Genomic DNA, 144,179 nt, shown 5'->3' on the forward strand with positions numbered 1-144,179 from the left:
TCTGGAGCAACAAAATGACCCAGAACTCAAAGAGATCAATCAAAGGGCATTGACCCTAGAAGAAGCAGAACAAAATTCTGTCTGTTTTTACAAACAAGATGATGTGCTAATGAGAAAGTGGCGCCTCCTGATGCACCTGCCGACGAAGAGTGGAAGGTAGTGCACCAAATTGTGGTACCAAAAGTCTACCACACTGAAGTTATTAACATAGCACATGATAGTCCCATGGCAGGGCATTTGGGTGTTAAGAAAACTCATGAAAGAATTCTGAGACATTTTGGTGGCCCACTCTCAGAAAAGATGTTTCTGAATATTGTAAAACATGTCACATATGCCAAGTAGTAGGGAAGCCAAATCAGAAAATACCTCCTGCTCCATTGAAGCCAATTCCAGCCTTTGATGAACCATTTAGTAGGGTTATTATTGATTGTGTAGGCCCCCTACCAAAGACTAAGTCAGGTAATCAGTACCTTCTGACAATTATGTGCGCGTCAACACGCTTTCCTGAAGCCATACCCTTGAGAAATATTAAAGCAGTGACTATTGTGAAAGCTTTAACTAAGTTCTTCACATTTGTGGGGCTCCCCAAGTCCATACAGTCAGACCAAGGATCAAACTTTACTTCTGGAGTATTTCAGCAGGTCATGTATCAATTAGGTATAGAACAGTATACCTCAAGTGCATATCATCCAGAATCACAAGGTGCACTAGAAAGGTTCCACCAAACATTGAAAAACATGATCAGGACATACTGTTTGGAATTTCAGAGGGACTGGGATGAGGGAGTACACTTGTTGTTGTTTGCTGCAAGGGAAGCTGTTCAGGAAACTTTAGGATTTAGTCCTTTGAGTTAGTGTTTGGACACACAGTGCGCGGGCCCTTAAAGTTGTTGAAAGAAAAGTGGCTCAATGAGAAATCAGATATCAATTTATTGGATTATGTCTCCAATTTTAAGCATAGGCTTAACAGAGCAACTGATATCGCCAAAGAAAACTTGAAACAGGGTCAAGCCAAAATGAAACAATGGTATGATCAACATGCCAAAGAGAGAGTGTTCAAACCAGGTGACAAAGTTCTTGTACTGTTTCCAATTCCAGGACACCCATTACAAGCCAGATATCATGGCCCATGTGAGGTAGAGTCAAAAGTGGGTGAAGTAGATTATATTATCAAGACTCCTGGTAGACGCAAGAGCAGGCAGTTATGCCACATAAATATGCTCAAAGAGTATGTTGAAAGAAGTGACAGTGGCATTCCAAAACCTGTGTGTACAGTAAAACATACTGATAATGTAGACAAACATGCCGATGTAGACAAAATCGCCAATGTAGACAAGAGTAAAGATGACAATTCTGATGTCACACTTGACAAGGATAAAGAGCTGGAGCACAAAGAGTATAATGTAAAATTGAACAATTCTGATGTGCTCACTAATTTGGACTCAAAGTTAGGTCATCTTTCTCAAGATCAACAAAGTCAAATTGCAAATTTGATTCACAAATTTGACAATATATTTCCTGATACGCCAAGTAGAACAAATGCTGCATTTCATGATGTAGATGTTGGTGATACAAAACCAATCAAGCAGCATCCTTACAGAGTCAATCCATTGAAAATGGAACATCTCAAAAATGAGATTAATTACATGCTAGACAATGATATCATAGAACCAAGTAGTAGTGAGTGGAGTTCACCATGCATTCTTGTTCCCAAGCCTGATGGTTCATACCGATTGGTCGCAGACATGAGAGCTGCAAATGTTCATTCAAAGACAGACTCGTACCCAATTCCAAGAATTGATGATTGCATAGACAAAATTGGGAATGCAACATTTGTTAGCAAATTTGATCTTTTGAAAGGGTACTGGCAGGTTCCACTCACAGACCGTGCCAAAGAGATTTCTGCTTTTTGTACACCATTTGGTCTTTACCAATACAAAGTTATGCCATTTGGGTTGAAAAACGCACCCACAACATTTCAGAGAATGGTGAATCAAATTGTGGCAGGCATAGAGGGATGTGAAGCGTATGTAGATGATTTGATTGTTTACAGTCAAACTTGGGAACAACACATGGAACAACTCCAACAATTGTTTAAGAAGCTGTCTGAAGTACAATTGACAGTCAATCTGGTAAAAAGTGAGTTTTGCCATGCCACAGTCACATACTTAGGATATGTTGTAGGTCAAGGTCAGGTGAAACCTATCAAAGCCAAAGTTGAAGCAATTGAGCAATACCCACACCTGTAAACAAGAAGGCACTCATGAGATTTCTAGGAATGGTTGGCTATTATAGAAAGTTCTGTCCAAACTTTTCAGAGATAGCAAGTCCTTTGACTGACTTGTTGAAGAAGGATGCAAAATTCATTTGGTCAGAACAGTGTGAAAATGCTTTTCACAAAGTCAAATCAATACTCATGAGTTCACCAGTACTTACTGCACCTGATTTTCAGAAGCAGTTCAAGTTGACTGTTGATGCCAGTGACATAGGCTGTGGAGGTGTTGTGATGCAAGAGGGTGAAGATCAAATTGACCACCCTATATGTTACTTTTCAAGGAAATTCAACAAGCACCAGAGAAATTACTCCACAATTGAGAAGGAGTGTCTAGCATTGCTATTAGCATTGCTACATTTTGATGTGTATTTGGGTACCACAGTATACCCTGTGCTTGTTTTCACAGATCACAATCCCCTCACCTTCATCAACAGAATGAAGAACAAAAATCAGAGACTGGTGAGGTGGAGTTTGACCTTGCAAGAGTACAATCTGGACATCAAACATATTAAGGGAAAAGACAATGTAATGGCTGATGCCTTGTCCAGAATTGCATAAAAACTGACAAACAAAAATTCCTTTAAAAAGGAACTTCTGTGACAAGTAGTCACTGTGTATGTTGAGTTAAGCACTCAATGTTAACATTAAGTTGAAGTTGATGTAAAAGAAGAAAACAATTAAGAAAGTTTTCATTACATTCAAAATATCATCTTTTAAGAGAGAGGGTGAGATGTGGCATGAGTAATTTAATTTGATGATTTACCTTTGTTTACAAAGTTACATGAGTGATGACATTTTGGGAATTCCCTCTCAAATTGAGCAAAACAAGTTGAATCATATCTAATTTGGAATATTTGGAAACCCCCTGAAAATGATGTAATGGGATTTCCCCTCTGATGTAATGGGATTTCAGGAAGTGATGTCATGTGAAAGGTTAATGTTATAATTAAGACTTTGGAATTCCCCAGATTGAGCATAATGTGAAGGCAGTAAATGGCCCAGAATAGAATGGGGTTTTTCCCAAGCTTGGTATATAATAAGAAAATGTAAACAATGATTCACAGTTGATAGTGTTGATCTGGGCTATGCTTACAGTCCAATTCCTTGAAAGAAAGGAAATTACAAACCAGAAATATTTTATGTAGTCAAAGTACTACTATTTACCAGTGTTGTCGGAGAAGATCTAGAATACGTCAAAGAACGTTATTCTTCCAAGAAAGGAAATATATTCTTCTGTCGACTTGCTGAAGTCTGGTATTTTGATTCAACGCAACTGTCAAAATAAGTGGGGACAACTGCATCGCAGTCCTGCTTCCTGAAGATATTGTGTGAAAGGTGGAAATAGCACCAAGTTTGGAGAAAGCAGCGCAAGGAGTTAAATTTGGAGAACTGCGCAAGGAGTTTAGCATAGGAGAACGGCGCAAGGAGTTTAGCATAGGAGGACGGCGCAAGGAGTTTAGTATAGGATAATTGCGCAAGGAGTTGTAAACGTGTTTGGAGAACACCATTTTCGTGTAAGGATTTTATACGCAAGGAGTTATCAATGCAAGTGTACAAAGGACTTCGCTGATTGTCGCAGGACAAGTGAATAGGGATATATTACATCAGTCGTCCAGAACATTACAAGAACTTTATGATCACCAAGAAGAAGAATGCTGGCTAAGTACAAAATAGATAAAGAGTGATTATATTTGATTAATGTATATGTGCATTTGTAGTCATTATATTGTACCAAACGAAACTTGCTTTCAATTAAAGACTTAGATTTTGTTAGCTTAAACGAACAGTGTATTTGTGTTGTGCATTCGTGTGAGTTCGGGTAAAAGGTGATTTTGGCCTTGAGTCAAGTACGACTCGTAACAATAGACATTGATGAAGTAGTTATCTACTGCTGATGATATGGGTATTGATGAAGTAGGTCTAGCTATCTACTTCTGATATAGACATTGATGAAGTAGTTATCTACTGCTGATGATAATGGGTATTGATGAAGTAGGTACTAGCTATCTACTTCTGTTATGGGCATTGATGAAGTAGTTATCTACTGCTGATGATAATGGGTATTGATGAAGTAGGTCTAGCTATCTACTTCTGATATAGACATTGATGAAGTAGTTATCTACTGCTGATGATAATGGGTATTGATGAAGTAGGTACTAGCTATCTACTTCTGTTATGAGCATTGATGAAGTAGTTATCTACTGCTGATGATAATGGGTATTGATGAAGTAGGTACTAGCTATCTACCCAGCAAACACAAAACGTTTTCGACATCATTCGCTAAAGGTTATAAAAGGTTGTCAGAAAACGTTTAAATGTCGGGTTACATAAAGGGTACATTAATGTTATAAAACGTTTTCATAACATTAAATAACATTTGTTGGTAATTTACTGTACAGCAAACACAAATGTTTTACAGAAAATATTTAAATGTCGGGTTATATAAAGGGTATAAAAACGTTTTAATAACATTCCAAAAACATTTTTGAAAACTTGGTACAAATCATTCTAAACAGAATGTTATTTTGGGGTTGAAAAATATTTTACAAAAAATGTTTGCCCAAAATATTTACAATAACGTTTTTAAAATGTTTTCACGACCTTTATATAACCCGACATTTAAATGTTATTAAAACGTTTTGTAAAAAACATTTTAAGAACATTTCTGTGTTTGCTAGGTGCAAATATTTTAACATAATGTTATTTAAGTGTTGACAAAATATTTGGCCAAAAATGTTTGCAAAAATAGTTTACAATGATATTTCGAAAACATTTTAAAAATATTGTTGTAGTGTGTTTTCATACAAAACGTTTTAAAACGATTTCATGACCTTTATATAACCCGACATTTTAATGTTATTAAAACGTTTTTACCTAAACCAAAACCCCAAATATAACTTATTTAAAACGTTTTAAAAACGATTTTGTGTTTGCTGGGTACTTCTGTTATGGGCATTGATGAAGTAGTTATCTACTGCTGATGATGTGGGTATTGATGAAGTAGGTCTAGCTATCATCAATGCCTAGACCTACTTCATCTTCATCAATACCCATATCATCAGCAGTAGATAACTACCGTAAAATGGGGTAACTTCGGTCAGCGGGGTAACTTTGGTCGGTCAATTTTTTTTTTAATGATCATATTTTCGTACAGCAATATTGTTTTTAGTCCGTTTGGTGTCAATTTGTTAAGAAATATATTTGGAAGAAATAATAGTAGCTCATGTCAAATTTCCTCGAAATTTACGAAAAAATTAGGATTTTTTTACATCTTTTTCAGACAAAAATCAAAATCGATATTTGTGAGCAAGGATGTGTGCTTGATTAATTTGGCAAGGGGTCAAATGTCACAAAAAAAAAACTTGCCCATATACAGCGAAGATCAATTTTTTGATTTTTTTTCTTCATGGAATGTAATACTCTGTCCAAAGTTGCCCTAAATGCGGGTAGCTTTGGTCAAGCTATTAACCCCTAGGGCACCCTTAAAAATTATTAAAAAATTTTTCAACTTCAAGGTGTAGAAGGAACCCTAATGTCATTAAAAAAAGAGATAATTAGAAATATAATTGGCTTTGTTTGGAAGTAGTGTTTTGAAAAGTGCCCAAAGTTACCCCATTTTACGGTACTTCGTCATTGCCCATAACAGAAGTAGCTATAATTATAGGCCTATATATTGTACAGACTAGCCTAATCACTTTTAAAACTTTGGGCACTTTTCAGAGTTTTTCAACCACCGCTTCCAAACAAAACCTATTATATTTCTAATTAACTTTTTTTTAAATGATATTAGGGTCCCATTCAACACCTTGAAGTTAAACAAGATTTTTTAATAATTTTGTAAGGGTGCCCTAGGGGTTAAAAATAGCCTGACCAAAGTTACCTCACATTTGGGGCAACTTTGGTCAGAGTACATTCCATGAAGGAAAAAAAATCAAAAAAATTGATCTTCGCTGTATATGGGCAAGTTTTTTGTTGTTGTGACATTTGACCCCTTTCAAAATCAATCAAGCACACATCCTTGCTCACAAATATCGATTTTTATTTTTTTTTCTGAAAAAATGTCAAAAATGCTAATTTTCACGATTTTTCGTAAATTTCGAGGAAATTGGACATGAGTGACTATTATTTCTTCCAAATATACTTCTTAACAAATTGAAACCAAATATGACTAAAAAAGTTACCCCGCGCCGCTGACCGAAGTTACCCAATTTTACGGTACTTCATTAATGCCCAATTGCCCATGTCAGTAGTAGCTAGCTACTTCCATATAGGCCCATGCATGGGCGTAAATCGGGTGGGGGACACGTCCCCCTCACTTTTTAAAGTGGGGGGGGGGGCACAATATCAAATGCCCCCCCCACCCATTTTTGTCCCCACCCCTAAAAAAAAAAAGGGAAAAGAGAGAAGAGAAAGGGAGAAAAGGAGAAAAAGGGAGAAAAAGAGAGAACATGGAGAAGAGAAAAAGTTAAATTGCACATAATTGAGTAAGCCCATCACTGCCCATGCCTAAAAACCACACAGTCGGCCCTTCGTATTAGGTCTGACAGTTATTTTAGGCATTGCTTGAAGGCGGGTCCACGGCCCAAAAGCCAAAATTACTGCGGGCCCGCCGATATGCAGGGCTTGTCAGTTGTCACATTTTACAACACTAAAAAGTCAGTATTAAGACGGACTCAAACATGTTCAACATCAATCCATGTAGGCCTATGCTTTAGTATACTCCATGGATTGCGAAAATCAAATCTCAAGTAAACTTGTGCAAATTGAGTTCGGGCCCTTTTTTGTTTTGAAAATATTGTAAAAATGATGCACCAAATGACTTCAATTGGACCTTCATATTGCAAAATTTTCCAACATATGAGGGGGAATATCCCCCTAAGACACCCCCTATTGTATATATAAACAAGTGCCCCCCCTGTGTATAAATAAACAAGTGGTCGCTTGCGCTTCTGTTTTGGACACCCGTACACTTTGTTACAGTATTATAATAGTTAATAATAGTTTACGAATGGCTTCAACTTGTTCTAACTAAAATTTTACACAATAATAGTGTCAAAATCGTACACCAACTGGCTTCAATTGGGCCTTTATTTGCAATATTTTCCCACTTCTAGGGGGGAACAACCCACCTCAGACATCCCCGGCCGTATACATTTTTTTGTGTTTGCTTTGGCACTTTGTTTTTAAAAGCAATAATTCATACAATAAAAAATAAATAATTGATAGTGACGGTGATATACGAATGGCTTCATTTAGGCCGTCATTTTCACAAATTTTCGGCTTTTTCAAACTAAAATTGTACACAATAATAGTGCCAAAATGGTCCACCAAATGGCTTCAATTAGATCTTCATTTTGCAAAAGTTTCTCACTTCTGAGGGGGGCACATCAGACACCCCCCTACGTCGCGCAAGCGTGACGTCCGGCGCTGTCGCGCCGAAGTATCAATGCCAATAATTCAGTATCATTGTGTCCCCCCCCCCACTTTCAAACTGAAACGAATTTACGCCCCTGGGCCCATGCCATATCTAGCTACTTCTTGGATCATGGATTGGTAAACCTCCTAAATACTCCTGGGGAGTTTAAACTGGAGGTTCAATGCCCATCTCAGAAGCCCTCAGAAGTAGATAGGTATAGCTACTAGCTACTTCATCACCCACCCACAGATATATAGGCCTACTAGTATGTGTTCCACATGATGCAGTCATGTCTACAGTAGAATTCATCTCGACCTTTGCAGGACTTAACCCCATTAAAAGCTATTAAACCAAGATAACACTCATTGAAACAGCTCTTGAACTGATTAAATCGGATCTTCTCTGGTTGTGCACAAGTGACTGTTTTCATGTGCGATATCGCAATAAAGCTGGTATTCATAGCTTCAGTTGGGTAACCGATTACAAAGGAAACGAAAGGAAACAATGTTATGTGTGGCTTTGTTCACGAAATCAGACAATGTCGTGCTTTTTGTAAACCAGCATTCTTGAAAATGAGCAACATAATGATTTTTGACTTAACACGGTTTAGAAATAATTTCTTCATATTTTTGGTGTTATCTGTCGTTTACATGTCCTTCCTAAAACACAAAAGTACGACCCTCTCCAAACACCTAAATTAGCTAAAAATTTAGGACATGTTACAAAACTTTATTTTCTAGAACCTATTTAGAATAATTTAAATGTAGCTTTTACCGGTTTTGTTGTGGCATCCTTCAGAAGTGAGCGGTCCGATACCAATATTTTCGGTCAAATCTCCATTCAAATAACACGGGGAGTTGGCTAGCTATGCCTTGCCCTCACTCATCATTACAAAAGTGCCCGCAAAAGTGCGACCATTTCTGAACATCTAACCTAGCTGTAATTTTAGGTCATGTTAGAGAAATATATTTGCTAGAAGTTTTGGAGAATAAATAAAATATTGGCTGGTTATTTTCACACAGTGATGTTAACTAGGCAAGTGTCCATTCTCCCAACATACATCATTTGTAGGGGTCACGCGTCAATGGTGAGAGCACTGTGTATTGTGTATAGGAAAACGGACAGTAACTGCAGTATGAATATCTGTGACCCACTCCACCCAGCCTTGAAAACCAGTTTTTACACTGCTCTCGGCCCTGCCTGCGCTGGAAAAATAATGGCATAGCGCCATCTGGCGACTACCGTAAACAAAACGTCTGTGCCGCCATTTTGGTTTCGGCAATTTTTTATTTGGAAGAGGAATCTCAATCTTCCGTCATCATGAAGTTAATAAGGTGATCTAATCGTTACAAGTTGTGTAACAAATTAAGGGATCAATATTCTATATAACGGTTGTATTATTTTCACTTTTATTCCAAAGGAAAATGTATAATATTGATAATAAATTCCATTGTCCCCATTCGTACATGTGTGCAGTATTCGTAAGCTTATCGAATATAAATGTTGTTGTTCCGTGTGTAAAGGCAGCGCATTTTGCAGCGGAAAACGGACCATATTTGGCATATCGTCCCCTGTTCCTTTTCTTCACGGAATAAATTGTATACCTAAACAAGCGAAAGGCAGGCATGATGCTGAATCTGAATAAGACTTTAGTGAAAACATGACAAATGGGAACAATTGAATTGAATATGAAATTGAAAACTAAAGGCTTTAGTTTTCATATTCAATTCAATTGTTCCCATTTGTCATGTACTCATGTTTTCACTAAAGTCTTATTCAGATTCCCTTTTACAAATTAAGCGTACTGCTAGCCGTCCAGCGCGTATTATTTGCACAAGGTCCAAAAAAAAATGCACACGCTTGACGTCGCGCGTGTATACACGATGGTTAAGCTGACAAATGAAATCTGAATTTAGACTTTAGTTTGTTGTTGTTTGTTTAGTTTGCTTTACTTTTAAAATAATCACCGGAAATCCTGAAGCAAGGAACTCGAAAACAGCATGACTATATCATGCGCATCAGTTTTACCTGATGTTGCACGGCTTGGCTTGTAAAGAATAATTTGCCAAAACAACAAACGAACTTGGATTATAAATAGTCAACAACAATTAACATTACGGGTAATTGAATCCTGTGTCACTGATGTATGTCATCTGTGATTGCTCAACTTATTCTATGCATTAGCTTTTGTCCAAAGAAATATTTAAAAAGATGATTTTTGAGTAATTTTTGTGAGCAGCGAAAAGTCTACTCCACGACTATACTAAAATGCAGAAAACCTTTGACGAGCGCGACTACCGTGATGTTGCAAATTCGGCGCTAACAACGCGTACGGCGCACAGTTCATTCATAAATTTCCACTCGGCAACAACAGATCGCCTCAGCAGCCAATCAGAGACAAGTGCGTGCAACGCAGTAAATACGCGATGTATCCTTACAATACGCGCTCGTCAAAGGTTTTCTGCATTTTAGTATATAGTATGCATGTAAATATAGGTATCCCAGGCAAACCTTGGTTAACACATTTGCTAGTCGGCCAAATTCGCCGAAAATGTCAATGCATATTAACTGGCGAAGAAGGAAACCTACATAAATATGTTTTCTATACTTCACTTGACCCAAATATATGATTTTTTATGGTGATAAGACAATCGCACATGGAATTTTAGAGGATTTTGATAGCAGTTCCATTAAAAAAGCTGCTATCATAATGAGACTAAGAATAAGATCTAGAAACACCCCGAAATGCCGTTTTGGGGAATTTTGCTAGCTGAATCTTTTTGATGAAAGTCAATCTTTGACAAGATGTAACTTTGCTACGGAAAGTGCTATGAAAAAAAGGTTTTCAGTTTTGGCTTTGTTTACTCAAGGGCTTTAATTTGATATATAAAATGATGCAGTTTGATGGCAAATTTGAATTCACCTAGTAAATATGGTGATGAATGCATGGTAAATCGCAGCGACACATACACGTAGCTCCTTGGAACTCATAGTCGGAGCCGTGAGTACAAATTATTGGAACTAGCATCGAATGCGTTCTATGGTATTCGTGTGCAAAAATTTATTCGAAGCTTTCTCTGATTAAATCAAGACTATGTTTCTTGTTTTTCCCATTAAAAAAAATCAGATGGTGAATGATATCATAATGGATGACTATTTTATATGCATGCAATCAATTAAAAAATAACCGACCACCCTAGGTGGTTAAATGGAAAAAATGCGGTTCAGATTTCCCCCCCATTTGCCCCGATTAATGTTGGCAGTTTTTTTTTTTTTGAGACATCCAACATTGATGGTTGGGGCAGAGGTTAAACGGTTCAGAGTCGAGACTTCACAGTCACACCAAGGAGAGCAAAATTTTAGTATGTCAAGTATCAGGCCTGGAAATAAGTCGGTCTGAACCAGGAGCCAAACATTTGGAAAAGCGGCTCCTGGTCCTGTAATTTTCTAGTGAACCAGGAGCCATTTTTAAAGAGCCAGGAGTCATTTTTCTTAAAGTATCAAAATGCTTATTTTTGTTATTTCTACAGCTTTCGATGCTCACCTGAGACTTTTAGATCCATGTTATTTGTTATTTAACTTATTATATTATTAATTATTGTCACAAGTTAACAAATAACAAGTTATACAATGAATGTTATTATATCTGAACAGACCAGTTGAGTCTTATTTTATTATTTTTTAATTTTTTAAATTATTTTTTATATTTTATTTTATTTTATTTTATTTTAGTTTAGTTTAGTTTAGTTTAGTTTAGTTTATTTTTAATTTATATTTAATTTTATTTTATTTAATTTTATTTAATTTTATTTAATTTTATTAATTTATTTTATTTTATTTTATTTTATTTTATTTTATTTTATTTTATTCAATTCATTTTTTTTAAATTCATTTTTTTATTTTATTCAATTTGGCCTTTTATTTCGTGATTTTAGGAAAATTTTAAATATCTAGAAACAATGTCGCCAAAATTCAAGATGGCCGCCTTCATGTTTAGCGATCGTGGTGATCACCTAACCTGAAAACAAGGCAAAATACTGCCAAAATTATGAGCCCTGAAGGCAAATATCAAGGAAAATTGGTGAAATATTAGGTAAAAGATAAGATTTGGCACTGCATTTTGTTGAAAATACATTGGAAATGGCCAATATTTTGAGCGGAAATGAACTTGCATGACGAAGTTTTACTGGGCCATTTCCTGAGCACTGATACCGGGCGCAAAATACAGATTTTCTCTGGCGCCTGGGCGTGTAATTTTGGTTGGATCCAGGCGTTAAAACTCAGTAACCGTAGGGTAAAAATCGCTCGGCGCCTGCTTGTTTCCAGGCTTGTCAAGTATAATGGAAATAAGTTTAGAACAACTGGGGCTACTTTTTACTTATTTCTATAATTTACAAACCTTTGTTGTTTACACACAGGTCTTTTGTGTGGGGGCCACCTTAATTACGAACCGCATAATTCTAGTTACATTTGAGTGTTTCAACTACTTTTGAGCGAAATTTGTACATTTCTGTGACAACTGGTGATGACTTAATTTAAGTGTTTTCTGTTTCTTGTATAATTTTACAGCTTTTTAATGAAATTGAGCCATGAGACGGTGACCATTGAACTAAAGAATGGGACACAGGTGCATGGTACTATCACAGGTGAGTGTTTAGCATTGTTACTTGAACACACAATGTATGATTAATTGGATAGGTGTGAAGCCTATCCCAAAGCCATTCATTAGTGCAATATCTGGGTAAAAACCTGAGATAAGTAAACATGTAATGTATCAGTACTTTGGGCTGTGCAATCCCCTGTTAGGCCCTTCACAATTAATTCTTAGTTTCCTGTTTCAAGTTTGAAAATAAAGGACGAGGTGACTTTTAATTATTAATTCTTAATTATCTATTAATTATTAATTATCTATTACTTTCTTTATTTTGAAAATGTAGTCGTGACTATTATCAACAGTCCTTTTGGTCATTTCGACTAAGACTACGGATTTAATTATTTTACCTTTATAATTGATTTTTTACATTAATACTAGTAGGGGACCCTACAATGTTCTTGTTTTATATTCATAATCAAAGTTGAGATGATCAAAAACAGATATTAGCAAATAAAAGTAATTAAAAAGTCAATTAAAAGATGAAAATGCCTAAATAAAAATAAAATAATTAAATATTTTTCCATTCTTGATTTTGGACGCGCGAGGGAAACAGGAAACTAAGGATCAATTGTAATTGGCCTTAGGTAGTGCCAAAATATTGCAAAAAAGTTGGATGCGTAATATATAAATTGCTGAAAAACATTCTGTTTAAGGGCTTCACACCTTTTATGAAATAAATCACAGATACTTTAAAGGGGTCAATGGGGAGCATGACTAACTTAAGTGGTTGCGCTCAATTATTGAGACAATTAAAGCTGACACACAAGAGGAATGGCATGGGCTCTATAAAGGAGATCCCAAGGCTTGATTTAAGGGGTGTAATTTTCAAATGCCCCAAACCTTTGTTACATTATTGGCCTTTACTCAATAACCGCAAGGCTTCAAACATCCAGCCCTCGAATTAACCCACGGCACCGACGGCATATTGCCATGGGTGCCCACCCCCATTGCCGCAATGCCCTCAAAATATGTCCTTTACCGACGGCAGTCACTTGCCGTGCCCCTAAATGAAGTTGCCGTGGGTGCCCTAGCCGGCCCGCCCTATCCCTTCATTATAAAATCATTAACAAGTACTGGTTAAATCCCGCAAAATTGTGGAAAATTAAATCGAAAATCTTGAACACGATCGCTATTTTGAGCATCGTAACCCAGCTATCAATCACAGTATACACAATAGTTTGTTGTGAATTAATATTCATTACCCGTACGTAAGCTTACATATTCAGCCAATCACATCGGCTTTTATACATTATCTGGTTGCTAGAAATCTGACATTCTGATTTCATTTTCTCGATTGGTCAGAGAAATACCTCCAACGTACTATCGACCAATCAGACACGCTGTTAGTAACTAAGACTCCTCGACCTCGTGTTGTGAACAAAATCTGAGCGCTGGGCAAATCAATTGTTCTCTCGATTATCAAACATTGACTTCCCATTGCAAACCGATGGCGATACTCTTCCGGTCTCGTCTTATCTTGTACATGTGAGCCCATCTCTAGATATGTTTTGCACGAAATAGTTTTTATCCCGGCGAATTTTATCAATATTATTACCAAAGTTACAGCTGTTTCATCGCTGTTTCGAGTCAGTTTTTTAAAGCAATCAGGTTAGTTTTAGTGTAAAGTTGAGAGTCGAATTTTACTTTGGTGTCGAATTCAGCTGACGGTAATGCATATATTCGCTTCAGAAAAATTGCCTTGGTGCCCTTCTCAAATTTTCAACAGTTGCCTTGATGCCCTTTTGAAATATTACAAATTGCCGTGCTGCCTTGCCTTTTCAGTGAAAATCCACGGCAATTATCAACTTGCCCTAAAAAAGTTGCCGTGCCCCTTCAGATCCTTAATTCGAGGGCTGCAAACATCTCAGATTGAAACCCCAGAATTTGTGGGTTCATATTCATACAGTGTACAACTGAAACATGTACACATGTCTCAAAAGTGAAAATACAGGTGATGATTTTTTTGTAGGAAAATAACTTTCTACAGTCCAATTTGTTCTGATTGATGATGTTCAATGTTTGTTTTTTTCCTATCAAAGGTGTTGATGTCAGTATGAACACACATTTAAAGTCGGTCAAGATGACCATCAAGAACAGAGAGCCAGTTCAGCTGGATGCATTAAGTATCCGTGGCAACAACATCCGTTACTTCATCCTCCCAGATAGTTTACCTTTAGACACATTACTCATGGATGACACACCAAAGGCCAGGGCAAAGAAGAAGGAAGCAGGTTAGTAGAAAATGGGTGCAAAAAGAATCTTTATGTTCCAGCTTTTAAACTCATCAGAGGGAGTCTCCGGCAATCATAACATTATGCCTAATATGTTAGAAAAATAATTATCAAGCACGAATCTAATGTTTTTATTTAAAGCAAACTTATATTGACCATAAAAAGGAATAAAAACATTTGGCTCTCAACACACGATATTCAAAATTCCCACGCCGGAATTGTCTAGTGCAATGACGTAATGGTTATTTGTGCTCAATGTCGTCAGCCTTCATTGTATTACTGGGACGTCATTACACTCGACAATTTCGGCGCCCGGGAATTTGGAATATCGCGTGTTGAGAGACCGATGTGTTTATTTATTTTTATGGCCACTGTGAGTTTGTTTTAAATAAAACATGTGTCATGTGATTCGTGCTTGATAATTATTTTTCTTACATATAAGGCATAATGTAATGTTATTGCCGGAGACTTCCTATAATTTGTCAATGAAATACAAATGGTCCCAGTAAATCCTGATAAATGTCAAAGGTGTGACTGAAAATTTGGGGTACATCTTGATTCATGTGTTGAAATCATAGGTTAAAATGTTGTTAGACCAGCAACTGGGGGATACGTTAGATTTAGACACCAGGAATGCAATAGAAATTATCTTAAAATTGAATTGGTAGTGCTGCACAATGAATGCATTTTACGCAAAGCAGCTAGCCAACTGATTCACTTCAAGTCTGGATTGGAATGGAATTATTTTATTGTCTGGTTATTTCAAATCCTTTTTTTTTTTTGGGGGGGAACACAAGTGTATATTTCATGTAAGTCTACACAAAATGAGCCTATTGCCAAGACTTCATTGAGGGATTAGATGGCTTTATAAGCACTGGTCAGAATTTTGGAGTGAATCAGAGAATTAATTCTCGCAAATATTCTCGTAAACAGATTTGCGTGAATCAAAGTTGATTCCAGCAAACGTTTGTAGTTTATACAGAAGTTGATTTGCGAGAATCATATGATTCCAGCAAAATTTATTCTGCAAGAATCAAGATTGATTCTCGCACTGTGAATCGAAATTCTGACCCTGCCATGATTTGATAGCAGGCTAACTATTGAGTAGGCTTGCATGAGTTTTAATACAAAACTTCTTGTAAATAGTCTCAGGCTGCTTTTATCCATTTCAGTTTGGGTCCATATCTAAATATAGCATAAATTAAACGGCCATTTTATGAGGAAAAGCCTCTTACAACATAACTGAATTTTGTCAAGAGCATTGGACACTTCTTTCTTTTCCAGCATTTGAACATTTTCTGTTTGCATATGAATGAATTTGTTCTTAATTTTCACATTTCAGCTGTTGGTAGAGGAAGAGGAGGCGGCGGCGGCGGAGGCGGCGGCCGTGGTGGACGAGGCAGAGGTGGACGAGGAAGAGGTCGAGGGCGTGGTCCAAGAAGATAAAATATTCTGTATTTGTTGGACTCTTTTATTTCATGTTTTTGTACACTTTATTATGCCATTGTTTGTCGCCGGGCTGTACAAAAAGAGCCATCAGCTCTGCTCAAGGATAACCTCTTCTTTAAAGAGCCAAGGACTTAAAAAAAGAAGAGAGGATGGTGATTATGGCCTTGTACTCCTTGAAACACTCAAGTAAAAGGAGCGTAGCATTTCAGGTGTACGTACAAGTAGCAGATGATGCAATCATCGTTATTTTCAAAATAAAAATGTGAATTTTATGTTTGTAGTACCGTATAATACATTCCTGAAACTAATAAATCAAAACAAGTATGTGGTATGTAATAGAGACACAAAGTGGTCTTGAATTTTTGGTAGATTCAGTCACAAACATGCCATATTAATTGGAGGTATGGTTTAAGGCTGAAAACGCTACGTCTTATAAGGTCACTCTGTTGGCTGTTGCAACATATCAGATGCTTGTATGAATGATACAAGACGAAAAAAACTGAATAATCGTGGGGGGGGGGGGGCATTTATACAAATCCTATTTGGGAAATGTGGTCATTTTATTATGCCATTGGCTGGCGATAAAACTGATCTAACTAGCCACCACAGGCAGGTTATTTTCAGTACCGTACCAAAATTGGTGTCATGGTTTCCACAACTTGAATGCGCATCAGGAATGTTTTCAGAAATTTGTGCAAATATGAAGTATTGTTAAATCGAGTGCTCCAGAAGCAGAAACCATATTGTGTTCTATAATATCTGCCTTCCCATGGTAGAATGCCACATCTAAAGTAATCAACAAAATGCATTCTTTCATGGGATGGCAGATTTTATCATTTTGTTCCTTTATGTAGTACTAACGAACAGCTTCGTTATAATTTGGGACCATGTTGCGTTGTGCTTCAATGCCACTTTTCTCACAGTGAGCACTTTGGGAGCATTTAAAATGTGCTTTGAGCGACAGATGCACTTATGCTCTTACTTATTCAGCAAGTGTTATCAAGTACCATAAAGGTTTGCTTAATGGCGCACATGGGCTCCTTTGCCTCAGGGTAAATTTTGTGTTTTATAGAGAGCTCCCTCCTGAAAATCCCAACAAGAATTGATATTAAGGGCCTGTGCCCTTATTTGCAGGAGGCCACTTTTAGTTTGTGCCTAAAATTCCAGTTATGTCAAGGAGCCCATGTGTACCATTAGCTGAATCTTTACGGTATTTGATTTCTATTGACCCTTTGCACGTATTCGCTATCTTGCTACCAATTTTCTTTAAAAGCCCATTATGTGTTATATGCGCTTTCCTTGCATGCATTAATGCAACTTGCCAGCATGCTTATGAAAGGTCAGGGATTGAGTTTTAAGGTGTGCGAGTGCAATGGCACTTCATCATCGCAAAACTTTAATCACCTGTTCGTGTGTGATTTATAGCACACCATAATTCCTAAACTTTTTACCGAGTGCAATTTAATAACACACTTGACAGCCCGCCTAACATTTCCAGAAGTACGATTTGTAGCACGCCTGTTATTTTTAAAACTCAATCCCTGAGAGGTGCTAAGCAACGCAACATGCACTTTGCATCTAGAACTTGGTTTTGAGATGGCCATTAAGCAACGCAACATGCACTTTGCATCTAGAACTTGGTTTTGAGATGGCCATGAAAAGGGTCATCATGGACATAATTTGTGCTGGTGTGTGTTTTCTGTGATTTCCACGACAGATGGTTTTGCGAGGTTAAAATTCCAAATGTTGTCACCGTTACCACAACTGTTGTCAGACACTTCCTGTGTTGTAGAATTTGGACGACGACACATTACGAAGGTGACAATGACAACATTTGGTGTTTTACCGTCGCAGGACCATCCGTCGTGGAAATCACAGAAAACACACACCAGCACAAATTATGTGAGAAATTAACTGCCCATTATAAATATTGTACAAACATGGCACATTTTTGTACATCAAATGTTTTGTATTTGTGTAGAGGTACTACTTTTCATAGTTTGCTGTAAATATTAGGGAAATTAAATCTATAGGTATTAATATTACAATGGAAAGTCAACATTTTGTGTGTTAACATGCAACTGATCTCATTTCGGTATTCTCTCGGAAGTAGGAATGTTCAGCCAAAGTCATAAAAAAGATTGACAATTGAAACAAAGCAGATGGATATACGTTGGTTTGCCTCAAGTTCGGTAGTGACATAGGTGCATATTTTGCTGGTCGCAATACTGAATCATGGACGTAATATTAATTGCGCAGAGTGTACACGCACACGTTTACAAAATCTAGGTTTCAGGTCTGCAGTTTGTTGGAACACTTGCAGTGCAACCGCGAAAAAGCATTGACATCACTACCAAACTTGAGGTCAACCAAAGAATAGTCGGATGGTTGAATTTGTATTTAAAAAGGTGTGTTAGTTAATTTGAGTTGGTGAGAATACTGCACTGTGGAACCCAGATGTGTGCAGAAACATGATACTACACTTGGTACTTCACTTAAATCTAAAATAGGATTTTAGTATTCTAGATTTATATTTGAAAGATAAATTAATAGAAAATGTTGATTACAAATTGGGCACCAAAAACCCCAAATTTTCATGTGTATGTTGTCTTCTCAGACTTGATATATCGATGTCCCAATTTGGAGAAAATCAATTTGAGCAACCTTCAAATTCAGGCATGAGAATTTTCAGTTAACTAAATTCAGTTTTTTTAGTCAAAATTTCCACAACTTTATTTATTTTCAGCCTGTTTTTGGTACTTTTTGCCCAATTTCACACACATTTTCATTATTTGAAAAGTGCGGTCTCATGCCTGCAAATTATGTTGAAACTGTCAGTTGGATGCAAGGAGGTCGGTCTTCAGTGCCTAGTAATAACAAAGCATGTACAAGCTTCTTGCACTCAAGTGCCGTCAGTTTACAGTTATGAACTGAAATTTATTACCAAATGACCAAGTATTCAGTATTCTAAAACTGATTTTAATGTCAGTCACTGATGTATTTTTGTTCATTTTCTTCTATCATGGAAAGGAAATCTAAATGCAAGTTGCAGGCAGTAAATGTAGTTGTTACACTAGTTAAGCTTGTAAATTTTTAATAAAAAAAGATCCAGTTGTGGAAATTGTAGAGAATTGTGTATTGTTGGTTTATTTCAGTGTCAAGTAATTCATTGTATCCCAGAAAAAGAAATACCGTATTCATTCCAATAAGCACCCAGGGCGATTAACAAAGTCATTTTGGGTGGGTGCTTATTTTTTACATGGTTTACCTAATTTTTTCCTAACAGGTGTTTATTAGAGACGAATCTATGTACGTTATAAAAGGGTCCTGAGACGTTGTACTGTTCTAGTAGCTTTTCTGATGCAGAAAATGTATTGCAAGTTTACACAGAACTTCTAATCCCCCCTAGCTATTTCACTGTATTGACGTCTATCCGTCACTTCAACATTAATGGTACCCTTTACTAGCAAATTGAAAATACCCTGGGTGGGTGCTTATTGGGGCATGGGTGTTTATTGGAATGAATACGGTACCTCAATTATTACTGTATTGTCTCTAATAAATGCTCCCCCTAAAATAAATGCCCCCTTCCCACACTTTTCATAGATTAGTGATATACATAATGTCTAGTCATACATTAATCAGCATATATAATGTCCCTGGGAGGGCACTCATATATGAAACTTGTAAGCATCCATGTGAAAGAAAACATGGATTTAGGGTGGTTTTGAAAAGCAAAACAAGGATCCGCGATTTAAGGGTCTCAAAACACTCATTTTACTAAAAGAAGGGGTGTTTTTTTAAGGATGGTCCTCGCTTAGGGTAGTTTTTAAAATTACCCAATTAACGGACATTATTGGTGACATATTTATCAAGTTATGCAGTTATGCAGCACAAAAGATTGACTTCTGAGCAATTTCACTAATCAGATTTTTTTTTAAATCGGAGCCGACTTCAACAGCACCAATTTAGCTTACTGATATCATCACTGTCACTGAATGACACTCTTGCTTAGGGGTAAATTTCAAACCCATTCCTTGCTTAGGGTGTTTTTATTTGAGTAAATCCTTGTTTAGGGTTAGTTTGACAAATTTTCGACATCCTAGCTTAGTGTCATTTTTGAAAGTCAATTCATGCGGATGCTTACAACTTTTATACATGAGTGATCCCCCTGGATAATGTCAATCTCCTTTAGAAAAATGCAACGCCCGGGGGCGTTTATTAGAGACAATACGATAGTCCAAAGATAGCCTAAACTTAAAACTGAAGTTTCAATTGGCCACTGAGTGACAAGCGATCAGTTAAACCATTGAGGAAGAGTATGTTTCATCATTGGTAAAAACAATTGCTTGTCGCTCGGTCAGAGTGCAAGTTCAGCTTTACAATCAGCTTTGTGACTTCTTGTAAAGAATGCTATCAAAATGGGCTATATTCCAGTTAAAGTACATACACCCCTTATGGAAAACATGACAAATTCACACAGTGGGAATATATTTCAAATTTGGATAACCCCATTCGAAATTTACTCCTGTGGGAGATTATGGTCATGTCTTCCATAGAGGGTATATGGATTTCAATTGGAATAACTCAATGGCTGTGTATCTTAGAGGAAGAATTATGAAAGGAATTCAAATTTAATCTTACAGGCTGTATCAAAATGATTGGAACCCACCAGCTTCCAGTGATTTATGACAAGCCTGCCCCATCAAAAATGCAACATAGGAGCTACCTTATTTAATAATGAATGTTATGTTTGTAAAATTATATATAAATCCTGGGCATTTCAAAAGGATCCAATGTTGCATATTGAAGAACCAGGCTTGTCAATAAACACCAAAAACTGATGGGTACTAATCATTTTGATACAGCTTATATTACTAGTCTGCTTATATTACTAACTGCTGGGAATAGAGGCTATCCGTGTTCTATAAGCTGCATATCCTATCATCGACTTCTATACCTTGTTTAGGACTTTCAAAAGAACTACCTGCATGTGCAACCATGACTGTTTCAAAATATCCCGCCATGATCATGCAGGTAACTCCAAGGTCATGCATTGAATTGGTTTGAATGAGGAATACTACGGGAACCAGCACCCTTAGTCAGAAGTCACACTTGAGTAACGTGGATAACCTCTATTTGAGTGTTGAAAACAAAAATGAGTTGGATTTTCTTGGTTTGCCATGCACCCGTATATGTCCTTCATGAATGGCCCATTGTGCAGCATTTACAAAGGACATTCAGACATACTATTGACTTGAACAGGTGCGTGTGAAACAAAGAACGCCAACGCAGCAACCAGGATGTCTTGAAACTACCAACTTGCGACTTCACGCTCATTTTGTGGTAGCAGGTCACATTTATTGTGCTGATTGTATTTCAATTCAAATGAACTGTGACACAAAGAAAACATTTTGTCATTCTGAAAGTCATTATTGTAAGGTGTTAATCAAATCCAACAAAAATGCAATATGGAAGGTTCAAAAATCACAAACGGTAAATTATACATAAAATCCTTTCTTTGATAAGTACACTATGAGTTTGATGATAAAACAAATTTGTAAGCAAGAGCTCTTACATAAATAATTTGTTCATAGCAATAGTGATGAAATTCTTCAAGGAAAGTGAGTCATTTGTCACTATATAAATACCGTTTTTGAGATATATGGCCAAAAGATTTTATAATCATAGGCCAAAAGAAACAATATTGTTTGATGGTTCTCATTTTTTTGCCCAAGCAATAGCACGTCTCCAGAATTGTCCTCTCCAGATTCTTTTTTCACAAACCATCAATTCTTTACCACATATTATAAAAGGTGCCAGTTCTCCCGTCAGTTCTTTATCAGTATTCGAAATAAGCAAAAATCTTAAAGGCTATTCGGGCCCTTGGGTGTGAAATCTGTGGCCCTTATCAATTTTTACCCCGGGATTTTCACTCAAAGTGTTAAATTTTAATGTTACATTGGTCCACATTTTGTGACAATTTGTAAGACTTCAGATTTGCATATCAACAACCAGTTGTAGTAACTTCAAATTTCGAAACGTTTGAGGACTTGAGTTGTAGCAGGTGCCATAGGGTGTGTCTTCAGTGTTAATTGTTTTCATTATAAATGTTGCAAAATATTAATATTGACAATAATAACAACCTGTTTGACCTCTCCATATATTCTTACATTGCTCACCTGTGTTTTTATATCATATTTTGTGGTGAAATATGATTACAAATGTGTAATTTGCAATCATTTTTGGAGCAACAATTTATTCGTACCGACGGCTAAGTATGTATTTGAATGCACATTAAACACATATAAACACATACACAGCACCTGTTGGAACTCCCGGTCGGAGCCGGGAGTTTCAGTTATTGGAAATGATCAACAAATAGGTAATGCCAGATTTATGGCCTGAGGGCCTGCCTTATTTCAAAAACTGTTTATTATGCTTTTCCTTCAAAACATGTTGTCCCTTGGTCTATGTCTCCTTGCAAGTTCAGGATGAAATTGTGAATTATATCTGCCATCTGGCGCTTCAGTTATTGTTCTCTTTGATTCACCATGATCCGTGTCTTTCTTCCCTGATAATAACCTCTCAGTCTTTGCTTTCTCTGTAGCTTCTCTTCTCAGCCTCTCTGCTCGTAACTGTTCTATACTAGGTCCATTTGAAGCTGCCACTTTTACTTCATGTCTGTCCTTACTTTTGTGACATGATTTCTCTTTATGACTATGTTTCTTATGTTTATGGTCCTTTTTATGTTTGGATTTTTTGTGCTCTTTGTGATGCTTTGGTTTGGTGGGTTCAACATACTGTAACTTGCTACTAGTACTAGTTCTGTGAGTTGTTGGTTTAGTGAATGATCGAGACGATGTTTTCTGATGTTTTTTGTCGGGGTCGTCTTTATGTCTCTTGATGTTCAAGTATTTGTTCATTGAATGCATGGGATCCAATCGACTCTTCCTTTTCAGATCTTTTGTCCTGTAAAGAATGAAGCAAAAAATAAAAATATATTAATGATGGGCTTCTATTTAAGATATCTGTGAAAATTACTTGATTCTGACAAGTTTGTAAAATGTCATGTCACTGATTGTAGTAAACACAACCATAATACACATTCAGCATATTATGGAAGTCCCAGGGTCCGTTTTGAGCCCCACCGGTATATATTATGATTGAAGTTAGGCCTATGCACTTCTATGATTTTTCAATTTTAACAAAAATAGTCATTATGAGACGTTAAGGCCAAATTCATCTTCCTTGTGACCAATTTAGTTATATTTGTATGCTCTGCTTGCAATTTCTTCAGAAAGAATCCTGGGAGCAGATTGGCTGTTCCCCCCTTCAAAACACAGCTCTGCCCCAGAAATAAAACCAGAGTCCAGAGAACAATTTTTGCACACAATGGACCATGATTGGTGGCTATGTTCTCCATTGAGCCAAGAACTTTGCTCAATCCAGTGTAAGTAACATTTACAATTGCAATTTATTGTGCATATGATTATATGGTGACTTGGTGGGTGGAATGGGATTACCTGATTTTGTTTAATTCAAAAGGAAAGTTATATGAGAATTTGCTTTGTGGCAACAGGGAGTTACTTTCTTTCCTCACATCTCAACATTCTCCACCCACCCTTCAGAATTAATAATGAATGGTCCCTTATGTGTGCAAACTTGGAAAATAGCACCAGGGCAAGTAAAATATCAAGTTGGGCAAAAATGGATTTCTATGTGGCGGACGGTGGGCAAGTGAACATTTTACAATTCTGTGAGGCCTGGTTGTACAATAGCAATGTTTTAATGTAAATGAAACATCACTAGTATAGTGACAGCACCAGGAATGTTTCTGGGGGTAAGAACATTTTAGGGGTGGTGGAAAAAAATTTAAAAACTTGACTAAACTTGGGCATTTTGCTCTGATGAAAGTGCATTTTTTTCTGATAATGACTGCCCCTCTGCTACTGAACATCACATATCATATCTTACTTGTCATCTTCCTCCTCTGGGTCTGTTTTCTTGTTGGTTGTCAAGTACCATGGTTTAGCTGTCTGTGATTCCACTGCACTCTGTCCTAGGTAAGTCAATAATCCAATGCTCTTCTCATATTTCTCTTGCTCTGCTTTCTTTTCCTCTTCATGTTCTTTGTTTACGCCACCTGTAGATTTCTGAGAAAGAATGATAAGATAATGTATTGTATCTGCTGTGCCTAAATAATTGATTTTGATTTGAATTATGTGGGGTGTCAGACCCTCGATAACCCAAGAAAGCCTCTTGTGAAGCTTATATTTGAACACTGGGACGGATTGAGACAGTAACAGGATAACACCCCACTTGCCTTGAAACTGACTGTGAGCAACATGTACAAGTACGGCATGGCTCAATGTCCCCTCCAAAGGACGGTTCATTTACCAACTCTAAATGCACCATTGGAGAGCATAAGTCTGAGTTTAATTTAGCCCTTATGAATTTCATTGCTAGTTGGGGATACAATACATGTAGTAAATAAAAACAATCTGTTTTCTTCTTGATTTGACAAATTGCCTATTTTAATTAGTTAACTTACCCCTTCTTCAGCTTCCCTGAAGAAATTGACATTTTGTATCAAATCATCTTCAACAGAGACTAATGCCTTAGAATCATCTTGTGTATTAGACTCCTCCCCAGTCAGCATGGAATCATTGCCATGACCTGATTGTACCTGTCTCCCCTTGGCACGAGCTCTCAATAGATTGGTCCTGGCTTCTTGTTCCTGCACAAGGAAAAAAAAAATTCTGAAGTAAAAGCATTGGTTTTTGTTCATTGAGTGTATTTCTCACACTAAATCATTTGTACAATTTTGATCAAATTTTAATTTTGTTATTCTTTGCTCAAAGTTCTGAAATAATATTAGTAATAAACTATCAGGAAATGTTTCTGTCCATTTGAATCCACAATAATAAGGTAAAGTGAAGGAAATCCCACTGGCTATTTAGGCCAGGCCTTCTCAACTGGCGGCGCGCGCGCCACTTGTGGCGCTTGGAGTTAGTCGAAGTGGCGCATGAAGTGACGCACGGTAAATTTACTAGTTTTTTCCTCATCAAAAAAAAAAAAAAAAGGGGTGAAAATACCATATCTGAGCCTTAAAATCTCAGAGCTTCCGGGCGCTGCCCCTGGACCCCCGCAGCTGGGCTTTCACACTGGAATCCTACAGTGGCCATAAGGCTGGGCCTCCTGGATTCATGGACCCCATCCGCTATATCGTTCGATCGCGCACAGCACCCCCTCACAAAATGCTCCCTAAACATGTTGGCACTTCATTATCACTCAAATTTCCCAGTTGGCACTTCAAATAAACTAGTTGAGAAGGCCTGATTTAGGCCATTTTAACATCAAGTTCTATGGGGGACTTAATGTCTGAATACAACATTACGTCAAAATTGCTCTGTTGACGTGACAAACACAACTAATATGGCCGATTCCATTTAGGTGAAAGTTGGGACATGTAAACATTACAGATACCGGTATGCCAAAAAATTAACCAATTTCATATTATAAGATTAAGATTGTACATTATAGCTTCAACTATCTGCTGCTTGCATGGGACTTTCTTCAGTTATGTTTCATTAATATTTAAATATTCTCTCTTTGGAGGCAGTGCAATAATTAGATGATGTGGAGTGCAATTTTTAAGAATGAAGAATTTTGACAAAAGCAGGAAAGTTAAAATAACAATACTATAGGAATGTTTAGAAATAACAACCTTTATACAATTTGCAATTTAATTTGATTATTTTATGGACAATAATGTTCATAAATGGTGTAAAAATCACACATTTTGCCTGCTTCTCGTGCAAATGTCCTGGTTATGGAGCAGGTCAGCGGAAAGACTTAACATATTGTCTGGTATGGGAGGGGGCTCCTGGGAAAGGGAGAAGGGTAAGGGACCGTTCACAAACACTTGTAAGGGGGGGGGGGCCTGATGCAAAAAGGGGGCCCTGAAAATTTTTCACCCTCCTAAGGGGGGCCCCTGAAAAAAATGACCACGATTTTTCCTGGGAAAATGGAGTTTATATGCTTTTCTATGGGGTTGACCGATAATTTTCATGTCGAAAAAGGGGGGCCCTGAAATTTTCGAGGTCTGTAAAGGGGGGCCCCGAAAAATGTTCGCTATAAAATTTTTTGCATCAGGCCCCCCCTTACAAGTGTTTGTGAACGGTCCCTAAGCACTGTTCCTATGTAATGAATACTCACAGCCAATTCAACTTTCTTGAGTCGTTTCTTTTCTTCCTCTGCAGCATTTGCTTCATCTCTCCTTACTCTCTCTATGTTAGCATTGGTCCTCACATGCCAACTGCAATGTTAAAAGAAAATCCATAACATGTATAAAGGCTGATCATGTCTGTTTACTGGCAAGGTTACACAGAGTAAGTTCAGTAACAATGCTACTGGAGCATTGTTAGTTGTTTGTACATTGCAGATTGCCATTTTTATTTGCATACTCACTACTCACGGTACTTGACTTTAGCAGCCATGTTTAATAATTTCATAACATCACATACTGTCTACCCCAGGTAATAAATTACAGTGAAACAATCGGTCTATAAATGCTCCACCAGCAGCTGAGGTCACAAAAATAACTCTGCGCGTGGGAAGTGATTGGTATTGGTATCTCAATGAATAAACCATATTTTGAGGTTTGCACATGAATACATGTATGTGTTGAAAGAGTGTGACAACCTTAACTCTGCGTATTGAACCGTTTGTTTGCGTCTTGAAAACAAAACAGACCAAAATAAAATTTCCATGAGTTAAAAACGTTAAACAGGGTCAGGCCCTTCAGACTTAATTTATACTGTTAACCGCCCGCGTCCAAAATTGCAAAATATTTAATTATTTTATTTTTATTTTGGATTTTCTCCTTTAAAATAATTGAATATGAATTGAATCATATCAACAATAATGATGAATAAAAAAACCCAGCATAACTGCACCTTATACTATGTGTAAAAGTATAAAGCTATTATATAATAATAAAATGCCGACTCCCATCAAAATGGGTTGATAATAATATTGGTTGTGATAACTAATACTATTTAAAATAAAGACAATAATAGATAATTAATTATTAATAGTTAAAAGTCACCTCGTCCTATTGTTAAAATCTTGAACAGTAAACCCTGAATCAATTGTGAAGAGCCTTATAAGCATGCCCAGATTGTGATTTCAGCAGCGGAGCATGTGTGGAATAGACACGTTACGTATAAACGTAAGGTACACAGGTGGTGTTCGTAAAGGTACAGGACTACAGGTGGAGTGTTAATCCTGTTATACTTTGCCTGAAGTGCTTGTTCTTTATCTCGAAACCATAATATCACGGCGGAACAAAATCGCTATACCGTGCTGTTGATTCGCCCTACTATCATGGCAATTAATGTACTCTAGCATCGAATGCGTAACTATTGTGTTGTATGCAAATTCGAAGCTATAGAGTTCTCGAGTAAATCATGACATACATGGGGGCACGGTGGCGCAGCGGTACGGGCTCTACCTCGCAATCGGAGGGTTGCGAGTTCGAGCCCCGGCGGTGCCATCGTGTTGTGCACTTGGGCAAGGCACTTTACCTCACTTGCCTCTCTCTACCCAGGGGTGAAATGGGGAGCTGTTAGGGATATTGTCCATTGAGCGCCCTCCAAAGGTATGAGCATGCCTTGGGCATTGTATGGCCGCTGACATATTCTAACAACGGCGGAATAAATGTAAAGCGCTTTGATACATGTACATGTGAAAGGCGCTATATAAATGTCAACATTTATTTATTTACATAATGACACACTGTCAGTAGCGAGATCAACACAATTTCACCATCTGAACGCCGTATCTGAAAGCGTGTGAAAAGTACGGAGAAGTACTTACCATTAAAAGTATTTTCCGAGAGTCAAATTAAATACTATAAAAAATCTTGGTAAGAGGAATATTTGTATCTTCCTAGTGACACACTTTTTTCTAGTCGGGATTATGCACTTTCAGTTTCTCACGCGTTTGAACGGGAATTGGATTGCGTACTTTTTCGATGTCTAGTGAGCAAATTTCTTCAATATTTTGAGAAAATGATGTCAAATTTTCTATTCTATATTGTTTGGTAATAATGTCTTTTGCCAATAGTATGTTTAAAGTTGTAATTTTGAATTTCGAATTCTGAACCCTTCGCAAGGGTGCCGATTTCGGCAGAACTTTGATGATAATTTTGCCTTTTTTTTCTTTTTAATTCATTTGATCCTTATTCTTGTTTTTATCGATTCTTAAATTAGCAAGCACAATAAGGTTGGTACCACTTTAATTATATACATTGATAAAATTTTAAAGATTTTTTTTCAAGTTTCTAACCGGCGCAAATCGTTAAGTGTGTATTTCCCATTGACATCCAAAATGGGAAATACGAGTCTGATGGACATAGTCCTAGGAACGGCGTCCATGAGACTCAGCGAGTCTACTTTTTTCCGCATAAAAATCAAGTTAACTTAAAGTTAAAGTCACCAAAAAAATGTCAGTCTGTCACAGACACTGTCCTGCCAAAGCAAAAAGCTAATTACAATCGTGACATGCATGCATATCATGATATGATATCAGATATATGCTAGTGCAGCATGTGCAGGGGGGGCATGGAGTCAATTGACTTTTTAACTTCAGCTCGAGTCTTGAGTCTCAATTGACTTTTTAAGCTTACCTCTTTTTCGGTAAAATATTCATCTTAGATTAGTGTATGCAATTCAAGAATTGTTCATATACTCCTAAAAAGCTGGATGCCCCTGTCGTTTTCTTTGTATCAAGTTAAACTGTGGTGTTTCTGTCGCGTCGTTTGTACGTTTTCCTGAGTATGTTATTGCCTTGCAAGCTCAGGTTACAAATTACTTCCGGGTTCCCATTGATTGATTTAACCTATGACCTATCTTTGAGTTATTCTAATATTTACAAGAGGGGTGGACATTTTATTTTTAGTCATGTAAATCAAGAAAGGGCTGCTCTATGAGGGCGAGATGGCCGAGTGGTTAAGGCGTTGCGCTGCCGGCCGGGAGATACGATCGACGAGGGTTCGAGCCTTGGGCTTGCCAATAGGTGAAAATTCTCTTCCCTCCCAAAAAGTTCCTATATGGTCAGGAATCCTTCAATTCAGTTCAGTATTTAATTTCAGAATTTAATTGAAGAATTTCTTCTCACCCCCATACACTGCTTATCACGTGCAGATATAGGTAGTGTATGTGCTTCGTCCGTGATTCGGAAGTCACGTAAAGCCGTTGGTCCGGTGTACAGGAAGAGTCAAACCCTGTGCACGTTAAGTGTCAGAGCTATTCGAAAAGAGAAGGGGGACCATCCCCGGTTCTGATATCTGCAATCAATCCTAGGTTCCAGGATCGTGCATAGGTAAAAAAAAAATGTGCACGTTAAGCCCGTGCGACAATACTCAATTTGAGGTATGCACGTATATAGGAAGAAGAAGAATAGTAGTAAAAAATAGGTTTATGTTTTGTATATTTTAATATATTTGTAATACACATGCTTATAAAATGCTTTTTAATATTGCTAATATAGTAATATTTTATTCAATTTTTGAAAACTTTTCAAACACCACCATAGAGAATGGACGTGTCTGTGTAAATATAAACACGGTTGCACAGGTCAGTGACTTTCGGTTTAGATATTGATTGATTTCGTCTGCTGAATTGCACACAAACAATCGAGTGTTTATTCTCGTGTGACAGCTGCTGCCAGATTTGAAATGCTTGATTGCTGTACATTTGCTTGAGGGTTAATAGTGGATGCCACACATGCAAAAGAAAGATGACTTTGACCATCAGTGAAAATTGGATTCGGGAGAGGGTGCAGCTTCGTGAAAATGCTGGTAAGTCCGAAGTCGGAAATCAAAAATGATCATGACGTGATTCACTTGTTCAGTATATTGTTAAGCTTAAAAAAACTTGAGTAAAGCTCACATGAGTCTTGAGTTTGGTACTGTCCAACACTCCAGAATGGAGACAAACGGTCAGGATGTGTGATCTGTGCTGTGGTTTTTGAAAATCTTGCTTGTTTTAGTCTTGGTTACTTAGATACAAGCGGCTAGGGGACGCAGGGGTAACCTTGGTCCTTGTCAATCAAATACTTCATCTATTGTGTTCAATACTTAATCCGATAAGTGATCGATGTATATCGATAAAAGTAGGCTAGGATCAAGATCATGGAATTAAGCTACGGTAGGCGCACTTTAATACTTTTACGCGAGGTGATTCAGCCAGGTACCTGGATTCAGCACTCAACAACAAGTTGTCATGACTTAAATTTATTCTTTATGATTACGATTAAAAAATTAAAAAATAAAAATAAAAATATAAACAAAATAATGATAATATTATAAGAATATAAGGTATATCAGATTTTTATTTATTAAAGAAATTAAAACTTTTTTTATCATTATCATAGGCCTAAATATGAATTCGTAACGTTATACATTATAAATATCCGCACGAACAGCATGACTATAGCTTGTCATAAAATGTAGGCCTAATTTGTTCATACAAATACCAATTCAATTTAGCAGAAAAATATTATATTAAAATGCGCTTTGTGTTTTTTTTATTTGGTTAAAACTAAGCACTTTAATAATTCTCAAATTGTTAATACAAATAGGAATGGGTCTTTTGAGTATAGGCCTAATACATGTTTAAATGTTTAAATGTCGGGTTATATAATTATAAATGGTATATAAAGGGAATAAAACTTTTTCATAACATTCAAAAACATTTTTTAATAACTTACTGCAAATATTCTCAAACATATCATTATTTAACTGGTGACAAAATATTTGGCAAAAAATGTTAGCAGAAAATATTTTTCAATAACATCATTTTAAAACATTAAAAAATATTTTTGTAGTGTACGTGTTTCAATACAAAACGTTTTAAAATGTTTTCATGACCTTTATTTAACCCGTTTATATTAAAAGATTACTTGGTAGCTTTATATTATAAATGGTCAATGATTTAACATAAAAGTTATTATTAGGCCATAGGCCTATTATCATTATTTATAACATTGTGATGATTTTTCATTATTATTATAAAATTTTATTTCATTTCAAATTGTAATATTTTATAATTATTTAACTTTTATTCCATGCAGATTTATGCGCACACGCATGCACGTTAAACTTGGTCAATTTCGCACAGTGGTCCTCTGGGGATAATTGCCTATCGATTGGATTGATCACTGGATATAAACGTATTGGTGATGTCATAAGCTTAAATTTGGTGGACAATAGAATAACCATTGATTGACAAGGTTACCCCTGCGTCCCCTAGCCGCTTGTACTTAGATACTTCACTGCAGTTTTGAAGGTTTCCGGTTTTGTGGGACAGATGCTGATCAGTTGTAGTAACTACAAATTTCGAACGTTTGAGGACTTGTTCTCAAGTTGTAGAAGGTGCCATAGGGTGTCTACAGTGTTATTTATTTATTTTTTATTATAAATGTCGCAAAATATTAAAGGAGTATTTCGTGATCCTAGCATGTTCTTTTTATGACATTTTTCAGTAGATATCAACGAAAAAAGCTTATTTCCAAAATTTCAGTTGCTTCCGATTTTGCGTTTGCGAGTTATGCATGATTATGTGTATTGCACTGCTCCATAGACACTGGGTGTAATTTCGCTCTGGTGCACCAGAACGAAATTCAAATTTGGCGATATTTTTGCTAAACGAATTAATCTGCAAGAAATATTTGGTACATAAACATTATGTAGCCAGAGGTATCCAGTGGTGTAAAAATCTCAACTTTTTTTTGGGAAAAGTGGGGGGATGAGGCTGTGGATCACGAAATGCCCCTTTAATATTGACAATAATTAACAACCTGTTTCACCTCTCCATATAATATGCATACATTGCTCACCTGTGTTTTCATATCATATTTTGTAGTGAAAAATGATTACAAATGTGTAATTTGCAATCATTTTTGGAGCAACGATTTCTTCGTACCGACGGCTAAGTGTGTATGTGAATGCACATTAAACACATACAAACACATACACAGCACCTGTTGGAACTCCCCGTCGGAGCGGGGAGTTTCAATTATTGGAACTGGATGCTGATTAGTTAAGTGTGGTGGAAGAGAGTTCCAATCACGTATTGTCTTTGGTATAAATGAGTTTTTGTAACAATCTTTATTGGCTGATATGGTTGAATAAGATTCTGGATGATGATGCCGCGATTGGCGCTGGACGGGCTGTAGAAGGTTTCCGATGGGCAGGGACAGGTCACCTATTCTTGCTTGCTGAAATACGCAGAGTCTTCTAGCCTTCCTCCTGGTGCTGCCTGAGTGGTTCTAATTCAAGAGCACGGAGACACCAGTATCAGGTTACAACCAATCCCCAGTAGTGAGGGGTTTGTTTGCCAAGAAGGAGGAAGTGGAAGGATCCAATTTATGGCCACTGCATATTATTACGTGATGCAATGGATCAGGATTTTGTTCACAATCACAAAAAGCTGATAAATCATACAGTTCCATGCATCCCGTATGCTCCAGATCTATTAGGTAGGTGACCATCTGGGTCGCTCAAATCATCTGCTTTAAGTGCAGCAAGAATTCCCTTTTCAAAAGCATGGATTGGGAGTTGATGACGTCACTAGGAGAGATCGTCAAAACTGGAGATCCGCACATGTATTTTATTCTCAACCGAATGCCAAATATGAAGCTCTCACCCAATGACCCCGTATTTTTTGGCATTTTGCTCTCACCGAATGCCCCTTGCTGTGAAAGTGCCAGCCCTACACCTATATCCATTTCATATTGAAGTCCCCCACCCCCCCACCGGGTTTTGACCCCATATCCATTTTCGCTCTTGCACCAAAACTTGTCAAGCTGAGTGTTAAACGGTTTGTTGTCTTTGCTTCAACTACTATTTATGGGAGGTTTTTCTACTCTGAAATTGAAATTGGACCGAGAAGAAATTCTTCCTGCAGTTGAGGCCCTTTTTCAGTGTCGATTTGTACAACTTGTCGTTGTGTCCTTTACCCGGGGTACTCAAGTTTGGTTTTGGTAGGGACGTGCTGCTGAGAATTTGAAAGTGGACCCATAAATATACCAATTTTTCAAGAAATTTGGACCCATTGATATACCAAAAGTCAAAATTTTCGGCCGAATTTAACCCAAATTGTCTTAGTTTTTCCAAATTTTCCCAAAATTTTGGGAAAATTTTGAAAATTTTAGCTAGATTATGGAAAAATTGGGCTATTTTACGAAAAAATTGAGAAAAAGTTTGAAAAAAGGACCCATTCATATACCAAAATTGGCTTTGAAAAAGGGGTCATTGATAATACCAAGAGGCTGAAAATGCTACCCATATTTGCTGCATGTCGCACGTCCCGTATGGTCATTTGTACTGAGTACCCCCGGTCCTTTACCTCTATGCCTCTGGGTATTCAAGGTGAAGATCAAAACCTCAAATTTTAATTTTGTGGGCACCCATTTTCAAGTCCACTGGGTAAAGACAAAGAAGGACACCATATTGAGGACAATAAAGGATGCAGAATGCCAAAACTGAAAACGGACAGGCAATTCGAGCCCTGTACCACCACCCACCAGACCTGCTGTAGCAGTATTATAAAGCTACAAATCAGTCAATCAAGTGGATTTCAAATGGTGTCACCCATTCCAGTATATATTTCACACTCCCTGTGTGGGAGCTTAAGGTCATGTCTTCCACCGGGGGTCACTCACTACTTGACTTGCTACGCACCTGTGTCCAAGAAAAACGTCTAAAAGGGTATATTTTTCACCACACAGCTTTTTCAGAAGGCATCGCCATTAAGGGGTCCTTTTTCAGCCAAATCCTTAGACGTTTAGGGTTAGTAATATTATTGTTTGAGTGAGTTTGCACTAATTTGGTAAAAATCACCACTTTTAATTGATTCTTGTTACTTTTGAGCATGTTTTCTTCAGTATCTATATGTCTGCAACATCAAAAAGACACCTTGGGCATCAAATTAGCTCAATTCCCTGTTTATACCACGTATCAATATAGATATTTCTCAGGTGACGCCATTTAGGGTATGGTTTTTGCCTGTGCTACGCCATTTAGGGTAGGATTGTGCACATGTTTCACCATTAAGGGGTGCAATTTGGTTGTGTGAAAATTCGCCATTAAGGGTGCATTTCAGAGGTGTTCGGACGCGGGTGGGAGGCACTTTTGTGTGAGAGTGACCCCCGGTATTCCACAGATATGGATTTCAGCTGGAATAGCCCATTTCAAAGGTTGTGCGTAAAAAGTTAGTTGTTTAAAATGTTATCATTGAAGCAAAACAGGTTACAAGAAAAGGAACCAACTTATAAACTTGTCCAAATTTTGAGACATAAATGCACATTTAACAAATTCGTATTTAAAAGCTGTTTGAATTTGTTTTGACCTATGTACAGATGATGTGCGATCTCTAGCCCTACCTGGCACATACCATGAGAAAGTCACTCACCTTGGAAATGCTCTACTCAGCTTCTGTCGTCTCAAACATCTGGATCTATCAAGGAATGCATTGCAGTCTCTTGATGGCATTCAACATCTGACGATGCTTGAAAAATTGAACCTGTATCCTTAAAATTAATAAATAAATAATATCATTAAATAAATGATACCGTAATTAGAAAGTCAAGTATTTGCACTTTGCAGCATGCATAAGTAAGTAAATTATGTAGGCCTACAGTCCTTGACAGGCTGCGACAAATCGCCTGTCCGATAGCCCGGGGCAATCACATTTTTTGTCGGGCAATTAAAACTCTGAAGAGCTGTGCCCGATCGGGCAAGTCTAAATTTAAACCAATTAAAGCTTGATGATTTAAAATGGAGTATTTCTGTCCAACTTGGCATGTTCACAGAAGTAAAAAAACGTCAAAACAAAGTAGAAAACTTCTTGAAATGGAACTCAAATTTCGCTAGGCATTCGTATCCCACACCAGACTTGCAGACATATACATGTATATATGCTAATGAACATCATGCCATTACGTGACGTATTGGAAGTTTGGCCAATTATAGAACCTGTTTCGTGCAGGTTTCGCACAAATATCATGACGTCAATGACGTCAGCTGGCCATGTATTTGCATATGATTGAGATTGAGATGTACTAGTGGTTGGCGAAATACGTAAATAGCCGTGACTTTACTGACAAAATTTCACATAAAATTCACATTATTTTCCACATGTAAGAAACAAACAGTGAAATAATTGAATGAAATGTTCATTTTTTATGCATTTCATGAATTTATTTATCAACTTAACTGAGAAAAGTATTGGATTTCCGTAAGAATGAAACTGCCAAATTCGGCACACTTACACACTGCACTGCATGATGAGTACGGTATGTGACTTTGTCGACAATTGTTGCCGGGAATATGGGTTAATTTCGGGCAATTTCGGGCAACCAATTTTTGGATATTGCCTGCCCGATCGGGCAAGCTAAAAAATAAAATTTGTCGCGGCCTGGTCCTTGAAATTCATCAAATTTCAAGGCTGAAGGAGCAAAGGGCACAAAGGCCAATTGATATGAACTGACAAAGCTTCGAAATTTAGAGGCACAAGGCCCCAAGGGCAGTGGAGGCTATGGTCTTTGTGAATTTTGAGGCCTGGTTATTTTGCAAGAGTTATATTAGCAAGAGGAAAATATCTTACCCCTGCATCATTCCTGTGAACCGTATTTAACATTCAAAAGCATTTTACTAAGCTGGAACAAGTTAGTTTGATTAATATTAATGATTATAAAAGAAATAAGGCCAATGGAACTCGATTATTAGTTTCCGATTGGATGTTTAAAAAAAAGGACGAGGTCGCTATTTCATTATTCATTATTCGGTCTCTTTTCATTATCCATTATGTCAACAAAATCAATGATTTTATGAACAGCTTTCTCCAAATTTAGGTACTCCACCAGTACCAAAGTATATATTGTTGATTAAAGACCATCTCAAAACAGGTGTTAATGCTTAGATCATCTTTACAGACATTTTGCAACAGATTGAGAAAAGATTTGAATTTGTTTGCATAAAAATGAAAAGAAATTAGCAATTTTTGTAATCACTAGAAACATGATGAGGTAATCCTTAAATTTCCATTATTTACTACATCCTCTACCCCTACAACTAAGAAAAAGTGCTGATTATGATCAGCAGGGGATGTCAGACATTTTGAGAGTTTCAATTTTGATTATTTCCATTTCAATGTTCAGATAATTGACTTTTTTATTAAAATATTAAATGAAAGTTTTGGTCAAATTGAAAAAGTGATGCGGGCGGTCAATAGGAAACTAACAATCAAGTTCCATTAGCCTAATATTATGTTATTAAAAGGGCATTTCGTGATCCACAACCTCATCCCCCCCACTTTTCTCAAAAAAAGTTGAGATTTTTATACCACTGGAAACCTCTGGCTGGCCACGCGTTTTGAACTCGCCACCCAAAAATGGTGGTTTTGTTACGCTTTTCCAAATCGAGACTCGTTCAAATTGTTATCTCTGCTTACACAAAAGGTATTGAAGTGTGTTTGGTGTCATGTTGTAGCTAAATGTGTGCCCTAACATACCTCCAAAGGAGAATTGTTTATCAGCTAAGATAGTGGAGTCAGAGTTGTTTGAGTTCAGAATGACCGAGGTGGCGGATGAGGCGGTGGCTGATGAGGCGGTGGCGGTATGTGGAAAGTCTATGGGAAATAAAGATTTTGTGTATGCGCGTTGAATCAACTGATCATATCTTTGCATCCATATGGGCTACAGACATGGCTAAGAGCTCTTTTGAAAGATTATTTATTCTGCTAATTGTTTTAATCATTTTGAACTCTTTATGATGGGTTTAGTCTATGAAATGCAAACTTTTCTGTGCAAAACTACCTGTTTTCATATTAAACACTACAGGTAGTAAGCAATGCGGATGTCTTCAAAATGTAAAAGTTGCCCTAAATTTTTAATTACTTATCCTATCTTAGTCAAAGTTTACATTTTCTGAGAGGAAATTTGATGAGGAATCTAAATATGGACTTACTTTTTTTGTAATTGGTTAGGGGTAAAATGTTTCAGTTCAAAATGTGTTGAATTTGAAATTTGAACATATTTTGGGACACCCTGTATTCCGAGATTACCAAACAGCTGTGATTTTTTTTCTTCCAAAGCTAGTAGGCAACACAGAACCTCTAACCAAATCAATGTTGTTTACTTTCAGTTTATAACTGCAAGTTAGTAATAAGCAATGCATTAAGTGACCCATTTTTATTTGGATTTTTTTTATTCCACCCTGTATAACTTCAAGGTCACCCTGTACAATGAGTTGAAATGTGTATATTTAAATTGCTTTGCCTTCAGCTTTCCAAAAATGTATACTTTTGCTAGTTTAGGGTTGATAGTTGTGGAGATATTCTAATTTGAAACTTGATTGGTGTAAAAATTCATAATATTTGTGATGTAACGCTAAGGGTGGCGAGTTCAAAACACATGGCCGGCTACATAATGTTTATGTACCAAAAATTTCTTGCAGATTAATTCGTTTAGCAAAAATATCGTCAAATTTGAATTTTGTTCTGGTATACCAGAACAAAATTACAGCAGTGGCCTATGGAGCAGTGTAATACACATCATGCATAACTCTCAAACGCAAAATCGGAATCCACTGAAAATTTGGGAATAAGCTTTTTTTGTGGATATCTACTGAAAAATGTCATAAAAGGAGGATGCTAGGATCACAAAATCCGCCTTTAAATTGTTATTGCATTTCTAACAATTTAGGTTTACACACTTAACTCATGATATGCAGATATTATAACAATGTAGCCACACTTAAGGAACTCTACAAGCTGCGACACAATACATTACTGGAGGAAGTTGATTTGCGCCTTAACCCAGTCACCAAAAACGAACCAGACTACAGGCTCTTTATGGTACACATGCTTCCCAACCTCAGAAAACTGGGTAAGTCTTAGTGGCAGCGCCATAGGGGGGCATGGCGGGGAAAATGTCCCCAGTCAGAACTCTTGCCCCCCCTGTTGACCCCCAGTAAAAACCCGAAATTACGATAATATCCACTTTTTGCGGCAATTTTGCGCAAAATTTGTTGATTTTGGCCCCCCTGAAATTCTCTTTGCCTGGTTTTGTGCAGTACCTGCTGGTGGGTCCTGTGAAGTAGCAGCAGCATTGGTACTGTGTAGGTACTCAGAGTGCACCAGTCAGGTACCTTGGCAACAATACCTGATTACCTGTGCAGATGACCCAAGTAGGAATCTTGTAGTGATAGTTTTAACTTCATGTATCAAGCTTTCTGAAAGTTGTTCACAGTGTCAGATTGATAACAAATAGTTTTATTTCAATGAGCTAGCCATGGGATTTTTTACTAGTACTACACACTTTACTAAAGTTTAATGACAACATCATCATTTAAATCAATAATGTGCGATTTGCTCATGGTGATGCCTCATTTTCACAAATTTCTACTTTTTGCATGATTGGAATATATCTAATGATATGCTTAAATACCCTGAAATAATTGTTTTCTCTCTTTTATCTCATTTGTTTTTGGCCCAAAAGAATGAAACCTGGGGCATATCTGTATAGTTCACACCAACAATATTTTGGGGAAAAATAAAAATCTCATTTTTTAGTGCAAATTGCATATTATTGCTCTTTTTTGATCTAAGCAGTAGGATAAGCTGAATTTATGCAACATATCTGAGCAACAATTGATGTAGAGCATGTTTAGTTGTGTTGGAAAAGGCGATCTGCCTCAGTGGTCAAAAATGACTTCGACATGTCTTATTAAAATTACTTATTAGTGTGATAGAAAGCCTGATGTGCTAAATAATGAATGGTGAATAACGAAAGAGTCGCTTCACATTTGGCGAAAGATATGCGACTTGAAACCCCACATCAACTTTCATTAGCCTTAGATTCCAAATCATATTTCTACCTTGTGGTCAAGTGGCCAATTTGAAGAAATGAATAATTGTAGGAATTTGTTGGGTAAATATCGTTTCTCCTTGATAATAGGTGTGTAATACAAACATTTACTACACGTTGCTCTGCAAAAGTCTAATAAAGTTGGAAATATCATGTGTGACTTCACTGACTTGTTTCACCTATTATGTGAGCTGTGATTGGTCGAGATTGCATTTCTATTGTTCCTAATGAATGACTCGGAATGATTCGGCAATAGCCGTTTGTGAAAGGAATCGGAATCCGAAATTGTGTATTTCCCAACAAGAATATCCTACAAAAAGTATGGATCCTGCATCAACATTCTGCACTGTTACATACTAACTTGTCAGTTCAAATGAATAATAAATTGTTTGTGACCATTTCAGATGATAGATCTATTCGAGACAGTGAGAGGAAGGCAGCATTGATGCATTTCAACACAGACCAGGTAATGATGATACATTCTTAAACACTTGAGAACGTTCCTGCAATCTCATTGGTTCTTACCCATGTGATATGACACGATATCACACGGGTCAGCGCGTGTGCGTTGGCGTAAAACAACTTGGCTTCGCCTCGTTGTTTTACTGAAAATAATGATGTTGCCCGTGTTATATGAGACGATAGATGCACTCCAGGGGCTAAAACCAATACCTTTATTCTCTAAATATAGCTTAGGCATATACCCATGGCAGTGTTTGTAAACTACATGTACAAATGTCCTATTGCTTCCTGCTACCACGATGTAACCATGATAACAGACTAACAGGAAGAGAAAAAATGAAAACAAGTACTGAAAACATTTTTGTCAAGTTTGACACCAAGGTGATTGCTTGCCATGAATATTTTGTTGGCAGAAAATTATTCCAATTATCCAGATTTTCATTTTTTAAATGTTAAACAGGGGAACATTAAGCATTCATTAAAATTTCTTTCTAAGGAAGTTTTTGGGTAAATGCTTCAAAATGCATAACTGCTGTACTCATCCAGGTTGGCATAGGGATATCGTCAGATATTTTCATTATTATAGTTGTCAAATTTTGTGTTCATTTTGATAGGCTTCAGAACTGACTGAGCACCCACCACAAGTGATACAAGTAGCAACAGACAAGCAGTCAATACCAAGAGCTGATTATGTCAAATCTATGGCTAAGAAATCAACAGGTAAGTTGAAATGTGATCTGATCATATATGTGGCACAATCTGGTCCATTGGGGGGGGCAAGGCGGCAAATTTGGAATTGAGATAAAGGCAAATTTATGGAGTAAAAACAATAAAAGACATAAGAAAATATCCATCACAAACTTCAGAACTTTAGAACCAAGTATGCTAGACCTTTGGGTCCGTATTCACAAAACAACTTAGATCAGGTCTAACCATGGAGTTTAGAATTAGGGAGGGATCCTATTGTCTTTGATTTTCCTCCTTTACTCCTAGCAAAGTCCAAAAGTTGAAATGCAGCCTTCTACTATTAAGCTAAATTATGTATCTGCCTTTAACAGGATCTACAATAATATAGAATGAGGTATGTAAATACCAAAAAGTTCCTTCTCCATAATTCTAACCGCCATGGTTAGACCAGGTCTAAAGTTAGACCTGGTCTAATTTGTTTGATAGCCTTATGTTTGTAAGGTAATAATTATAGTAAGACAATTTTCAAAAATGTTTCCTTTGGCCCCCATGGAGCAGATCGTGTCACATATGATCCCATCAGTCAAATGTTGGTGATTCTGAAATGAAACAAATAAACAAACGAAACAAATGTTGGAGATGAAAGAGGTGGCTTTTGTTTAGGAGAATAAACAAACTATGATGATATTTTATAAGTTTCGTCATAAAGCAATTATTAAAGGAGGTAGGGTTGAATGACCACTCATAGGTTGAATTTCCAGTCTGCCTAATCATGAAGCTCCCCTGGCCAAGTGGTTAAGGTGCAGGTCTTGTAAACCTGAGGTCCTGGGTTCAATTCCCAGGCGGGATCACTTTTCCTGTTTCCTCCTTTAATAATTGCTCCACAGTGAAACTTGCAAAATATCATCATTAATAGTAACGTTGAGAACTTTCCCTGAAAGTCTGTGATTTTCAGGATGCAGTTGGTGCATTCTTGCAAGGATCTAATAATATCAATAGCTCAAATTTTACAATTTCCCCCATGAAACAAAGTGGAGCAGATCAGTGTTCGAAATTTTGGTTTTCCGGTTGCCCGGGACAACTAAAAAAGTCGCCGGACAACCAAAAATACCGATTCGGTTGTCCGCCGGACAACCATAAATCTAGCCAAAAGTCACATTTGTAGGCCTACGGACAACCAAAAACTTAGACGGACAACCAGAAATTGTAATCTGGTTGTACGTGGGACAACCATTTATTTTTCCTAAATTCGAACACTGGAGCAGATGATGGACAGATGCAAATTATAAAACTACTTTAAACATTATTTAGAGGTTAATAACTGCACATCGATTATTTGGAGGGCATTGTGAAAAATCTAAACATTTTGCTTTTGGAACTGAGGGATATTCCAAGGTCCAAAGCAAAATGTTTAGATTTTTCACAATGCCCGACTATATTACCGATGCAAAGTTATTAACCTCATTCATCTTCCGTCACTTTAATCTCTTCACCTTACAAAATAACACAAAATTTTGCTCAAAAATAGATGATTTTTACATCTTCCCTTTCCAAAAATCGATCAGGCTAAAACAGGACAACCAATAACAAAAGTGCGTATCACAATCTGTGCAATTATGGTAGCGCGCAATCCAAATACGGCAGCCAGCGCGCGCGCAGTTTGTTCGACGCACAACAACACGCAAACGCCGGCCAATTGTGTGAGATATTAATGACCTCGATTTGCGTTCACGTTTTCACAAATAACTAAATGTAATTGGATCGCACGCATCGCGTTTATTAATGAGGTTATGAATACCAAATAGTAACTGCTTCTAAAATTAATAGAACATTGTACCTGAAACATGCAAAATGTGCATATGTTGACACTAATTTTCCAAGAAGGGTAAATTTTAGTATAAATTGGACCAAAAGGGTAAATCCACACAATAATACCTGGTGTAGGCTGTCTTTATAACTGTAAAATTGTAATTGATTAACACAAATTAAAGAAATACATTCCTGTGCACAGTAATGCTTTCCTCATATTTGTGTAATCAACAAAACACAACAACCAGGAGAGCAAGATCCTCGGCCCATGGACAATGAGCAGGGCAGGGCCCTTCAAACATTGCCTTCATCAGCCCTTATTTCATTTTTGTGTTTGCTCAGCCCCTGGACCCTCAGAGCCCCTGAACTTTGTCCACCCTGTCCACCCATTTGCTACGCTCCTGACAACAACATTATTTATATATAGAAAGATTTAAACTCTTGATCTCAATACAAAATATTTACCTCCGTAATTTTCAGCTGTTGCTACTACAGCCTTCGTCAGCGGAATGACCCGATCATGCACTCTTGAAGTGTGACGTAATGACCGGGTCATAGACCTTTGGTAACTTGTAGCGCCCTCCGTCTTTGTTCAGAGATGGTTGGTTGGCCCTGATGTGGATGGTCTCCTTGACTCCTCTCAAACCAGCGAGGTTCCCTATCCAAGATTTGGACTTTGTCCAGGTCGACGTGATGGCCCGGTGGCTCTATGTGGATATGTTTGGAAACCAACCATCTCTGAACAAAGACGGAGGGCACAAGTTACCAAAGGTCTATGACCCGGTTATTACATCACACTTCAAGAGTGCACGATCAGGTCATTCCGCTGACGAAGGCTGTAGTAGCAACAGCTGAAAATTACGGAGGTAAATATTTTGTATTGAGATCAAGAGTTTAAATCTTTCTATATATGGATTACCAATACAGATGAACTTTCATGCTAACATTATTTATGTCTATTTCTTTGGTATTTTAGCATTGGATGATGACGATTGTGAAATACTAGATCTGATCGCAAGAACAGGGGACTTGAATCTCCCTCAACCCATCAGTGGATCAACAGCCTCATACCCACAGGCAAGGAAGCACACATTGGAAGGTATGCCATATATAGCTTGATGAACTTTTTAAATTGCAAATCTGAATAAAAGCCCATGGTAAATTTAAATTAGGGAATAAGAAGAATAAACTCTTCATTGCTAACAGGGCTGGAATGGCATTCTGTCGGTCAGCATGACATCACTCGCGAAAGCTTCTTCCCATTGGTTGTTTTTGCCAGGGTTGGGTTGTGTCATCTCGCACCCTCTGACATGAAGGGGATGCTTACTGTTGCACTCAATGGGGAAATCACAAAACATGCCATAAAATAAATACCTCTAGGTGAAACAACTCTGAACATTCAATCTTCAATCAGTGAAATCAACTTCCAATAATTACAAAAGAAAAGGCATATATGGATAATTTCTATGCTGAAAAAATTGCCTAGAACTGAAAGGCCCTGTACAAATCAATAGGGATTTGGCAGGATTGTCACCTTTGACAGATATGAGAAATGGGTAAGTGCTATAAATGGAACAACCCTGACCAAGAGAATGATCTTTATAGCTTGATTGGCCGTAGAAAATACATATTGGAACACTGGGGTTGAGATTATATACATGGGTAATAATGAGTCGTTATGTGTGGAGGGAGCTTATATGTCTATAGCTGAATCAAGTGTATTATATCACATCATAGGCGGTGGAAGCGGGGGATTTCCTTTTTGGGGCCAGAAATCACTATGGTTTGGGTCCAAATAGGGTAAAATTGTACACTCTGACCCATCAAATAGCAAGACACACCTTCATTTGGGGCTAAAATAGTCGTGAAATTTTAAAGGCCTAGCAAAACAGAAACAAAATTCACTCGTCCCGACCCCCCCCCAGCTGCCACTGATCACATAATTAACATTGTATTCAGGAAGTTGCTGGGGTGGACAAAATTTATTTAGTTTGATGAGGGTTTATTATGCTACTGCATCATATGGTTTGCATTAGATGAGATGGGATTAAAGTCAATTCAGAAAAAAAATATAAATGTTCTTGAAAAACAAGCAGATTGAAGATACAGCTTTGGGGTTAAATTTTTCAAACCATGGTCAAGGATTGTGAAATGATGTACATTTTTGTACTATAAAGTACTAGTACCAGGAAAGTGCACTGACCACACGCCCTGTGACCAGGATCACACGGTGCTACACAGCTTGTTCAGCGAATGAGATGCTGATATGTTTGATTCCGTAGATTTCTATTCCCCACATTTTTGCTGTGTGTGTGTGTGCTGAAGTGGCAAGTTAAGTAAGTGCTGTACTGCTCTAGTAACTTGTGTGGTGTTGGATCCAAAGAAAAATGGTAAATATTTCTTGTAGACATCTGAAAGTTATATTTGCCAAAGCTGATAAAGATAAGTCCACAACGGATGTTTCTCATTTACTTGTTTGATACAATCACAATTACTTTGACAAGTTTGACATTAGCAACAATGAGATGTACGATCAACAAGCCATTATTTACCACAACAATGCTGCTAACAATATGTAGACTATTGTTCTCATTTAGGAACCAAAGGCCTTACACAGTATTGTTACTGTGAATCCATCCACTGTTTGCTTTGTAATGGTACTTCCAATTGAAATTAATATACCTATAGCATCACAACCCATTGCAATATTGCACAGGTAAATCAGAAATGTGTGTTTGTGGACTTAACATGATTTGGAACCAAGCTCTTCATATATGTTAGTTACTTATTATTAATATTTTATAGAAATGAGATTAATGGACCAAAATGAGAGACCAAACAGAATACCAAATGACTCCCCATCAAGGAGACATACAACAAACCAAGATGAGACACAGTCTCCTACACAGGGTGGTTACAGAACACAATATGCAACACATGGGTATAATGGTATAGACCCAAGGATAGGCAGTGATGGTGAAGAGATGGACCCTCTGATGAATGCTGGTGGTGGTAGGTGTTCAGAATTTATTTCAAATGCATATCACACACTCTTTATATTGAACTCCATGCATGAGACATGGCTAAACATGAACAAGTTGTACTCATTTGAATTTTACGATAATTAATGTTATTAAACACATTTGAATTGTGGCCCTGTTGCTAACAGATTCTCTTCCTTGTCACTTCCAGCTGATTAACCCCTGAGCACTACCTGCCGATCTACCATTACCTCTTGGTCAATTACATGATATCTTCACTTTAATCACCAATCAGAATGGAGCTTTGCAAATAAGCCCCCCCAATTTTTTTTGCATGGTGAAATTATTCTAACAATGTTGCTGATTGGTCCAATTGCTAATGAAAACTTCTTTTTAGCCAATTGGCAGGTAGTTCTCATGGGGTTAAGCTTGAATTGAATTTGACTTCAACACAGATTAAAACATTATAAACAGGGACTGCCTTTTGAGGAGAGTGCGATCAATCACTCTCTACTGCTCTCCTTAAATCTGATATAGAAGAGTGATTTTAAGCTCTCTTCAGTAGACCATTTTCTCCTTACCTTCTATTGTAAATGCTCTAAGCTGCTCTCCTTGAAGGCTCCAGAAGAGCTATTTAATGCTCTGCTGCAAATTCCAAAAGACAGTCCCTGCATAAAGCATAAACACCTCCTAGTCTTTCAAGTAATTTGTGGCCATCATGGAATATACACAGCTTACATGTAGCGTACACAACGTAATATGCGCTCTATGCAATGTTTAGGAGTGCAATTGATCAATTTTGCAAAGGTTCCAGCTACGACATACTTGTTTGTGTTGTTGCTGCCCGCAAAGCTGCACACGTTTCATGATAGACCAAATTATTAGTTGAAAGAACTGTAAATTTGGTAGTGTGTAAATTAAAACTGATAAGGTCTCTTTTGATTTTGACTTTCCTCTGCTGTTAAGTGGTCGTAAGGTTTGAGTGTTAGTAGTTTAAAATATAGTATGATGTGTACTTTAACACTAACATTGCTGTGTTCTCTCTTTCATCTCCTACCATGTTTGTCAACCCTGTACTGTGCTTATGCCCGTCATGCATGTCAACCCTATGCACAATGCTTCACTTTAAACTTGCTCTCATTTATAGTTGCTATCACGCCACTTAGAAAATATTTCCCATCAGTCATGGCTCATGCTAGTCCACCAACTCCCCCTACCCCTGAAATGCCAGAAATTGCCCCAGGTATTCTCACCCCCTCTGAAAGTCCAAATACTTCATTCCAGGGTACTACGCCATTGTCATATGAGCATGAGTGGCGTAACCATACAAGAGGTATGAATCATTTTAAATTTATTATTATAAATTGAAAGGTATCCCTTTATAGCAAGTTACAAATGAATTTTCTGTTATCACAAAATTATGAACTGATCTGACCAATACAGATAGTTTTTTATTAATGGCACACAAATTTTGTTTTTGTGGAAGTCGCATTTTTACTATAGTGGAAATTCCAATTGAATGAACACAGCCTGACATAGCGTGACGATTTTTTGCGTACACTGTGCGATGTATGCCAGCATGTGCGACTGTGCGTGAGTAATGCGGAAGTGAATCCAACCTTGCCAACGCACTTGTGATTGGTTAGTATTGTATCCAAGCTCATGCTTTCGCTTTGAAGTTTGAAATATGCGATATACAATCGCGGTTGGATCTAGCACAGCTGTTGAAAGCTGTGTTCATTCAATTCAAATTCCTAGTATAAGCTGCATTGATGGCTAAACTTAACTCAACTGATATTCCTTTAGAATTGGTATGTTAGACATCATAAGGCATTTAATATCAAACTAATAAATAAATATAAGTCCCCCCCCATGGTTGTGTTGCCCTCAGATGAAATGTTTGGAGAGCGTCAGGCAGTCAATTTTTTCGCTCTTTGTATACCGAACCTTTTTAAACCTACAATGAGAGGTCAATATGTTTTCTAGAAGAAAAGAGAGGAAAAGATGTTGCTACAATCCTCGAAAAATGTCTTTAAACATTTAAGCGTCTTTAGGGGAAAATGAATCCCCCACTCCCTGTGCAATGTTGAGATGTGCAAATGTGTTAAATGTGTCTTCAATGTGTCACACAACATTGAATGATGGGGGCAGGGAAGGGAAAAGTGAAGGCCCAGCTTTCTTCTATTACCCAATATTGATCATTTTTATCCACATTAAAAATACATGTTTCATTTTATTAAAGTGTTCCAAGCACGTTCTTCGCGGATTGTAGCTTTATTTTATATTCAGATTGTAATTATTTTCATCAACAAGTCTGATTAGATATTTGATCAGATTTTGACATTTTAGCCAAGCAGTAGTGACTCTTCGTCATTTTTTTGCTAAAATTGTTTTGATCTAAAATATGTACTGGTAGATTTATGGCAGGACATCATGGAAGTTATAACTTATAGTAATTTTTTTGTTTTGGGTGTTTAAGCTTCCCATTAAAAGAACATCAATGCAAAAGCCTCACCCCTTCCCCTGCCAAAACTAACCCCTTTTGATACAAGCAAGCCAGCAGACAATCCAAACCAAAATATAAATGGTTTTGAAATCTGGAATGGAATCTTGCCCCTCCCTTACCTACTTCTCTTATCAAGTCTAACTTTCACCATCCCGAATAAAGCTGAATTTATACTCGATGGCCTAGCAATTGCGATGCCCCGCTTTTGGAAAGCGATGGGCAATCGCTGAATTTTGTGACGCACCACTCGTCGCTTTTGCATTTATACTATCACGGTGATAGCGATTGCAGACGACAATTATAAAAATATTCCAAATGCCACAAAATACATATTTAGAACATCCATTGCTGTCAATAATTATTGCTTTGAATTAATTTGTCACCGAAAGTTAATAATCGAGAAAGGTTAATTAATTAACAAAATAATAGATCCAGTTGGTTTGAAATGATTGGTTGATGCATTCACATGTCAAGCAACATCACTTTTAAGTTGAGATTTCGTCAACTTGCAAAAACGACATTGTTTGATTTGTATCGATTGATCGGATTGACGATCTGAAAACAGAAGTAAACACTGAGCATGCGTGAGAATTGCTTTTCTGCAAAAGCGATCAAGTATAAATTCAGCTTAATATACGTATGATGCATCACAAAATCCATCCAATGCCTGTTGTGGTGGGTATGCTGTTATAGACTTAAAATACTCAATTACTATAATACGTTTACGGGACCTTTGGACGTCCAACCGATCGATTTGAACGTACCATTGGCCTGGAGAGGAGGCATCTCTGTAGACGATAAATCAATATGACCTTCATCAAGTGAGGATCAGCCAAGCACGAAAAGTTTCTTGTTTAGCGTAACTAGCATTTTATCAAGTATTTTTTTACCGTAGGCTTTTAAATCATAATGTACAGGCCTGCCTCAAGTGTAATATGCGAGTAGGATGATGTCTTTGATATTCTTCTTGATTTTAATATTATACCTATTTCTTTTCTTTTAATACCTTTACATCATAGGCCTATAACTTGGTAGTGAAAATATAGTCTAAAACAAAATGGGATTTCCCTCCACCTTTTCTTTTTCAAAGAAAGTTTTCAAGGTGGAAATAATGTCACGGGTATTTTTGCTGCCATTTTTAATGATACGAAATACCTGTGTGATGGTTGATGAAGCTCTGATATTAACTGTAATGGCATGGGAAATATATCAATTGTGTGAAGAATACTTTGTGTGAACAATTTAGATTTAATGTAGTATATGATTCTGAATTACAAAGTATTGGTTAGTACTTTTGTGATATTTCCAATTGGCGTTAAACATGTTTAATACACGCCTGCATTTGTAATGCTTGCTGGGGAGTAAACAAAATATTTGGTGTGCGTGGCCTGAACTAAAGGTCTGTAGTGCAAATCTGTCTCTTTATCCAGCGTTTAGAGAATGTGTACCCAACCGTTGCTGTCAAAAGACCTTTGATTCTGGATACTTGTCCGAGTGTTTAATGACATTGTACCATATATGTCTACTGCGAATGCGGTGGCATAGCATAATTATCCACTGACGTATACAGAACATCATTAACAAACTTTAGTACTTCTCGGACCTAAAGATTATAAGAGATTATACACTTAGATGATGTTGTATTCATACTTGCATCTACCAGCATATATTGCGACGTCGCCCGAAGCTAGCCTTTCGAATATGCTTCTCGTGTGGCGTGTGTAAATAAACGAATTAGGTATGAAGCATGAGCATAAGGTTAACATCGTCACGCGTCTGCGCATGTCCGTAGGTGCTAGGCCAAGTATAAACTTTCATTTAACATTCTAACCAAGCACATGCACCTCAAATCTAACCTTCTACCTCTCTTCCGGCAAACATAGTCCAAGGGTCCCTTAAACGTGCTATAATAAAGGATATTATTGCAATTAGCTTTCCCCTCATAATATTGAATGCACAAATGAGACCATCTAGTGATATTGCTTTACTTCTTAAGTCGGAAATTTTCACTCTGAACAAGTTATTGTAAATACCTAGATTTGTAATCTCCACAATGACAATGTATGATATTCCACATTTAATTGGCCAGCTCAATCGACCAGGCAGAAATTGGATCAATATTGCAGTGTGGCACATTTTACACCAAAATGCAACTTGATTATGGTCTGAAATAGTGTAAAATTGTATTGGGGCATGTCAGCGTCACAACTTTACAGCCCTTTTAAATAATTACCTATTATTTGTTATCTTTGCTCCTGTCAACAAATGAACCCTGATATGCCAGTGTTATTTTGGGCCATTGCAGTTGAAACCCATACACCCCATATGGAAGGCATGACTTTGATCTTCCATACAGGGGTGTAGATTTCAAATGGAGTCACCCATTCAGGTAACCCCATTTGAAATTCACACTCCTTGTTTGGAAGATTAAGGGCATGTCTTCCACAGGAGGTGTATGGATTTCAACTGGAATGACTCGGTATCAAAGTTCGTGACATACTACTAACCTATAGTGCGAAGTTTACCGTGTCATGAATAAAGCTTAAAATGTATAAACAATGATATTAATGTCATCACAATTAAGTGTTCAATATCGCGATCAATACGCTCCGATTGGAATACTCTCACGATAATAGGCCGACTATTACGATGTTTGGAGGGATATAGGGGGTTCATGCTTTGGTAATATAGCTTTATTTCGGTATTATTAAACAATATTTTTATAATAAAATTGACACACACAACTTTTGATTGTTTTTAACATTTATTTCTCTTATCTTTTAACAATTTTTGTCACATCTTACAAAAATGTCACTTTCCGTGTTGTACATGTACCCCCGATTCCGTGATTTTTTCCCGTTTTCTGTAAAACGGAAAACTTTGGACTCTATACTAACCCATGTGCATTCGATTTTGAAGTAGGCGTAAAGCATGTGTTATGCACAATAATTTCTCTGTCACTGCAACCCTCCATCACGCAAAGATGCTAGCTATTCATTGTGCCAATCAATCCACATCACCCCAAATAATTCTAGGTACACAATCCAGAACACAAGATACAACACACCCAAGACAGAACCCTAGCCAGGGCAGAGAGAAGGTGCAAGTCCAGTTCTCTGATAATGTTGAGACCAGACTTATTGAGGGACATGATAGTAACTTGAGGTTTACTGATGAGAGTAAGGCGTATACAGCTTATACATCAAGAGGACATTTTACACCACACCCTGGTAAGTGCCACACTATAGCCCATTATTATGTTTTAAAGGATGCTGCAGAGCTGCCAACTCTCCCTCTTTTCGCAGGAGACTCCCTACTTTTAAACCTTCAGAACCCTTAATTTTTGGTCATCCCCCTGAAAAGGAAATGGTTTCATCCATTAAGATGTACACATTTTGACAAATTTCCTGATTGCAACAGGAAATCTCCCTTTTTTCAAGATTCAAATGTTGGCAGCTCTGATGCTGGAAGGACCAGTTTTGAAATAGGAGTATACACTCTTGTGAAATGATCTAACAATTGGGTTAGATCCACAAGGTAAATAAGATCTCAAATTGGTGTCAAATTGACCAGAAATTTGATTCACATCAAAATTGATTTTTGAGCTTTTGAATGTGTACCTTCCATAAGTTTTAGTTTCATAACTTAGTTATTTCTGCATCATTTGCTGTCGCTTACTCGCTGATATCTCAAATTAAAACATCCACGCAGTAATTATGATCACCTTGATTTTTGTTCATGGAGTGAACATTTCCCCCACTTGAACCCACATCTTATTTGCACAGTTTATCCCTTACATACACTGTGTCTTGAATAGCTATTGTAGCCCATCAACCCTTTGATTAAGAGGCTAGGAAATAATTCCTAATGTCTCATACCCAAGCTTGTATCCCTTTATCTAATCCTGCCCACATGACAAGGAGGCTTTTCAGCACATCTTATCTTGTATTGAGACAATGGCAGCCAGGACTATTTTTTCTAAGCATGTTTACTATTGGATTGAGCCATCACATGACTATAATACGCTTTACTGATTGGTGGGTAAGGTCAATGCTATTGTTTGTTTTGTGATAAGGCTGTGCATATTACTGCATATATGAAAAACACACTGCATATTTTGGTACAGGCGATTTACTCAATTCCTACCAACTGACGAAATTGAGTGCCTGTTATCTACCCAGTAATGTTTGCTTATCTTAATTGGATCCCTTATAATTATTGGGCATAGGTTATTATCTGCATGGTATAATTGCATTTCAATAGGCCTATGATAGTGTATTGAAAGTTTGTATTTCAATGAGTCGTTTCTTGCTGGAAAGTTATATAAGCCAGAGTCGGGATGTAGGTATCATTTATGCCTCAAATCACTAAATTATTGTAAGATCAGTGCAGAGTAGGTTTGATATGAAAATGGAAAGTTGGAACAAATTACTATACACCTGATCCGTGAACTGTGTTTCTTTGAAAGACTCTTCTTCTTGAAATTGACCCTCACTTTGGCTGTGAGGTCATGATTCATGAACTGCTACTTTGTTTATTGTGCTGTCCTGTATAATTAGATATACAAAATTAGGAGCAAAAATGCAATAGAAACTTATTAGCTCATATGTGAGGATTTCAACATCAGATATAGGTACTAATTAAGTTAGAAATAACTTGATTTCAAAATCAAGTAGATCAGATCATGTCATAAGTATTGTTAACCTTTAAAAGTTTTTGATTTGATTTGATTTGTTGGTTGTCACCTATTTTAGGCCTATCAGGAAACCAAACACAGGACCAACAAGCAGCATTATCATCAAGGAATAGTGGGCAACCTAACTTAACAGTACCACCAGTAACACCATCCAATCAGAATATGCCAAATGGATCACATGATCAGTATGCCAGCCAATCAGGTCCTACAAGGGATGTATTTTCTGAGCCACCACCTGTACAAAGGACTATAGAGGAGGTAAGTCAAGTGAGATGAGCTAACATTTTGCGAGGTAGTACCTTCATGTTAAGAGCTAGAATAACAGATAGATATTTTTTCATTTTACTACCTTCTATTTTGGATGGGTTAAAATTAAAGACAGACTTAAGGGTAGACGAGGTATTGTTGGTCGAAGCAACCTAAAAATCGATTTTCATTATCTAAAGTCTGCACAAAAAGTAACTCAGCTGTTATAAATACGCCTATAGATTCAGAACTAATAATTGCTTTCACAATATTTCAACATAAAAAGAAGGATGATTTATTTACACGCATTTTGATACCCCATTTGTCCAATTTTGTTCAATATTGACAATACAGCAGTGTTTTGAAAGAAAGATACCCCAATTTAAAAGTTGCAGTTATTTGTATTGATTTGAAGTAAGCGCGGAGATAATGGCGGGCTTTACGTGTTTACAGTGCTGGCATTATAACCATTGATCGCTGTAAACTGCAACTTTTAAATTCGGTATTTTTCTGTAAAAGCACTACTGTGTTGTTAATATTGAACGACATTTGACGAATGGGGTATCAAAATGCGCGTAAATAAGTCATGCTTCTCTCTATGTTTAAATATTGTGAAAACAATTATTAGTTCTGAATCTATAGGCGTATTTATAACAGCTGAGTTACTTTTTGTGCAGACTTTAGTTCAATATATTATTGAAAATTAACACCTTGATGTTTTGTCCATTCTACAAATCGTTTACTTTGCAAACTTGCTTAATTTATTGTTGTTAATGAGTTATGTATGTTTTACAAAAGTGTTGTTGTTTCAGCCCCCTTTACAACGTAACTCAAGAACCGCAGCACCTATAAAAGTATATCTGTGATATTTTAATTCTTCTACACACTCGCTATGAATTGAGCTATGCAGTTTTTGCCAAAGCTCACTACCATTCGTAAGATGCTGTGAACTACCAAATCACAACAGTTTAAAATAATTAATAACCTTAAGGTTGGTCTGAACCCTGGAATTATGGAAACTTTCGGGCCTCATAACTGCTAAATTGTTGGTCTAAAGTATATTAAAGTATACATATTTAGAATGGCAAAGACTTGATAAGTTCATCTGTGAGGTCAAATTTTGGGCCAAAATGCTCATTTTTGGCCCCAAATCCCCCAAAACGTTTTTTTTTGGCCCACTTTTTTTTTGTGCAACGTGAAAAAAAATGCTTTTTATTAATTTTTAAAAACTAGATAAAATATCTAGGAGCCGTTTTTTTACTTTTTTGAATTTCGACCAACTTCAAGAAATTTGCACCAAAAATGGTCAAAAAATGCAAAAAAATCATAAAAAAGCCTGATTTTGGCCCAAATTTCAAATATTTTTGGTGAAGTTGGTCAAAATTCAAAAAAATAAAAAAAACGGCTCCTAGATATTTTTATCTAGTTTTTAAAAATTAATAAAAAAAATTTTTGGGATTTTGGGCCAAAAATGAGCATTTTGGCCCAAATTTGACCTCACAGATGAACTTATCAAGTCTGTGCCATTCTAAATATGTATATTTTTATATACTTTACACCAACAATTTAGCAGTTATGAGGCCCGAAAGTTTCCATAATTCCAGGGTTCAGACCAACCTTAAAAGACTAGTTTGCACCTGACGTCGCTGTCAATCATACTCCATTCAACCCTTGATTGGTTAATAGCGCGTAAAAGGAATGTTGATTCATTTGGTGCTGATCGGAGGAAAGGAATCACAGAAAATGGCAAAAAATTATATACTTTTACAAGGCAAAAAGCCACTTTTCTGGGCATTGTTGACATGGTGCCTTCAGGAAATAAAGTTTCCTACTATGAAGACCTAACTTTTGAGACGGTTTGTATATTTGAAGGTGCAAAATTAACCATGCCCTGTTGTACTGCTGTGATTAGCAACTCATCATCATGTCTTTGATTTAGCATAGTGGTTTTGTCTTTGCTTTGCACCACTGATGTCCAGGGTTTGAGCCCCTGCCATTCTCACAGGTTTTCCTGGGGTTCTCTGGTTTCTTCCTGCATCGAAAAATGGGCTTTCATCCCTGAGTATGTCAATCCGCCTTATCTCCCGTATTGGTTGTGATAAAATAAGGTATTGGAAAGTGGTGTACATGGTCTGAATTATAATAGATATGCGCCAATAAATCCAAGCCCCCAACCCTTCTATTGTAGCATAGAAGAAAGGCAGGTCCAATATGTGCATTGGATGCCGGCATTCACTACGGTAACTCCACTTGGTGGATGATAAGTCATGTATTGTAAATCCCAATATTTAGCAATAGTTATTTTTCACTGAAACAGTGAATATGGTAGTATTGAAAACTGACATCCATTGAAAAAAAAAGAGAATAAAACTTCAAACCAAATTGACATTAGCAATATTAATTAAAAAAATGACACATGCACACATGGCTTAAATAGTATTTTGCACATCTGCTTCATTTGTTGTTGTTGATTAAAAATATTGGGGTTTGTTTTTACCTGAAGATCGCCTTTGCGTGAAACAAGGTGTAGTGAAATGTTATAAAATCTGTGTTTATATTTTAGAGGTTTGTTTTTATATGTTTCACCTAGTTAGGGAAAGAAATTCATTTTGGCATTTGCGAGGGCAGCCAGGCAATTCTGCTAAGGCTTTATAGGGGACCAAGGCAATCACATGCTAATCAGTACAACCAAAGTTACACATTTTGAGGGGCACCAAGGGAAAGGCATGGGGCACCCAAGGCAACTGCTTTCGGTGCCTCTGGTTATTTATTTCCCTGCCATATGGAAACGTTTTGGCAGTATTGTCTCATTTGATATAGACATCCTCATCCACACACAGTGCAAAGTTCTATGTACACAATTCACTGGGTCATTGCACAGGAGATTAGGCTTGATCAATAATGAAGCACACCCAGGGAGTTTGCAATTAGGACCACTCCATTGTTGTGCATGGGTAAATTGGAGGGGAAAGACACAATCAATATTCACAAACTGGTCATGAAGCATGTGTTGGTTCTTTTCTGTTTCTTACAAACTTTTATTACTACACATTTTCCACAAATACCACAACAACTTACGTGTGTCAGGTCATCATATACCGCAAACGTAGAAAACATAGCACACAAGAAACCCTATTACCCCTACAGTGCAAGTTCTGCGGCTCAAGCCGACTTGGCCTTGGGTCCGGTTGGGAGATTTGACATACACGGATAAAATAAAATGCGATATTTTGTTGATTCACCACTCTGTTAAACCAGCAAATGACTTCCAGCGAAATTTAAATAGTATATCAGAACTAAAACTATCTTTTTGAACGCAAAGAAATGTTCAAATTAAATGAAATGATGCGAAGTACGTCTTTACAATCAGCTGATTGAAGCGGTAATGGCGGCGGCGTCCCCAAGCAACGCATCCGGGATGTCGTGATGACGTCATGCTAATGGGCTATTTCCTAATAACACTCATACCGATTGGATATTTTACATTATTGAATAGTCCGGAAAAAATATTTGACCTATCAGAATTGTTTTTATAGATACTTCTAAAGCAGATAATCAATTTTGCAATGCACTTTGGGAAAAAAGAATTGGATCATCAGCAACCGCGAGAGGGCCATTTGAATGTCGGGATTTCACTGGATTCAGGCTAATTTTTGCCCTTTCGCATGTAAAAAAAGGTTGATTTTGCAACATTTACACGACCCGTCCTGAGAAATGAAAGCTTCTAAACACATTTTATGAACGGATTTTGTGAGAAGAATGTGTATAGTTTTAAAATCTGAATGGGATTTTAACTGGATATTTTTATTTCATTCAGTAGAAGCTCGTTTAGTGAAAATTGGCCTGATTTCTCTATGTAACTACTTTCATTTTAATGATCCGAGAGCAAATGAGACAACATTCGCATATGTAGTCACTGAATAGTACAGTCATGAAACTTCAACAATCTCAACTATGAAGACTGCTAGCAAGACTAACACCAAGCTTTGATAAAGTCAGTGACTCACTGACGAAACTGTCAGCAAGAAAAACTAGTAAGTTTTCTACAAATTGGTTTTGACAAAAGAAAACTCTCTTCATTTGAATACTTCTGTAAAGCTTAATTGATATTTCATCAACTTTTCAGACGCCAGAAAGAAAGGAAGAAACCTTGTCATCTAATCAGAAACAAGATGCTGGAGTGGACCAACATCAATTTATAGAGAAATTACTCAACTTGGTAGACAGGTACTGGAATGGAAGTAAATCATTACATAGACATGCAAAATTCCAAAGTAAGTTGATATGAGGTTAGATGTTACTTGTAAGATGTAGGAGGAACTGTATGGTCATTCTTTTTGTCCAAAACATGCATTTTCAGTTTTGTCATTTTGGTCCACATTTTGTGACACATTGATTTTGTAGATGTGTGTTTGTTGGAATGAGTGGGAAAATGCCAGCAAACAAGAACACACACTAATTTTTCACATTTAAACCGCAGACTTCTCTGCAATGGGGTGACGTGGTATATCGAAAGGAGACACTTTTGGGCATGATCGTAAATGGAGAAATAGCAAAAAATCTGCTCGGGGTGATTTTTTCACAATTTGGGTTTGTTGGAAATTTGTGTTGTTAATAATGTTTAAAATATTGTCTGATAGTTTCAGACCGGAATATAACTGGCCTGGCATCTTGTATTTTTTCAGACATTTTTCAAGGTCATTCCTACTCTCAACATTGTCAATAATATTTTTAAAGGTCGATATCTCAATTTCCAATTTTATAATACCATAATTACGAACTCAATATCTTCGCTTAGGAATGTCCGATTTCATTGGGGAAAACTTCGTTGTGGAGCAAACTATCTCTATATTTAAGATTTGTTAAACACTCAAACTTGATAAACTGCCCAAAAGTGTCTCTTTTTGATATACCACGTCACATATGTGTGGGGGTGTGTTGGCAGGTACGCTCATATGTGTAGGCAGAATACAAAATACAAACACTGCTTACAAAATAAAAACCCCAATACTACCACTTAAAACTACATTTGAAGGTGCATCTTAAATACAAACTACAATACAAATAAAAACAGGTTAAGGGAACAAATAAGTTTTAAAGAGCTTTTTTGAGCATATTTGTAGATGAAGATTCTAATATGTGACACGATCTGGTCCATGGGGGCCAAAGGCGGCAAATTTGAAACTGAGATAAAGGTAAAAATATGGAGTAAAAAACAATAATATACATAAGAAAATAGACATCAAAAAATTTCATAACTTTAGAACCAAGTATGCTAGATCTTTGATGTTTTCAGGAAATGATAGCCTATTGTATGTTTAATGCAATAATTGCAGTACCTCAATTTTCAGAAATGCCTCCTTTGGCCCCCATGGACCAGATCGTGTCACATATAGACAGGTAGCTTATTCCATTCTTTTGATGCATAAACTAAAAGATTACAGTAATCTTCTATCGCAATTGAATCTGAGCTTGAATTTAAATTGACATTTTCATATGTAACAGGTACTTATGTTCTTAAAGAATTTTTCAACAATTGTAAACATCTCAAAAAAGTAATTACCCCCCTTAAATAATGGCCATTATTCAAAAACAGGCTATTGTATTACAAATCTGTAAAATGTGTTGGAAGCAGAATTTATTTCTGCGCATTTTGACACCTCATTTGATACGATAGCCCAGAAAACAATAAAACACCAGTCAATTTAATGTAGTAAGGTCCAGATACAAAAACATTCAGATATCATTACACAGATTTCCTTCCATTATACTGAATACAAAATCAATACAATTTACTGCAACTTTCAAATTTTGGGTTACATTCATTTAAATATACGCTGCGACATCAATATTTGGACAATTGCTACAAATGATGTGTCAAAATGCGCAGAAATATATTCTGCTTCCAACGCATTTTACAGATTTGTAATACAATAGCCTGTTTTTGAATAATGGCCATTATTTAAAGTGGGGTAATTACTAATTACTTTTTTTGATATGTTTAATTTCATTTTCTTTTTACCTAAGGTCAAGCACAGTCTCTGATGTCCAACTTCATCACAGAGGTGACCACTAACAGTCAACAAGAAACAGACAGGTTGCATCAAGATGTAGCACGCTTTGCTCAAGAGAATGTGTCGCTACGTAATCAGTTGGCAAGTCATAGATCCAATAACAATGCATCGGCCAGATCACAGATAGATCAGAGTAAATTACAATTGTCGTTGGAGCAAGCACAACAAGATGTGGTATGTTCATACAAACTTGTCTCAGTAAACAGTCAACTTTAATAGGTAAATTTTCATGGGAAAATTTTCTGGACATGTGACACCCATGGGCGCAGACATATTTGCATTATGGAATGTGACCCTGAGCCCAACAGGTGGTCTTCCAATGTATTTGAATAGGAAGAATTCCTCTTTTGATGCAAAATAACTTAACTTGTCACAAGTTAATAATATTATGGTAACAGTTTCCGTAGAAAAATATTTTTTTCCGTAGATAGATATTTTTGAAATTACGTTTTGATGCTATTGTGAAGAAATTAAGATTACATGATATTCAATAAATTTGCAATGCACAAATTTCTATCAAAATTGCGGCCAAGAATACTATTCCAATTCAAAATTACTAAGACTTGAATAGCGGGGTCACCGCCGGGGGCAGGGATCAGACTCGAGGTTACACTCACATTGATACGCATTGGTCACGTGTCCAGACAATTTTCCCGTGAAAATTATTAATGTTGACTGGTAAATAGATTAGAAGTACTGTAAAATTAGTCAATTTTGTGCATGTAATTTTTCATGCCCTGCAGATTTTGAACTACTTCCTTATTTTGTGATTTTGAGTTTACTTACATGGACCTTTACATAGAATAACATATGTTTATGTTTTGTTTTGTGCAAGTTATATTAGACTGTTTAAACTTTACTTGCTACCCAGAGCAAGTATTTTTATTTAGTGTAAAGTACACCCAAAGCAAGGAAATGTAGTTGTTTTCCTACCCTAAGCAAGAATTTTAATGTTATGATTCGCAGTGAACACACACACACCTAAAACCTCCGGTACCCATAACAAATTGAGGCTGTCAATCAAGAGACCTGAAGAAAAAGAAAGTGCAGTGATTTATAGTGAGCTACGCACAGGCACAATGCATAGACGTTGATCCACAAGCCTCAGCACACTTTACAATGAAAAAGCACCTCAACCTACAACCAATATCAAACATCTTGTAGATTCACAACATTTACTATTCATATACTTTATATACTTCAGAATGCATTGAAACATCAGCTTCAGCTTTCCATGCAAGAGAACCAGAGATTACAAGAGACGCTGACTTCAACCCCTGTCTATGAATCAGTACCTCAACCACCTCAACCCACAACCAATAATATTGCAATCAACCAGCAGGTAGACAAAGAAATGCTAAGTGAGTATGAACAATGGACTATTCTAGGTAAAATCCATACACTCCCAAAAGAAGACATGACCTTAATCTTCCACACAGGGAGTGTGAATTTCAAATAGAGTTACCTGAATGTGTGATTCCATTGAAATCGACACCCCCTCTGTAGGAGATAAAGGTAATGTCTTCCATAGGGTTATATGGATTTCAACTGGGAAAGCCCAATTGAGTTGACATGTGAAACTGACATATCAGTTTATGAGAGTCTTTGTTTTATAAGAATTCCTCAGCTAAATGAGCAAATTCTATGTTATAGAGGGTAAAGCCTCAGAACACAGCACCTATATATATATATATAGGAAGGAAGCAGTGGCGTAGCTGGGATTTGACCCAATTTTTTTTTTTTTTTTTTGAAAAGTGAAGAGCAAAAAAAAAGGATTATAAGCGCCAGCTATAATTAAAGACAGAGATAAAAACAATTTATCGCGTCTGACGTCATCTGTCAATCAAATTCGAGCACGGTTTGTTTACAAGTGTCGTGATGATGACTTGCTGAACGCGGATTTATAACCGGGCGCCTTATTGTTAATTTTGCATCTTTCGACATGCAGGTATTTATAGTAGGAAACTTTCTTTCGTGAAGGCACCATGTCCACAATGCCTAGAAAAGCTGCTTTTTGCCTTGTAAAAGTACGTAATTTTTCGCCATTTGCTGCTATTCCTTTTCTCCGATCAGCACCAGATAGATCTGTCTTCCTTTTACGCGCTAATTAAACCTATCATATATCGTTTTTGTCAGTGACTTCAGACGCGATAAATTGTTTTTATCTCTGTCTTTAATTATACACGTTTTGATATATAGTACCATTTTTTCCCTTCCTCTCCATCTCTTCTCCCTTTTTTCCTCTCTCTCTCCTTTTTCCTCTTTTTTCCAAGCGCTAGAGGGGCGGGGGCCCAAATAGGCAATTTTTGTCAGGGGGGCAATTGCCCCCCCCCCCCTGCCCCCCGGCAGCTACGCCACTGGAAGGAAGAATGTTCAGAGAAATCAAGATCCTTGATCCTAGATACTTGATCCTTGATGCAGAGTTGGCATTATATTGTTGGCGGTTTTTGTATGTGATGTATCTCTGGGAGATGACTACCACAACTTCTGACTATGTGTTAAGTTTAGGGAAGGATTTAATAAAGGAACAACTAACCTCAACCCCAACAACTATGACCACCTCCACCCACTTGGGCACCACAACCAAATTTGTTTGATCTTTGGATCGACCACCGATGCTGCTTGGATGCAATTGTTATTAATAAACCATCAACTATAATTGTTTGCATGCAGAATTCCTTTTACAAATTAAGCGTACTGCTAACCTTCCAGCGCATATTATTTTCCACAACTTCCTATGCACACGCTTGACGTTGTTGCGTATACGCGATGGTTAACGCATAAAAGGAACCTTGCAACAGATTATAATTGATCAGAATTAATTTTAAATTTGTATTGGTCAATATAACTGAATATCATTGCATGCAAAGATTCATACAAGCTGTATCAAAATGATTGGTAGCTTTGTCGTCTAATGAAACACCTGCTTCGTCCAAATTCAATATTAGATTCTCTAAACGTGACTACAATTTACAGTTTTATGACCTTTGATTACATAAATCTACAAATTAGGTAGATGTTGCTTGCATTGGCCATGCTCACTGGATATTGATGGGGTACTTAATATTTTGATACACCCTGATCACACTTGACAATAGTCAATTAATTGATTTCATAAATAATAAGAATCTACCAAGCATTAATGGTCGATTGAAGGATGAAACTAATGTGGTTTTATTGCCTTGCTTAACAACCAAAATACCTGTTATATTACCATTTACACAAGTAAATGGTTTTTGTTTTAATTAAAAAGAAATAAAATCGAAATCCTTTTGATTTATTTATATACACTGTGACACAACTTCAGAGTGATGATCTTTATAGTATGCCATCAGACCACACTTTACAAAAGTTGCTGATCACTGTGGACGAAATCATTCCATAGGGGTAGACCGGGCTGAATTAGCAGTATATTATGTTCAGGGAAATTTTAAACTAGCTTAATTTTTCCACAGCAATTGAAACTGTGGGAGCCTGAAGTTGTTCTGTCATGCACCAGAGTCTAGTGCCTAACCGAATTGAACTAACTGAATTGCTAATAAAATGGTATATTCCAGTTGAAATCCATAAACCCCCATGGAAGACACAACCTTAATCTTTCACACAGGGGGTGTTAATTTCAAATAGGGTTACCAGAATGGGTGATTCCATTTGAAATCTACACTCCTCTGTGTGTGAGATTAAGGACATGTCTTCCGTAGGGGGTGTATGGATTTCAACTGGAATAGTCCATGACTCTTTCCTGCTCTTATTACAGTGTTTATACATGGTGGTTGAACCAGTACACATGTAAGCAATGATTGGGTGTTATTTGATGTTAGCACCAATGTAGATTGCATGTTGCACATGTCCTTTTACAACTCTTTGAAATTAAAAATTGACTTGGAAGATCAATTGACCCTTTGCGGGATCCAGGGCCGTAACAAGTGGGGAGGCCTAGGAGGCCATTGCCCCCCACTTTTTGACATATTTATCATGTTCATCTTTATAGCTTTATTTTGATTTTGGCGCATATTTGTATTTTGGCCGCCCCACATGTTAATGGCTGCCGCACATTTTTCAACCTTGCTATGGCCCTGGAAGGATCCGCCATCTTGCTACCAAGTTTGCGCTTTTTTAGCAATGCACCAGAAGGCTTTCACATAAGGTACATGGTAATTAAAGCATGCGTATGAAAGGTGCACGCACACATCACACACTTTTTTTGGGTAGAACCTCACAAGATGACCATGCAAAGGGTCAGTAAGTTATAGAAGTGTATTAGATGGTGAGAGCAACAAATTATAAACATTCACTTCATTCATGTAAGCTTAGAGCACAGAAACATGTAAATATCATACTTTTCATCTATTGTGGTTTCAATATTTTCTCCTGCTTCTTGCCACTGCTTAATTAATTAGAATAGTCTGAGCTCAATGATGGCATTCTAGTGTCCTTAACTGTGATTGTAGAAATGCCAAGTTCTGTATAGCGGGAAGTTTTCGTGAGGTTTCTATTTTTGCGCACTCTTTTCGTGGTTAATTTCAGAACCACAAATTTAAAAACCTGGGAAAACATCTTTGTACATTGGATTTCATGTGTGACTGTTTGTAATCGTGAAGATACAACACTGCAAAGCTGCTCCGTGCAGTTCAAATTGCGAAAAATCAATACTGCTAATATAAAATAGCACATTAACAGTAATAGGAATCAGTCGTCACAGATCTGAAAAGCACATAGTTGAACACAACTCTTCCCATACTTTGCTACATTTTGAACCCTATGTGTTATTAAATTCATGTTTCCCAAGTGTGTGACCATTCATCACAGCAAGGTAAAAGCACATTAAAGTATACTCTCTGTGAAATCTATACCCCCCTTCTTAATTCCAGTCAAACAATTTGATCAGTTCAGGTGGAATTTTGTGTGTGTGTGGAAAATGTTAAAATCTAGTCATAATTTTATGCAATTTGGCCCCTATTTTGGAAATCTTGTGTGGAATTTCAAAATCTTCCACACCTTTCTCACAGTGTTAGATGAAAATGGTTGGATTGGGAAAGGCTTAAAAACTGTTACATATTTGCTTGGAATTCTAAAATATTTGTATGGGGTGTGGTTTTCAAATAGAATAGCAGCTTTTAAATAGCCCATTACATGCCAAATGTGGGAATAATCTCAAATCTGTAGACAACACATACTATTAAAATAGAATTTTTGCACTAAGCCAAAAATTTAACAGTTCCACTTGTTTTTAAAATGTGTGATTCAAAGCTTCCTTACATTGACCTATCTATACACAAAAGGATACATATTCGTGTATTGGTATTTTTGTGTTAGCTGCTTGGAACATGAAAAGCAGGGTTTACTTTCACGCACAAATCACACATATTTCAGGCCATGCCGTTTGAGGCGAGCGATCGCTCTGCCGCCACCGCTTCGCCTAAACTCAATTTCTAGCGAGCGATTTTAAACTCGCCAAAGACACTAAATATCGCTCGCTGCGAATCACCCAAAATTGAATCCAATATCAATTTACATGCACGTTTCAGCACTTCAGTGTATCCTGTATCCGATCTACCGTAATAAGTTAGCCTTAAACCCTGGATACGAAAGAAAGGTTGTGAAGCTTTGTGAACAGTGTGTAATATTGTTTCATATTAGTATATGAATAATTTTTCATACCTAGTGAGTGATTTGATTAAAATGTAGAGAGTGATTCGACCACTCGCCTAGCATCATGCTAGCGAGTGATTGACCACTCGCCTTTAAAATCTAGATGGCAAAGCCTGATATTTACACATATTTCTCCTAAATTTGTAAAAATTAAGACAATTTGTGGAAAATTTCGCTGAAAATTTTGAATGTTGGTATATTGATGGGTCAAAATTTCTTGCAATAATGGTATATTGATGGGACCATTTTCAAATTCACTGCAGCATACCTCTACCCAAATCAAACTTGAGTACCCCCGGCTAAATTACCAATGCCAACTTGTAAGTGGTTCCATTTTCATTTGGGGTGATGGCATGGGGGTCTACATCTATAAGCCTTGAATCATTTGAATATTGTCAAAAAGAAATTTACCTTTTTATTATTATAATCAGTAGCTTTCAGTGAAGTTGCTTACATAAACGGTAACTCCAAACATACATAAATTGTTAAAAAAATGTCTTTCAAAATAAATAAAAAATACCCCTTGGGCAATGTTTTGGACCCCTTCAGAGGAAAAATACACAATTGAAAGAGTCCCACAAATCTGAAAATACCTCTTCAGCAAAATGCTTAAAGAAAACCCTGATGAAAAGTGTGAAATAACTGTAGCACAAATTTCCACGTCAACAGTAGTGTGCTTTTGGTTTCTTCTGCCTTTTACAGGCATGAGAATTTTCAGTTTAAAAACTGAATTCAGTTTTTTTTATAGTCAAAATTTCCGCAACTTTATTTAATTTCAGCCTGTTTTTGGTACTTTTTGCCCAATTTCACGCGTATTTTCAGTTTTTTCAGTTTTTTTTAGGAAAGTGCAGTCTCATGCCTGCTTTTAGCTGTGACTTTGCAGTAGTATATTTTGTCAAGTTGTACGTCATGTAATTGATACTCTTGTCAATATATTTGATACAGTGAAGCAAATTGATTTACTGTGTTGTAGCAGTTTATTTTGAAGTGAGTCCAAGAGAAGCTATAGAAGATAGAGTCCATGAAACATATTAAAATTCAATAGAAAACAGGAAATTTGGAGGAATAAGTCCAATCGCAGCGCGCCATTATAACTTCCGGTTTTTGAGAGCACTTTTGACCTCTGACATATCAGGAAAATTGCTGTAATTATTATTAATTTATTTATTATTGTCATAAATGTTATCATTTAAAATATTTGAATAATTAATTTATATAATACCAATGTTTTTTATGTTTGTTTTAATTCTTGTAAAACATTTTAGATTATACACACAAAAACCAATTTTTCTGAATTGCTCCCAATAGGTCAAAGGACGAAGTGTCCCAAAACTGTAAAAACTGTCCCACAATGCATTGTAAACTTCCAATGCCGATTTGGCTTTTATTTTAATGACAGTCAAGGAAAAAGCAACCCTAACTTGTTTGGCATTGTTTTAAAGCTTATTAAACAGAAAATCCAAATCTCTGACATTTGTTTTGTAAAGCTCATTTGGTGATCTAGTAGATGGCCAAGAAAATTCAGAATGTAGGAAAAGTGTTTTACACAGGCGACTAATTATGCACACCTCATGTGGCTGAAAAGCAATGGCTGAAAACAATATAAAAAAATAAAAAAAAGAAGAATTTGAACACTGTTTTTGCCGATACCTAAAAAAAGCGACATCCAACTCATTCCGCTTGATCGAGTCACATATGATAAGTTGGGACTTTTTTGATGCAGCAATAAAAAACTAATAACAAAAATCCGCACTTGAACAGAAATAATGACAACATAATAAAAGAGAGCTGAGTAAAGAAATTAATGGGGTGGGCTCTCCACGGGAAATAGGGAGAAATAGTGTGCCAGTGGCAAATGCTTTCTGTGTAGCTCTCCAGGTAAAAATAGAGAAATACATGTAATGTGCCATTAGCAAAGGCTTTCTGTGTTGCTCTGTGGGGGAAATAGAGAAATAATGTGGCATCAAAGATCTTCTGTGTTGCTCTCTGTGTGAATAAGAGAAATGATGTACCATTAGCAAAGGCCTTCTGTACGTCTCTCCTCTCCAAGTCCTCCATCACTTTAACTTGTGGCTTCAATTGATTTTAATTTACTGGGGTTGATTTGAAATACTAGATGTAATTCTTCAAACCCCTCATGGCTAATTTATGGTATCAAAAGAGGCCGGTATCAAAGGGCCTGAAAGTGAAACTGTCTATGTTTTATTGTGATACAATGTTCCTTCTTGTTAGTTGCCCATGGGACAACTTCAAAGTAGTGAACCAGCATGTCTCTGAGAAACTGATCATAATTGCAATGCTTTATTTCTGCAGATACACTTGAGACAGAGGTAGAGTCCTTACAGAGAGATAACGTCACATTGAAACTGCAGCTGAAACACTTTACACAGCTACAAGAATTGGCTGCCATGCTACAAGAGAGTCATAAGTAAGTCTACAACAAAGAGATTAGATTTGGGCTATTCCAGGTGAAATCCATACACCCCCTGTGGAAGATGTGACCTTAATCTCCCACACAGGGGGTGTAAATTTTAAATGGAGTCACCCATTCAAGTAATTTGAAATTCAAGCTCCCTGTGTGGAAGATTAAGGTCATGTCTTCCATAGAGGGTGTATGGATTTCAACTGGAATAGCCCATTAGGGCTTCCAAACAGGGGGTCGCAAGTGTCACAGACCTTGACTCTAAAGAAACCAGAAAGAAAATAAAGAAATAAATAGACAGGGGATAATGCATAATTTAAAAAATAAAGGGGTTCACCTCCACAAAGAGGAATTATTGCATAGGTTCTCTGCAGGCTTTGTCTCTCATCACCATGCATCAAGTGAATGGCACTATCATATTGGTCATGTGCAACAAAGTAACTACATTTGTATTATGCTGTGGGTCGCGCCAGATTTCTCTCACAAAATTTGGGTCACAGGGATCCCTGGATTAGACCAAAAGAGAATCGAGTCAGAATGCTCTGTGTGTAACGCTATGGTAAATATGTTGCATTGGTTTGTTATAAATGGATATCAAAATGGTGTACTTTGGTGCTTCAGTCTATGTAGTCATTTGATCCATTTCACAGAGACTTACAATTGATCTTAATTTTACTTACACTTACACACACTGCCTTGATGCGGCACTTGGACCAGTCAGAAGTAAAACCTCCAGCTTTGCATTGCTCAAAAGTTTACCACCCAGATGTTTGAAATTGTATGCCAAAAAAGTTGCAGACCTGCCAACCGTCCCTCATTTAGAGTTTTTCAAAGTGAAAATGAGGGACAGTCCTGCTTTCTGAAAATTTCAGTGATGACAAATTTAAATGTAAAAACAGCAGAAAATTATGCAAATTTTACTTTAAAACTTTGCTATAGCATTCTCTTTAGTCTATTGTGATAAATTTTGACCTGCAAAACCTTCCCTGAATTCTGAAAGTATTGCACACCTCAAGTCTTTGAATTTGTCTGTACCTGGTTTGTGTACATGCACAAGGTTTTGGCCTCAATGTCCCTCTTTCTGACTTTGGTAGGTTGGCAGGTCTGAAGTTGTAGTTGCATGCCATCTGACATCAAAATAATACATGCTATTTGCTAGATGCTTCAGTAACAAATATAGTGAAGGTAATACTAAGAAATGTTTAAAATTAAATAGTGGAAATGAAAAAATAAATCTCCATCTTGTTTCTTGTTACAGATCTCTTGTGACAACCAATGACCATTTACTGAAGGAGCTTGATGAAAGCAAACTACGCCATGGTGAGGAAGTCAAACAGCTTCACTGGTCTTACGGAGAGTTGAAACGTACAATGGAATTAACAGGCAATAGCGCCCTCAGTGGTTCAGCAGGGAATAGAGGCAGGATGAGTGGAGGAGAAACTGGTGTGAAAATGAATGGTGTGATGTGAACTGATGTGTGATTATGTTTATAATGTGTGCTATTATGTATGTGGCTGTACTGGCTTCACTGGGTTACACCTGACCCCCGACACTCTTTACAAAATGCGTATACCGATGTGTGAGTCACCTCACTGTAGTCTGGGACCGTAGTATCATGATTTAATAAACTTGTGACGTCGGTATGGTCAAGTCCATGTATGTTGTTACGGGTAGGAAATAACCCAAACGTCTTGTTCTTGTTGCCTATCAATTTCTCTGAAGTATTATTGAAGACTATTGTAGACTATACCTGTAATATCTCAGTCAACATTTTTGGAAAACAAGGTATTTAAAGTGGGCAAAATATTTGTTATTTGTGAATATTCAAACTGGACCAGTAATTCCAATCAGCTATACTAAACCTCAAGATCCTGCAACAGAAATATTATGTGGTAGGCAAATTGAGATAAGGACAAGTTATTGAATGAATAACGATCAAAAAGCTTGTCCATTAATGGTTCAGGGGATGAGATCTTTGCTTATGTAATGATTGTCAATTGCTGGCCCTGGGTGCTGGCAGCAATATAGGACAGTCATCCAAGGGTTTAGCCAGGATCCAAAAACTACCCGTCCACTGAACCGATTGCCATCCTGACCTGGAATTTAAGCTTTCGTAAGTTCGCCACCACATTACATGCATTTATATTTCGCAATTTAAAAATGGTGACTGTTTACTAGTACGCTCTGACCATGATAATGCATTAAAATATGCCTGCTTTTGGACATTTAGAGGGTTTACGTTGTTGATTTTACACAAATTTATACTTTTAAAAGAAATTGTACTATAAATTGATGTCATCTGGAATCTTTATTTTTTGGGCCATCCAAGTTTACGGTTGACGGTGGAAAACGTGGGTGGACAGGTCTCTGGCTAAACCTTAGTGTCACTTTAACCTTTAGAACCCTCCTGATACTGGTTTCATACTTTCCTGCCGCTTGCCGCTTTGCCCCTCTGAAGATGATTTTACTTCACTGCGCAGTCTCATCAGAAACGCTAGCGGTGACCAGCGGCAAGCCGATATATCTATCACTCCACCGCTGTGCCGCGGCGACAGCACCACTGGGAGTTGAATTCAAGTCAAATCCGAGCGGTGCCGCTCTGAAGTATGAGAACAAAATTTTGAGCGGCAAGAGTTTTCAGAGTCATGGCGCTGCTGCTCAGCGTTTTGCCGCTCCGCTTGCAGACAAGTGCAAGCGGCATGATGAAGCATCACGCCGCTCAGCGGCAAGCGGCAGAAAGTATGAAACCAGCATGGGACATGAAGCAGGGTGTCTAGGATGCTGTCTGACAGCACACTCAGGACTTTGGAAACAGGGTCACAAAGCAGGACTTTGGAAACAGGGTAAAAAAAACCTGGAATCTGTTACATTGGCCTATTCCAGTTGAAATCCACGCTACCCCTGTGAAAGATTTTGGAAATATCTTCCACAGGGGGAGTATGTTTTTCAAATGTAATTGGTCAGAGGTAATCATTTTGAAACCCATACTCCCCCAGTATTATGGCTGCACCTATATCTTCCACAACTGGAGTAAGTATTTCAAATGGAAGTTACCCAATTGTGTATTCTATTTAAAATTGATACTTCAACTGGAATAGCCCATTGTATGTGATGATGTGATCAATCATAATGGGTGTTTTGCGGCTAAAATTTATTTTTAGTTTTGTAAAGCAAGATCCCGGGAGCAAGATATTGTTTTGCAGCATTACAATTTCACGTTTGGAGGAAACCCATGTTTCTGCGACATGCTATTTTGATGAATTTGTACATTTATATTAAAGGACTATTGGAAGATATGAATTCACATGTATGCAATTTTCACAAAATTTTCATACACACCAATATTTCATGCTTTACAGTATGCTAAATAAAATGTATTATGGCCATAATGTACGATCTTATAATATAAAACCGGTTATTTATTTTCAAGCCTGATTTTTTGGCATATTTGTACTGTTTACACATGTCCCAACTTGCACCTAAATGGAATCAGCCAAATTTGTTGTGCTTGTAGGTCAACAGAACAAAGTTCGACATAAAGTCATAATAACATGAATTATGACTTTATGTCCTCCTATAGAACTGCATGTTAAACGACGAAAATAACCAGTAGGGTTTCTTTCACTTTATCTTGTTATTTCAGCTCAAAATGGACAGAAACCCTTCACGACAATTATTACTAGTATTATTTCAGCATTTTGAGTATTTAATAATACATTTAAAATTTGAAGGAATTTGTACATTAAGGCTTTAAAGGAGTATTTCGTGATCTTAGCATCCTCTATTTATGTCATTTTTCATTAGATATCCACGAAAAAAACCTATTCCCAAAATTTCAGGTGATTCCGATTTTGCGTTCGCGAGTTATGCATGATTATGTGTATTACATTGCTCCATAGACAATGCGTTGTAATTTCGTTCTGGTGCACCAGAACGAAATTCAAATTTCACGATATCTTTGCTAAGCGAATTAATCTGCAAGAAATATTTTGTACATAAACATTATGTAGCCAGAGGTTTCCAGTGATATAAAAATCTCAACTTTTTTTGAGAAAAGTGGGGGATGAGGCTGTGGATCACGAAATGCCCTTTAACTCTTGTGCTTATCTGCAGCATGAAAGTACAGCCAACCAATGGATCATTCCACAGTTTTGGGATGAGGGTAGGTAATGTGAGTAAAGGAACAAACCAAAAGATAGATGACGTCCTATAAACTAGTTTCGTTGATGGGGGAGGAGTAAAAATACTCGACTACGTTTGTAAAAACATCAGTCTAAAAAGTGTGTCATTATTATAAGTATTTACCTCATTAAAATGAGTTTTTATTTTATCAAAAACAAACATTGAAAAACCGTTTTCAAAAATATCTATTTGTAAACATATTGCAATAATCAACATTTTTTCTTGATATGTATCAGCCGATTACATTAATGCAAACATTTGAGGGCGCATAATTATACAAGTATGCGACACTTCAGCGCTTAGCATCGCCCAAAACTTTTTATAGTCATTCTCGTTGCACTCAGTCATTATGAAACACTGCATCGAGGAGAGATTCAAGTAGACAGCGTGGCGCAATGGTTAGGGTACTTGCCTTTAGTGCATGAGGTCCCGGGTTCAATTCCCGGCGGTGGCGATTGGCTGGGGTATTGACTTGGGAAAAAAAGTCTGAAATTAATTGGCAACTTCTGTAGATTAAATTCAGGCTTCCGCTCTCCCCATGGTTCATTTAGAATTGGGTAAATGAATCATGAAAGTACTCCGCCCTTCGGAGGGGACGTTAAGCCGTCGGTCCCGTGTACAGAGAGCCATACCTGTACATGTATCTCGCAGCCAGTGTCGAAAAGAGTAGGGTGTTAACCCCTGACTGTTCCAACCCGTCCCAGTGTTCAAATGGACCCCAATGGAAATAAGCTTCAGTAGAGGCTTTCTTGGGTTATCCAGGGTTGTCAAAAACCTGAACAAATCAAATCAAATCAAAAGCATATCATTATCATTTGCATACATAAACTTTTAATTTATTAGCCATGCAAGTGAAAACAATGACTCCGTTTTGGAAGAGAAGGAACCGGAGTACCTGGCTATGTGAACCATATCAAACACATAAGCTTTACTATAATAGCTAGCATGTGTATGAATTCTATCTTTATTAAGGGTAAAATGGCTTCAGTGACAAGCACTGGTTTCCAATCAGACCCTCATTTCAGTTTAAATTTCATAATATGATTTTGCAAATTTTGCAAAATTACAAGATAATAATCGCATATTTACAGGTACATGATATAAACAAAACACATCAAAACATACAATTACAAATCAAATAATAGGCATTGTAAAATGTAAAGTTCAAAAATATATAAATCATTAATGGTAAATATTGACCATACAAAATTTGAAATAAAAAAAGACAAGGAAAGAAATAGGCCTGAGCCAAAAGCATGGTTTGTATTCTAAATTAACTCAGACATGTTTCTAATTCTTACAAATTTCAGGTGAAACTGTTCCAGGAATGAACAGCTCTAACATGAAATAGTCGCTGCATGGCCTGAATTTGAGTTAATTTTGGATTAACAAGTGAATATGAAGTTTAATTGTGACGTGTTATGTCAAAAGGAGACACTTTAGGGCAGGTTACCAATTTTGAGATTTTTACATATCTCATTTTGCTCCCCAACACCTTTTCCCCAATGAAATCGGACATTTCTAAGCGAAGATATTGAGTTCGTAAGTTATGGTATTATAGAATTGGAAATTGATATATCAACCTTTGAAAATATTGTTGACAATGTTGAGAGTAGGAATTACCTTGAAAAATGTCTCAAAAAATACAATCTGCCAGTTGTATTCCGGTCTGAAACTAGCAGACAATTTTTGTGACTTTAATAACATCACAAATTCGCAACAACCTCAAATTGTGAAAAAATCACCTCCGGGCAGATTTTTGGCTATTTCTCCATTTACGATCCTGCCCAAAAGTGTCTCCTTTTGACATGACACGTCACAATTTATGGTTGTATAATTATTATGAACATATTTTTATGAACATGTGAAGACAAATATGATGGACTTATATTTGTAAACACTTGAAATCAAGAAGCAGAAATTGATTGTCCCACCCATCAATATAATTGTTTACTTAAATCCATTGCAGTGAGTCCATCAAATCATTTATAGGTGTCCAAATATCAGCTGATAAAATTGTCCTTGCCAATCGATTATGTAGGCCCTAACACTTTTGTATGAAGTTCAAGAGAGAAATACCCCAGACGACACTGGCATGATCAAATTGGGGCATAATATGTGATAATAGTATAAGTTATAAACAATGCTTCAAATGGGCTGTGACATTTTTGCCCCGTTACCCAGAATGAGAAGAAAAACCAAAAATAAAATAATAATTTCATAATGCTGAACAGGGCATTGCAAATTCAATTAATTAAGCTAATGGCATATCGAGGAACACAGGATGAAGTCCCGGGATGAAGTATCATATTATGTTTATGTATAAACCCGGGGGTACTCAAGTTTGGTTTTGGTAGGGACGTGCATTGAGAATTTGAAAGTGGACCCATAAATATACCAATTTTTCAAGAAATTTGGACCCATTGATATACCAAAAGTCGACATTTTCAAGTGAATTTAACCCAAATTGTCTTAGTTTTTACAAATGTTCCCAAAATTTTGGGAAAATTTTAAAAATTTTGGCTAGATTAAAAAAAAATTGGGCTATTTTCCGAAAAAATTGAGAACATTTTGAAAAAGGACCCATTCATATACCAAAATAGGCTTTGAAAAAGGGTCATTGATATACCAAGAGGCTGAAAATGATACCCATATTTGCGGCACGTCCCCGTATGGTCATTTGTACTGAGTACCCCCCCCCGGGGTATAAACACACTAACACCAGTTTCAAAACAGATTGTAATTCATCTTGCTATAATAATATAAACATAATACGGGTCATAAATCTCTTGTCTATTTTGTTGATCAACATCGTTGTCCATTAAAGTATAATTGGTTATAAGTTGTGAGGTGGTGATTACAAATTAATGTTTCAGGTTTCAGTCATAGACTTGTTGAACCAACTTATCTACCAGGTACCTGTCATTAGACAAGTAACAATGTGTGTAAAAAAAAAAAATGCAAATTGCGCAGAAACAAAATCGCAAATTCTGCGGGGGGAAATACTAGTAGCCAAATATGAATAAACCTATGTAAACCTATTGAATTCCGCACAACTTCGTGTTAATGAGTTTCCACTGTACGTACACTGTTAAGTATACCTTTAATTATACAACCAAAAAATTTCAGGATTACGTTTCTGGCAGGGAGGGAGGGGGTCGGCCGAGAAACGAAACTAGTTTCATTTATATAGGACGTCATCATACTTTGGTTTGTTGCCTAACACTCTTGTATGTAAAGCAAGTCACACAGTATTTAATGTCATATTAAGGTCAATACTTCGAGTCTCATACTTCGCATCATATTAAAACTCGGATATATACGCGAGAGGAAAGTGTTGGTTACTCACACTATAATAATTATATAGTTAATCAAAACAGTTGATATAGTGCTCGATACTATTTGATAGTCAAGCATGAAATAAATAGGTTACTCACACTGCATATATTCATCCCCAAACTCGGATGGCCCAAATGTTGATTTTTGCAGATTGTTCAGTTTATTCGCTGCCGTAGTGCACGTTAGTAACCATTGGTTACTGGTTCAAGCCTGGGCTCATACACCTGCTCCAAATTTTGATGTGCCATAGGCTTTGTGTTGTGATCATTTTGATCAGTGGTTCGTATAAAAAAAAGCGTGAGCCAGTTGACCTAGCAACGGTCATATTCTAACGTGCACTACGACAGCGAATTGTAGTCTGCAAAATTGTCAAAAGACTAAAGTAAAAAATGAAAATCGATTTGCTTAAAAAAATAATTTAGCTTGATTATGTCATGCATATGGGCTATTACAGTTGAAATCCATACACCCCTATGGAAGATATGTTAATCTCCCACACAGGGAGTGTAGATTCCAAATGGGGTTACCTGAATGGGTTACTCCATTTGAAATGTACACCCCTGTGTTGGAGATTAAGTTCATGTCTTCCATCTATAGGGGGTGTATGGATTTCAACTGAATTAGCCTTTTATGGCCATCTACCACAGTTGAGTTGGGAAATCAAATAACCCGGTATGTTATGCTATTATGAAAGACAAAGATAAAAACAATTTATCGCGTCTGATGTCACTGTCAATTACGATCCTTGATTGGTTTATACAGGTTAATCAGCGCGTAAAAGGAACACCGATCTATCTGGTGCTGATCGGAGAAAAGGAATAGCAGCAAATGGCGAAAAATGTTGTACTTTTACAAGGCAAAAAGCAGCTTTTCTAGGCATTGTGGACATGGTGCCCTCGGTTATGAAAGTTTCCTATTATAAAGACCTAACTTTTGAGATGGTTTGCATGTCGAAAGGTGCAAAATTAACAACAAGGCGCCCGGTTATAAATCCGCGTTCAGCAGGTCATCATCACGACACTTGTAAACAAACTGTGCTCGAATTTGATTGACAGATGACGTCAGACGCGATAAATTGTTTTTATCTTTGTCTTTAATTATAACTTGCCTCTGAATTAGCCCTTTATGGCCATCTACCACAGTTGGGTTGGAAAATCAAACAATTATGATGCACTTGGAATTGCCCAACTATTGTGCATTAAAAGATTCAGTGGAGCATATTCCAAAATAAGATTGGCTATTTTTTTTCACCCAGCCTGTTTGTAGTACATGGGCACACATGTTGATAATTATGTTAATCAATTTTGTTTTTGTACTGAGTTTAAAACTATTTATATTATTTATTCACAAATATTTATTATATACTGAAATGAAACTAACCAAAGATGTGCCATGTGGCAAAGTAAACTTACTTGCGTATATAGCTCTACTGTATCCCGAGAACTGCTAAAACCAAGTGATTGCTCCACTATAACAAAATCCCTACAAATCTTGGCTGTAATGTATAAAAAAAAGTACCTGCAAAGTATTGAAACCATGATATAATCACTCCATATTTGGAACAGTAATGTATTCTGACCCACCCACCAAAACAGTGATGAGACCACATAGTGGTATCTGTCAACAGTGGATCTTGTGGTCATCATCTTTTTTTTCCGCTGGGTTTTAGCCGTTCTCAGGTTATAGCGTTTTCCTTTGGGATTGCTATGACCAAAAGGCCCTACCGTATTTAGTCAAATAAACGTCCCCGGGGGTGTTACATTTTCCCAGGGGGGGGGGCATTTATTCAAGGTCAATTTTAGAACGATAATTCCCGTTAAAATCATTAGGTAAAACTATTAAAAAAAACACGCTAAAATGACGGACTATGAACTAGAAACACTGACTTCTGGCTCACTTCTGGGTTTCTGATCCAAATTTTCGCCAATTATTGACGCTATTCTCGACCATGTGCGCAACTTGGTAAGCTTACTACACAAGATAGCATGGAAATATCAGCATTTTTTAAACATCTTGGTTGAAAAAAAGTGGTGGGGCGTTTATTTGGGGGCGTTTATTTGGGGGGCGACTATTTGACTAAATACGGTATCTAGTAGGGCTACCTGTGTACTGTATAACAGGTTATCTTCACAGGGTTAATTTGTTGTGATTGCAAGTGTTCAGAACAGTTTTGTGGGTTCTTTAATTTGCAATCTCAAACAGATACATATTACAGCATATGGGTGTAAATATTTTCACAGGGTTTTAAATTAGTGGTTGCCTGTTAACTGTGCGCAGGCAACAAACGCCAAATTTGGTAGACCAAAAATTGTCCATGGTGACTTAACATGGCTGTGTACTCTAGACGTTGTTTCTTTCGAGGAATTGAGCTTTTTTGATATATATATGTATGTACTTTTTAACATTTTTTATAAATACAAGCAAAGAAAATCCAGATTTGTAAAACCCAACTGCTTTTTTTGATGGATTTTATTTCAATGTTTCACTTGTGTTCACAATTTAAAAGGACAGAAGCTATTTGTTAGGCCAGTGGGGCACACAGGCACAGCAATGTATCACATCGCGTAGATGCGCAATTTGTTTAGGCTAATGAAAGTTGCAATTGATTCTTAAGTTTCCCGTCACCCGCCCACATCACCTTTTCAATTTGACCAAAACTTTTATTATTTTTATAAAAAGTCAATTATCTGAAAATTGAGATGGAAATAATCAAAATTGAAACTCTCGAAATGTCTGACATCCCCTGCTGATCATAATCAACCGTTTTTCTTAGTTGTAGGAGTAGAGGATGTAGTAAATAATGGAAATTTAAGGATTACCTCGATATGTTTCTAGTGATTACAAAAATTGCAAATTTATTTTCATTTTAATAAAAACAAATTCAAATCTTTTTTCAGTCTGTTGGAAAATGTCTGTAATGATGATCTAAGCTTAATACTTCTCAAGGGGCTGTGGATTTACCTGATGTTTGTGTGATGTGAAGGAAAAAATATGAGTTGTTGCATTATCCTGTGAGCTTTTATCAAATTGCAAAATGTGACCACAGTTGAAATCCATACACCCTGTACGGAAGACATGACCTTAATCTCTCCCTGACAGGAGTGCAGATTTCAAATGCATTCGGGTAACCCGTTTTGAAAGTCACACTCCCTGTGTGGAAGATAAGGGAATGTCATCCATAGGGGGTGTATGGATTTCAACTGGAATTATCCATTGTGTCATATTATTAAATTTTGAACAAACACACATAACACAGCAAGCATGGCACAACATTTTCTGTTTTTGTACTCAGTGTTTAGTAATTTTATTCTGATATACAGGCTGAGTCAAAAAGAAGTAAACTCATGTTTGAGGGGCTGTAACTCAAGATCTGCAAGGAATCTGCTAAACATGAAAATACCACTGGAAAGAGCAAATTCTACACGTTTAAATACAAAAGGAATTGTTGCAATTGCAGACAGCAAACTCGAGTTATACTCATTTGAATACAACCACCCATTTTTGTAGCTGCACACGGTTTCACTTCCCAAGTAGGGGCATACCTGTTATATTGATTGGTAAGGCGCGATATTCAAATACAAATAAAGTTCTGTGGCAGGTGTGGTTTCGATCAATAATTCCTACATGATAAAGGGCTCTTTTCAATATGAATTTTACCTCATTGCACTACATTATAATAAAACGGGCCAACTGACAACATGGCACCACAATTTACCGCACGGGAGCGCAGTTTCTGTCGACGAAGTATCATGAAACTAAGAGTCCCACTGAAGTTCAGCGTCTTTTTCGTCTCCAATTTCCTACAGCTAACTGGGTTACATGTAAGGTAGCAGTATATAAAAATGTGAACAAGTTCAATGTGCATGGGACACTAAGGAACAGACAGCCGGAAGCTTCAGGCAGACCACGAACTGCTAGATCACAAGTGACCATTGCCAGAGTTAGACATGCGTTACAGCAAGACCAAAGATCAGCTCAATCCTTTACCCAACATTCCCCAATCAAGCTTCTGCTGGATCGTTCGTAAAGACTTGAATTGGTATCCCAACAAACTATAGTACCGTAATGGACTTTGTTGAATATTCAACAATAAATCCTGTCAGCACTTTGCTGATTCGTCGAGATTGAAATAGATGAAAATCAAGCAGCCGTGTGCAGCTACAAAAATGGGTAGTTGTGTTCAAATGAGTATAACTTTAGTTTGCTGTGAGCAATTTCAACAATTCTTTGTTTTTATTTAGACGTATAGAATTTGCTCTTTCCAGTGGTATTTTTATTTTTAACAGATTCTTTGCAGATCTCGAGTTGCAGCCCCTCAAACATGAGTTTACTTCTTTTTGACTCAGCCTGTAAGTGAAACATTCAGGAATGAATGAACATTTAATATATTTTTATTTATTACATCCTGGGGAAAATCAATCGTATTATTATACTGATAAGTACGAGTACTAAAAATTAATTGCATTCAAGTGGCACTTTGCGATCCATAGCCTCATCACCCCAATTTACTCAAAAAAGTTGAGATTCTTATATCATCAGATACCTGGGACTACACAGTGGCGTAGCATCATATGATAGGGGCACAGGGCTACATCATGATTGTGTGCATAAGCTTTCTCGCAGATTGGGTTGTTTGACAAAGATATTGTCCAATTGGTATTTTGGACTGTCGACAGTCCAAAAATAGAATGGGGCCTGAAATACATGTAATTATGCTTAACTCACCAATGCAATGTCATAATCAAACTGAAATTAGCCTTATTCATGGGTATCTATTGAATCATTTATATACAGGATGCTAAAATCAAGAAATACCCCTTAAATATACAAACATATTAGTTAGGTTTGCCTTCTCCATAGAGTTGTACATTACATGCGAAATCAACAATGTGTATAACGCTATGGAGTAGGCAAACCTAACTGATGTGTTAAAGCCATCAAGACCCCAAGCCAATATCTCTCAGAAATGTTGTCCAAGGACATATTATCAACATACCTGAAGTTGATGGTGGGGCAAAATGTCTGACATTGGTTTTCAGGGGGGTCAAAATGTACAAAAAATGTACAATTGGGGTTTTGCATGGGTAATATCTCATAATAATAGGCTCAATATGGGTTAAGAGCAATGTCCCAACAAAGGGCTCTGACTGACCAAAAAATGGACACTAAATTTTTTTTACTTTTGGAGTTCTGACCCCCGAAGTTGGTCCTGGATGGATGAAGTTGCATTTTGAGGGCCCTATCTTTTTAAGTGAAGGACTTACAAGTTTGCTGATGGCAGATTTGGATTCTACACAAAGAAGTACCCCAGGATACATATTTTTCAAAGTTGTATGGGTTCCCTTTATACATTTATGGCCCTCCAAACATCGTCTTTCGCGTAGCGACACATTTTTTATGCTGATCCCCCTGCATTTCAATTTGCTGCCACGGGAAAACGAAATGGAGTATGAAGCTCAAATTTTCAGGATATTATTTTCTCACCAATATCTAGCACCACACAGAAAAAGAAAAAAATTGAAGAGGTACTGCGGTTCACATCCCTGGAGTTGACATGGATTGGCTCAGCAGTGAATTGCGTCTACTGTGGATAACAGCGTGCATAATGCCTATGTGCATAAATTTGTCTACTGAAGACATTTAAGCAATGAGTTACGTCTACTGTAGATAGCACAGTGTGTTTAATGCTTTATATATACACATAAATTATTAGAGCAGTGAATTACGTCTACTGTAGATAGCATTTATTATAGAGCAGTGAGTTACGTCTACTGTAGATATCAATGCCTGTGTGCTTAAATCACGTCTACTGAAGATAACATTTATTATAGTGCAGTGAATTCTACTGTAGATAACAGTGTAATGCTTACGTGCTTAAATCACGTCTACTGAAGATAACATTTATTATAGTGCAGTGAATTCTACTGTAGATAACAGTGTAATGCTTATGTGCTTAAATCACGTCTACTGAAGATAACATTTATTATAGTGCAGTGAACTCTACTGTAGATAACAGTGTAATGCTTATGTGCTTAAATCACGTCTACTGAAGATAACATTTGTGACCGTACAGCACAAATGAGCCGTAAATGTCCTCAATTGTATTCTGAGTTAGAGTGTAAAATGGGCATGAAGGTCGTAATCATAGGTACCTCAATTTGGTGCTACGTGTACCTCATTTAATGAGATACACGTAGCACCAAATTGAAATACCTATGAATATGACCTTCATGCCCATTTTACACTGTAACTCAGAATACAATTGAGGACATTTACGGCTCATTCGTGCTAATGTACGGTCACACATTTATTATAGTGCAGTGAATTCTACTGTAGATAACAGTGTAATGCTTATGTGCTTAAATTACATTCACTGAAGATAGCATTTAATATAGAACACTGGTTACGTCTACTGTAGATATCAGAGTATAATGTCTGTGTGCATAAATTGCATCTACTGAAGATATAGCATTACTAGTATACAGAGCAGTCGGTTACGTATTACATTATAGTATATATAAATAGAAAACAAACACGAACAAGAATAATATGTCGTATACGAAAATTTAATACACACATTTTCGGACCTAGTGGTGTTACTGGTGAACGTTTCAGTAGTCTGAATATCCTTACAAAGTTTATACCTAAGTCTACCACATAGTTTACACCCACAATTATTCTCCTCTACTTCATACAACCCTAGTACCACTCTTCTTTTTAACCATCAGCATGAACCAAAACATCTCTAAGATTTTGGGGACAAAACCGGAGGTTCAGGGAAGTCATTTTTGAGTCTATATTTATTTATTTATTTATTTATTGGAACATACACTTTTGTATCAGTGGCACACGCCTAACCAGCGGTGCGTTCAAAAACAACAAATATACATTATATATAAATAAGAAACAGAATTATAATACAATGGATTATAGGCCTACATGCAAAATTATGGCCTTAGTACAAAAATTAAAGGAAAAGAAATTGCCTGTCTGAACCCAAGTTGACTTGAAATGGGTCCTTAGCAGGAAAAATAAAACATAATATAGAAAAATGAAAAAAATACAATTATATTATATACTGGGATGACATGACAATTAATGGACATTAAATATCTTTCAAGACAGAGGATCTCAAGGACCATGCACGTTTTAAGTAACTTTTACAAAACATATCAAAACAATTGTTGACTTGTACATTCTCACGGTCCCATGAGGTTCCCAACATAAGGCACAGTTTCACATCTAAGTCCCCCGCCATAAAGATTTGCCAGAACATTTCTAAGTTCTGTTCCGAAAGAGTACGCTCGAGCTCGGAGAATTCTTCCGAACGAATAGCATTCAAGGCGGTGCATGTAAAGAGGAAATGGCGAATATCTTCTTTATCATTTTTACACATGGGACAATTTTCGTCCATACCTACATTCCAGGAATGAATTCTACCATTTAGGGGTAGAGTGTTAGACCGTGCCTTAAATTTGAAACTTGCTCCTCGGAAATCAAGTTTTTTTTTTTTTTACTTCTCCAGTCTCAATTCTTTCTTATACAAAACATAGTCATTAAGAGAAGATTTAGCTTTAGCGTTATCATACCAAGTGCACTCGTACATTTGTTTGTTAGCTTCTTTAAAACACGTTTTTGCCCAGTGTGGATTTGCCGTGGAATCATACCCAAAAAGATGGCCTAGATCGCATTTATTTAGAGCGGATCGGACAGAAGACAGCCATTTAAATCTAATGTGATCGATATTACAATCAAGACTTAATAATGTATTGAACAGTAATTTTGGCCATCGGTGCATGTCCATACAATTAAGGCGCGCATAGAAATTTACCTTGATGCGATCTTGAATAGAAGCAATTGATTCCCAGCCTAAGTCCCCGTAAAGAGCGGCGATAGGGGTATTACGAGAAGCCTTCAGGATTGATCGCGCCATTTGTGTTTGAAGATTTTCAATACGTTTGGCATCCGCTACATTGCAAATCCACACTGCGCTAGCATAATTAATACACGGAAGGGCTAGAGAGCGCCATAGAATATCCCCATAATACACTCTATTAAAATCATCTTGACCATCAAGAATTGACTTAATATACCCAATAATTCGATTACCCTTTTTAATGACTTCCGAAACATGTGCATGATCGGACAAATTGTTGTTTATGTGAACACCAAGATATTTATATGAATCGCAGGTAGAAATGGTACTATCTCCTAACTTCCAAAGCATGTTTCTGTCCTTCCTATTGGATTCTTTACCTATGATCATAACGTTTGATTTGTCATAATTAAAACCAAGCCGCCAGGTGCGCGAGAAAGACGAGGCGACGTCCAGCATTTTTTGAAGTTCATTTGCATCATTGGCAATTAATACAATATCGTCTGCCCAGAACAAACACCCTATTTCTACATCGCAGACACGCACACCTAAATTACAATCTTTTAAAAGTTTAGCAAACTCATTTATGTAGGCGCAAAATAAAATTGGGGAAAGCACACAGCCCTGTTTCACGCCGTCTTCTATGTCAAAAAGTCTGTATCAATATCCCCAAAAGTTACTTTGGCTTGAACATCAGTATACATACTATCAATGAGTTTCCAAATATTGCCTCTTATGCCTAATTTCCAAGCGATGGATAGAAGACCATCTCTCCATACCGTATCAAACGCCTTTCGGAAATCAAGGAAGGCCAGGAAGGTTGACTTGTTTTCAGCCAATCTCGTCGCAGCAATACTCTTTAGTGTGAAGACGTGTTCTTCACACCTGTGATCCTTCCTGAACCCACCCTGAATTTCTGAAAGAGCGTTATGATCTTCTAGAAAAAAAAAGTCTATAATGAGATTCAATAATAAGAGTTTACGATTGAGATTATACACATATGTCATGGTTAATGGTAAGACAAATTGGTAGTGTGATCAGCAGTTTTCATGCATGGAGTAATTGAAATCATCACCCAGATTTCGGATGCTAAATGGAATTTCCTGATTACCAAGCTGAAGGGTGCGATTTTGGAGGGATTTATAGCGGTGATTACATCATATTTACATGACCTTTGACCTATATACAATACAATACGAAGAGCATTTGCGTCATTTCCAAAAGGCTCAGAGCGCTTACAATATAAAAACCTAGCGACCTAGCGAGCATGCAATTCAATATGTTGTCTTGTATTTCTATTTTCCTTCCATTTCTGCCAATAATCTGATATCTCTCCGTAAATGACATACAAAAATGGATTTACTGATGAATTGATAGGAAGTATGAACCCTACTATCCATATGTACATATTTGGGGGTATCTTTATAACATTACACTGCGCAAGGATGCATGCTATGCACAAAGGTACCCAACAACAGCCATCTGTGAACACCAATACAAACATTTTCCTAGCCATACGTATTTCTTCATCACGACTTTGCACTCGTGCTGCCTGTTTTGATGTGTTTCTTGCAATTCTAAATATTTGAATATAACAAGCTGCTATCATCATAAAACACAAGAGGTTTACTCCTATAAAAATCACAATGGAATAAATTGGGGCAATTTTGCTTCCTGTAATATCAGTAATGGTATGAGTGACATTTAATTGATATTGACGTTGATGAATGGTAATCTGTGGTTCAATATCTTTAAGATATCTAACTGACCAAGACCTACATATAGGATCGGCCCAATCGAGGGCCAGCCCCAAAACGGGGTATACAGGATATTGGCAATACGTATCCATCACAGATCCATAGCGCAGCTCATTTTCTGTATTGCTGTCAAATACTGTCCTATTTATTGGAATGTAATTATCCTTCCATTTGGTAATATGTCGACGGACTGTTGGGATGCCGATGCACATCTCTGAGATGCTGAATACATCGCCATCTTCACTTGCTAAACCAATTGAAATAATACCTATCAATATAGCTACTAACCAAACAAACATAACACAAATTCGAGCCTTTCTTGTCGTTAATCGACGGCTACCAAATGGGTATTTTATTGCTAGTAGACGATCAATGCTTATCAGGGTAATAAAGAATACAGATCCTTCACTAGACAATATTGACAAAAAACCTGCTAGCTTACAAGCAAATCCTGCTTGCCACAAATGGGCATATGATGGAAAGAAATCATTGTAGTGTAAATCTGCAATGACTAAAATGAGCATGTTGATACCCATAATGAAGTCTGACAATGAAAGATTTGATATGAGTAAAGTTTGAACTTTGTTTGCTTGTCTTTTTTGTGAGCGTAAGTAGAAAGCAACACCATTGCAAATAACTGAAAATAGTCCAATAATCCACATTGAAACCCGGATAGATAAATATGGTAACATTCTATTGCATGTGAGGTATGCTGGGCGTGGTTCTTTGGATATGCATTGTGCACCATCAATAAAGCAACATGTTGAATATATGTCTACCAAAATCACTGTTGAATTGTTTAAAGACTCAAATGCTTTATGACTTATATAATACATGGCATTTCCACTGAGGTCAATAGTTTCAAGTTCGGTGTGAAAAGTCTCTAAACCAATGTCTTGAATGACATTGTCAGAGAGGTTTAAAAATTGAAGCTCACGTAATTGATAAAATGCATGAGTTGGTAGTTCTAAAATATGGTTATTGGAAAGAAACAGAGATTGTAAGCTTTCCAGTCCATTAAAGGTTTCTGATGTTAAGTGCTGAAGTCTGTTGGCACTTAGATCTAAAACTTGCACTTTGTCCAGTGTTTCAAATGAAGGTAGAGTTGAAATTAAATTTTCACTTACATTCAAATACCTCAATACTGTCAGATTTTTAAATGCATCATATGGAATAGTCTTCAAACTATTGTTAAACATATTCAAAGTTAACAAATTTGTAGTCCACAGAAATAAAGCTGTTGGAAATTGATCAATGTTATTGTTGGCAATATCAAGCACTTTTACTGCAGTGAGGTTCTGGAAAGTCAGGGAGGAATTTATCTTCAACATATTACTCCTTAGGTTGAGGGATAACAATTTGTTAAGTGTCTTAAAAGTGTCAGCTGATAGCATGCTTAAATCGTTGTGACTCAGGTCAAGGACCAATAGTTTGTTCATTGAAGAGAATATGTCACCTGGCAGTGCAACCAAGTCGTTGTGACTTAGGTCAAGAATCCCCCTTATGTTCTGTCTTGATATTACATCTGGAAATGCAGTAAAAGCATTATGACTAAGGTCAAGGATATTTGCATGCTGCAGTCTTGGAAACAAACCATTTGGTAATTTGGTCAAACCATTATGACTTAGGTCAAGAGTACCTGCTCTCCAAAAGTAGTGGAATATTCCACTTTGGAATTTGGTCAAGTTATTATGACTAAGATCAAGAGTCCCATTCATATATCTTAGGGGGAATATTTTACTTGGCAATGTGGATAGGTCATTATGACTCAGGTCAAGAGTTCCACCTGTTCCCATCTGCCTTAGTGATACAAACATTCCATCTTGTAATGTGGTAAAACCATTATGACTTAGGTCAAGAGTACCATTAATAACCCTAAGTGAGGTGAATATATTATCCGGTAGTGTTATAAACTTATTATGGCTCAGGTCCAGAGTCCCATAAGATCTTATTTCCCGCAGTGAAGTGAATATTCCATCTGATAGTGTGCTCAGGTTATTATGACTCAGGTCAAGGGTCCCATGTATACTTATTTGCCTAAGTGTGGCGAACATGCCATTTGGTAGTCTGGTCAAGTTATTATGACTCAGATCTAGGGTCCCACTAAAGTATTGTAGTAAGGAGAATATTCCATCTGGAAGTGTGGTCAAGTTATTATGATTCAAATCGGTGTAAAAGGTCCTCTTTACATCTAGTGAGTCGAATACATCCCTTGGTATGGTGTTAATGTTATTGTGGCTTAGGTCAAGATAACACAAGCTAACCAATGATGAATTAAATATGTCAGAGGTCAAGTTAGTCAAATAGTTGTAACCCAAGTTAAGTATCTCTAACTCTGACAAACTCTGAAATATAGCTGTGGGAAGTACCTGAATGTTGTTGTGATCTAAGATCAAATATGTCAATGTATTAATATCTTCAAATGCGTTTGGTTCGATGTCACATAAACCAGAGTTAGCAAAGGACAGACCCGTGATAACTGGTTTATACACAATCAAATCTGCATTTCTCTCCTGTGTGGTGTCTATATTGCATGAATACTGCCATTCTCTATAACCCAATGTACATGCACAAGGTACAATATCCTTACACTCACATTCAATTTCATTTGTAGTTACTGAGATGTTGAAAGGGTAAATTTTACTTATTTTGTATTCTTGGTACTGCTCTTTTTGCCTGACAATATTGTCATATAAAATCAACTCACATTTAGGCTCCTTTTTAGAAAAACCTTCAAAACAATTGGACATTACCACATCTTTAGCATGTATCTCCAGTAATATCTCAGTGTTTTGAAAGTGAAATGTAAATTGGTTCCCGCTGATTGTTGTTATACAAGGAACTTTATCACTTGTCACTAATGCATATCGACCTACACAATATTGAATTTCATTGTCTAGTATTTCTATATAGAAATAAGAATAAACTGTGTTAAGACCCGAGGATAATATTTTGATAGAAAGGGATGCACTATTTTTGGAAGTAACCAAAATCATTGCATTCCTTTGCACCAGTAAATGCTTTGAGTTGGATGTGATTGGTAGAAACTAATAGAGACTGATCGATGTCACATGCATCAGTTATACTCTGGGTAGTCATGGTATTGGGAGAAAACTGTGTTGTTTCTTGTGATGTAGGCTTACTAGGATCAGTTACACTCTGGGCAGTGTGAGGAAATTGTGTTGTTTCTTGTGATGTAGGCTTACTAGGATCAGTTACGCACTGGAAAGTGGGAGAAAACTGTGTTGTTTCTTGTGATGTAGGCTTACTAGGATCAGTTACACTCTGGGCTGTGGGAGACAACTGTGTTGTTTCTTGTGACGTAGGCTTACTAGGATCAGTTACACTCTGGCCATTGTGAGAAAACTGTGTTGTTTCTAGTGATGTAGGCTTACTAGGATCAGTTACACTCTGGGCAGTGGGAGAAAACGGTGTTGTTTCTTGTGACGTAGGCTTACTAGGATCAGTTACACTCTGGGCAGTGGGAGAAAACGGTGTTGTTTCTTGTGATGTAGGCTTACTAGGATCAGTTACACTCTGGCCAGTGTGAGAAAACTGTGTTGTTTCTAGTGATGTAGGCTTACTAGGATCAGTTACACTCTGGGCAGTGGGAGAAAACTTCGTTGTTTCTTGTGACGTAGGCTTACTAGGATCAGTTACACTCTGTGCTGTGGGAGACAACTGTGTTGTTTCTTGTAATGTTGGCTTACTAGGGTCAGTTATATGCTGGGCAGTGGGAGAAAACGGTGTTGTTTCTTGTGATGTAGGCCTACTAGGACCAGTTATGCTCTGGGCAGTGGGAGAAAACGGTGTTGGTTCTTGAGATGTGGGCTTACTAGGATCAGTTATGCTCTGGGCAGTGGGAGAAATCAGTGTTGTTTCTTGTGATTTAGGCCTGGAAGGATCGGTTACACTCTGGGCAGTGGGAGACAACTGTATTGTTTCTTGTGATGTAGGCTTTCTAGAAACATCTAACAGTGTAGTAACTCCTAACTTGTCATCTTTCATGGTATTTTGAGTTGTGACGTGATATGAGGAAGGCAAATTTGTTGGTTTGGTTCCATCATTTTGTTTAGTACCAGATGCAACATGAATGTTCCATTCTGTTGCTCGATATCTAATTTCAGTTGCATAATCAGTGTCGGCAGTGATAAGATCATATTCTGTCATTGCAGTGGGAGAATGGGCACTTTCATCATCAATGGGTCCTACACAACTGACATGCGTGAAACAAAGTATGAAAACAAGAAAATGAGCATGCGTGTGAAACACAGATTTTCGTGATGTTGTGAACAATGTACCAAGCTGGTTTTGCCTAGACTGCAGGAGCATTGTAATTTGGTGAGAATTTGTGACAAACAAAAGAAAAATGCCCGTGGTTAATTATTTTTAGCTATCTCACTAATATTTCACCATAAATTTGACTGCTTGCTGAAGGTTTTTTAGAATACCGATCTATGTTAATGCTAGTGTAAACAATATACCAGTTTGTGTTTTAACAAATTTTTGAGACCCACAACACTATACACTAAATTAATAAAACTTAATACGATGCGAATGCTTGAAGAAGTTAGCTCTGTTTTCAGTGTTTCGAACTCTTGAAGTACAGGCACAGCAGCTGTCAAAGAAAAAAATTGTAATCAGTATTTCAAATACCTACAGAAACGTTACTTGGTTATCAATTACAAGTTCTTGGTAAGGCATACTAAATAAAAATGCTACATATGGAAATGAATAAACAAGGCAAGACAAGGTTTGATTTTTGAGTATTAGTTACCAGTGGGTGAGACACCAGAATCTTTTCTGGTGGGTAGGGGGCAAAGTGAATTGGGGTAACGGATATCCCCCATCCCCCTGTGGCTCTGCCACTGCTAATGGCATCGACGCGTGTACCAATTAGGGGTCCATGTTCAGCTATTTGCTGTAGATGTAGCGATGTAACAGGATGAATTACCATAGCGGAAGGTGAAAACAATTTTTGAATGTATTGCCCTGCACTAGACGTACGCTGTAACTCTGCATCGCACCATTGATTATCAAAGAATAGGCATAAAGACCTGGATCATCATTCTGTAGAAATTTCACATTATGCAGATTTAACATATGTTTCACTCGTAGATGTACGATTAGTGTCTTTGAAAAGAGCTGTATTATATTCATTCTATGATTGCACACAAAATACAAACAAGACAGGTGATGAGTGCAGTCTACTTAGAGTGCAGTGCATTAGATTTAAAAATTATTTTCACCTATCGCTATGGTAACTAATCCTGTTACATCACTACCTGTACGATGTATATTGACACTGCATGGGGTCTGTTTATTTAAGCCCATTCAGCGCAGTGGCGTGCGCAAAGGGGGGGGGCAGGGGGCACAGGCCCTCCCACTTTTGTTGGTCATTCAGGGGCCATTGATGTTTTGTCCAAACTCCGTACCTGATTTACATATGGTGTGAAAAAAAAAGTATTTATGAAAGAGTCCGTCACTTTTGACGGTGCAAAAAGGCAAAATTTGCCCCCTCAAAATAGGATTTCTTGGCCGTTTAAAACGCTAAAACACCAGAGCTTCAGGGGGCGCTGCCCACTGGACCCCCGTCAGGGGCTTTGCCCCTGGACCCCACAAGGGACCCTAAGGCGGGCGCTGCTTCGCGGCAAGCCGCTCGCAGTGCGGGCGCCCGCACCTTACACTCCTAATCAGACTCCATTCGGGGGAACTGAACATGCTCATATTTTTTTTTGGGGGGGCTTTGGGGGCGCCAGTCCCCCGCGGTCAAAGTAGGGGGCTGCCAAAACGAAGGGGCGGCGGAAGAAGAAGGGGCGGCCAAATGAAATAGGGCGGCAAAAAGAAGGGGCGGCAAAAAGAATTAGTAAAGAAAAAGTATGAAAAATTGGTACTATACATCCCAAAACGTGTTGCTTTTAGGGCGCTAGCGCCTGTAGTCCTTTTTTTTAATTTATTTTTTTTGCTCTTCACTTTTTCAAACCACCATCAAAAAAATCACTGATAAAAGGGTATTTTTGGCGGGATGCTCATCCTACCCAAGCATCCCGCCAAAAACTGCATTTGTTGCAAACCCCCATAATTATATCAGTAGTTTTTTGATGATTTGTTTTTATTTTTTCTCAAAATTGCTCAATGCTCAAGGGGTTTTGCAACAAAGCGCTTCAAATACTTGGAATATGCATTCTAGCATCACAAAAGAAATAGTGATTAACCGTAACCATGGTAACATTAAAAGTGGTTTTTGGCTCTATGGAAAGGAGAGAAGGAAGGGAAAAAGAATTTTATTACAGCCCCTCCCCTGCCGAGCTACGGGTGTTTTGGCCAGCAAAAACGTAATAGACATATCGGAATGCAACGGCAAGTGCAGCGTAGTATGAACGAAGTACGGACCTTTAGCATGATTACGTCACCGCACCAAGTGGGATACATGCATGCGCAGTTGTTTTGCTTTGCACATTAACATAGAGTTAGAATGAATGAACATTTAAACATTTAAATGTCCAATATTTCTCCAGAGTAGACAGCACACATAAACGTTGAAAAAAAAAAAAAGATAGTGCATTTGGCCGGATTCGAACCAGCAACCTTAGTATAACTAGTGCAATATTCTAACCAATTAGCCACAGAGGCACTTTGGAGAAGAACCTAATATTAAAATATATATTAAAAAGGTATTATAGTTACATTCTAAGAATTTAGAGTCGAAATTGTTTTGTTTGCACAATGGTGGTTTTTTTTGCAACCCTACACGTCATAAACAAGTTCAGTTTGTTGAAAATAGATTTTGGCCGATACGTGCTAATAGCGCACTCCCGCAATTAAAGCTAATTAGCACAAAATAAGCGCCATATCACCGGTATTAGAGTCAAGCGGTAGCTTGATTAGAGTCAAGCGGTAGCTTGACCAGCAAGTTTAAAAAAAAACGACTGATAAAGAAGAATAAACAGATGCACCGCGGACTATATTTACACGAAACAAAACGCTATTGTTCTGTGATATTTTTCACTGGGTACAAAATATATCTAAAACCATGCTAAATCTTATTTACTGTCCAAAGTGTAATATTTTAATAACTCATTAGAGTCAAGCGGTAGCTTGACCAGCAAGTTTTAAAAAAAAACGACTGATAAAGAAGAATAAACAGATGCACCGCGGACTATATTTACACGAAACAAAACGCTATTGTTCTGTGATATTTTTCACTGGGTACAAAATATATCTAAAACCATGCTAAATCTTATTTACTGTCCAAAGTGTAATATTTTAATAACTCATTAATTCAAAAAGTTACACCAATCTTACAGTCAATTCGATTGTTTGATAAAAAACAAACATTCTTGTATTATTTCACGCGGTATTTCATAGCCAAAATTAGTGTAAAATCATAGCTAATCATACTGATATCCAGAATCTTTCGTCACTGCTACAGCCATACATGGCTGTCACTGTCGCACTACTTTTTGAGATTCACTTTCAAAATATACCCTAGCATTTTCCTGGATACCCCACATACAAATTCTGGATCCCATTTGCCAAAAAAATCAAGTTTTTCACAATTCTTTTATTCTTTCCGGACCACAGCATACATTCATATTAATAAACACTCCACTTTCACACGTCGTTATATCGGGACGTCCCCGTGGCGAAGTGGTTAAGGCCATAGACTTCTAATCCACTTGTGAAGTTTTGCCCAAGTTCGACACTTCCCACCACCTTTTTTATTTAATGTTTTATTAACCAATTTATTGTCATAAATCAAGAATAACACCATTTCGAACATCCATTGCTATTGTGATATTATATTTTTTTCATCAAACAAACATGTTTGATTTTTTATTCACATTTAGGGCTAGGCCTAGGGCCTACTCTCACCATCCAGATGCTTTCACCATGCCTGATATCATGATATCTTCGTCATTTAAAACACATTTATCAGTGGCTCTGTTCACAGCTCAGACTGAAATTATATTTGGAATAAATATTATAAATTGTCACAAATTAAAATCACAAACCGCGAAAGATCGCCGACAACCGCCGCTTAATAGGGATATCCAACTAGATTGCCCCGCAGGGTTACAAAGAACTAAAAACCGCGCAATTTGGATATCTAACCAGATTTCCCACAGGCCTATCGATTATAAAGAACCACAAACCGCGAAATATGGATATCCAACAAATTAAGACCACAAACCGCGAAAGATCAACAACAACTGCCGCTCAATATTGATATCCAACTAGATTGCCCGCAGGGCTATAAAGAACCACAAACCGCGGAATTTCGATATGCAACTATTGCCCCACAGGGCTTCAAAGAACCACAAGCCACGAAATATGGATATCCAACAAGCCAGATTATAAAGAACCACAAACCGCGAAATATGGATATCCAACAAATTAAGACCACAAACCGCGAAAGATCAACAACAACTGCAGCTCAATATTGATATCCAACTAGATTGCCCCGCAGGGCTATAAAGAACCACAAACAGCGAAATTTGGATATGCAACTAGATTGCCCCACATGGCTATAGCTCACGGTTGTTTGATGGGATCATTTATTAGTTTTTCAAACAAAACACCATGTATAACCAAATTTTAGGCTTAAACAGCTAAAAGTGATATCGTGCTAATATATACAGATGCTTTTGAGTCGTTCTCAACTTTAATTTCCACTCCTTTACAAAATTATTCACTTTTATAGTATTTTTTAAAGCTTTTTCGGATATAAAATGTATGTATTAATTCCAAAATTGGTGGCGCTATTTAGTTACTGGAAATAACCCTTTCAAGCTTTTAATACAAATAATTCCTTTTATTTTTGATAAAATATGTTTGTAAAATTTCCTTGTTGCTTGTTTCACATATTCCAGCTATTTTAATGGCGGTATTAATCACCTAACCCTTGCAAATAAAGAATTATGATTTATGATAAATAGCGCCATCTATAGTTTACATTTAGTTAATAATGAAGCAAATTCTATTAACATCAAACAGCCGTGGCTACAAAGAACCAGAAACCACGAAATATATATGGATATCCAACAAGCTTAAACTATAAATTAGCTCCCGATAGAGGGCAGGGCTTGTATGAAAACCACAGAACCACGAAAGATCGACGACAACCGCCGCTTAATAGGCAATATAGATCCACAACTAAATTCGGTTAGCCAAGTAGATTGCCCCGCAGGGCTACAAAGAACCACAAACATTAAAACACGATTATATTGCCTACTCGGGGCATTTAGACGCTTCCGTAGTATAGGCTTAAATATAATGCGCATTTACCAGTTCCGACTTGACGTAGGCCTAAATCGGACTACTCTCTGTGTCTCTCTGGTATTGTCAACATTGGGTGTGTGTTGTTCATATTTACATTTTCTTTACATTTATGTTGCCTTGAATAATTAAAATATATTAAAATGTATATTGATCATTACGCCTCTTAACATTACAGTCACGTGTGACAAGCAAGTTTTAAAATAAACGACTGATAAAGTTTGGTTTAATTATTTATTGTCATGAATCCAGAATTGCAACTTCAAACATCTATTTTTCGATTTATTTGTTTTATGGAGCACATCCTAACCTGATGACTTTCCAAGCTTGGAGCTGCTTGGCTACATTCATAAAAAGAAAAGAAATCTACCAAAAAAACGTTGACAACGTAAAGAAATCAGCAAGTTTAAAAAACCCCACCTCGGCTCACTTTTTGAAACTTGGTCCCATTTTAAACACCAACAAGACTACCAACAGCGAATCAGTGTTTTTATTTTATTTCAACAGAACACAGCGTTTCCAACAAGATTACAAGCCTACGTGTTATTTGTTTAATTCAATCATTAATCATGATTATTATAAAACAAAACACAATAGGATAGTGGCTTACCGTGCAAGAATAAGATAATATCCTTTCAGGTCGTTCCAGAAAGCTTACAAATTAATATCGCATCTGCACATTAAAGATACATAACACTTCTGGAAATGTTTTAAATTTATATAAATATGATAAAGTTTAAATCAGTACCTTTTATTACAAATGGGACCAAGTTTCAAAAAGTGAGCCGAGGTGGGGTTTTTAAACTTGCTGATTTCTTTACGTTGTCAACGTTTTTTGGTAGATAATTACTAACGGCGTTTAAACTGCACCATTGTTTTTGAGAACCGCGTTGTTTGAAACCAAGAAATTTTATGGGACTAGGTACGCAGATGTTTATAGCAAGTCCGAAAACCGCCCTAATTACGCTTCGCTAATTAGCACTAAGTCACTAATCAGGACAATTACGTCAGGCTGATAGGTACTCAGAAATAAGTCCAAAATCTGCGCTAAATACGCTAGAGCGCTATTCACTATTAACTAAATTTATAATTCAACTGCTAAGATTAGAATCATTAATTGGGACAAATAAAGAACGTTAAACGGTACCATTGTTTTCGAGAATCGCGTTGTTAACCAAGAAAATATATGGGAGAATGATAGCCACGAGGACTACAGTGGGCACACGTGATGTTAAACATGTTAAAATCATATTGAAATCAGGCTGAAATTTCGACGTCATAGTCCAGGCCCTAGCTAGAACCCGGCCTACACCGGATAGGGTAGAGATTTTGACACTTGATTTGGGTTATTGGACCTTTGAGGTTAAAGAATCACGGAGGTGCTTTTGCGAAAGCGGCTGCGAATTCGAGAGTTCCAAGATGGCCGCCGGCGGCCATTTTGAAAATTTTAAATTTTAGTTTTCACTCAATATTCATGTGTAATACATCATTCTATAGGTTTTTGCATACAAGGAATCAATTTCTGACATTATTTTTATGATTGAAGGTCAGTATAACATGTTTACATTCAAAATGGCCGCCGAATGGTTGCCAAAAGATGGGGTTTTCATTAAAATGCATTTAGAATTCAATATTTTAACTTATTTGATGTTAAAAATAACCATGGATGCTGATATTATGGTGACAACAAAGCATAAGTCGTCTATGTCATTTCTATCATCTCCTGGATATGTTTAAAAATCAAAATGGCTGCCAAAATGGCCGCCAAAATAGTCTTTTTTCATTAAAATGTGTTATACAGGAGTATTATAAAGTACCAGATTTACAATGAAATGGTGCCAAACATTGTTTTCTTTTGTATTCAAAGTATCCCTCTGGTAAAGGGGTAACAATATGACATCGGCATCAATTAATATTATCTCATATGGGCATGTAAACATTCAAAATGGCCGCCAAAATGGCTGCAAAACATGATTTTTTCAATAAAATGGTATTTAAAACAGCATTTTAATAGATGTTGTGTTAAATATTTCCATGGAACGCTGATATAATGTTAAAGGGATATTTCTATCCCAATTTCTTCCTGCTCATGTGTTTTTACATTCATAAAAGAATCTTAAATCCTAAATTTCATGCAAATCGGACATTCCGTTGGCGAATTATGGACTATGACATACCGTATATTTCAATGGTCCATAGGATTGTGTGTTATACTTTCGTTGGCGACAGAATAAAATTCAAAATCGAACATGTTGGCCGGTTTCTCTGGAAAGGGAATATATTTGCAAGATTCCTCTTGCACATGATCATTATGCACCTAGTATATAAGGGGTCCCGTTGGTATGAGCATGCCGGCAGAATCATTTTACGACAGAATGTTAACCATATGCCATGAAGCTGAAAAATGACATCTCCTGTAAAAACTGGTATCTTGAAAGTTGGTGTAACAGTCATTTAAAAGAATATAATATACTCTTTTAAATGACTGTTACACCAACATCCAAAATATTATTTTGGTGGCCAAGTTGAATTTTAAACATGCCCAATTACCCATAAGTCCATGCTGTTTTCCTATTACTGCTATGCTATAATGATTATGTGGGAAAATACTCTCCTTTTATGGCACCATCCCTTGAAAACCAGATACCTAGTGTCGCTGTAACAGATTTTGATGAAAAAATAATATTTTGGTGGCCATTTTGGGAGTCACTTTTATTTCTTTGAACTTACCCATGGGATAATTTTGAATGACATATTTTACGTTACCCTTCTGCCACAAAGATATTTTTGGATCTCGAAGAAAGCACTCATGTGGCACCATTTCCTTAAAAAATCAGATAAATTACATGTTGTTGAGACATAATATTATCAATTTAAAAACTACTTGCATGGTCATTTTGGAAAAAAAAAGAAAGGAAAGAAAGCACTATTGTTGCACATAATACATTATGTAAATTGTAAGTTGCTGGAAGGTATGGGTCTTGCTTAAAATGCCATATAGTTGAAAGCTTTCCATCCTGTTTCTGTTTTGCGGAATTTGATGGAAAACAAAAAATAGACTATGGGGCAGGTTGGCCCACTTGTGCTGGGGCAGGTTACCCCCATTGTGTTTATGGGCAAGAGTTATGCATACTTTCTCCATTTTCACCCATTTTGTGTCAAATGAAGCAAAATACAATTTACACACCAACACTAGTCAGTTCCATGGATAAAATTGTTCAAAGGCGGAGTATAGTACAAAAAATCTATATTGTTGTCCTATTTGAGCACTTTTTGACTGGAAATAGCAATATTTCAATATCATATTTCTTTATAATTGGGAATTTGTACATAAAAAGTAATTCATCACTCAGAATAGTTAATAATGAACAAAAAAGTCAATTACAATTGTTATCCACAGCCTTTCAGTTTTTCGTTATGGGTTTTATAAGATGATTGGTTAACGTTATTTCCTTGATTTTAGTTATTTCCTCAAGAATGACCCATGATGGCGCAAAATGAATTTTATTTTTTGATTATCTTGGAACTATGATAGGTGATATCTTACCGCAGTTGTAACTTTAGAATGTTTTATTGGAAAGAAATATGGCAATAACACACGGTTGTGCATAGAGGGCCAACCTGCCCCGTTTGGTGGGCCAACCTGCCCCGGCCTGGTTAATTTTCTTTTCGCTCTCTCCTACAACTACTATAACTTTTGTATAAGTCACAGAGCCATAAAATTTGTTAGCATTTACCTAGAGTAAACAGCTCTCAAGTATCAAATTGAGAGCCTCCTAACCCACAAACTGAGCTCTCCAGATAAGTGGGGAAAAAGGGGGCCAACCTGCCCCGGTCTCCCTTACTAGGTGCATAATGATCATGTGCAAAAGGAATCTTGCAAATTTATCTTATAAATTTATAATTTATATCTAGAGAAACGGGCCGAAATGTTCGATTTTGAATTTCATTCTGTCGACAACGAAAGTATCACACACAATCCTATGGACCATTGAAATATATGTTATAGCCCATAATTCGCCAACTGAATGTCCGATTTGCATGAAAATTTGGGTTTAGGTTTCTTTCATGAATGTAAAACACATGAGCAGGAAGAAATTTGGATAGAAATACTCCTTTAACATTATATCAGCGTTCAATGAAAATATTTAACACAACATCTATTAAAATGCTGTTTTAAATATCATTTTAATGAAAAAATCATGTTTTTGCAGCCATTTTGGCGGCCATTTTGAATGTTTACATGCCCATGAGATCATATTAATTGATGCTGATGTCATATTGTTACCCCTTTACCAGAGAGATACTTTGAATACAAAAGAACACAATGTTTGGCACCATTTCATTGTAAATCTGGTACTTCATAATACTCCTGTAACACATTTTAATGAAAAAAGACGATTTTGGCGGCCATTTTGGCAGCCATTTTGATTTTTAAACATATCCAGGAGATGATAGAAATGACATAGACGACTTATGCTTTGTTGTCACCATAATATCAGCATCCCATGGTTATTTTTAACATCAAATAAGTTAAAATATTGAATTCTAAATGCATTTGAATGAAAACCCCATCTTTTGGCAACCATTTGGCGGCCATTTTGAATGTAAACATGTTATACTGACCTTCAATCATAAAAATAATGTCAGAAATTGATTCCTTGTATGCAAAAACCTATAGAATGATGTATTACACATGAATATTGAGTGAAAACTAAAATTTAAAATTTTCAAAATGGCCGCCGGTGGCCATCTTGGATTTCTCGAATTCGCAGCCGCTTTCGCAAAAGCACCTCTGTGATTCGTTAACCTCAAAGGTCCAATAACCCAAATCAAGTGTCAAAATCTCTACCCTATCCGGTGTAGGCCGGGTTCTAGCTAGGGCCAGGACTATCAAGTATCAACGTTGAAATTTCAACCTGATTTCAAACTAACCTCTAGGTTGAAATCAGGTTAGGTTGAAACTTCGAAATCCTAAACCCCGGTCCTAAACTGTGCCCACTGGGGCGTTTGTAGCAAGAAAGTCCGAAAAAATAATTAGCGCTAATTATGTTCCGCTAATTAACTCTAATCAGTGTCCTAATTAACAATTAATTCAACTAATTAGCAAAATGAGCGCTATAAGAGCTATTTCATAAATTGTCGAAGTTCCTGTACGGACTATTTAAAGGGTTAGCGCTAATTAGCAGACAATAAGCACTATATACCACGTACCGGTATTATCGCTAAACGCTATTTCATATTTGCATTTCGAGGCTCATGTACGCGCTAATAGTGCCTACTCGCTAATTAGCAAAATCAGCGCTAATTAGCGCATACTTACTAACTTAGCATAATTAGCGCATAGACTAACTAGCATTATCGTATACCGGTATTACCACTAGTAACGCTACACTGCTAATTAGCATAGTATTTATCGGGGTCATTAACAATAACGCTAATCAGTGTCCAGATTTTCAAATTTTCCTACACGCGGCGCGATTAGCGCTTATTAGTCGTGTTCACATTTTGAGTTACACCCGGCGTAAACTTACGCTAACATTGATCAAAATTCCACAAATATTTTCCCTACTCCTACCGCGTGTCCACACCTAGCCTACTCCTAGCACTACGCCAATAAGTTCCACCAAGCATTCACTTCTGGTCGGCGTAAACATTGGCTACCACTTCCGGTGTTTCTGTGACCTTTATCAACCGCACGATATGTAATTTCTTACTCCGACTAACTAAAGGTCATACTTACACCAGGTGCCAGGAGTAGCAACGTTCACATTACAACTTACGCCTGGCGGAGGCTACACCCAGCTCGCTACTCCTGACTTTTGTCAGGAGTAAATCGTCGGACGCTGCACCTACTCCTGCCAGCGCCTACCGCTACTCCTAGCAACTTACGCCGATCAAGTTCCGCCGGGCGTACGTCCGACAATGTGAACACAACTATTAGCGCATATAACTCGCCGCTAATTAACAATGAGCGCTATACCACCATTATCGCTTATTAATAATAATAAATACTGAACTTATAACGCGCACACATTTCCAAGGGATGCGAGCCCGGGGGGGGGGGGCACTCAACTTAAATTTTGGTAGGGGGGGCGGCGCGGAGCGCCGAATTTTGGGAACTAAGAACTGATTTTCGAGCAAAATAGGGCTTGAAGAACTGAAATTAGGGCCAAATTATAGGCTGTTGAGCTAAAAATTTCTCAATTTTTTCCAAATTTGAGCTTAAAGAGCTCCAATTGTCAGACTTTGAGGCTCAAAGAACTGGAGCAGATCCAAATGTGGGGCTTAAGGAACTGCCAGAGAGCCTGAAAAAGGGACCCTTGACCGCCGCACATACCCGTACCACCTTAACATGTGAGTGCCCCCCCCCCCCGGGGATGCGAGGCGCGAGAAGAAGACAGAAGGAAGGGAAACATCATATTTGGGGGAAGAGATGAGTTTTAAGGAGACTTTTAAAAGTCCCAGTGCTATGGGCCATTCTGATGACTATTGATAGCTTATTCCAAAGACTGGGGCCAGCCACAGAAAAGGCAGTATCCCCAGCCAGTTTGAAGGTTCTGGGGATAACAAGCGAGTTACCAGCCGATCGGAGATAGTATGAGGACTGGCGGATATGGAGCAAAGAAGAGAGGTATTCAGGAGAATCCAGATTGACACATTTGTAAGTGTGGACAAGCGTACGAAATTTAATTCGTTCAGCCACAGGAAGCCAGTGAAGCTGGGCAAGTAATGGGGATGTGGAAGTGAATCTGGGCTTCTGGAAGATGAGGCGGGCAGATTTGTTCTGGATACCCTGCAGACGTTGAATGTTTTTCAGAGGGATGCCATTAAGGAGGGAGGAACAGTAATCTATCCTAGACAATATAAGGGCACGCACAATGTTATTACACGTGTTGAAGTCAATGAAACGTCTTATCCTGCCAAGATTCCGTAGTTGCCAATTAAGGGACCGACAAAGCTGAGTGACATGGTCGGACATCTTCAAGTCACCATCAAATACAACGCCAAGATTTTTTATTGAGGCGGAGGGTTTGATAACATGCTCATCGAGGTGAAGAGTGTAAAACTTCACCAATTCATATGAGTAGCAGAGGCGGCAATGAAATATTCAGTTTTTGCCATATTGAGCTTGAGCTTGTTACTCTGAAGCCACACCCTCAACTCATTGATGCAATTAATGAGTTTAAAGAGGGCACAAGCCGCATCACCAGGTATAGCAGGATCAAAGACGCCAAACAACTGAACATCATCCGCATAAAAATGGAATTGAACATCATGGTGACGAATGATCTGACCCATAGGAATAGTGTAATAACAGAAAGCCTGTGGCTCGAGAACAGACCCTTTGGGGTACACCATGTTTGAGAAGAGCAGTCACGGAGAACGTGCCCTTAACAAAAACCTGACTAGTTCTGTTGGTCAGGTAGGTCTTGAAAAAATTCAAGGCAGTGTCAGTGAGACCAAATTCTTGACTCAACCGCCGCAATAGAATACCATGATCAACTGTATCAAATGCGGCGGTCAAGTCAAGTAACACAACAAAGACAGCTTTCCGGCCATCAACAGCTCTCATTATTTGATCGTGAACATGTAGGAGGGCTGTCTCAGTGCTATGACCTGTCCGGTAGGCCGATTGGAGTGGCTCGGACAGGTCATGGCTGTTGACATGGTACGATACCTGAGCAGAGACAGCTTTCTCTATGAGTTTCCCCAAAAAGGGCAAGTTAGAGACGGGACGGTAATTAGATAACTGTTGATTGTCAAGGGATGATTTCTTTAACACAGGCGTGATAACAGCTTTTCTTAGGTGAGAAGGAAAAATACCAGTGGTTAAGGATGAATTAACGATCTTCACGAGCACAGGTAGGAGCAAAGTAAGATGTTGTTTTAATAGCCAAGTAGGCATAGGATCAGAGACACTAGTTTTGGATGGACAACTATTAGTGGTAGCTAATTATCGCCAAGGCGCTATTGTATTATTTCATTAAAAAAATTATTTAAAACAAAAGTGTTTTATTTGTACTTACCAGAAAACTTAAATAGCTTCGAGGTCTTCTAAAAGTCCAAGCCGGGAGGCCTAGTTGCAAGTCAGAGCATACGATGGTTCCAACTATATAAAGAGAAAAATAATCTTATATAAATTCATTTGCACAATTTTTTTGTCTTGCAGTCCCCGATTTGCCTCCCATGATACTCTAAAAGGCTGCATATGTATGGTTTATAGGCCTATCGTATCAACAAGCGTTTTGTGTATGGGGCTTCAATACTGCTGTTTTCTTCGTTTGTTGCCAAAATTTTCAATTTAAAAATACCAATACAAATGACAATTTGAATGACTTATCCGTCACTTTTAAGTAATTTATAACAATTTTATTTTTTAACACTACTGAATGAGACTTTAACCAATTCAAATTTGAGATCATGGCATCAAACAAGTTTGGATCTTGCTATATGAACAAACATATCAGAGCACAATACATACCATAACAGCTAAAGGGTGAATAAAAATATTCAAGATAAATAATTTATTTCCATTATTAAACATACCCCATATGGTTCGTGGAGGAGATGTCAAAAGACCCAAAGGATCCACCCCTTCAACAAGAAGTTACTATGCCGCCTAGTATACCCCACCCTACCTCATCCCAATCCCATCCTACCGCTACCATGGCTACTACACCATGGCCTACCACAACCACCCAACCCCTGTTACCACCACCAAGCTGTAGCTTTGCCAGTGGCGTAGCGAATGGGGGAGGGGGGGGAGGGGTCTGCGCCCCCCCTCCAAGCAATTTTCAGCATTACAGTATACATAGTCATTTAATTTGCACTGCCCGCGATATTTGGACAAAAGGGGTTTAATGAAAATCCGGTAATTTTATGTCAATATTTAGCGTCATTGAAAAAGGGTGTTTGAAATTGTATTAATTGAAAACCACAAAAAGGGGTTGTTTTTGGCCAAATTAAAAAGAAAAAAAGAAAAGAAAGAAGAATAATTCCCGATAATTATATCTGTTTTTTCTGATATCAGGGGTAGATGACTAATATTCAAAATAAATAAGCCTTCGTATCGGCCATGGAGCAAGAATTTCTCATTTCTTATTTCTCGACCCAAGGGATAAGAGCAAAAGTGTTCACTTGAGTTTGGGAGTGGCCTTTCTTCTCCTTGTAAAGGGTGTCACAAAAGTCTCTTTATCATTTCGAACCATCACAAGCATTGTTGTAAGGAAATTCCAAACTTGTACATAATATAAATAGTTTCTTCTTCATTGAAAGTGTTAACACAATTTAAACTACCCAAATATTGGGTATTTCATGGAGTTCATTTGAAGCGCCAGTGCCCCTTTCAAAGTAAATCAAGTATGTCAACTTTTAGATAATTCAAGTCAGGAATATTTGCCGGTGATGTTTATCAACTTTAAATATTTGATTTTGATATCAGACTGCTTCAATGAAAAAGTCTCTCCTTAGCTTTGGCCCCTCATCCTGTATACACTTTAGTATAGGTACAGCATTAATAGCATTATGTTAAGGGGGAATAATACCCTGATTTTCATCAGTACCCCTCTTCTTTTTTTCTTGCAAATTTATGAAGTACATAAATATGTTCATCACCTCATGTCCTGAACTTATAAAATATATCTACATACAAAGTGTTTTTAAACCATTTTAGTAAGTCATTTTAGCCCTATATATTTTTTGTTTACTGTATCCTAGTAACTCAGATGCGTGTTTCATAACAACCCATAATTTATTTCATTCAACATGTTCAAGTAGGGTACATGAATAGAATACATTAAATCCTTTGTTATACTCTCTATAGAAAATCTAGTGGTGCATGCAAAATATATAACACTTAATAAATTAAATAAACACTTACACAATGGATGCATAGTCATTAGTCAATTTAATACTATAATGTGTGTTAGGATAAGAAAAGGCTATTAGGTCACCGTATGTCAGGTTATAGGTCAATTGGTTCAGGTCAAATTTAAGCATCAATTTTGAATACACATGTGAGAGTCTGTGATATCATAATGAGGCATAATTTTGATATTCTGTCTTTAACTGGATATATATCGAGAAGTGCAAGGTGGATATACTAATATACCTTGGGATGTAAATGGTGAGTACAATTTAGAATGCCTAGTTGAGATGGATTTCACAAATAAATATAAAATAGTTACCAAAATCACAAAAGTTAAACTTACGGAAAACTACCCAATATGGTGGTATAGGTGACAAGAAATACAAATTTTTTCAACATTGCTGTAGTATGGTTGTGGTAACCTGTTACCTGTGGCGTAATTAAGTTTCAGTGAAACAATTTCGCTAGTTAAATATACAAAATATAGCTCATTTTCATTTTTTGATAGTTGTGGAGCACCAAGTTCATGAAGTCATAAAAGAAATCAGGAACCACTTATTCCCATTTTACATATCAACTTTATTTCCCTAATGTGTTAGCAACACATATCCAAAATTTTAACGAAATCCGTTGATAGTAAGCTTTCCAAAATGAAGTGAATTTAAATCATCAGTGATGTACCACCTTTTGGCTTCTACTTTTAAAAGCATGTTAACTACGTTGATACCGATGCCACCAATAAAACGAGAAGATTTGCCCGTTCATTTTGCATGTACCATGCACTTTGTCCAATTTTTTGTGTGTAATTTCTTCACAAAATGCAAAAAAATGCAAAAAAAAAATCAATGGGTGTAGTACCCCCCTTGAGGGTAGAATAAATAAATAAATAAATAAATAAATAAATAAATAAATATAAACAAAAGTAATGCAAAAATTAAATTTTTATGCAACTGACAGTTTCATCCATGATGGAATCATCAGGCATTATACTGATGCATAAAAATTTAATTTTTGCATTACTTTTGTTTATACTTACGCTCTCCTTTACGGATCGAGCACTTTGTTTACTGGCAAGTCAGCCTTATCCACTTCGTAAATAAATAAATAAATAAATAAATAAATAAATAAATAAATAAATAAATAAATAAATAAATAAATAAATAAATAAATAAATAAATAAATAAATAAATAAATAAATAAATAAATAAATAAATAAATAAATAAATAAATAAATACATTGACTTTCATTATCTAAATCAAATTGAAAAATAACACTTTGATGTTTTGCAAAATTTCATTCTACAAATCATATTTTTTGAAAACTTCCTTGATTTATTGTTGTTAATGAGTTATGTACGTTTTACAAAAGTATTGTTATTTCAGCCCTCTTTACAACATAACCATGCGCGTATTTTTTTGAGGGGGGGGGGGGCTTTGGGGGCGCCAGCCCCCAGGGTCAAAGCAGGGGGCGGCCAAAATCGAAGGGGCGGCGGGAAGAAGAAGGGGCGGCCAAAAGAGGGGCGGCGGAAGAAGAAGGGGCGGCAAAAAGAATTAGTAAAGAAAAAAGGGCGGAAAATGTGAAAAAATTGTACTATACATCAAAATGTGTTGCTTTTGGGGCGGTAGCGCCTATAAATCCTTTTAGGATCAAGAACCACAGGACCTACAAAAGTATATATGTGATATTTAAATTAGACTTCTACACGCTCGCTATGAAATGATCAATGAATTTTTTGCCAAAGCTCACTACAAGATGCTTTGAACTACCAAATTGCAACAGTTTAAAATTTCATTTGATTAGTGACTCGTTTTGATGCAAGAAAAACGGGAACAAAAATCGGCCCTGGCAATTGATATCAATCTTGCGAATTAAGCCACCCCAACATAAAATTAAGGAAATATTTAACCTGTTGCCAATTTTGTAGTTTTTGTTTCATTTTAAAATCACAAACGTTGTATTCATCATTTCGTGATCACAACAATAAAACACTGTAGGCTATTATTTTACAACAATGACAAAGGAGGCTCAATTGTCTACGATGTTTTTTAGAGTGTTGTTTGCTTGGGTCTTGAATATTCGTAATGTTGATGAACTTCTTCCATGATTAAATGAAGAAGCACTTTGTTTATCCTGTCGGTCCGGGCGGACACATGCTCAGGTCCTGATGGGATCAGGCTCAAACAAGTTGCTCAAGCCAAGCTTATACAGGGTGTCCATTAAGTTCTTTTACCGATTTAAAATACAACCAGTAACAATTTACAAGTGGCATCCAGGATTTTAAAATAGCTCAACGGTGACATGTTGTAATTTGTTTTATGTATGCATTTCTTACTTTTGACCAAAATACTGGTTAAGTTAGATATTAAAATATTTTTATCAAGTTTCCTCTTTGCGAAAATCTATAAACGTTGTCCATAATATAATGTGAACAAGAGATGTAGCAAATACATGCAATCAGTAAGTAATCAATTGATACAAATCAAATATGATGTGAAAACTCTATGTGTTACATATTTTGTAATAAAATGTTTTTACAAATATCTGTACTTACCCAAGTTTGATGCTTACGAAGACTCGTTTTGTTCTCCAAAAGAATAGACAAGGCACTACACACACGGAATTGTCGACAAACTACTGGAAAGTTGCAACAAAATACTAACACATTTGCGTATTTTGCTCCTACGTTATTGTTCAGTAGAATTTTGATGCTAAATGATCTCCGGATTCACAAAATTGAAGCCTGTGATGAGTGGACAACTCACGCGTCTTGCCTTGATCAAAAGATGAGCTGCTGCGACTAATCACGCACCTAAGATATCAAGCTTATATATGCAATATGACCCAAATGGCAACACAACTTGTTGTTCTATGAAAATCACACCCTGTTTTTGTTATTTTGAGCGTCAGTTGCTTGATAATAGATGGTATTCCAGGGGGAGACACTTGCTTTGATTCAACACAATGGGCCTAAAATTGATTTCAGATTGAAATTATAACTTTCAAGAACTTCTATTCTGAATCAGTTCCATATTCAGCATGTTCAGACAGTGTTATTGCACATCAGGTCGTGAGGATGCAAGGGGGTCATCCTCTATGGTGGTAATCTAAGAACAAACCTTGCCAAAAAACGTGAGTGCGCTTTTGTACCAACAAATCTCAACTTTAGGTATACAAAGTTTCCCTTTTTGGTATTATTGCACACTATACCCCTACCATGCATGCATGATTATACCCCGGGTCGCGATATTTTGGTCCTGGTAGAATAATAGACCGATCCCAGTTAGCTAATCAAAATTTTAATTTCCGATCATGAAATTATATCCTTCATCTGGTGTTTACAAGATAAACTCATCTAGTGTATACAAGATTCGTTAACAAAACTCCTAGCTTATCAGAAATGATAGGATTACGTGTAACTTTACCCTCGTAATATATAGGATTACATGTAATTTTCGTTGGTTTCACTTTAATCGACCGTTTTAGTCTTTCCTCTTCAAGTTTGCCAACGTTATTGTTTGTTGTTTGCCCCCCGGGGTTTGCCCTTTGTTTTCAATGGGTGATGTGCAGTTTACCGACACCCAGTTTAGGCAAGATTTTAGCCACAAATTAACATAAATATTAAACAAAAAACACTTCCCCCCTTTTTTTTGTCTCAATGTGATGTTTTTAGAACTGTCCTCTCACCATATACCGTTATACACCAGACAAGCTAAGTACAATTTGTATATGCCTGTTGTATAAATTCAGTGTAGTTAAGCGCATAATCTATAAACCACATTGTTAATTTTAAGCTTTGAAATGTTTTTTTCTTTCTTTTTTTCTTTATTATTGCACTGAACGAGAAGATAGCGCCAAACTGCTATCTTCTGAAGATAGCACCAAACTACTATCTTCTGAAGATAGCACCAAACTACTATCTTCTGAAGATAACACCAAGCTACTATCTTCGGAAGATAGCACCAAACTACTATCTTCTGAAGATAGCACCAAACTACTATCTTCTAAAGATAACACCAAACTACTACCGGTATCTTCTGAAGATAGCACCAAACTACTATCTTCTGAAGATAGCACCAAACTACTATCTTCTGAAGATAGCACCAAACTACTATCTTCTAAAGATAACACCAAACTACTACCGGTATCTTCTGAAGATAGCACCAAACTACTATTTTCTAAAGATAGCACCAAACTACTATCTTCTGAAGATAGCACCAAACTACTATCTTCTGAAGATAACACCAAGCTACTATCTTCTGAAGTTAGCACTAAACTGCTATCTTCTGAAGATAGTACCAAACTAGTATTCTGAAGATAGCACTAAATTACTATCTTCTGAAGATAGCACCAAACTACTATCTTCTAAAGATAACACCAAACTACTACCGGTATCTTCTGAAGATAGCACCAAACTACTATCTTCTAAAGATAGCACCAAACTACTATCTTCTGAAGATAGCACCAAACTACTATCTTCTGAAGATAACACCAAGCTACTATCTTCTGAAGTTAGCACCAAACTACTATCTTCTGAAGATAACACCAAGCTACTATCTTCGGAAGATAGCACCAAACTACTATCTTCTGAAGATAGCACCAAACTACTATCTTCTAAAGATAACACCAAACTACTAAGCCCGGTATCTTCTGAAGATAGCACCAAACTACTATCTTCTAAAGATAGCACCAAGCTACTATCTTCTGAAGTTAGCACCAAACTACTATCTTCTGAAGATAACACCAAGCTACTATCTTCGGAAGATAGCTTTACACTACTATAGGCCTATATCATCTGCAGATGACACTCAATTACTACCTTCTGAAGATAACACCAAACTACTAGTTTGGTTTGGTAGTAGTTTGGTGTCATCTTCAGAAGATAGTAGTTTGGTGCTATCGTCATAAAATTTTCTTTGTTGCATTTCAGCATTTTCATGACCATATTTCAGTAGAACATGATGAAAAACATCCACAGTCCAAATGTGGTGGGAATCGGATCACGAGGGCCCGAGACATGGCCGCACGAATACCTAATTAGCCCCATTGAAATCAGTGTAAATTGGCCTGGTTCATAACTGTTTGGAACCAGGCCAATTTACACTGATTTCAATGGGGCTAATTAGGTATTCATGCCAGTGTTGTAATCGAGTCCTCGTCATCCGAGTCCGAGTCCTTGGTGTCCGAGTCCAAGTCCGAGTCCGAGTACCTGCCAATTTCTGATGTCCGAGTCCGAGTCCGAGTCGGAGTCATCAATGTTCGAGTCCGAGTCCTTATGTATCAAATTCAAGCCCCGGGGTTTTCACCAATACTTTATCAACGTATTTAACCAGAATTTTAGCTCTATATTATTTTCTTGTAAATACATTATTTGCTATGCCTATAGTATTGTTTTGGGGCTGTGCAATAATTATCATGAGCCTGGGGAGGGGTGAAATTGCAAAACAATGCTTATCCCTTCTTGGCCTGCCAAAAATCGCTCCCCCCTCCCGGCCTGCCAAAATCTTTGCACCCCCTTTGCACATGCCATTGGTTGGGGATCCCAATTTACAAACTTTAAATGGTTTAGATAATTATGTTGCGAGCGCAGCGAGCAGGGAAATTCGCATTATGTAAGCGTTTCCGTACTGTTTTCAGAGCCTTTTTAGAGCGTTTTATTTGAAAGGTTCCCCATATGTGCAAAAAATTGCGTGTTCCCCCCTCTCGGCTTGCCAAAAGTTGCTTCCACCCTCCCTTTTGATCGGTCAAAAAATGTTTACCCTTAGGTAGCATACCTTGGAAACAGAGTATAATCACAGACTTACAGTAACTTGTGTTTTAGAGAGGCAAAAGATGCAATATTACAATCAAAATATGACGTCACTACCAAACCCCAGATGCCAAACGTAGAGGTGTTGGATCTGGCTGTAGGCCTATGCAGTATTATTCCGGGGATGTGGGTCACTCACATGTCAAGGTGGTACGGGTATGTCCGGCGGCCAGGGGTCCCTTTTCAGGCTCTCCGGCAGTTCCTTAACACATTTACATCATGCTCCAGTTCGTTGAGCCTAACACTCTAAAAATTGTAGCTCTTTCGTTCAAATTTAGAAACATTTTGAATTTGTTAGCGCCAAAGCCTATAATTTGGCTCAATTTTAGTTCACAGACCTCCACAAAAATGTTGAAATTCCAGTTCATCAAGCCCCCAAATCAGTTTGTATAGTTCCCAAAGTTCGGCGCCACACACCCCTACCAAAATTTAACTTGAGTGCCCCAGAGTATTATTATTATTCATGTACATTCTAGACTTGCGTCTAACAAAGCAGTCATGTCAAAACAAACGAATATGGTTAGAATCCATTTAACCATGGAAATAGTAGATATCTTATCTATTATTTCCATGATTTAACCAATTAAAGATATAACTGAAAGCAATCTTGCTTTATATTGGTTGTACTTTTATTTACAAACTGAATTGATTTGCATGTAAAACTACTTAAATTAATCACACGATGTGATCATTGATCAAGCATAAGAAGAAGTTTACACTGTCTAACCTGATAAAACAATAGTTTACGTCCGTACTAGGGAGCATGGCATAGCGGTGCACTATAGAGACAAATAAAGCTGACACACAAGAGGAATGGTATGGGTTCTATAAAGGAGATCGCAAGGCCTAATATAAGGGGTGTAATTTCCACCATCATTGGTGCATGATTTTTCTTGGAATCGGGGGGGGGGGGGGAAGGTTCCAAATACGACTTAATCGTGAGTAAAATTTTGGTTTTGTGCAAAATAAATTTATTCAGTCTGTTTACCTACAAACATGATGAATCTATCAGAATGGTCGACTGCAGATCCGTCGGATAACGCTTTTTCAATGGGAAATGAACTTTACTGCATGGATGATGTCACGATGAGGTTAGGGTCATGGTTAGGGTTAGGGTTCCGTATTGAAAAGCGTGTTCTGACGGATCTGCACTCGACCGGCCTCTATCTAGTGATTAAAGGAAAACATCTTTAAAAAAATTATTAAACAAGAAAACTGTACTGCCAAACAAATTATTATGTTCTTAAAAATGTTTGACTATAATATTATGTTTTAATTGTGTATGTTTTTTCTCCTTCCACCAGTTCCAAGAACAGGGAATAAAAAACTTAAAAAAAAAAAATAAAAAATGTTATGTTGCAGGTAATGCATAATTGATTGATCTTTTCGGTCAAGTCAAGCCTGTCAAGTGGAATAGGGAAATTCCCCTGATTTGCCATTCAGTTGTAAACTTGTTTGGATATTTAGTATTCCTATTCATTATTTGTTCGCCAAACAATATTAACGAAACTCAAGTGAAATGAATAACTTTGGCACGAATATTTTCAATTAGAGCTTTAAGTTTTCCGTGATACGGAAAACGGACCAATTTCACGGAATCGAGGGTAGAAAACGGAAAACAGGATTTCATGTAGCTGGAAAAATTAAATTAAAAAAAGTGAATAAAATACAAAGACAAAAAAAAATGTGTGTCTATATTATATTGTTGTCTTCAATGAAATAAACGTGCGGTAAAGTTTGTAATATATCTTTATTAAACTTCTTGTAAAACGGACAAAACGTGGTTAAAGGGACAAAACACGAAAAACCACAAGAAAACGGAAAAATACGGAAAGTGGCATATTGACAAACGGAATTTCAAAAGTAGAATACGGAAAACTTATGACTCTAGTTTCAACGTTGTTCAAAGTCATGGATCAATAACTAAACAAAACGACGATTTTGATAGTAAATCTTAATCGTAAAACATATACCAGTAGGCCTTCAAGTTATAATAATTATTTTATAGGTTAGTCATTTCCGTGAGTTAAGTTCGACGGGAGAGTAGGCCTATCCGGCGGAGTGAGCTTCTTTTGATAAAGGTATGTATGTAATCTTATAACTTTTCTTCCAGCATTTCTTTATGTTTATATGGTTATACCGATCATAAACGAATTCAGTTTAAAATAGAGCGTTAAGATGTCTTTAAGCTTTTTCACGTGGTCCTGAATTCTTGCTACAAGGGAAGAACTATTACTCTCCATGTTCAATGGATCCGGTTACGCTATCTTCCGATTATATACTCTAGCTTCTCATTCTCACAGAGCAAGAAACATGAGTGTCCACAGAATATTGCATGCATCAAAAGCATGAAAATCAAATTTCTATTGATTCATGTTATTTTCGACTTGCCTTGTCGTTCCGACAAAAGGACCGTTTTGTACCGGTTGGGGAAATTGTCAGGATCGTAGTTTTGGACCCAAAAGTCTGATTAGACATTAATTGTCATTCTTTCCGTCATTTGACCGATTCTGATTATATCAGTGGCGTACCGTGGCCGCCCCTTCCCCGGGGGGCTGAAGAAAAGCCAATTTTGCCGCCCCTTCCTCAACAGCCCGAAAAGGTTGCCCCAATTTTTTTTTCGGTCGTTTGAAAAAGTGAAGAGCAAAAAAAATTTATAGGCGCTACCGCCCCAAAAGCAACACATTTTGATGTAGTACAATTTTTTCACATTTTCCGCCCTTTTTACTTTACTAATTCTTTTTGCCGCCCCTTCTTCTTCCGCCGCCCCTCTTTTTGCCGCCCTTTCTTCTTCCCGCCGCCCCTTCGATTTTGCCGCCCCCTGCTTTGACACCGGGGGGCTGGCGCCCCAAAGCCCCAACAAAAAATACGCGCATGTATATTGCTTCTATATTTCATTGTTCAACACAGAATTTGTGATTATCTTCGTTGCGCGCACCTTGTTTGGATATATTTGGATCATGTATTTGGGTCACAGTATAGGCTTATATTGCGCCATGTAGCCGGGGTGTGTGTAAGCCTATAAATGTAAATTGTAATATGAAATAATGACATTCGTATTGTACCACATGGAGGTGTATAAAGGCCTAGATATTTTATACATGAAATAATACTTTCACAGGATCACAAATATTTTACTTAGTTCACCACACTTTCTCTTCTTTATGACTTCGAATTCCCATGTATATATCAGTGGACACAGATATCATAATGTCATCTGACCAGAATGATTATGAAGTGAACTTGGATGGTGATGGTTATATTAATCCCACTTGCATGACTGAAGGTGGTAAAGGCAATGGAGAACCATGCGAATCTATATATGATGATATTCAACTGACACCAGTCAGCACCATCTCCAAACCAATGAAGCCCATGAAAATCGCAGAGCCACAGAATGACAAAGACAATGGTAATTTTAAGTTTGCAATGTTTGAATGCTAAAACATATGCCTACTGGGTAATTTCATAAGTCAACCTCTATAAATCGTTTGTACTATTGGAGCATTTTAATTTTTGTACACTACGTATTAATTTCAGCTTCTGTATACTATTCGAAATAATCTAAAGAAACTTGCCTCCATCTGACAAACTTGAACAGGCCATATAAAGTTTAGGTGTTGTAGGATAATTTGGGATGTGCTGAGTTCGAATCTGTGGCATGTAAAGTAGTTATTTGGGGGGGGGGGGAGGGAAGTGGTCAAATTCCCATTTTAAAAGGACAGTCACAACCCGATGCAGGGGTGAAATTAAAAAAAAATTAAAACCCATAATTGAAGCAAATAGCCAGTTGCAAGGTAATAAGAGGCGGACAAGAACGAATTACAAATTCAACGAAGCTTCTCAAGTTTTTAAGAACATTAATATTACATGATTGAAACTTTGAACCTTTGATCATAAATTGCAACATCTCTTTCATTACCCTGATTACCCCCAATGTTCCACACCCACCGTTCTAATTCAGGATTCATATTACCTTATTCTACAGGAAACCCAAATGGTATATGCACTGTGAAGAAATTGTGTTTCATAGTCGTGGTGGTTATAATAAGCTGCATTGTTAGTGTTGGAGCATTCTATGGAATTCAATATGCTCAAGGAGCAACGAATAACAAAGGTATATAAGGATATATTATACGAATCCAAATACACGCATTCCTACACCTGACTAGCAGCCTTTAGTTGGGTCCCCGTCGGTTACAATGCATCCAAAATGTGAAATGATTCGGCCTTGGCGGAAATTTTAAACTGCATTCCATCACCCGTTTTACACCTTCCGCGAATACACAGGTAGACAAAAGAATGATTAAAGTTTACAACACAATATACAGTTCCAACAGTTGTGCAAATAAAAGCCGCCTTACACCTAGAGAAGGTCGAGGAGGGTTAATAGAATAATACAATAGAGATAATTCCGCAGGTAATCCCGTCGCATCTATTCATAGATGTACAAATGGATGAACAAAAGGACTAGGCCCCTATGTATGAATAGATGCGACAGGATTACCGCTATTGTATATATTATTCTGTTATTAACCCTCCTCGTCTTTGCATCTTCTCTAGGTGTTAAGCGGCTTTATTTGCACAATCAAGCGCTCAAAACACCAGGTTGGTGCTAGCGGGAAACCAAAGATGGCCGACCAAATCCTGACCATGACTTGGCTCGTTGGATTCGTCTATGATAAAATATAACTTCCTGTTATGAGTTTGTTGTAACATCGACAATGCAATTATCCGTTGTGATCTTGGGATTTCGGTCCTGTAATGCTTCGATGATGATGCCAATGGTATATTAATTTGATCAAAATTGATCAAAATTTGCGATGTTCATGTTCCTTTTGGCCTGTTTTCAGCATACCAAATTTAAGTATTCTCAATTTTGCCCATTTTACATGTTTTAGCATTAAAAATGCACATTTTGCGTCCTTTGCACGCTTAGTAAAGATATTTTGGTAGCGGATTTAATAGCGGAACGATTTTGCAATTTTGCCCCCTTGAAAATTTTGCCCGGTAGGCAGTCGCATGATTGTATGCTTGAATGCAATAACTGAAATTCTATTTATACGGGATAATTTATATACTAGGAAATGCATTCAAGTAGGCCCTACCCTATATTATATTAAAGACATTTCGTGAATCATTTCATAAATTATCTTGTTTCGATCCCTCCACAGAATCCAACGTAGAAGCATTTGGTAGCTTACAAGCAAGCATTGTGTGTCCATCTGTGAAGTCATCGAGCTCTAGCTCAGTCACTTTCAACAGTCCAACCCTAGCAGAAATTCTATACAGCAAGAAGTGTATCAAAAGTGTATCAAAGTGTATTAAAACTGTATCAAACAGCAATTTAATACAGTTTTGATATACAAAGGGTTTATTGAAAATGTATCAACTGAAAATATAAGGTATCAAAACTGTATCAAATACCACCTAACTGTATCAAAAATGTATCAAAAGTGTATCAAATTTGAACTTAGTTAATTTTGGCCATGCTTGTGGTGTATCAAAAGTGTATCAAATTGAACTTTGCAGTTTTTCAGTGTATGTAAAGTGTATCAAAGTGAACTTTTTGGTGCTAGATGTATATCAAAAGTGTATCAAATTGGACTTAGTCAAATTCTGGCTGCATACAGTGTATCAAAAGTGTATTAAATTGGACTTTGCCTGTTTTTTAGTGTATGTAAAGTGTATCAAATTGAACTTAGTTCATTTTTGGTGTCTAGAGGTATATCAAAAGTGTATCAAATTGGACTTAGTCAAATTCTGGCTGCATACAGTGTATCAAAAGTGTATTAAATTGGACTTTGCCTGTTTTTTAGTGTATCAAAAGCGTATTAAATTGGACTTAGTTTATTTTGGGTGGCTAAAGTGTATCAAATTGGGCTTTCATAAACTGACCTTTTGTAGTGTATCAAAACTGTATCAATAACTGATCACATGTCTAGATAATGACTCATCATTTTCAAATTTGCCCATGTGGCATGTATGCAGTTAACACCAGGATTTGCATTTGGAAATGTACTGTATTTTAGAGCAAATTATGGTGTTTTATTTATCATGATGACGATACAAAAATGCTTGTAGACTGCACATTAGGTTACAATGTAGTTGTAATCAGGGACTGTGATTAAAGAGGAAATATCTGACTTTGTTCTGATAAGGTAAGCTTACTATATATTATATATAGGGCCTCAATGTATATGTATTAAGCATGAATATAGCACATGCCTGTATAGTAGATGTTATTGGTAGCCTTTTTGTCTCTTTATTGAGGGTAACAACTTCAGTGACAAGCACTGCATTCCAAGCAGGCCTTCTGATGTATGTATGTTCCATTTTGGTTGGGTTTTGCTTCTTTTTTGCAAGACTTTCTCACACATTTATCCTATTGCGTTGTAATTTTGAACGTTGATAGGGAAAGTGCATTGAGCTGCTCCGTGATGGGGAAAGTGCTAGAGGTCAGCATTAGCAGTAGAGGGCAGTGTTGAATTTGAGCTTGATTAGACTAATTTCAAAATTTGACCTTTGACCCCTTCACTTTGGGGTCATTAATGTTTGCAAATATGTTTAGATCATGTACGGATAATTCTTGTTGAATTTGAGCTTGATTGGACCAATTTTGAAATTTGAAAAACTGTATCAAAAGTGTATAAAAAACTGTATCAAAACTGTATCAAAACTGTAGTGTATAAAAAACTGTATCGAAAGTGTATAAAAACTGTATCAAAAGTGTATCAAAAAAACTCAAAAGTGTATAAAAACTGTATCAAAAGTGTATCAAAAAACTATATCAAAGGTGTATCAAATGGCATGTATCAAAAATAGGGCGGTCCAGCTGGCCAGCATTAGAATTGGAACGCTGATTTGATACAGTGACATATTTGATACACTTTTGATATAATTATGTATAAAATGTGTATAAAATGAAAGGATAAGAATTTCAATGCTAATTTGATACAGTTTAAATTGGCACGCTGATTTCATACAGTGACATATTTGATACACTTTTGATATAATTATGTATGAAATGTGTATGAAATGAAAGGATCAAAATTTCAACGCTAATTTGATACAGTTTAAATTGGAACGCTGATTTGATACAGTAACATATTCGATACACTTTTGATATAAATTATGTATGAAATGTGTATGAAATGAAAGGATAAAAATTTCAACGCTAATTTGATACAGTTTAAATTGGAACCCTGATTTGATACAGTTACATATTTCATACACTTTTGATATAATTATGTATGAAATGTGTATGAAATGAAAGGATAAAATTTGAACGCTAATTTGATACAGTTTAAATTGGAACGCTGATTTGATACAGTTACATATTTCATACACTTTTGATATAATTATGTATGAAATATGTATGAAATGAAAGGATAAAAATTTGAACGCAAATTTGATACAGTTTAAATTGGAACCCTCATTTGATACAGTAACATATTCGATACACTTTTGATATAAATTATGTATGAAATGTGTATGAAATGAAAGGATAAAAATTGAATGCAAATTTGATAGTTTAAATTGGAACCCTCATTTGATACAGTAACATATTCGATACACTTTTGATATAAATGATGTATGAAATGTGTATGAAATGAAAGGATAAAAATTTGAACGCAAATTTGATACAGTTTAAATTGGAACCCTGATTTGATACAGTAACATATTCGATACACTTTTGATATAAATTATGTATGAAATGTGTATGAAATGAAAGGATAAAAATTTGAATGTTAATTTGATAGTTTAAATTGGAACGCTGATTTGATACAGTTACATATTTCATACACTTTTGATATAATTATGTATGAAATATGTATGAAATGAAAGGATAAAAATTTGAACGCAAATTTGATACAGTTTAAATTGGAACCCTCATTTGATACAGTAACATATTCGAACCCTGATTTGATACAGATACATATTTCATACACTTTTGATATAATTATGTATGAAATGTGTATGAAATGAAAGGATAAAATTTGAACGCTAATTTGATACAGTTTAAATTGGAACGCTGATTTGATACAGTTACATATTTCATACACTTTTGATATAATTATGTATGAAATGTGTATGAAATGAAAGGATAAAAATTTCAACGCTAATTTGATACAGTTTAAATTGGAACCCTCATTTGATACAGTAACATATTCGATACACTTTTGATATAAATTATGTATGAATGTGTATGAAATGAAAGGATAAAAATTTGAACGCTAATTTGATACAGTTTAAATTGGAACCCTGATTTGATACAGTAACATATTCGATACACTTTTGATATAAATTATGTATGAAATGTGTATGAAATGAAAGGATAAAAATTTCAACGCTAATTTGATACAGTTTAAATTGGAACCCTGATTTGATACAGTTACATATTTCATACACTTTTGATATAATTATGTTTGAAATATGTATGAAATGAAAGGATAAAAATTTGAACGCAAATTTGATACAGTTTAAATTGGAACCCTCATTTGATACAGTAACATATTCGAACCCTGATTTGATACAGATACATATTTCATACACTTTTGATATAATTATGTATGAAATGTGTATGAAATGAAAGGATAAAATTTGAACGCTAATTTGATACAGTTTAAATTGGAACGCTGATTTGATACAGTTACATATTTCATACACTTTTGATATAATTATGTATGAAATGTGTATGAAATGAAAGGATAAAAATTTCAACGCTAATTTGATACAGTTTAAATTGGAACCCTCATTTGATACAGTAACATATTCGATACACTTTTGATATAAATTATGTATGAATGTGTATGAAATGAAAGGATAAAAATTTGAACGCTAATTTGATACAGTTTAAATTGGAACCCTGATTTGATACAGTAACATATTCGATACACTTTTGATATAAATTATGTATGAAATGTGTATGAAATGAAAGGATAAAAATTTCAACGCTAATTTGATACAGTTTAAATTGGAACCCTGATTTGATACAGTTACATATTTCATACACTTTTGATATAATTATGTTTGAAATATGTATGAAATGAAAGGATAAAAATTTGAACGCAAATTTGATACAGTTTAAATTGGAACCCTCATTTGATACAGTAACATATTCGATACACTTTTGATATAAATTATGTATGAAATGTGTATGAAATGAAAGGATAAAAATTTGAACGCAAATTTGATACAGTTTAAATTGGAACCCTCATTTGATACAGTAACATATTCGATACACTTTTGATATAAATGATGTATGAAATGTGTATGAAATGAAAGGATAAAAATTTGAACGCAAATTTGATACAGTTTAAATTGGAACCCTGATTTGATACAGTAACATATTCGATACACTTTTGATATAAATTATGTATGAAATGTGTATGAAATGAAAGGATAAAAATTTGAATGTTAATTTGATAGTTTAAATTGGAACGCTGATTTGATACAGTTACATATTTCATACACTTTTGATATAATTATGTATGAAATATGTATGAAATGAAAGGATAAAAATTTGAACGCAAATTTGATACAGTTTAAATTGGAACCCTCATTTGATACAGTAACATATTCGAACCCTGATTTGATACAGATACATATTTCATACACTTTTGATATAATTATGTATGAAATGTGTATGAAATGAAAGGATAAAATTTGAACGCTAATTTGATACAGTTTAAATTGGAACGCTGATTTGATACAGTTACATATTTCATACACTTTTGATATAATTATGTATGAAATGTGTATGAAATGAAAGGATAAAAATTTGAACGCAAATTTGATACAGTTTAAATTGGAACCCTCATTTGATACAGTAACATATTCGATACACTTTTGATATAAATGATGTATGAAATGTGTATGAAATGAAAGGATAAAAATTTGAACGCAAATTTGATACAGTTTAAATTGGAACCCTCATTTGATACAGTAACATATTCGATACACTTTTGATATAAATTATGTATGAAATGTGTATGAAATGAAAGGATAAAAATTTGAATGTTAATTTGATAGTTTAAATTGGAACGCTGATTTGATACAGTTACATATTTCATACACTTTTGATATAATTATGTATGAAATATGTATGAAATGAAAGGATACAAATTTGAACGCAAATTTGATACAGTTTAAATTGGAACCCTCATTTGATACAGTAACATATTCGATACACTTTTGATATAAATTATGTATGAAATGTGTATGAAATGAAAGGATAAAAATTTGAACGCAAATTTGATACAGTTTAAATTGGAACCCTCATTTGATAAAGTAAAATATTCGATACAATTTTGATATAAATTATGTATGAAATGTGTATGAAATGAAAGGATAAAAATTTGAACGCAAATTTGATACAGTTTAAATTGGAACCCTCATTTGATACAGTAACATATTCAATACACTTTTGATATAAATTATGTATGAAATGTGTATGAAATGAACGGATAAACATTTCAATGCTAATTTGATACAGTTTAAATTGGAACCCTCGTTTGATACAGTAACATATTCGATACACTTTTGATATAAATGATGTATGAAATGTGTATGAAATGAAAGGATAAAAATTTGAACGCTAATTTGATACAGTTTAAATTGGAACCTGATTTGATACAGTAACATATTCAATACACTTTTGATATAAATTAAGAATGAAATGTGTATGAAATGAAAGGATAAAAATTTCAATGCTAATTTGATACAGTTTAAATTGGAACCCTCATTTGATACAGTAACATATTCGATACACGTTTGATATAAATTATGTATGAAATGTGTATGAAATGAAAGGATAAAAATTTGAACGCTAATTTGATAGTTTAAATTGGAACCCTGATTTGATACAGTTACTTATTTGATACACTTTTGATATAATTATGTATCAAATATGTATGAAATGAAAGGATACATTTCATTTGATACTTTTTGATACATTATCTTGGCATTTGATACACTTTTGATATGTATAAAATGTGTATGCAATGTTAATTTGATACAGTTTTGATACATAAAAGTGTATGAAATGAGGGTTCCAATTCAAAGCCTTTTATTTCATACATTTTTCATACATATCAAAAGTGGTGTATCAAAAGTGTATCAAATTTCAGCCAGGGAAAAGTCAACAATTTCCCACACAGTTCTTCTATCACGATAACATACACCACAGGCGATGGTAACATCATTGGTACGATATCGTCATCAAGCAACAAGCATACCCTTGAAGACCTCGTCGTTGGATTTACACAAGTAACGGCCAGTGCAGAAGATATGGCTGGAAACAAAGCGACGTGTGATTTCACTTATCATCGGACCCCAGGTTTGTTATAGTTACATAATTGTTTCAGGGATTTCGAACTAAAGTCAAAACCTCAAGTGTTCCTTACAATATTTGTCAAATGTTATGTCATTAAATGAAAAAGCACAGTTATATTGTCCATATACATGATATACTAGCGTCACTAGAATGAGCAATGGCCAATTCTCTTTAAATTGCAAATCTTGTGCAAAAAGTTACTATTTTCGCCTGTTTTGTCATACGCTTTTAAATTCAATGAACTTTATATGACTTTGCTAAAAGAGCGCTTACAAATTGATATGCAAGATCAGACCTGCATTTTAAGAGGAATCTTAAAAGGCACACTGATGGTTGGGGTAGAATTGAATTACGAAGAGGCCAAAAAGGACATTACCTAAGGGTAAGCCGGTGAAGACGAGATTCAAACGTTATAATGGGCTATTCCAGTTGAAATCCACACCACACCTGTGGAAGATTTTGGAAATATCTTCCATAGAGGGAGTATGTTTTTCAGATGTAATTGGTCAGGGTAAATCATTTTGAAACCCATACTCCCCCTGTATTATGGCTTTACCTATATCTTTCACAAATGGAGTTTGAGTACTTCAAATGGAAGTTACCCAAATGTCTATTCTATTTGAAACTCGTACTCCCTCTGTGGAAGACTTTTGCTAATTTGCTAAACCTTCCACAGGGGTGGATTTCAAATGGAATAACCCAATGTTGATGACATGGTCCTTTAATGAGGCATTGATGACTAGGGAAAGAAACTTGGCCAGTGGTCACGTCTATACTACCTTATTACCAATACCCACATGAAAGTGAAGATTTAAGAGAACACTGAACAGATTGCAACTCATCAGCATTTACCCTTATCTCCACCCGGTCGTAGAATTTATTCAAAACGATTCCAAGGAGGATAATTGAGGAAGTCCGAAACAAGTACTGCATTATTCACCGATTTTAAACAGGCATTTGATACTTTAGAGTCTTTGTTAGCATACGCTGCGAAATGTGGACAATAAACTTCCAAAATGAGAAACGCTTTAGACGGTTTGCGGTTGCTACACCCGTCTTTTGCGGATTCCAGTAGATCTTCCATGGCAAACTGACAAACTCACACCACAAGGATCAGAAGGCTTAGTTTGCAGGTCACTGTGGAAGCGAAAGGGAAGCAGCATCAAGGTTCTCATGTGGTAGCCCTAACATGGGGAACGAGCATGCGGTTCACATCAAGATTTTGGCAGAAGATACAGGACTAACTGCACCGGATGAAAAATAATAGTGATGGCTGGTAGAGCATTTCAATTTGGAGAGTCTTTGCTAGTTCCATAGATGCTCTGTCTAAAAACTCACTATGCTATTACAATTCTCTTTAGATAACTTCATTTGGTAGCGCACATCGTCATCATCCCTATATCTTCGTGTCAAAAATTGCCGTGATAGTACAGCGAATCCTCTCGTTTTTTAATAGCTACGCATGGCGATTTTGTTCGAGATAGGCCGAGCGACTCAGGCTAAGCATACCATGACTATCATACGAGATACCACAGAGTTTCTATATTCTACACATTATTACGATTTGTGCATGCTCTAGTACCCCATATGATGTTTCTATTACAAGAAAAATCGATTTGTTTTCATGTAAAACCAGGGTTTTGTTTCCAGTACACTAACTCGAAAAGCAATACACTAATTAGCGGGGCCTTGCAGAAATTTTTGCCGGTACGCCATAACTCAGTTTCTGTAGCCTTCTAGTGCAAAATCAAATGATAACAGTAATTTTTTTTTACGGTCGAATTGCAGGTCCAGTTGTATTGTGTCCTTCAGTGTCAAGCTCTTTAGCCAGTACCATTACTTTTAGCAGTCCAACCGTTCACTTCTTCCCGAACACAAGTGATGTATCCATTTCGTATTCAAGAAACGGAACACAGATCTCAACTTTTCCATTGTCTGATAGTGAGCACAGTTTACGAGGATTTTTAGAAGGATCAACGACGGTTATTCTTACAGCGATGGACTCTGCTGGTAATACCGCAAAATGTCAGTTCACCTATACACGTATGCCAGGTAAGACAATTATTTCTATTTGTCAACGGCTTACGTTATGCGGCTAATGCCGATCATACTAAACAAGAGGAATTGGGAAATGTAGGGAAATTGTTATGATGGACGAAAAAATGACATGGAATACCAAATTTGGCGCATTTCTCAAAAACTGCTAATTTTTAGCTGCTGTGCTAGTTGGATTCCTTGCATTATTTCCTTTCTGAAAATGTACAGTTTTAAGAAGTAGATGTATCAGAGACAGCTATACAGTACTCGATAGTCGATACCAATAAATGGTAGAGCTATTTTATAATATAAACACAGATTTTATAACATTTCACTATACGGTGTTTCACGCAAAGGCGATCTTCAGGTGAATACGACGTAAATGAAAAACACCATGTTTTTAAAGTTATGTACGTATAATCATTACTTTTAAAGATACAATACAAAATAATATTTAAAATTTGAGTGATTCTGCGTGCCCCCATTATACAGTAGTAGTGCTCATTCCTACTTGCATTTCATTCCTTTTCCTGAAGCGCCTGTTATAGTGTGTCCATCGATCTCGAAAAGTACAAACAACTCAGTCAGTTTTGAGAGTCCTGTCCTACGAAACTTCCCCCATCCAGAGTTGGTATTCATTACCTATTCGGAAGGAGGTCGCCTGATGATCACATTGCCAGCAATGGCGACAGAGCACCATCTCAATTTTGATCACGTTGGTACAACCGTAGTAACTGCCGTGGCTTCTGACAGCACCCTCTTTGCCTCTTGCAATTTAAATTACTATCTTATACCGGGTAAGTTCGGTTGATTTTGTCTCATATAATTGACTTCTAGGTAACGTTTTGAAGATTGAATTGTTAGTAACCATGGTAACGATCGTTACTTTATGACATCTATTCATTAAGAACTGGTAAACGGTGAGTTAAAAAAGGGCGAGTTAGAGAAAAGTAACTTTAAGCTACTTTAATACCCTCCTCAAACTTACAGGAAGGTAAATAATGATAATTTACTTAGTGGGCAATTAAATTATTTTTTGCCCTCAAATCAGGGAAAATAATTTACTGGGTGGGCAGCTATAGTTATACATCTAAGCTTGTGGATATTCCAAAAAATGTAGTCCTTCTTTGCAAAGAAATCGGCTTAGATAGAAAAGTGGATTTTACCCACTATGGACCTTTGATGTATGTCTCTTTTTATCATATCTCCTCAGGCTTACAAAGAAAGTGCTTTAATGCTATAATAGGATAATAGGTACACTTTGGTATGACCCCCCCAAACACGGTTGTTTGATAGCACGTAAAACTGCGTCATTTTAAAGAAAAGGTGAACACTGATGGCGCTATTTATCTTAAATCGTGTTTTCATCTTTACAAGGTGTTGACACTATAGTGGCATTAAAACATCAGAAAAAGAGTAACAGATAGCAACGAAATTTTCAATAAACTTTTTTTTATCATGAAATGTTAGGAATAAATTATATATATTATTTGGCTGAATTAAATTTAATATATATGTAAATAGTGCCCTCAATTTGCACACAAATATACAGTTTATTGAATAAAAATACCACAAAAAAGCAGAAAAAGATGAATAAGTTAGAAAAGAAACGAAAATCTATGTTAAAAAGAGCTGGAAATACATGTACATATTAGTGTGATAGTTGTTGGTGTTGTCAAGGTTTAGAATTGAACATTTATATAAAGTTTTGTTAGAAAAGTTAATAAATGATCACTAAAACATCGCAATTTTTGGTCAATGTTGTACTGGTATTTCGAGACTTGCCCCTCCCACCGCCAATTATTACCCAATTTGATTGAAGTGAATAACTGGGTAATAAAATATAAAAAATAAAATTGCATTTCAAACGATTAAGTGGGCATTTCGTGATCCACCGCCTCATCCCCCACTTTTCTCAAGAAAAGTTGAGATTTTTATACCACAGGAAAGCTCTGGCTATATATTAAAGCCATATTATAACATTTTCATACAAAATAGATTAGGATTTCGTTGCCATAAAATATTAGCTTTTACTGTTAGATATATTCCCTTTTATTTTTGAGCCGAACAACTAAGCCAAAGCAAAGAAAATTGGAATTTACTACCAGCGCCGATGTCGCCAATACGTACCACTCCTTCGGTCGGGTTATGGTACGATCCTTTGTTTTGTAGATCACCGTCCCGCACGCAATGTACGTACTGTGTTATGAACATCGTGTATGCGTTCGACTAATATCCATCGTAATTTAATAAGACGACGGTTCCTGCGTTTTATTCAAAATCGCGGATTTTGACAAAACTACAGCACCCAGAGTCTTGATTTTTTGCAGGGTATGTTGGTTTATAAAGTACAATATAATCATGTAAAAGAAAAGAATTTTGAAAAATATCGAGGGCGTTCTCCTCAGCAAAATTGATAATATGGCTTTAAACGTTTATATCCAAAAAGTTCTTGCATGATTCAATCATTTGGCAAATATTATGTATTATCGTTCTGTTAAGAGCTTGGATAGCGACGTTTTCACATATTTTTTGTGGGACCTGAGAGCACATCGGACATATCGAATTGTATTTTGAATACGAGGAATGCCCTTCTGATATCATATAATTTTTATTTTTTTGAAACTCGCGATATAATACACATTTTATGGCAATTACCTAGCCCGTTACTACGCTAAAGTTCAAAGTTTAGGAGTCAAAGGTCACATTTTAAAATTGGTCCAATCGAGCTCAAATTCAACAGGAATGATCCTTACGACATACTGAACATGTTAAAAATAACTATGACCCAGTTATCATCTAATTTGGGGTCAAGAGTCATTTAGAGTCATTCACAAAATACCTTAAGATGCTATTTCTCGCACAAATTAAGTAATATGCCTACACATTGTTCTTGGCTGATGCACAAAAGTTAAATTCTAAATAGGGGTCAAAGGTCATTTAGGGGTCATTTCTACTTAACGGCTACGGCTAGGTTCAGATCTATATCTAGATTTTAATGTCAACAAAATTAATAGACCCGAGTCATTATCTGAATTTCACTGCCATCTATTGACAAAATTAATAACATGTCTATTATGTTGACAGGGAATGATAAATCAGTTAATTATTTACCTTTTCAAAGTTTTCCATGGTACTGGATTCATATCATGAGGAATGTTTTCCATTGTATTTTATCATGGTACAACGATTTTTATTTTTATCATATTGATCCAATGAGCCGTGTCATTTATTTTTACAAAGGTTTCCATGGGTAATGGGATGTCAGTTCATGTATTTTTCATCAAAATGAACCAATGATCCCAATAGTATGAATTCTGTAGCTAAGAATTAAGTTCATACATGTTGGCCTAGGACTCTATTTTAATATACTTGGTAACGATTTAAATTGGTATGAAATGTCTTCCAACATGTCCAATATTTTAATAATTATTCCCGTCATCAAAATAATAACAAGTTTCCCTGTACCTCCCTGTCCTCAAATGGAAGGCCCAAGGCAGGTTAAAGAATCTGCGGTTTTTGGTAGGGGTGTGCCTCTGAGAATTTGAAAGTGGAACCATAAATATACAAAATTTTCAAGAAATTTGGACCCATTGATATACCAAAATTCAAAATTTTCGGCCAAATTTAACCCATATTTTCTTAGTTTTTACAAATGTTTGGGACAATTTCGAAATTTTGGCTAGATTGAGGCAAAATTGGGCTATTTTTCGAGAAAATTGAAATTTTTTGAAAAAAGGACCCATTCATTAAGTCATTGATATACCAAAAGGCCGAAAATGGCAAATGCTACCCATATTTGCGGCACGTCCCCGTATGGTATTTTGTACTAAGTACCCCCCCCCCGGGTCCCCAAGGCGAGTTATGGAATCCGCAAGGATAGTCCCTTGTGCTCTTTCCCTTTCTAGGTGGGCTAGGGGAATTGGGCAGCCGAGTTGTGCACTGGGCGTATAGTGGTGTATCTGCTATTTGATATTCAGACGATAAACCTTTGGATACCGGGGTAGAAAATGATAAATATCTCCCATCATTTTTGGTTTACAAAGAAACCAATTGTAAGGATTGCACTTGAATACATGGGTTGAAAGGACATGATAGTCGTAAGCGTGCGTATTGACAAACAACCGTGTGTTTTGAAATCAAAAATTCGGATGTTATATGTGCAGAACAAAAAAATGACTGCTGCCCTCATTCGTAAACCCCAGGATTACGGAGCATAACACAGTACATACGCAGATGAGTGAGGAAGAAACGTACCAAGCTCACCATGTGAGGTACAGAGGTCAGTGACCAGGCTATTGTCAATAGCCTTAGTCTCGGCCCATCATGCCCATAGTCTCAAAAGTATTAAACAGGTCGGAACAAAATCGCCATGCGTGGCTGTTGAAGAACATTTTTGTCCGAGTTTTTGTCCGAGATAGGCCGATTCAGCTAAGCAAATCACCTGAACGATATGAGATACCACGGCGTTTCCATTCATTAGCTGAAATGACACGTTTTTACGATCTGCGCATGCTCATTTACCATCTTGACGTTTCCAACACAAGAAGTTCAATCCACTTAGATACGATATCATATTCTTTCAACACATTATTTAACTGCAATTCCACCGAAAGGTGTTTAAATTGACCGATAATGATGTGATGTATTCAACTGTTTGAGAATATAATCATATCAAACGAATTTACACCATCAGTCTATTTTCATTATACATAGGCTATGTTATAACTAGGAATAACATAAATTCACCTCAATATGAAACCACGAGGAAGATCTTATTGTCCCTGAGTTTACAGACCATTGACAGACTCCAACAATTTAGTAACTCACCTGTATATTCATCGCTGCATCGCTACTCTATTAGCGATTGGTTTCTAGCTAATAGTTTTTAATCAACATGACCAATCGCTCACCGAGCGCGGAGTACAAGTAAAAGCTTTTTAAAGCTTTTACTTTAAAAATTGTAATAGAAGCTACTCTCAGCGGCCGGCGGGCAATTTATAAAACACGTGATTTGATGGCTATACAAAATAATTCTTTACCTGGCGCGGACTATGTGCTGTTGTTCTTGAGTTATGTTGTAAAAAGGGCTGAAACAACAGCACTTTTGTAAAACGTATATACAGTATAACTCATTAACAACAATAAATCAAGCAAGTTTTCAAAGTATATGATTTATAGAATGAACTTTTGCCAAACATCAAAGAGTTATTTTTCAATAATATATTGATTTAGATAATGAAAATCGATTCTTTGGCTGCTTCAACCAACAATACATCGTGTACCCTTTTTATGTTTTAGTGCATTTATAAACTGGTTAATTATGTTAGCCAAATCCAATAAAAATTACTCACGGAACTGAGCTTTCGCCATCTTGGCTGATGGCTTGATCACAGATGAACTGGTCCACTTTGGCAGTGGGTCAAATACATGATCTAGAAAGTATGCACCCTCGTCGCGGTTGAGTGAGTTCTTGACCTTTTTTCTGATTTGGATGGCCTCCCTGACTCTTCTTGAGAAGGCGTTTGAGTCTCTATCCAGTAATTTGGCCCCCTCCCAGTCGATGACGTGATTTTCTTGTGCTACGTGGTCGGTTATTGCGGAACTGTGCTGTTCGGTGGTAGAGAGCTTTCAGCTTTCCGTGAGTAATTGTTATTGCATTTGGCTAGCATAATTAACCAGTTTATGATCTCAGCAATCCTACCAAATGAATCTCTTTGCTGAAGTTAGTGCATTTATGTTGAAAATAAAGTTTAAAGTTTTGACTAATATTGAACACATTTTGAAAATACAGACATACAGTGTCCAGATTCAATGAACATTTCATCAACTACGAGGTCTTTTGCACGTCCGGTTGCAAATTTTCCTGTGAGCAGTCCTTACTACTACTCAAGGGCGGGTGCGCTATTTTCCTTACTGTCGCCTACATCCACTCAGTCTCTGTATTATTTCCATGTTGGAGAATCAACCGAGGTCACGCTGTCTGTTGCTGGAGAATCTGGTCTTGGCGCATCTTGCACCTTTACAGTAACGATTATTGCCAGTGAAGGTACGTTAGATGTTAATAGGCTGTGGAATAATGGTGAGCCCAGGGAATCCGGAGAGGGCTATTGTCTATTGAGGGAGCAAGATTTTGGCTACTAAGGTGGTGGTGGGGGGGGCAATTCTTGGCAGGTCAAAAGGGGAAGCATTTTTTTGGAATTTTTGGCCCCGGTTTTTGGCACACCGTGATTTACGGGGCTTTTAAATAACATAACACGCTCTAAAATTTGCTGCTCGCTACGCTCGCATTATATATCTAGACAATTTAAGGTCTGCAAATAGGATCTCAAAAATTTTGCATATGAAAGGGGAGCAAAGATTTTTTGGCAGGCCGGAGGGGGGGGGAGCAATTTTCTCCAGGCTGATAGGGGAGCAAGCAATTTTTGGCAGATGGAAATTGTACCCCCGGAAAATGGAACGAAACAGTGCTTACGCCTTATACAGCATGTGGATGCGGATCTTGGAATATAGTTTTGTCCTTCTTATTCCTTCATGCACGCACTTGTAACAGTGCAGAATGTTGGTTGGGATGAGGCCCTTTTCAGGAAATTCTTGTTCTTGTTATGGCGCTATTTTCTTTCTATATTTCCTCATTTAAATATTAATATATCGCTCCGCGGCTTCGTGTCATCAATTACCCTCGCCTATTATCCTGGGTAGTCGATAGTCAGCCGCTGTGGAGGGAGGACGTAAGCATATTCAATCATCTATATTATGTTGTGATCACTTTGTTGATGAGGAATTAAAGTTTATTTGTGAAGTTATCAGAGAACGAGATTAGATCTGAGATTTGCCGTGCAAGCCTGTGGAGCGGAGGAAAAGCCGAAATTCACTCTCTTGGCTGGCCGACCGTCCCGGTAACATGGGTTTATGAGCGATTTACTCTGGTTGTTTAGGCATAATATTTCACTTTAAAGGAGTATTTCGTGATCGTAGCATCCTCTGTTTATGATCTTTTTCAGTAGATATCAACGAAAGAAGCTTATTCCTCAAATGTCAGTTATTCCGATTGGACAAATAATGTGTTATTGCACTAACACATAGTTGTCCCGAAAGTCAGAAAGTATGCGTTTGTATTTTCGGGATAATATGTGTAAGTGCAATATAAATAGCCAAGAAATTACTTTAACAATTACGAGCCCTTTGTCAAAAGACAAATTGACACATGGATGGCTGTTTTATTGGATTTATATTGTCATAGGCACTTTATGTACACAGCTTTATTCAATTATAAAGTTACACCACTGTTTTAAGTACAGGCGTTTATATCAACTGAATATTTCATAATGAAAATATTTTTAATTATGTTCCAGGGCAAGTCAGATTAGTAAATGGAGTAAATCGTTACGAAGGGCGAGTAGAAATATATCACGACAACATCTGGGGTACTGTGTGTGATGATTCTTGGGATGCAGATGACGCGAAAGCTGTCTGCCGACAACTTGGCTATAGCAATATCTACGCTGAGGCTTTCTTTAGTGCTCACTTTGGCGAAGGATCTGGACAGATTTGGCTTGATAACGTTAATTGTATGGTTTCCGAGTCTCGACTGGATGCATGCTCTCATAATGGATGGGGAAATGAAAATTGTGTCCACGGTGAAGATGCCGGAGTCGTATGTACATCATCAAGTATGTAAAATTTATAATTAATTTTCTCTCTTTAAAAAAAAATTTATGTTCTGGGCCATTACAGGTCTATAGGCTACACGTACTTTGATATTGTGAAAATGGTTTTCCTTTTCAGTGGATTACGATACCAACCCAGCTCCAATCCGTTTGGTTGATGGACGAAACTCTTTTGAGGGTCGAGTGGAAGTCCAGAACAATGGGATCTGGGGGACAGTATGTGATTATGGATGGAGTTATTTAGATGCCATAGTCGTTTGTCGTCAGCTCGGGTTTCCATATGGTGCCACAGAAGCATTTAATAACGCCCATTTTGGAGAAGGTTCTGGAGATATTTGGTTAGAGGACGTTGCTTGTACAGGCTCCGAGGAATATCTGTCTCAGTGTGTAAATAGAGGATGGGATTATGACCATTACGCCTGTGACCACAGTGACGATGCTGGAGTCGTATGTGCAGACGGTAAGAAAGCGCAGTCTCGTCTCAATATTACACAACTATAATAGGCCTAGACCTATAAAATGTACATTATAGCCTATATCCCGGGAAAAAATAACATTATCTGAGAAAGATTTTGTATGCATGTGCATTGAATAAGTAATGGTGATAGTGGGTTGTGTGCCGGGGTGGGGGCGTGGGGTGTGTACCCGGTCGGGTAAAGTGGACCGAACATTTTTGTTTGGGACAGAACAGGATTACAAAACACGGGAAGGTAAAAGATGTGGTTGATATCCTTACCTTAGGACTGCAACTAACAAAATGACATTTATATATTTCTCAAAAATGAAGTTTTATTAAATGGCGTGAACTTGAAAAAGTCGTTCCAGTTGCCCCAGGTTATCGGGCCGGGGAAAAGTGAAACGTGGAGAGGGTCATAATACAGAAATGCATCCCTCTTCAGGCGTGCATTGTCAACAACACTTAGGGCCTACCTCCCGGTACATCATTATACTATGGCCGGATACATTTGTATTACTCGTTCTCGTTCTGAGTGGGGTTTCCTGCGTTCAAGTTAGCCCCATCTATGGCAAGTATACAATAGAACGGAAATACCTGTTTTTTTCGTCGATAAGCCTGGTTTTTCAATCGAATAACCTGGTTTTTCGATCGAAAACCAGGTTGAAAACCAGGTTTTTTGAATTTGATTGCCAAGAAACATGGTTTTTCGCCGATAAACTTGGTTTTTCAATTCGATTGTCATAGTTTTTTTTTATAAACATGGTTTTTCAATCGAAAAACCAAGTTTATCGAATTCGATTGTCATAGTTTTTGAAAAACCAAGATTATCGACCGAGAAACCTGGTTTTTCGCCGTTAAACTTGTTTTTTCAGCCGAAAAACCAGGTTTTTTGAATTCGATTGTCATATTTTTTGATAAATCAGGTTTCTCGACCGATAAACCTGGTTGTTCAAAAAACTATGACAATCGGTTTTTCGATTGAAAAACAAGGTTTATCAGTGAAAAACCAGGTTTATCAGTGAAAAACCAAGTTTATTGGCGAAAAAACAGGTTTCTCGGCCGATATACCTTGTTTTTCGCCCAAAAAACCTGGTTTTTCGATTGAAACCCCCCAGATTTATCGACGAAAAACCAGGTTTTTCTGTTCTATTGTGCAATATCCTTGCCATATGGCAATTTTTCAATCGAAAAAACAGGTTTATCAATACGATTGTCAGAGTGTTTTGATAAACTTGGTTTTTCGGCTGAAACCATATTTATCAAAAACTATGACAATCGAATCGATAAACTTAGTTTTTCGATTTGATAAACCTGGTTTTTCAATCGGAAAAACAGGTTTTCAAATTTGATTGTCATAGTTTTGATAAACCAAGTTTATCGACCGAGAAACCTGGTTTTCGCCGATAAACTTGGTTTTTCAATTCGATTGTCATAGTTTTTTTGATAAACCTGGTTTTTCGAATTCGATTGTCATAGTTTTGAAAAACCAAGTTTATCGACCTAGAAACTTGGTTTTCGCCGCTAAACTTTGTTTTTCAATTCGATTGTCATAGCTTTTTTTTGATAAACCTGGTTTTTCAATCGAAAAGCCCACGTTTTTCGAATTCGATTATCATCTTTTTCAAAACCAAGTTTATCGACCGAGAAACCTGGGTTTTTGTCGTTAAGGTTGGTCTTAACCCTGGAATTATGGAAACTTTCGGGCCTCATAACTGCTAAATTGTTGGTCTAAAGTATATAAAAGTATACATATTTAGAATGGCAACGACTTGATAAATTTATCTGCGAGGTCAAATTTGGGCCAAAATGCTCATTTTTGGCCCCAAATCCCAAAAAACGGGGTTTTGGCCCACTTCTTTTTCGTTAAACGTAACAAAATAATTCTTGGGCCAAAAAGTTTTCTTTATTAAATTTAAAAACTAGATGAAAATATCTAGGAGCCGTTTTTTTATTATTTTTAAATTTTGACCAACTTCGAGAAATTTGCACAAAAAATGGTCAAAAAATGATTAATTTTCAAAAAAATCATAAAAAGCCCGATTTTGGCACAAATTTCAAATATTTTTGGTAAAGTTGGTCAAAAAAAAAAAAAAAAAAAAAAGAAGAAAAAAAAGAAAACTGCTCCTAGATATTTTTATCTAGTTTTTAAAAATTAATAAAGAAAAATGTTTGGCCCAAGAATTTTTTTTTTTTTGTTACGTTTAACGAAAAGAAGTGGGCCAAAAATCAGTTTTTTGGGATGTTGGGCCAAAAATGAGCAGTGTAGCCCGAATTTGACCTCACAGATGAGTTAATCAAGTCTTTGCCATTCTAAATATGTATACTTTTATATACTTTAGACCAACAATTTAGCAGTTATGAGACCCGAAAGTTTCCATAATTCCAGGGTTAAGACCAACCATAAACTTGTTTTTTCACAGATAAACTTGGTTTTTCAGTCAAAAAACCAGGTTTTTCAAATTCGATTGTCAAAGTTTTTGATAAACCAGGTTTCTCGACCGATAAACCTGGTTTTTCAAGAAACTATGATAATCGAATTCAAAAAACCGGTTTATCGACCTTTGATAAGGTGCCCCATGAGAGACTTTTGATGAAACCACACTACTATGTGATCAGAGGCCAACTACTTCAGTGGTTCAGGGGGTTCCGAACTCAGCGTACCCAGCAAGTTGTTTGTAATGGAGGGATTTCAACAAATAGATCCGTCTTGTCGGGAGTACCGCAGGGCACGAGTGTTAGGCCCTCTCCTATTAATCCTCTGCATAAACGACCTGCCTAACAATCTTGAAAGCAGAGTCAGGATATTTGCAGATGTCTTCCTAGTGCGTACAGCTGGCAAAGATGACGACCATATTAGAGTTCTTCAGGAAGACGTCTATATAAGCTAGAGAGATGGCAGGATAAGTGTGGAAAATGGCTTTTTAATCCAACAAATGCTCCACAATGCAGAGTTCATACAAGAAGGACCCTCAAAGTTCAACATTTACATTTTGTGGTCAAGAGCTCCAGACTCCTATCCGTATCTTGATGTTGAGATTGACAGTAAATTGACATGGAGTGTGCACATCAAAAATACAATTAACGATTCTTGAGAAGAAACCTGAGGTTTTGCAACGAGGAAGTGAGACCTATATAACATGCTTGTTTGCCCAATACTCGAATATGCTGGTGAGGTGGGATCTTCATTCAAACATCCAAAAGCAGAAAAAGAAGGAAATGATACAGGGGCTATTTTAACGTGCTTCCTGGCACGTTTGTGCAGTGAGATTAAAACTTCGTGCAGTAAGAATTACAAATCCGTGCTTAAAATATTTCTATCCATTCAACCAGTCAAATGATCAGCCTAAAGTTCTTCCGCAAAATAAGATCGAGTTACAAATCCTACGTCAAAATGATATTTAGTATAGTTTTCCTCTCAGTAAACAATGTTTTTTGTATTCAACCAAAGATTGTCTTATAACGCCTCTGGTACGTAGTCAAACAATTTTGGCGACGCCGACAGTTTTTTTCGATAGGGCAAGCACTGCGACAAAAGTAACTACACTTGCCAGCGTGCAGTGACTGTTTCTGATTAAAATAGCCCCTGAAATGATACAAAGGAGAACAGTTAGGTTCTGCAAGCAGCGACTTCAGAAGATGGGTAACTGGGCTATAGGATACACTGAAGGAGGCAAAATAGACTCACAATGCTGTACAAGATCACAAAGGGACTGGTTGGTATCGAGGGAAAACACTACTCGATGCCAGCAAATGACAAGAACAAGAGGGAGGAAGTAATTCACCCAAGTTCCAGAAAATGTACACAAGGCTTGATGTTCGCAAAGGATCATTTCAGTTTAGCTAGCACTATATATTTTTGGCCTTCTGTTATAAAAATGGTCCCTTTTTGTAGCTTTTTGTGGGAAAATTGACACATATGGGTCATTTTTTTTCAAAGTATTCACACATTTCGCAAACTTGGAACAAACACACAGACAATGATAATAAGACCTGCATCCAGAGGATGATTTAAGGAAGCCCCATCATGCACTGTAAACGTGTTATCACTAGAGTTTCAACTGCCACTTTACTTTTCAAATCCCATTGAACTCTGTGCAAAAGATGTTGTTTTAGAATTGCCCGTGTGTCATTATTACTTGGTCGATTTCAGATTTAAAGTGATGTATGCATGACGGATAATTCACACCTTCTGTAGATAACATAAAATGTGAAATCGACCAACTTTTTGAAGGTGTTTTTATTGTAAATATATCTGTCCAAATTCAAATTTAACCATGCACGTGTGTATGCAGTGGGCGGGCATTGGTGTCATGTTCACTCACACAGCTGTGCTAACCGCAAGACTTGCTGGGAAGTGCTTAAATCATCCTCTGACCTGCATCAGTATGCAAACAACATCACCATCACAGTATTACTTCCTAAAAAATTCTTTATGGAAGATTTGGTATTTTGATTTCCTTATTAGGTACGAATTTCATCCGGCTAGCTGACGGGAGCAGTGAATTTGAAGGACGAGTCGAGATTCTGCACAATGGGATGTGGGGCACTGTTTGTAGCGATTCATGGAGTACCACCGATGCTCAAGTTGTATGCCGCCAACTTGGTTTTCCGTATGGAGACGTCGAAGCTCATAGATATGCAGCATTCGGTCCAGGAACCGGAGAGATCTGGATGGACAATGTCGACTGTGTAGGGTCCGAAGATTACTTGAATGAATGCAGTTATAATGGATGGGGGATTCATAATTGTGTGCACACTCGGGATGCAAGTGTGATCTGTAAATAAATGCAAACAATAATAGACATATCACGCGCGGTTTATTTAAAATCACGTGATACTTATGCGATCAAACAATATTTTAAAGCTATAAATATGAATTGATCGCGCCGAAGAATCCGCTGCTAACTACTATTTTTGCGGTAACAAATTGCTAGCAACATAAATGAGATATGTGCTCAATTGAAAATTAAAGCATACTAAAGTATTCTTAACAGATTTATTTAAGTGGAATCTTGAATTATATTTACGTATGCAATATTGCTTAATGGCTGGGGTATGAACGTTTGGACAGTATTTATTTTGGGACATTAGAGCACATCAGACATATCGAATTGCATTCTGAATACGAAGAATGTCATTCTGATATCAAATAATTTTGGTTTTTGAAATTCGCAATTTAATACACATTTTATCATTAAAATTGATATTTTTGATATTTAACAGTACTCGAAGTAAACTTTATAAATCTGATGATTTATACTTAACGTATGTAGGTGGGATGAAATGCCGACGATCAATTGAAAATTTTGACCTTTCGTATTGAAGATATGGATTTTTTCCCAAAACACCAAAAAAAAAAAATTAGGTCTTTTTGGGAAAAAAAATCTATATCTTCAATATGAAAGGTCAAAATTTCAATTGACCGTCGGCTTTTCCTCCCTGCTACATACACTTTAAGAATATATCATTAGATTTATATAATTTACTTCGAAGACTGTTATATATCAAAAATTTGAAAAATATCACATTTTTATAATTTGTCATAAAATTTGTATTATATTGTGATTTTCAAAAAATGAAAATTATTTGATATCAGAAAAGGGTCGTACCACAACATGACCGAAGGAGTGGTACGTATTGGCGACATACGCGCTGGTAGTAAATTCCAATTTTCTTTGCTTTGCCGTAGTTGTTCGGCTCAAAAATAAAAGGGGATATATCTGACAGTAAAAACTAACATTTTCCGCTGAGTGCACCAAATCCGCGTAACTTACTAGTTTAGTAGCTTACTTCTTTAGTAACTACTCCGCAACTGCCGAGTATCTTACTAAACTAGTATTTTTGGGACTTGCGCTGAAGCGTATCTGGCGAGTAACTACTTCTTTAGTATCTTAGTTAATGGAGCAGAAAATCCAAACCAGCACCTTTAATATCACGTTTTTAACCACGCGGTCTGACGTCATCAATTGTTATTCAATAACAGTGTTACGTTATGTCACGAAATACCCCGGTACAAACAAAATACCCTATCAGTGTATTTTGCGTGTCTTGTGATTTTGTAGTAGGCCTATAGGTTTATTTATTCTTTCACAGAGGGGCATAACACACTGGGGTAGTTTTTGTAAAATTACTTTCGGGTTCTAAGTAGTTTACATGTACAGTCGCGTATCGGGGTCAGTTGTAGGAGGGGGTAAAGACAAAAAAACATCTGGTGGACATCATTTTGGTCCTGTGTTCTTGTGATAATTGCTTACGAAACGCGAAAATCATTTTCAGTTGTTCACCATTTTACCCCATATGTAAGGTGATATTTTTTGTTTACTATGCCAATATTCAAGTTAAATTATTTTTGCCCAAATAAGGGTAAAATTGGTGTTTACCGGGCAATTTTCAATTTTACACTTGGGGTCAGAGGTTGGGATTTTTAAGGTTTTGGTTTTAGGGTGTTGACATTTTCATTTGTGAGGTTGTTTTTAGGGGGTTTGGGTTTTTATTTGGGGGGGTGAGTTAGCAAACCAACTCATTAAAAGGGGTACCCCCGCAAAGTCTAACTTAGTACTCATTTCAAATGACCATACGTCATAATAAGCCGCAAATATGGGTCTCATTTTGGGACCTTTTTTTTTATATACAATTTTAGTATAAAGTTTTTCAATTTTTCACCTAAATGAAGCGCAAGTTTTGGGTTTTTTTTAATGATAGACCTATTTGGTAACAATGTCGCAAAATTGTTTTCAATTTGCCAACATATCTGACAATCCTGGGCATAGTACTTACTCTGCCCACGATTGTCAAATATTTTATGAGTAGGCCTATAGGCCTATTCTATTCAAGCATCAACCGGATGGGTTGGGATAGTGTGGCATGTAATTCCTCAAAAATTAATCCTAATTAATAATAATAATGACTCTATAGTGAAATTCAAATGGTAGGCCTACTACATGTATTATATTATTCTGCTATCTACTGAAGATACAAAAGGAATCCAACATGCATTCGATAATCACTATGTGACACGTCACAGAGAATGAATATTGATTGATTGATTGATTGATTGATCGATTCATTGATTATTTGATTGATTCATTGATTAGCGGTTATACTAATTAACGATGATCACCCCTTCCAATGGTCTTGTTCCCCCTTCAAAGAATAGATGACATCACCAGCATTTCGGATGATAATATATATTTTTTCTTAGTGGCAACCTGGATATTATCGCTTTTGATATACCGTTTCCTCAGGTTTTTGTCATTCTAAACATTTGTACTTTTTATAGGCCTACAATTTAGCAGTTATGAGGTTTCCATAGTTCCAGGGTTAAGACCACCTTAACTTAAACGTTCCATCAGTTGGCCTACACGAAAGGATTGTGGCGCCGCATACGAGACGTTCCACGCGTAAAATACGCTCTATTACAAAATATCTTATTATTTACTTTCAAAATCTCATCAATATCAATGATTTTCTCCTCTATCTATGAAGCGATTTGCTTACTCGCCAACTTACTCCTCGAAGGATGAAGAGTACGTTGCCGAGTAAATAACAATAGCTGCGGCTTAACTTTACTAGTCTAGTAACTTACGCACATTTGGAAGTCACTAAATTCTGAGATACTCGCCAACTTACTCCGCAAAAGATGAAGAGTAAGTTGCCGAGTATTATAACAATAGAACTTACTAGTCTAGTAACTTACGCCGATTTGGAAGTCACAAAATGCGAGATACTCGCCAACTTACTAAACTAGTAGCTTACTCCGAAGTTACGCGGATTTGGTGCACTCAGCGGATAATGTCAAAGAAATGCTGATCTATTTTGTATGATAATGTTATAATATTGCTTTAATACGAAGATTTTCAATTGCGATTTTCTAGAAATGCGTGTTTTTTCGAGAGCATTTTGTAAAAATCATAAATAGTTCAAATTTAACATTTTATAACTAATCATTTAGGGAAAATTGAGGTCTGTAATTTGTTGAATTGGAAGAGCTCCATAGAAAGAATTATAATACCAATTTTCTCAGAAAAGTCAAATATTCAAAATATACCGGTATGTGATGCACCCGACGAATTATAAACGTAAACGCGCGTTGAAAGTTTTTGGAAACCCTGCTTTGAAAAACATTCTAATGTTATTAAGCGTTGGCAAAATATTTCACATACATTTTGCCAACAATATTTTACAACAACATTTGGACAACATTTTAAAAATGTTGTACTGTTTTTCCAATATATTAAACATTTTAATTTTTTTTTTTTAATTGTATTAAAACGTTTTAAACAAAAGCATATTTTTGTGTCTGCTGGTATATATCTGGGATATATGGACAATTCGTTATCGTAGTCCTGACGTCATATCGGTGACCTCGGAGCGTTACCATAGCGACTGGATCACGCTTTCATGCACAGCCAAATTGCCGTATCAATGTATGGAATCATCAGCATTTCGCCGAAAACAACACAAAAACTGTTAGACGAGGAGAAATTAACGTGATTTCTATCATGTTATTTTTTCCTACATTGATCCTGAATATGGCAAAATAACAAGCAAAAGTAAAAGCAAGCCAAAACCCAAAAGAACGATAAGATGTGTATCAATGTTTCGCCGCCGTGTTCATCGACTCGGCACTCGTCGAATTCGCAGGGATTCCTGCATGCCGTACTTAGTTTTACTTGTCAGCATGCAGTAGCATGTAAATAATTATATAAATAAATTAATAAGTTAATAAGTAAATAAATGAAGTTGTATTTTAAAGATAAATGTTGTACGAATTGTAAGATATTTAGATTAAATCAATTTATTAACCGTCGTGATTGGCCACAATCGCTATTCATTGCTAACGGGCCAACCACACGCATGGTACGCAAGCCAGTCGGCATACGTCATTGGGGAATTCCTCTGTCCTGCCTCTTACTCATTAAAAGATCACAATCATTAATTACCAGTCATATTTAAGACATGTAACCTCATCATTTCAAAGGAAAAACATCTTGTAAAAGCTGGCAAGGCAGTGAAACTAATAAGAAATGGATAAAACTTGACTTTCAAACAGATGAACATCAACGGTGTTTTGGTGAGTCGATATTACGAATTCTACATACAAACCAATGGCGATTCTCTGATCGAGTCATCAAAACCCACATTTATATACTTTGGTTTGCCGTGACTTGGGAAACGAAATAATATGCAATCACAGCGTTTACTAGTGTGGGAACACTCTATGGATAACATCAGCCCATGTTGGGCTTTTAATCGGGATTCTAAAATGTTGAATTTACAGGTGATTTATTGACCGTCTCGTGTCGTTTTGTTCAGTACAGCGTATATAGTGTTGCTATGCAAACGGCGTGATCCATCACCAAGGAAGTAGCTGTGACTTCGGCAGGAAGTGACGTCGGACTACGATAGCGAATATTGTGTATTGTTTATATTACTCTTTTGTTTTAAAATAAAGCTCCTGCGTTGCTCTCCTTCCTTTTTAAAAAGCTTTCTCCTGCAAGCTAATTGTAAAATATACTTTGTGAATAATATATAAATACATTTAAATGTAATAATTCTAAGGCGAGTGGGATGGCAGTTGCTCGAGCAGTTGCTATATTTTTTTTTCACTTTTAGCAATTTGTAAACTATGAACTGCGGTATATTTATTATTAATACTAAGGGTCGTTTTATCTTTTCAGTTTTCGTAAGTCTATTGTTCAGATACGAAAACGCAAGGGATTAAGTAAGTTTACTGTAATCTGACTTCATTGTTAACTTTGAAGTACTTTATTTGAGTTAACTCTATTTCAATAGAGGTGAAGATGTATGTTAATAAAGGCTAGAGAAACAAGATTATGGAACACCGGTGTTTTAATGGTCTAGCGCCCTCTCGTCTTTGACATTGTTAAATTGATTCACATTAATATGACAAAATGCCAATCCGAATGAAAAGGTCCATTTGTTTCTGTAAAAACGTTGAAAATAAGCCCTTATAAATCACCAAAGGTCCGGTTATGAGCCTCTCGCACCCCAATAAAATCTGGCTACGGGCCCGTGCAGGGAAGGGGGGGGTCACACACCATACCTCCTCTAGCGGTGGCCATGCTCTCAAAGCTTCTTTTTATCCCAGGAATAGTTTCCGGGTCTATCCAGATTTTGAGGCAAGGCAATGTTTCCTTGTCATTCCAATTAACATTTGCAGCTGCAGCCATGATGATATCACGCAGTATTACTCTGCTTAAAATTTTGCGCGCGTGATATAGGCCTACTCACAGTTATATCCGACAGCCCAATAGTGCTGTCCACACGTAATTACTATTACCGGACGCAGCGTTCTGATCGGTCTTAACCTGCTCATCTTCGGCTTTAAATCGTCGGATTTAAGGGACATAATGTCCGATAGAGTTATATCCGACGCTCGTTCACACTTCCACTTATATCCGATTACCGACGTAATTTATGTCCGGTAATAAGTGATTTAAGTCCGACTGTGTGAACACGACTATAAATTACGTAACGCATTGTTCCTTTGTGCCGATTTGATTTACCGAATCGCTATTCATCGAGAGGTACCTTTTGTTCGGGACAAAGGGCTTCCGCCATTAAATCGGTAACTGACCTGACAGCGTATTAACGCTATAATAGGCAGGCTACTGTCAATAAGTGATGAAACGAAAGTCACGTGAAAGCGCCTACACGAGCAGGAGGTACCTTTTGTTCTAATCCAACCCAAGGGTGTGCTTGAGTTGTCACTTGCACACAAAAGCACACTTTACCGTCGATGTACAATTATTTACCACCTACCTTTTTTTAGGCGCCTCGTTTAAATAAATTCAATAGAGTTGCTGATCGATTACCAGTAACAACGTGCCATGGCTGCTATCTGTGTCACTTTCTATAGTTAACTACTTCGCAGTATTATATGTTGTTATCATGGTCAATAAAGTCAAATGGGTTTCGTAATATCACGAATATCCATTTTAAAATCCTGGGGCAATTGAGGTAGTGAAGGAGGGATCGAGGGATAAAAAGTGGAGTAGCAGATGGGTGATCGAGATTGTAGGGGAGGGGAGGAAGACAAAAAAGAAAGGGAGAGGGAGAGAGAGGGAGAAGGAGAGCGATGGAATGACAGGCTGCATGGGCGTAAATCCCGAGGGAAGGGGTGGGGATAAATCCCCCAATATTTTGCCAGGGGATTGTCCATACAATCATCTCCCCATGTTGACGCCTGTGTATGGGTTTCTCTCGAAATTAACCTCATAGTTGGCCATTTTAACCAAAAAATGCCCAATTCCACTTTTGTCCCATATTTCACCAGTTTCTAGTTTCAATAGGCCTATGGTAAAATTTTCATACCATAAGGTGCTGGATTTACTATACCGGGGATTCCTACCCCACCCCACCCAAATGTTAAAAAGAAATCTACACCACTGCTAAAGTGTAGGCATAAGAAAGAATTAGTGCAGAGAAAGGAAAAGAAAGGAATGAATAAAGAAAATAATAATTATTATTATAGAAACTAAGCATATAACAGCACTAGGCAGCCATTCAATTATGCCAAAACCTTTATGCGTTATGTAATTAAAACACCCAGTTAGATGTATTTAACACCTGCCAAACACAAGTCACCCAATTTCGATAACTGGACGTTGAACGTACACTCTCATGAATATTGATTGGCAACATTTTCCAATATGTCAGCGCTCAAATCGGACACAATAGAACAATAAACCATGCAGTGCGTTGATTTCAGACGCTCGTTTCATCGCCAATATGAAAGACTTTTGCTTATAACTTGGTAATATGGTTATTATATTTCAATGCTAGACTATATTTACGAGCCACTCACGCCTAGGCGAAAGTGCATATACACCAAACGCAAGTCAATTGAAGCCGTACAACTTACGGTGGCGTGCGCAAAGGGGGGGGAGGTCATTGGGAGGCAATCAGTCATTTCCCCCGAAATGACTGATTTCGCCCGCATCTTGCACTCCTAATCAGACTCCATTCGGGGAACCGAACAACCTGTTCCCCCCCCACTTATGTTTTTATAAAAATATTGTATGTGATGAAGAAGGGGGCTGGTGGTTTATTTGTGTAAAGGTCAAAATAGGATTCGGATTGGGTCAGGACTCTGTTTTGTCATCTTCCTTCTGTGGGTCTTTGAACCTGCTCATTGTCTGGTGTGTGTGTTTTTTTGGTTTTTTGGGGTTTTTGTTTGTTTTTGTTTTTTGTTTTTTTCTTTGTAATTTTGATTTTGAAATGGAGCCCTCATCTTTGGTTCGAATTGGGTTTTTTTCCGAATGTATTTTAATGCTTTCTCTCCCCCACTAGCTCAAGTACTCATAGTCTGATAAAATACAAAAAACTGAAAAAGAAAAAAAAAATGTGGACACCGTCGGTTCCCCCCAAATGTATTATCCGCTGGTGCCATTATCTGGATGAACACTGGATGTTTTTATAAAAATATTGTATGTGATGAAGAAGGGGGCTGGTGGTTTATTTGTGTAAAGGTCAAAATAGGATTCGGATTGGGTCAGGACTCTGTTTTGTCATCTTCCTTCTGTGGGTCTTTGAACCTGCTCATTGTCTGGTGTGTTTTTTTTTTTTTTTTGGGGGGTTTTTGTTTGTTTTTGTTTTTTTTTTTTTTCTTTGTAATTTTGATTTTGAAATGGAGCCCTCATCTTTGGTTCGAATTGTTTTTTTTTCCCGAATGTATTTTTATGCTTTCTCTCCCCCACTAGCTCAAGTACTCATAGTCTGATAAAATGAAGAGCTTATTTCCAAACCGTGTTAAAGCAATATTATAACATTTTCAAACAAAATAGATTAGCATTTCTTTGCCATAAAATGTTAGCTTTTACTGTCAGATATATCCCTTTTATTTTTGAGCCGAACAACTACGGCAAAGCAAAGAAAATTGGAATTTACTACCAGCGCACGTGTCGCCAATACATACCACTCCTTCGGTCATGTTGTGGTACGACCCTTTGTTGTGTATATCACCGTCGCCCACGCCGCGTACATAATGTGTGTTATTAACATCGTGTATGCGTTCGACTAACGATTCCATCGTAATAATAAATGGCTGAATCAGCCTTTTATTCAAAATCTCTGATTTTGACAAAACTACAGCACCTAGAGTCTTGATTTTTGCAGGGTATATTGGTTTAATAAAGTACAATTTAATCGTGTAAAAAATGAATTAAAAAATTCAGTGAGGGCGTCCTCCTCAGCAAATGTTATAATATGGCTTTAAGTCCACCCACCTTCAAAATTGAGATTTTGATGAAAATGGGTAGTGCGTAACTAGGGCTATCCAGCAATGTGCTTGTTTTTTTCCAAAATTAGTCAAGTTCCGAAATATTGACACACAAAGTATCGATTTTTTTCCAAAACGTGTTAAGTCCAATCCAGTTTTGTAGCAAACTGTGTTAAGTCCACGAACACTGCCCTTGTGGGCAGCTTGTAGGCAAGTAGCACGGCATAGGGCTTCCAATAGTCATGATAGTTAATCGCCAAAGTTCTTGTTAGGTCCTGAGACTAGTATACATGAATTTGGTCTGCATAAAAAGTTGTTGTTGTTGTTTTTGTTTTATATTAGTAGGCTTAGTTTGTATGGGATTTCTGAAATATTTGATAGATACCTCCAGAAAGACATGAATAGGGTGGGAAGGGGGGGGGGGAGAGGCTGTGATGGTAGAATTAATGTTAGAGGATGGTGGTAGAGTTAGTTTTTGATATTATTATTTTGTATGAATATCAAAATGTGCTACTAAATTCCAGGTATAATTTTAAAGTTAAAGTTATAGAAAAACTTAGGACTTAAAAACTTAGCATGCTTAGGACTGTCAATATGAGATTAGGGTGGCAGCATGGGGGGAGGGGAAAATATTTGTGATAATGTGATAAAACAAGTGGATATTTCAGGTCATCACTTATTGTCAGTGAAATGATGTTAATTCAATTCTGAGAAATGCAATTCAACTAAGTTTTGAATTTTGAACTATTTTAAACGTAGAATTTTGGTTAAAAAATGGGCAGCAGGAGGGGTTCGAGATGCAAGGTGTTTTGTGGCAAAATTGTGT

At 36.8% G+C, this 144,179-nt stretch overlaps 5 protein-coding genes and 1 non-coding gene across 9 annotated transcripts; 4 read left to right on the forward strand and 2 right to left on the reverse strand.

Annotated features, from left to right (window-relative positions):
* The first annotated feature begins 8,904 nt into the window (after positions 1 to 8,904).
* LOC140135630 (small nuclear ribonucleoprotein Sm D1-like) lies at positions 8,905 to 19,155 on the forward strand. The gene is made up of 4 exons (XM_072157200.1): positions 8,905 to 9,024; positions 12,260 to 12,336; positions 14,384 to 14,575; positions 15,918 to 19,155. The coding sequence occupies exons 1-4, from the start codon at positions 9,011 to 9,013 to the stop codon at positions 16,019 to 16,021; spliced, it is 387 nt and encodes a 128-aa protein (XP_072013301.1). The 5' UTR covers positions 8,905 to 9,010; the 3' UTR covers positions 16,022 to 19,155.
* A 3,292-nt stretch (positions 19,156 to 22,447) lies between these two features.
* Positions 22,448 to 28,888, reverse strand: LOC140135631 (leukocyte receptor cluster member 1 homolog). The gene is made up of 5 exons (XM_072157201.1): positions 28,719 to 28,888; positions 26,246 to 26,345; positions 24,579 to 24,764; positions 24,002 to 24,180; positions 22,448 to 22,996 (listed from the first exon to the last, which is right to left on the reverse strand). Exons 1-5 carry the CDS (start codon positions 28,739 to 28,741, stop codon positions 22,474 to 22,476), a joined length of 1,011 nt encoding a protein of 336 aa, XP_072013302.1. The 5' UTR covers positions 28,742 to 28,888; the 3' UTR covers positions 22,448 to 22,473.
* Positions 28,889 to 29,676: 788 nt separating this feature from the next.
* Positions 29,677 to 70,549, forward strand: LOC140135632 (centrosomal protein of 72 kDa-like). Of its 4 annotated transcripts, none has more exons than XM_072157202.1 (15): positions 29,677 to 29,891; positions 34,454 to 34,619; positions 37,827 to 37,981; positions 39,367 to 39,428; positions 40,039 to 40,144; positions 42,897 to 43,019; positions 44,726 to 44,932; positions 46,049 to 46,234; positions 50,443 to 50,637; positions 52,162 to 52,361; positions 56,476 to 56,623; positions 58,377 to 58,597; positions 59,628 to 59,784; positions 66,389 to 66,503; positions 67,756 to 70,549. In XM_072157202.1, the coding sequence occupies exons 1-15, from the start codon at positions 29,831 to 29,833 to the stop codon at positions 67,964 to 67,966; spliced, it is 2,313 nt and encodes a 770-aa protein (XP_072013303.1). In that variant the 5' UTR covers positions 29,677 to 29,830; the 3' UTR covers positions 67,967 to 70,549. The 4 variants fall into 4 exon arrangements, with proteins under 4 accessions (XP_072013303.1, XP_072013304.1, XP_072013306.1 ...); XM_072157203.1 differs by having other exon boundaries at positions 44,726 to 44,929; XM_072157205.1 differs by lacking the exon at positions 46,049 to 46,234 and having other exon boundaries at positions 29,678 to 29,891; positions 44,726 to 44,929.
* Positions 40,889 to 40,962, forward strand: Trnat-ugu (transfer RNA threonine (anticodon UGU)). Its single transcript has one exon. It is a non-coding gene; the product is annotated as a tRNA-Thr (tRNA).
* Positions 70,550 to 82,535: 11,986 nt separating the features above from the next.
* Positions 82,536 to 88,074, reverse strand: LOC140172449 (uncharacterized). Its single transcript, XM_072195597.1, has 2 exons — positions 84,589 to 88,074; positions 82,536 to 82,831 (listed from the first exon to the last, which is right to left on the reverse strand). The coding sequence occupies exons 1-2, from the start codon at positions 86,645 to 86,647 to the stop codon at positions 82,536 to 82,538; spliced, it is 2,355 nt and encodes a 784-aa protein (XP_072051698.1). The 5' UTR covers positions 86,648 to 88,074.
* Positions 88,075 to 110,555: 22,481 nt separating this feature from the next.
* Positions 110,556 to 135,258, forward strand: LOC140135634 (uncharacterized). Its single transcript, XM_072157206.1, has 11 exons — positions 110,556 to 110,689; positions 111,802 to 112,020; positions 112,597 to 112,725; positions 113,783 to 113,876; positions 119,747 to 119,949; positions 121,735 to 121,998; positions 122,520 to 122,780; positions 127,778 to 128,032; positions 129,339 to 129,656; positions 129,772 to 130,113; positions 134,576 to 135,258. The coding sequence occupies exons 2-11, from the start codon at positions 111,819 to 111,821 to the stop codon at positions 134,893 to 134,895; spliced, it is 2,388 nt and encodes a 795-aa protein (XP_072013307.1). The 5' UTR covers positions 110,556 to 110,689; positions 111,802 to 111,818; the 3' UTR covers positions 134,896 to 135,258.
* Positions 135,259 to 144,179: the final 8,921 nt, after the last annotated feature.

The sequence above is a fragment of the Amphiura filiformis genome, chromosome 16, assembly GCF_039555335.1.
Source record: "Amphiura filiformis chromosome 16, Afil_fr2py, whole genome shotgun sequence".
Lineage (NCBI taxonomy): Eukaryota > Metazoa > Echinodermata > Ophiuroidea > Amphilepidida > Amphiuridae > Amphiura > Amphiura filiformis.

Bases quoted from the DNA above. Each gene is read 5' to 3' on its own strand.
- LOC140135634 (XM_072157206.1), top strand. From the start codon at position 111,819: ATGTCATCTGACCAGAATGATTATGAAGTGAACTTGGATGGTGATGGT. The intron at 129,657-129,771 runs GTATGTAAAATT...TTTCCTTTTCAG, and splicing joins AGTCGTATGTACATCATCAA to TGGATTACGATACCAACCCA. The intron at 130,114-134,575 runs GTAAGAAAGCGC...TTTCCTTATTAG, and splicing joins TGGAGTCGTATGTGCAGACG to GTACGAATTTCATCCGGCTA.
- LOC140135632 (XM_072157202.1), top strand. From the start codon at position 29,831: ATGACTTTGACCATCAGTGAAAATTGGATTCGGGAGAGGGTGCAGCTT. The intron at 39,429-40,038 runs GTAATGATGATA...TCATTTTGATAG, and splicing joins TGCATTTCAACACAGACCAG to GCTTCAGAACTGACTGAGCA. The intron at 43,020-44,725 runs GTATGCCATATA...AATATTTTATAG, and splicing joins AAGGAAGCACACATTGGAAG to AAATGAGATTAATGGACCAA.
- LOC140135630 (XM_072157200.1), top strand. The intron at 12,337-14,383 runs GTGAGTGTTTAG...TTCCTATCAAAG, and splicing joins GGTGCATGGTACTATCACAG to GTGTTGATGTCAGTATGAAC. The intron at 14,576-15,917 runs GTTAGTAGAAAA...TTCACATTTCAG, and splicing joins GGCAAAGAAGAAGGAAGCAG to CTGTTGGTAGAGGAAGAGGA.
- LOC140135631 (XM_072157201.1), bottom strand. From the start codon at position 28,741: ATGAATATTTTACCGAAAAAGAG. The intron at 24,181-24,578 runs GTAAGTTAACTA...ATTCTTTCTCAG, and splicing joins TCAGGGAAGCTGAAGAAGGG to AAATCTACAGGTGGCGTAAA. The intron at 22,997-24,001 runs GTAAGATATGAT...CATTCTTTACAG, and splicing joins CCAGAGGAGGAAGATGACAA to GACAAAAGATCTGAAAAGGA.
- LOC140172449 (XM_072195597.1), bottom strand. From the start codon at position 86,647: ATGATTTTGGTTACTTCCAAAAATAGTGCATCCCTTTCTATCAAAATA. The intron at 82,832-84,588 runs GTGAGCTTCAAT...TTTTTTTTCTAG, and splicing joins TCATGCATTTTATCAATTAC to AAGATCATAACGCTCTTTCA.